General features: G+C 38.9%; 2 protein-coding genes across 2 annotated transcripts; both read right to left on the minus strand.

The window, feature by feature from the left end:
• Positions 1-13,835: 13,835 nt before the first annotated feature.
• LOC309808160 (matrix metalloproteinase-27) lies at positions 13,836-25,500 on the minus strand (the record flags this gene model as incomplete). Its single annotated transcript, XM_082628174.1, has 10 exons — positions 13,836-14,077; positions 15,022-15,125; positions 15,686-15,845; positions 16,892-17,022; positions 18,281-18,401; positions 18,577-18,738; positions 22,871-22,999; positions 23,092-23,240; positions 24,340-24,578; positions 25,402-25,500. The coding sequence occupies 10 exons, from the start codon at positions 25,498-25,500 to the stop codon at positions 13,836-13,838; spliced, it is 1,536 nt and encodes a 511-aa protein (XP_082484300.1).
• A 5,353-nt stretch (positions 25,501-30,853) lies between these two features.
• LOC309808940 (uncharacterized protein) lies at positions 30,854-118,185 on the minus strand (the record flags this gene model as incomplete). Its single annotated transcript, XM_082629502.1, has 23 exons — positions 118,028-118,185; positions 117,334-117,578; positions 117,092-117,240; positions 116,725-116,850; positions 115,846-116,001; positions 115,593-115,710; positions 113,364-113,497; positions 111,710-111,872; positions 111,077-111,180; positions 110,794-110,895; positions 105,655-105,811; positions 104,865-104,967; positions 97,326-97,463; positions 40,931-41,122; positions 39,033-39,277; positions 38,195-38,343; positions 37,982-38,107; positions 35,136-35,297; positions 33,526-33,643; positions 32,625-32,758; positions 31,911-32,064; positions 31,122-31,225; positions 30,854-30,957 (listed from the first exon to the last, which is right to left on the minus strand). Exons 1-23 carry the CDS (start codon positions 118,133-118,135, stop codon positions 30,854-30,856), a joined length of 3,291 nt encoding a protein of 1,096 aa, XP_082485628.1. The 5' UTR covers positions 118,136-118,185.
• Between the last annotated feature and the right edge of the window lie 25,994 nt (positions 118,186-144,179).

Below are 144,179 nucleotides of genomic sequence, written 5' to 3' on the forward strand. Positions count from 1 at the left end.
TCAATTAACAAGTTCTGTGATTCCCACCTTCAAAGTACATCCTCAGGTTTCTCACTGCTACCACCATCATCTGCTGTTGCAGATATACACCTCGTTTCTGCTCTTTTGCCCCTAAAGTTTATCGTCCTCAGAACAGCCAGTGATTCTTTTAAAATACAAATCGAATAATTATGTTGTTTCTCTTCTTAAATCTCTCTAGAATCTAAGGTCTTTATAAAGACCTGTATCGCCCTACACGATTTGTTTCCCTGCCATTTCTCCAATTTCATCTCCTCCCTCCAACCCTGCCTCAATTCTCCCTGGGTCACCGGTGCCTCTTCACAATTCTGCAGCTAAGCCTCAGGGCCTTTGCCTCGAACTGCTCCTCCTGGGGTGCTGTGTTCCCCAAGTTGGTTTGCTTGCTCACCTACTTCAGATATAGGTCTCAGGTCTTCACTAAGAGCTCTGTGTAATTCTCCAAACACCTCAAGTCTGCCACCCTCTCTATCCCCTTTCTCAAAGTATTAAGTCACGTGTCAACCGGAAAACAGAAATCACTCTGAGTGTTTAAAACAGGAGGAATTTAATGCAGGAAATTAGTTCTGTGAGTGATGGCTGAGAAGCCAGAGGAGTTAGAGGAACAATCCAGGAGTTAGAAACAGTAGGAAATCGCTAGTCCCCGTCCCCTCATGCAGGTGGGAGAAAGCCACCCATATCACCTGGTGGAGGCAGGCAACACAGTGGTTGTGGCAGAGCTGGAGCAATGGGAGACAGCCACCACTACCGATGCTGACTTCTCCCTTCTCCTGCCCTCTGGGCTCTCAGTACCTCTCATTGGATGAACTCACTGAGGCCTATGCTGAGCCTGCAGGGGACAGCACCCACCATCTTGTTCTGAGCAGAGGAACCAACTACAAGGCAAACAGGCCCAGCACTGGCACAATCTGCTCTCTGCTTTTCCTCAGAGCATTTATCATCCTTGAAATATGTACACCTTTTTTGTTTATTTGTAGTTTCTCTACTTTGACTGGAATATGGTGTCCATGAAGGCAGGGGCTTTGCTGTTTTGTTCACTGTTATACCCCCAGCTCCTAAAACAGTGCCTGGCACATAGTAGGCAGTCAATAAATATTTGATGAATGAGAGAATATGTCTCAACAGACAGTGCATCTGACTTATAGCAGGCATTAAACACATATTGAATAATTGAAACTGATGAACAATCATAATACCAAGGTAACTGTTATGTGAAAAATAACAATGTGCCAAGCTAGATGAAATCCATCTTAACAGATTTTATAATGCAAGACTCCTGAGAAGATCACATTCATATGAAGAAACTTATAATTTATGATGCATTTTCATTTGTGGTTCCTTCGAATCCCTAGTATCATATTTCCTGAAGCTTTTAGACTCATTTAGTTTCCATTTCATCTTCATGAATTTGTCATTTGAAATACTTCCCATTTGATTCTTTTTAATTCTAAGTTTTAAAAATAGTTCAGGAAACCTGAAATTCTAAATTCAGTGTATCAAAGCAATAAAACAAACTTTGGAAATAAATGCTTCTATTTGTTACTAGTAAAATTGAGCACTGTAATTTATTAAAAAATGGACAAAAATCATTAATTTGTCAAATCTCAGGACTAAAACCAAATTTGACCTTATTGTCAATTAAACAATAAATACTGCATGAATCTATAAATAGTAGTCAGACAGAAACACTTCTCTGTTCTGGAAACTTATCACTGTAAAGAGGTCTTAAATTCATTGTTGACTGTCTTGTTTGTATTTTTTTGTTGTTCCTAGAGATCAAATTCTAAATCTAAGTGATTCAAAGTGGATTTTTATTTTCATGTGGAAACTTCAGATAGATAGTGGTATTGGGTAGTAAGTGAATAAAGACCCCAAATTTATGATATTATGACCAATTTAAGTATGTTGAAGATATTTCTTAGGTGCTGATCTTCGTTTTGAAGATTCTCTATATGTGAAGACAAACAAGGGGCTGAATTTCAAGCCCAAAGATATGTCATGTGTTCACAGGACTTCCCTGGTGGTCCAGTGGCTAAGAGTCCGCCTTCCAATGCAGGGGACACGGGTTTGATCCCTGGTTGGGGAACTAAGATGCCACATGCTGTGGGGCAATTAAGCCTGCATGCCACACCTAGAGAGCCCGTGAGCTGCAACTACTGAGCTTGCACGCTCTGAAGCCCATGTGCCACAGTGAAGACCCAGCACAGCGAAAAAAAAAAAAAATATATATATATATATATATATATATACATGTCATGTGTTCAAAATAATTGCAAGACCAAAACCAAAAACAACAATAAATCATCCTGTTTTCCTCTGGGACAAATGGTTCATTCAGGTGAGAGTCTTAGAAGAGTCCAACCATGATAAATAATAGAAAGGTTATGATGAGTTTCTCTCTTTGTCCCAAGGCAAGAAGAATTCAATACATTCTCTGTGTGTGAATTTATTTGTTCCATCTCAGCTGCTCATATCTCCAAAATGAATAATATATCTTGACATAGTCTTGTTCATGCTTGTTTTTAAAGCTGTTTCTTTCTTTCAGGACCTGATCACAGGTCCTTGAGAAAACAAAGTTTGCTGTTCCAGTCAATTTGTTCCCAGTATGTGTATGGTACATCAGGCTTCTAGTTTTTCCAACTGTTTGTACTTTTGGATAAACTGTTTAACTTACCTAATTACAATAATGATGGCTCACACTTATCTGACACTGTGCATTAAGTGCTGATTCTACGAGCTGTATGTGACCAGTTGTTCAGAGTCTGGGTTTCTTACTCTCCTCCTTTCACAAATGGAGAACCCAAGGCACAGAGAGGTCAGTAATTTGCCCAAAGTCCCACAGCTGTTAAATGGAGGAAGTGGCTGCAAGCCTAAGCAGTCTGGATCCCGCGCCCATACTCTTCCCAGCCTCCAGGCTAGCAAAGGGAAAGTAAAACGTCTTCTTTATGAAGAAAGCCCAAAGTGTATTTTGGTACTCTTCTCTGGGAGAAAAAATAAGCTGCTTTTCCAAGAAAAGGGAGGCCCTGATGGCATGTTCAAGAGACAGTAAACAAAGTTACAACTTAACTGCTTTATGTTTAAAAAGAAAAATAATTAAATAAGGAGGAACTTGGGTTCCTCATAGAGGGCAAAGCAAGGAGGGGGTCAGACAGGGGGGACCGAGGGTGGAGTCCAGGGCAGAAGTGACTGGAGAGATGACTGAGGGTTGGGTTGGCTAAAGGACATTAAGAATAAGAAGGCTTTTCCCCAACCACTTGGAGGGCCTTAGAAAACTCCATAGGTTTTTTGAAGTCAAGTTCATTTAAATATCAAAGGATGAGTGATATCACCTGACCTCTGGGTTATACTTATAAATCTTTAACATTGCCCTAATAGTCAAAATAGGTTCCTTAGAAAACTGTTTTTAGATATTCCACTAGGTTGAAAATAGGATTATTCTTATAGTTGTATCAATTTTTTTCTTGAAAATCAGGGAGACAATAACTGCCCATAAGCAAATCTGAGTACAATTTCAGATGCTCTCCAAATATCACAGGTATTTATGCCACAGACTGAGAATAGATGTCAGGAAACAAAACAAGACTGATCAACATTTGAAAATCTACTTCATGTTATGTACTAACTTGCACTACTTTTTCTAATAAGCAATGTTGAAGTAGAATTAATGTACAATAAAATTCACTAATTTTAGGTGTACATTCTTAAAACATATATATTCAGTAGTCTCACCACCACCATAATCATGATATTGAACATTTCCATCACACGTGTTCCTTTGTAGTCGTCCCTTCCTCCACTTCAGGCCCCTGGCAACCAGCCATCTGTTTTCTATCATTATAGTTTTGCCTTTATAATTTTTCATATAAATGAAATCGTATGATACATGGTCTTTTGTGTCTGTCTTCTTTCATTTAACATAATGCTTTTGAGATGCATGCATATTGTTGCATGTATCATTCATTTATTACTTTTTATTGCTGAATAGTTGTCCACGGGATGTACCACAGTTTATCCATTCACTGATTCATAGACATTTGGGTTGTTTCCAGGTTTTAGATATCATAAATAAAGCTATCATGAACATTTATGTGCAACCAGTTATGTGAGCATGTTTTCATTTTTCTTGGATAAACGTTTAGGAGTGAGGTCATTGGGTCACATGACATGTATATGTTTAATTTTATAAGAAACAGCCAGACTATTTTCCAAAATGCCTGCATTATTTTTCCTTCTCACCAACGCTCTAAGAGAGTTCCAGTTACTCTACATCTTGTCAACATTTGGTATTTTCTGTCTTTTTAATTTTAAACATTCTGGTGGGTATGTAGTAGTATCCCATTGTGGTTTTAATTAGAATTTTCCTAATGGTTAAGATGTTGAATATCTTTTCATGCGTTTGTTAGCCACTCATATAGCAAATATTTTAGCCATTTAAAAAACTGAGCTGTTTGTCTTCTTATTTTCAAGTTAGAAGCATTCTTTATATATTCAGGATAGAAGTACTTTATCACATATGTATTTTTTGAAAATATTTTCCCCCAATGTGTGGCTTTTCCTTCCTTTTTGAAAAGCAACGTTTTTTGTTTGTTTGTTTGTTTTTGTGGTACACGGGCCTCTCACTCTTGTGGCCTCTCCCGTTGTGAAGTACAGGCCCTGGACGCGCAGGCTCAGCAGCCATGGCTCATGGGCCCAGCCGCTCTGTGGCATGTGGGATCTTCCCAGACCGGGGCATGAACCCGTGTCCCCTGCATCAGCAGGAAGATTCTCAACCACTGTGCCACCAGGGAAGCCCTGAAAAGCAAGGTTTTTAAATATTGATGAAGTTTAATTCATCAATTTTTTCTTTTATGGTTCACACTTTTTATGTCCTATCTAAAAATCTTTGCTTGATCCAAGATCACAACATTTTAAAAAATATTTTCTTCTAGAAGTTTTATATTTTTAATTCCTCTATTTAGAGGTCTATGACCCATTTTTAGTTAATTTTTGTGAATAAGAATTGAAGTATTTTTTTAAACATGTTTGTATATTTGATTATTCCAGCGATATTTTTTTGAAAGATGCACCTACTATTCCCTACATGCTATGTATTAAGCTGTACTTCTTAAAATTTACTTTCTGCTTCAAAGATGAAATCACTCTTTTCTATATCTCTTTCTTTTTCTGTTTTTCATGTGACTCACTTTATTGTGGTATTCACTTTTTTTTAACATCTTTATTAGAGTATAACTGCTTTACAATGGTGTGTCAGTTTCTGCTTTATAACAAAGTGAATCAGCTATACATATACATATATCCCCATATCTCTTCCCTCTTGTGTCTCCCTCCCTCCCACCCTCCCTATCCCATCCCTCTAGGTGGTCACAAAGCACCAAGTTGATCTCCCTGTGCTATGAGGCTGCTTCCCACTAGCTATCAGTTTTACATTTGGTAGTGTATATATGTCCATGCCACTCTTTCATGTCATCCCAGCTTATGCTTCCTCCTCCCTGCATCCTCAAGTCCATTCTCTAAGTCTGTGTCTTTATTGCTGTCTTGTGCCTAAGTTCTTCAGAACCTTTTTTTTTCTTTAGATTCCATATATATGTGTTAGCATATGGTATTTTTTTCTCTTTCTGACTTACTTCACTTTGTATGACAGACTCTAGGTCCATCCTTCTCACAACAACTAGTTCAATTTAATTTCTTTTTATGGCCAAGTAATATTCCATTGTATACATGTGCCACATCTTCTTTATCCATTCATCTGTTGAGGGACACTTAGGTTGCTTCCATATCCTGGCTATTGTAAATAGTGCTGCAATGAACATTGCGCTACATGTCTTTTTTGAATTATGGTCTTTTCAGGGTATATGCCCAGTAATGGGATTACTGGTTTGAATGGTAGTTCTATTTTTAGTTTTTTAAGGAACCTCCATACTGTTCTCCATAGTGGCTGTACCAATTCACATTCCTACCAGCAGTGCAAGAGTGTTCCCTTTTCTCCACACCCTCTCCAGCATTTATTGTTTGTAGATTTTTTGATGATGGACATTCTGACCGGTGTGAGGTGATATCACATTGTAGTTTTGATTTGCATTTCTCTAATGATTAATGATGTTAAGCATCCTTTCATGTGTTTGTTGGCAATCTGTATATCTTCTTTGGAGAAATGTCTATTTAGGTCTTCTGCCCATTTTTGGATTGGGTTTTGTTTTTTGATATTGAGCTGTATGAGCTGCTTGTATATTTTGGAGTTTAATCCTTTGTCAGCTGCTTCACTTGCAAATATTTTCTCCCATTCTGAGGGTTGTCTTTTCATCCTGTTTATAGTTTCCTTTGCTGTGCAAAACCTTTTCAGTTTCATTAGGTCCCATTTGTTTATTTTTGTTTTTATTTCCATTTCTCTAGGAGGTGGGTCAAAAAGGATCTTGCTGTGATTTATGTCATAGAGCGTTCTGCCTATGTTTTCCTCTAAGAATTTGATAGTGTCTGGCCTTACATTTAGGTCTTTAATCCATTTTGAGTTTATTTTTGTGTATGGTGTTAGGGAGTGTTCTAATTTCATTCTTTTACATGTAGCTGTCCAGGTTTCCCAACACCACTTATTGAAGAGGCTGTGTTTTCTCCGTTGTGTTTTCTTGCCTCCTTTATCAAAATAAGGTGACCATATGTACGTGGGTTTATCTCTGGGCTTTCTGTCCTGTTCCATTCATCTATATTTCTGTTTTTGTGCCAGTATCATACTGTCTTGATTACTGTAGCTTTGTAGTATAGTCTAAGGTCAGGGAGCCTGATTTCTCCAGCTCCGTTTATCTTTCTCAAGATTGCTTTGGCTATTCGGGGTCTTTTGTGTTTCCATACAAATTGTGAAGTTTTCTCTTATAGTTATGTGAAAAATGCCATTGGCATGGTAGTTTGATAAGGATTGCATTGAATCTGTAGATTGCTTTGGGTAGTATAATCATTTTCACAATGCTGAATCTTCCAATCCAAGAACATGGTATATCTCTCCATCTGTTTTCTTTCATCAGTGTCTTATAGTTTTCTGCATAGAGGTCTTTTGTCTCCTTAGGTAGGTTTAATCCTAGGTATTTTATTCTTTTTGTTGCAATGGTAAATGGGAGTGTTTGCTTCATTTCAGTTTCCGATTTTTCATCCTTAGTGTATAGGAATGCAAAGATTACTGTGCATTAATTTTGTATCCAGCTGTTTTACCAAATTCATTGATTAGCTCTAGTAGTTTACTGGTAGCATCTGTAGGATTCTCTATGTATAGTATCATGTCATCTGCAAAACAGTGACAATTTTACGTCTTCATTTCCAATTTGTGTTCCTTTTATTTCTTTTTGTTCTCTGATTGCTGTGGCTAAAACTTCCAAAACAATGTTGACTAACAGTGATGAGAGTGGGCAACCTTGTCTCGTTCCTGATCTTAGTGGAAATGGTTTCAGTTTTTCACCATTGAGAACGATGTTGGCTGTGGGTTTGTCATATGTAGCCTTTATTATGTTGAGGTAAGTTACCTCTATGCCTACTTACTGGAAGGTTTTATCATAATTGGGTGTTGAATTTTGTTAAAAAGTTTTTTCTATATCTATTGAGATGATCATATGGTTTTTATTCTTCAATTGTTAATATGGTGTATCACACTGATTGATTTGCATATATTGAAGAATCCTTGCATTCCTGCGATAAAATCCACTTGATCGTGGTGTATGATCCTTTTAATGTGCTCTTGGATTCTGTTTGCAAGTATTTTGTTGAGCATTTTTGCATCTATATTCATCAGTGATATTGGCCTATAGTTTTCTTTCCTTATGACATCTTTGTCTAATTTTGGTATCAGGGTGATGCTGGCCTCATAGAATGATCTTGGGAGTGCTGCTCCTCTGCTACATTTTAGAAGAGTTAGAGAAGGATAGGTGTTAGCTCTTCTCTAAATGTTTGATAGAATTCACCTGTGAAGCCATCTGGTCCTGGGCTTTTGTTTGTTGGAAGATTTTTAGTCACAGTCTCAATTTCAGTGCTTGTGATTGGTCTGTTCATATTTTCTATTTCTTCCTTGTTCAGTCTCAGAAGGTTGTGCTTTTGTAAGAATTTGTCCATTTCTTTCAGATTGTCCATTTTATTGACATAGAGTTTCTTGTAGTAATCTCTCATGATCCTTTGTATTTCTGCAGTGTCAGTTGTTACTTCTCCTTTATCATTTCTAATTCTATTGATCTGAGTGTTCTCCTTTTTTTTCTTGATGAGTCTGGTTTATCAATTTTGTTTATTCTCTCAAAGAACCAACTTTTAGTTTTATTGATCTTTGTTATTGTTTCCTTCATTTCTTTTTATTTATTTCTGACTCATCTTTATGATTTCTTTTCTTCTGCTAACTTTGGGGTATCTTTGTTCTTCTTTCTCTAATTGCTTTAGTTGTAAGTTTACGTTGTTTATTTGAGATATTTTTTGTATCTTAAGGTAGGATTGTATTGCTATAAACGTCCCTCTTAGAACTGCTTTTGCTGCATCCCATAGGTTTTTGGGTTGTCGTGTTTTCATTGTCCTTTTTTTCTAGGTATTTTTTGACTTTCTCTTTGATTTCTTCAGTATATCTTGGTTATTAAGTAGTGTATTGTTTAGCCGCCATGTGTTTGTATTTTTGACAGATTTTTTTCCTGTAATGGATATCTAGTCTCATAGCACTGTGGTTGGAAAAGATACTTGATATGATTTCAATTTTCTTAAATTTACCAAGGCTTGATTTGTGACCCAAGATATGATTTGTCCTGGAGAATGTTCCATGAGCACTTGAGAAGAAAGTGTATTCTTTTATTTTGGATGGAATGTCCTATAAATATCAATTAAGTCCATCATGTTTAATGTATCATTTAAAGCTTGTGTTCCCTTATTTATTTTCATTTTGGTTGATGTGTGCATTGGTGAAAGTTGAGTGTTGAAATCCCCTACTATGATTGTGTTACTGTCAATTTCCCCTTTGAAGGCTCTTAGCATGTACCTTATGTATTGAGTTGCTCCTATACTGGATGCCGAAATATTTACAATTGTTATATCTTCTTCTTGGATTGATTCCTTGATCATTATGTAGTGTCCTTCTTTTTCTCTTGTAATAGACTTTGTTTTAAACTCTATTTTGTCTGATATGGGAGTTGCTGTTCCAGCTTTATTTTGATTTCCATTTGCATGGAATATCTTTTTCCATCCCCTCACTTTCAGTCTGTATGTGTCCCTGGGTCTGAAGTGGGTCTTTTGTAGACAGCATATATACAGGTCTTGTTTTTGTATCCATTCAGCCAATCTCTGTCTTTTGGTTGGAGCATTTAATCCATTTACATTTAAGGTAATTTTCTATATGTAAGTTCCTATTACCATCTTTGTAATTGTTTTGGGTTTGTTATTATAGGTCTTTTCCTTCTCTGTGTTTCCTGCCTATATAAATTCCTTTAGCATTTGTTGTAAAGCTGGTTTGGTGGTGCTGAATTCTCTTAGCTTTTGCTTGTCTGTAAAGGTTTTAGTTTCTCCGTCAAATCTGAGTGAGATCCTTGCTGGGTAGCGTAATCTTGGTTGTAGGTTTTTCCCTTTCATCACTTTAAATATGTCCTGTCAGTCCCTTCTAGCTTGCAGAGTTTCTGCTGAAAAATCAGCTGTTAACCTTATGGGGATTCCCTTGTATGTTATTTTCTGTTTTTTCCCTTGATGCTTTTAATATTTTTTCTTTGTAATTTATTTTTGATTGTTTGATTAATATGTTTCCTGGTGTGTTTGTCCTTGGATTTATCCTGTATGGGACTCTCTGCATTTCTTGGGCTTGATTGATTATTTCCTTTCCCATATTAGGGAAGTTTTTAACTATAATCTCTTCTAATATTTTCTCAGTCCCTTCTTTCTCTCTTCTTCTTCTGGGACCCTTATAATTCGAATGTTGGTGCATTTAGTGTCGTCCCAGTGGTCTCTGAGACTGTCCTCAATTCTTTCCATTCTTTTTCTTTATTCTGCTCTGCAGTAGTGATTTCCACTATTTTATCTTCCAGGTCACTTATCCATTCTTCTATCTCAGTTATTCTGCTACTGATTTCTTCTAGAGAATTTTAAATTTCATTTATTGTGTTGTTCCTCATTTTCTTTTGCTCTTTAGTTCTTCTAGGTCCTTGTTAAACGTTTCTTGTATTTTCTCCATTGTATTTCCAATATTTTGTATAATCTGTACCATTATTGCTCTGAATTCTTTTTCAGGTAGACAGCCTATTTCCTCTTCATTTGTTTGGTTTTGTGGGTTTTTACCTTGCTCCTTCATTTGCTGTGTGTTTCTCTGTCTTCTCATTTTGCTTAAATTACTGTGTTTGGGGTATCATTTTTTCAGGCTGCAGGTTCTTAGTTCCCGTTGCTTTTGGTGTCTGCCCCCAGTGGGTGAAGTTGTTTCAGTGGGTTGTATAGGCTTCCTGGTTGAGGGGAATAGTGCCTGTGTTCTGCTGGATGAGGCTGGTTCTTGTCTTTCTGATGGGCAGGTCTGCATCTGATGGTGTGTTTTGGGGTGTCTGAGACCTTATTTTAGGCAGCGTCTCTGCTTGTGGGTGGGTTTGTGTTCCTGTCTTGCTCATTGTTTGGCATAGGGTGTCCGGCAATGTAGCTTGCTGATCTTTGAGTGGAGCTGGTTCTTAACGTTGAGATGGAGATCTCTGGGAGATTTTCGCCATTTGATATTACTTGGAGCTTGGAGGTCTCTGGTGGACCAATGTCCTGAACTCGGCCCTCTACCTCAGAGGCACAGGTCTGATGCCTGGCTGGAGCACCATGACCCTGTCATCCACATGGCTCAGAATGAAAGGGAGAAAGAAAGAAAGAAAGAGAGAAAAAATAAAATAAAGTTATTAAAATAAAAAATAAAATATAATTATTAAAAATAATTTTTTTTAAAAGTAATAAAAAAAGAAAGAAGAGAGCCACCAAACCAAAAAACAAATCCACCAATGATAACAAGCACTAAAAACTGTACTAAAACAAACAAACAAAAACAACAACAATAACAGAAATAAATACAAAACAAACAAACAAACAAAATGGACAGACAGAACCCTAGGACAGATAGTAAAAGCTAAGCTATACAGATAGAGCACACACAGAAGCATACAAATCCACACTCACTGATAGAAAAAATAGAAAACGTATATATATATATATCGTTGCTCCCAAAGTCCACTGCCTCATTTTGGGATTATTCATTGTCTATTCAGGTATTCCACAGATGCAGGGTACATCAAGTTGATTGTGGAGATTTAATCCACTGCTCCTGAGGCTGCTGGGAGAAATTTCCCTTTCTCTTCTTTGTTCACACAGCTCCCGGTGTTCAGCTTTGGATTTGGCCTTGCCTCTGCATGTAGGTCGCCTGAGGACATGTGTTCCCACTCAGAGAGGATTGGGTTATAGTAGCAGCTGATTAGGGGGCTCTGTCTCACTCAGGCTGGGGGGATGGAGGGGTACAGAATGTGGGGTGAGCTTGCGGTGGCAGAGGCTAGTGTGAAGTTGCAACAGCCTGAGGTGTGCTCTGTGTTCTCCTGGGGAAGTTGTACCTGGATTATGGGACCCTGGCCATGGCGGGCTGCCTAGGCTCCCAGGAGGTGATGTGTGGATAGTGACCTGTGCTTGCATACATGCTTCTTGTTGGTGCAGCAGCAGCCTGAGCGTCTCATGCCCGTCTCTGGTGTCTGCGCTGGTAGACATGGCTCACGCCCATCTCTGGAGCTCGTTTAGGCAGCACTTTTAATCCCCTCTCCTTGCACATCGTGAAACAAAGAGACAAGAAAAAGTCTCTTGCCTCTCAGGCAGTTCCAGACTTTTTCCCGGGCTCCCTCCCGGCTAGCTGTGGCGCAATAGCCCCTTTCAAGCTGTGTTCATGCAGCCAACCCCAGTCTTCTCCCTGGGATCTGATCTCCGATGCTGGAGCCTCAGCTCCCAGCCCCCACCTGCCCTGGTGCGTGAGCAGACAAGCCTCTCGGGCTGGTGAGTGCTGGTCAGCAGCAATCCTCTGTGCAGGAATCTCTCTGCTTTGCCCTCTGCACCCCTGTTGCTGAGTTTTCCTCTGTGGCTCTGAAGCTTCCCCACACCCCCACTCCATCACCAACTGTGAAGGGGCTTCCGAGTGTGTGGAAACCTTTCCTCCTTCACAGCTCCCTCCCACTGGTGCCGCTCCTATCCCTATTCTTTTGTCTCTATTTTTTTCTTTTTTCTTTTACCCTACCCGGGTACGTGGGGGAGTTTCTTGCCTTTTGGGAGGTCTGAGTTCTTCTGTCAGCATTCAGTAGGTGTTCTGTAGGAGTTGTTCCACATGTAGATGTATTTCTGATGTAGTTGTGGGGAGGAAGGTGATGTCCACTTCTTCTTTTTTTTTTTTTTTTGCGGTAAGTGGCCTCTCACTGTTGTGGCCTCTCCCATTGTGGGGCACAGGCTCCGGACACGCAGGCTCAGCAGCCATGGCTCACGGGCCCAGCCGCTCTGTGGCATGTGGCATCTTCCCAGACCGGGGCATGAACCCGTGTCCCCTGCATCGGCAGGTGGACTCTCAACCACTGCGCCACCAGGGAAGCCCCCACTTCTTACTCTTCCTCCATCTTAAAGCTCCTCCTATATCCCTTTATTTTAGGAATCTGGTAATACTTAACCCAAGGAAATAAATGTGTGATTTGGAGGACTAGCTGTAGGAATTCCTGAGATATTCTGTGCTTATTTTCTATCAGTTGACACCTACTGAATCCATCACCTAATCAGAATCAAGTTCAACTGACAACGTCCCATCTTTTGGGTCAGAAAATTAATGTAGAGCTTTGCTAAGCATTTAGCTTTGAGGGTGTAAAGGTAAAACTTAAAGAACAGATACATGGTTGGGTTTCTAAACATACAACAGATACATATAAAGAGGACAGGAAATTTCTACCAATAGGTTTAAGCCCAGGTGGCCAATATACACAGGAAACACAAGAAATCTCTACATTTCTTGTATATGAGATCAGTGTACACACAACTTGCTCTTAAACTTTCTAAGGAATGGTTCAGTGTATTGGTCTATGCTTGGGGTGGTGTTGGGAGGGTTGGAAGGAAAACTACTTTCCTACTCCTGCTGGTTTCTTAATTGTTGGGGGATCATCTTTAGTATAACACTTCCTGCATCTCTCTAGGCTCTCACTCCTCTCTTTGGTAGGTAGAATAACTTATTTGAATGGTGAATTTGGGAGCAGAAACTAGGCACATGTAGCTCCATCCTTGTTTCTTTCTCTTTGGGCTCCACATAGTCTGTAGGCAGCTCACTTTTTCTTGGGGAGGCATGGTGCTTTCCAGTTCTTCCCATGACTTGTAAGTATAGCTCACTCTAGAATTTGATATTAGGAAGCTTGCTTGTCCACAGATACATTCTCCAATATTAGCTTTTTGTAATAAAGGTGGTATTTTACTCTCCCAAATGTATGTTATTTCTCAGTGGGTTCAGAACATGGGTAGGGATGAGGGATGCAGTTTATCAAGCTTCTCCAACTCCGAAGGTCCAGACAAAATAGAATGCTAAAGATTAGTTTAATAAATGTCTTCAGTATTTTGTTATTATAACAAACGTCTTACTTCTTCAAGTCTACAAAGCATAAAATATGTTTAAAGTCCAGTGAGAGTTTTGTTTATACATAACTTCCTGTAAAAAGAATCAGGAAGCTCAAAAAGCTGTTTGACTCTTAACTAGATAGATATTTAGAAGTAGGACTGGCAACTTGATGTTAAAGAATAGTTCTATTCTCCTTTGAAGCAGAGTTCAGATTAAAAGACCCCTTGAGGTTTATTTTAAGTCTATGACTTTATTGATAACTGTAGTTTTTCAGCACATGAACAATACTGAAAATAAGCAAGTTTAAATTCTTATGATAAAACATCTCCACTCCCCCTGAATGTACATTTTCATTGCTGATAGTAAAATCAGATGATGAATTTAACGGTTCTCTGCATTGAAACCAAGTATTGGTTTTCATTATTCGGGTAACGTTCTTTGCCTTAGGGTCATATTCAAATTGCTTTGATCTACGGAAGAAGTAGAAGAATCCTAAAGAGAGAGAATCATGATTAGTTACCTTGCACCACTATACAATGAGTCCACACTTTTTAATTTTATGAATATAGAATAAAATAACTGAACATTATATGGAGAGAAAAGAAATGTGTAACAATATAGATACATTTTACTCTGCTCAGTCACATGAGAAATATTATTTTTATTTCCCTGACAAAATAGCCAAGGTATGAAACATGAGTTTCAAGGGCTTACTACCTTTCTAGTCAGACTGTGGTTTATGCCAGAGGTTCTCAAACTAGGTTTCAAAAAAGTGTCTCAGAGATGAGGAGAAAGAGGCACCTGTGAGTATGGCCTTGGTCCCTACATCCTCATTTTCCTAGTGTTGCTCTGGTTAATCTGTTTTAGTTTTTGAGGTTCCATGTTACATTTCACTAAAATAACAGATGATGTTACTCAAAAACATGTTTAGACCCCTGCTTACTTCATGGTCTGGTTTGTTGTCTTTGAAGATATAGTAGCTGAACTGATGCATTAAATTGCTTGAGGTTCTTTTAAAACTATAGATTCCTGGATCTTACCCACAATCCTACTGCCTCAGAAACTCTAAGGAACTTGTAGTTTCATAACCTCAAGCTGTGTATATTAAACTATGTACATTAAGATTGAGAATCACTGCTCACTTCACGTGCTTAGTCATTTTTCACACTTAAACCTCTTCGGGGGTATCTTTATAAGGTATCTTGGATCAGTGATAGTTAATTTTTTGCAGTTTTGAAATAGTATGACAGAGAATATAATTCAGAACTTACTATTCAGTTTTTGATAAGGCCCTCAGATTAAAGTTTATTATTATTTACATGTACTCTAGAGTAATAAAATGACGTTAAAATGGAAACATTTAAGATTTCTTGCTGTCTTATTTCACAGTCAGCAAAGTCTTCCAAGTATCCTTATAGTCAGGCACTGATGCTTACCTTTATGTTGGAAAGCAGCATCCACTTGGAGACCAATTCCTGGAAAGTATTTTACCACCCTGTGTGGATACCCTTTGTCCATGGTTTGGGTAACTTCGTCATACCTGGAGACATGGATTTGAAAGGTTTTCAGGGGATCTTAGTTTTGGAGGGGGAGGGCTTAATTTTTTACTACCTCCTTGGAGTCAAGCAAGGATGTAGAAAAAAAAGTAGTCCTACTGGAAGAAAACAAGTTGGATCAATAATAAAATAAAAATGGCAAAGATTATTTTTGGTTAAATCACTTATAATGTCTTGAAAGCAAGGAATTATGAGGGGGAAAAGCCACATAATTTGCCAGATTGATGCTATTCTGTGGAACTGTGAAATCAAAATAAGAGCTCATCCTGGAGTTTCAAAGATTTTGACTAGATATGTTTGTCATTGGCGGTTTGGTTGGCATCACCAGATTTATGATTTTATCTTTATTTTTTTAACTTGGAGAAAGATCTTTGAACTGATTGAAACATTCTTTTGTTTGGCGAATGCCATCCACCTAGGATTGCCTTCAAGATAACACTTTAGGAAGACTGTAGGTTAATTTTATTTTTGCCCATGTTAAAGTGAAGTTATCTGGATATTTTTCTCCAGAGTAAAACAAAGGGTCAATTGTCTGTAGACTTGCCTCCAGCACCAAATGCCCACAAAGAAGTAGGTTTTTCTTGTGTTTTGATCACAGACAGCTGCATCAATTTTCTTCACACGTCTTGGAAAACCAAGTATATGGATGGATTTGGGATAATCTGGCAAGACAGCATATCCTCTGATCATCCAGAAGTTTTCATCTAGGAAGAGAGAAAGTGATTATCTTCTGATTTATTTCCTAAAGGGAGAAATAGCTGTCTTAAGAAGTTTGAAAATAATTAGATGCTTAGTTCCTTTCAGGTTCAATGCTTAGAGATTTAGTAATCTTATGTCTCCATTTATTCTTACTGCTTTCTTTAGATGCTTATATCATTAACATTACACAAATAATATATACCTATAGTTAGTAGTGTGCATACCCATGTCAATTGAATTCATTGTATTAATTCTTTCCAACTCTGACAAAACAGTCAAGTATATTTGGACATGTTCTCCTAAATTTCAGCACCCAAGTGTTCTCAAAGGCAAGTAATCTGGTGAAACCCATATAAAAAGTAGGGTTGCTAATTTGAATATTAGATACCAATTGAATCTGAATTTCAAATAAACAATGACTAATTTTTGGTATAAGTATATCCAAAATATTGCAAAGGATATACTTATACTAAAAAATTATTTTGTTTTTTTGTCCGAAATTCAAAGCATCTTGTATTTTTATTTGCCACCTCTAGCAACTCTAGTAAAAGGGGAACATAGAAGAGAAATGGGTTACTTTTATTTTTCAGAAAAAAAGACTTTTTCATTTTTGTTATACAGTTTTCTTTTCTCCTGTGCTGTTGGGATGGTGTTTATCTTCACAACCACAGAGAATCCTTGGATAGTTATTTATTTATTTTTTTTGGCGTTATGTGGACCTCTTACTGTTGTGGCCTCTCCCATTGTGGAGCATAGGCTCTGGACGCACAGGCTCAGTGGCCATGGCTCACGGGCCCAGCTGCTCCGTGGCATGTGGGATCTTCCCGGACCGGGGCACGAACTCATGTCCCCAACTTCGGCAGGCAGACTCTCAACCACTGCTCCACCAGGGAAGCCCTGGTTAGTTATTCTTTATGATAGGAACCTAAGGTCAGGGAAGAAGCCCTGTCTATTTTGCTCATTCATGAAGATTATATTCCTTGCACTAAAATACCCACTGAACAGTTCAGGCATCCAGCGGGAGAAGAGGAATAATGATGGGTAAAGTTACCTTTAAAAACCAGAATCTTGTCTTTGGGGTTCTCATATGCAGCTTGAATATCAGCTGGCAGAGATGGCCAGAATGAAGAGATTAATTCAAATTCAACATCAGTGATATCATAGTAGATCCTCCATAGATGCCTGTGTTAGACAGAAAACCGTACTTTATACACAGTATATATATATCTATTTCAATGAAAATGTTGCAAACTGACACTTGTCCCTTATCTAACTGGTTGATATTTTCCTCAAACAATTTATAGCATTAATACAAATTTCCTCAGCAAATTTAGGTGGTTATGAGTTCAATTCTACCCTTTGGAATACCAAGGCCAGGACATGACTTTGTGCCCAATCTTTTGGGAACTTAGAATAGCAAAATACCCATGGAAATCTCATAAGTAGTTCTCAGTGTGCTCAATCATCTCATTTTTGCCAAAGCAACGATTCCCAACATTCTAAGCCAATACCAAGCAGTCTAAGAAGAATTTTTTGGTGCTGATGTTTGCTAGAATAAAGAAATGTTATTATTCTCATGGCTAAATATTTCCTCAGATTTTCCTTCTGGCTGTAAAGTTCTGAGCCTATGAGGAGGACTTGAAAAGTCCTTATAGTCCATTTTCCTTCCCATGCTGGCTACCCATCCCTGACAAGTGGTCTCTGAGCCTTGGCTATTAAGAGCATGGTAGTGACAGCATGTCATTACAGTGCTATATAGTTGTGGGTGGCAGGAGTCTGATTTCAGGTATTCTTTTCTTTTGCCCCTATATCCTTGTCAGATGGTGTATGTCTTGATACTTTGTTCTGAAAATATGGTCATAGTATACATAACTGACACACCATGTTGCAAGTTAAGTGCAGTAAATTATACATAGTGAGAGAAGAGATTTCCTACCACAACTAACACTGTTGATTCAGCTTCAAGAAAAGGTCTGTCGATGCGTATTTAACAATTGGCTCTCCAGGTAGGAAAAAAAACTAATTTTTATCATTTGATGATTTCCAGGGTGTAAATAATCCAACCATGGCCAGTTGCAAGCTACCAAAGTGATTTGAACTAGTTTACAAAATTCTTGAAAATTTAACAGTTGGATCCTGAAATGGTATAAGCCAGCTCCAACACACCACCAGGAGTGATGTGTTATTTTAGCTAAGAAGTCACTGAAAGTAGACTCTGTTTCAATGGCAATTTAAAAATTTGCTTTAAAACATTTAAAAGTTAATTTACCAAACAAGTAAGAGACATGTGCACAGAATAAAACATTCAAACAATATGGGCAGTTATAAAACGAAAAGTAAAGGCACATATTCTCATTACCCCCACAGCTCTCTTATCCCCAAATCTCTTGAAAAGAAAAGGCTTCATAGGAAGTTGAGGTGTTTAAGGGAATGGGTTTACCTGCCTTTAAAGAACATTACTTCTCTGCGGAAAGTGGTGATAGCATCAAAAGTCAAATCGGGGTCACAGGCATGGGGTACAGTGGGTCCCTTTGGCTTAGCAGGTGTCTTAGGTGGACTTCCTTTGATGAGAAAAGAAATACCTTAGTGAATTAAGAAGGCATGTAGAAATACCTACAGAAGGATCTTACCCAAGAGAATATTTTCTTCATGATAATATTTCAAGAAGTAATTTTCTCAACGTCCTTCCTGGAAGGCTTTCAATTCAGTTCACATATATTCAGATTTGTTGCTCACCATAGATGGATTGTATTCCATTGATATCGTCCTGAGAAAGTGGGTATTTGCTAGGATCCAGGGAGACATAATTTGGGAACATCAAAGCTGTTTGATCATTGGTGTGAGAGAGCCCCAGTGAATGACCAAATTCATGAGCAGCCACAAGAAACAAGCTGAATCCTTAACAAAAACAGAGGAAACATGAGTACATTAGTCATTCAGAAGGAGAATGATTGCATCTGAGATTAGGAGGTAACTGAGGGGGATGAAGAAAAGGCTTGCCAAACAGCAGATAATTCTTATAACATATTCACCATCATTTATCTGGGAAATATTTCAATATTGATTGGTATTAGTCACATCATGGAGAAATATAACCCAGAGTTAACAGATGGCAGGAAACAGGTGTCTCAGAAATGGATAGTAGTAAAAAAAAAAGAGAGAGAGAGAGAGAGAGAGGGAGAAGCTGCCAGTCTTTGGTTGTTTTTAGGCTGCTGAATGTGATCATGTTTCTCCTACCTATATTATTCAGAGGTTCTCCATTGGCTGTAGGATCAAGTCCAAACACCTAAACATGGCCTTCCATGAACTAGTCCCTGCTTTTTTTCCCAGCCTCATATTTTATTTTCACATTCCATGAGCTAGCCATATTGAATCATTTGCATTTCTCATCTATTCCATGTTCTTTCTAATCTCTGTGTCTCCATATCTCCATCCCTTCTGCCCAGCGTATTACTTTCTCACCCCCTTTCTCCCCGCTAGCCTATGTATTCCTCAGGAGTCCCCCTAGAGCCATCTCCCTCATGAGGCTTCTCTTATTCCCCAGCTCCTATCCAGGCTGACTTAATTGCATCTCTCTCGGTTTCTGTAGACTCAGTGCTTAATTCTGTCTTTGCAGATAAGTACTGCATTGTCTATTTCTTTCACCAAGCTGTGTACCCTTCAGGTACCTGGACCATGTCTTAATCATCTTTTATTCCTGGTGACTGAGAAACTGCTTAGTGATGGTTGCTGGATATCCAGGTTTTTATGTGGTTGATAGAATGGTTAGTTGTGCCTCCTATACAAGACCATAGTACTCTGTATTTTACTACACCAGAAGTCATACCATGCATGATTGGAGTTGCCTTTTTATTTCTCTGTCTCTCCCACAGTCTGTAAGTTTCTAAGTATATAAAAGACTGTCCTTGGACTTTCAACTAAGCCTATGGACACGAAGGAAAAGGCTGAGCCTCTTGTGATGGAGATTTGTCCAGTGATGTTTGCACAAAACAAACATGTAATGGCAAAAAATTATTTCATGGACTTTCATGCTTTTCTGCTCTGGCTTTTGCCTTTGTCTGGCTGGCAATATCACTGCATGTGCTTTTTGGACAGGGATGGGACAAGTGACTCTTTAAAAAAATAATTCAAACTCAGATCATCTGAATGAAGTCCAAACATTTATTGTGGCTTTCAAGACCTTCTATTTAGGACTCTAATCTGAATCTTATTCACCATTTTAGCCTTCTGTTCCACCACAATTCTAATACTTGGGTTCGTTGGGTTATTCTGTCTAGAACTGTTTACTCCATTTTGCCTTCAGAGTTCCTGCAGAGCCTTCAGGTCTCAGGCTTGGCATCACTTCCTCCCTGACCTCTGTATATGGATTGGAGTTTATCTTATGTGCTCCTATTACATTGCCATAGTTCCCTTTATCCCACTGTTGATCATAATAACTTTAACTGCCATTTGATAGAGTGTATCCTCTAGACTGTAAACCCCTGGAGGGCAGGGTCTGTGTCTTATACACTATTGTATATTCCATTTCTATCACAGAGCGTGGGTCAGAGTAGATGTTGAGTAAAGGATTGTTGCGTGATTTCATTTATCAAATATTTGTAGAGTATCTCTTATGTGCTGACAATATTATAGGCTGTATGATACTGTAGAAAAAAAAAGACAACATTGCTGCCTTCTTGGAGATGTGACTAAATAAATAAATTGGTACATAATACATCAGTACCTTTGTGAATAGTTTTTCCTTCTCCTAGAAATCACTCTATCTAATCATCATCATTATCATTTATACTAATAATCACCAACATCATCATCAGTGTCAAACACTTTCTGAATGTTTGCTAAAAGCAGGTGCTTTGCATGGTGTTTTCACCTTCATTACAGATAACGTGTGTCATCTTCCTGCAAGTAAGGTCTGCCAAGCCACAGACCACTGCTCTTCTCCATCCCAACACTGCATCTGTAGCGGTCTCTGAGGTCTGTTTCAGTTGTTTAGTGCACATGTGTGAGTAGAACATTTACATTCACATACAGGCTTGACACTGACCTCACTTTGGGAGATTCTCAGGAAAGCCTCTCTATGTGCTCAAATTCCTCCAACATCATCAAGCAGTGACTGTCCTCCCCTTAGGAAACAGTGGGATTAGCAGATGACAGTTGTCTATTGCTTTTAAGGAAGTTACACTAAGACTTTTGTGCCCTTTCCATAGAGAGAGCTTACATATACGTAAAGAAGGTAATCATATATTATACATTATTGCCAAATTTTCTATTTAAAAAATCTGATTGGAGGTCACATATGCTTGAGATTTTATTTTTTTATTAAAGAACAGGAAGGCATTTTCCCTTCTACATCAGTGAGGTAAGAGTTATATGATTGGGCATCCCCCAGGGACAAAAGTTTCAAAGCTGAGGGAATGTAGTAAAGTAGTTAGAAGATAACCCATTTTAGAATTGTTGCCTGGCAATCCGCCAGAACTTGGTGGAGGGCTATATTTATCCTCTGCTTTGCTCAAGCAAGTTTTGCCAACTTGGGGCCCAGATCACATTGGACTTTTTCATAATCGACCCCACACATCCCCTTTGGCAAGGGGCCTTTTGCAGTATGCGTAATAGTAATTTTACTACTAAATATTGGAATTAATAGGGATAAAATGACAGTGAAACTTTCATATCTACCTCTAGATATGAAAGTAAATACTGGCTGACAAAGTGGAGTCATTCTGACTTTGGTGAGCACTAAGATATTTCCTATAACTGCCTGATTGGACATATCCACACTGCCTTTAGGCCAAATCCAGAGAAATATTGGGACATGTTTCAGCAGGAGATACAGACATGGTCCATTCAACTACTCTGTTGTTTGGGTCATGGTATCACCCTACATCTTTCATTTTCTTGTCTTTAATGTAACTCACGTGGCAGTGGCAGCAACCAATCCCAGACTTCCCTGGTACCTGAAGTTCAGCCATCACTGAGTTCTTTACCCTCTTTGTTTCCTAGCTCTTGGAAGAACAATTACATCACATGATCAGACTTAGCAAGGAGTGGCCATGCATCATTTTGAGTCACTGGCTTTCAGTTTTGCAGAAACTGTAAAACTGACCCACAGACTGTCTGGAGTTACGTGGTCAGGACTGAATTGTGTCCTCGCATACCATCCACCAGAGAGACACAGCCTCCACTTTTCTGGGACCTGGGAAACCAGATGCCAGACCCAAGATGACTGTAGTCAATGATAGAAAAAAAGAGTGGGAGAACCCGAGAGTCTATTCCACCTGCTCCTTCATTTGAGGCACATATTTTTACTATAGTAAAGTTTTGTATTTTGTTTGAAAAGTAATAAAATATCTCTTATTTTAGTGCCAGGGAGGCCCATTAAGAGAAATAAAATCAACTCACTTAGTCTGAAGAAATAAGTCAAATATAAAGACAAGGGTCTAATACTTTGGCAGATAGGCAAGAGTTAGAAGAGGTTCATGCATATAAACAGACTTCCTATGGGCCATGAACCCACACAGCATTCTTCAATCACTAACTTAGAATCACCACCTCCCCAGAGTCTTCTTTCAATCCTCAAGCCAGAGATGACTTCTGCCATGGGTATAACAGACAGCACAGTCTGCCTTGTATGGTAGTGAGTGGGTCTAGGCCTTATACATCACACAAGATCATGAACCTCTGAAGAGCTGGAACTTTTCGAGTACAACTTTGTGGTCTGTACAACACCTTGCGCAGTTCCAGGCACATAGTGGCCCTTCAGGCATTGTGGGTATATGAATGAACATCTGAGTAAGGGAAGAATGTTCTGATCATAACAGGATTAGCAACTTTATGAAGATGTTGTGTGGATAAGGCTCTGAACTGGACAAGCACAATTGTTTGAATAGACATTGAACACTTTCATCAATGTCATCTGGAATATGAAAAATCGTAGGGAAATTGGGAAGTAAAAAGCAACTAGTTGCAAAACTATTCCTTTAGGAATTTGTATGAATAACAAAATTTTGTTCATAAAGAAAATCGGGCTCACCTGCTCCATCCTTGGTCCAGTTTTCATCCTCATCAAAGTGAGTGTCTCCACCCAGACCCAGACCAGGAGGAAAGGCATGGCCAAGGACTCCCAAGGGGCCATCAAAATAACGAGGACACGAACCATGGACTGAGATACAATTTATGGGGGGAAAAAAGATCAGCCTCTTCAAAGCTCCTGGGATGAAATAGCCATATTGTTTTACCTGTTGAAAACCTTACCTCGGGTCCTAAAGGCAATCATGATGTCTGCAATCCCTTTGGAAATCTTGGTGAATATTAGGGGAGTAACTTTGCTCCACACTTCTAAACCTTTTTGGATAGCCTCATCCACATCAGCTCGTGCCATATCTGGAGTGTAGTTTATGATTCTTAGAAATTAACAAAAATATATCAATTGGTGGTTATACATGCATGTAAACACATACTGTGGAAAGAAAATAATTTCTATGTCATCAATTATATGCGGCAGTAACTTTTGGTATGGTGCTATTGCTACATTTGTACACTACTTTACTATTTAAATAAGGTACTTTTACGTATGCTATATAATTCAATCTTTCATTTGCCCTACTCATCAGGTAGTATTATCACACTTTAACAAATGAGGCTCAAAGAGGTTAAATGACCTCCCTAAGATCACATCTTAAGTGGGAGATCATTAATCTCATGTATGTGTTTGCTGTGTATATGACTGTATTATAAATATCTTCTAAAAAGAATTGAGATTTATTTCCTCAAACGGCTTGTAGAAATCAGTCTTATGCATGTGTCATATATTAAGAGTCTCACTTGAGAGCCACAAAGAGTTTGTTACTCAGGAAAAGATCTTCCTTTAGTTTATATTCCCTATCTTGATAAACGTATTTTTATCTCAATCCCTAAGGCTCAGTAAGATGAAGGAAGAACTATCAGAAAGACTCTTTAGGGCCAGCCAGGAAGGCTCTAGAGCAGTGGTCAAAGTCACTGACTCTATCTCAGGTCACAGGTGCACTTCATCTTCTTTCTGCCAATAAGCCAGCTCCCTTTCCTTGAGATGTCTGTGGTCCACCTTAGATTTGACAATCTGACTCACACACATCTCTGACATGAACTGGTTGTGCTCCAGGGTCTTCCCATTTTCCCTTGAGCACACTTCATTTGTACCTTTAAGCATCTGCAATCAGAAGGCAGATCCTGGTCCTGAGCTTTGATAGAGGTGGCAGAGGCTAGAGATTAGAGCATATCTGCCAGAGCCAGTCTGCTGAGAAGAGCTGTGTAAAACGGCCTATGGCAAATAAGCTTTTGTTTCTCTGTGTTTAAGGTGGTAATAGCAGTGATGCCTATGTCACAAATTTCTTGGGAGGACGGAATAAATAAAACCTATCAAGTGCCGAACACACAGGAAGTGCTTGGTAAAAGAAACTATTATTATTTTTGTTCCTTGGAGATTATTTTCATGTTCCTTTGGATTAGGGGCAGAAGCATTACCTGTATGTGAGATTGTATTTCTTCCACCCAGGGAGAGTGTAGCCATACTGACCCACATCAGGCACCCCACACCTGGGTGTCTTCATGATCTCAAGAGTATTTGAGTCCAGTTTTCCAGTCACTGTCAATCCGAAAAATGCTTGCATTTCACGAATTTTGCTGTCTATGAGACCTCTGTTCTTGGTTTGAACAAGATGACTCCCTTCTATTTTGAGAGAGTAGAACTGGTTGAGATATGCCTGACCAAAAAGACAAAAAAAAAGGCACAGACTACAGGAGAGCAGATCTCCATCACAGGAGAAAACAAAATTTTCTGAAATCCTTTTTGGCAGTAGGAGGGAAAAAGGAAATAAGTAACAAGGGAAAGGAAGGAGTGAGAGAAGAAAGAAGAGAGGAAGAAAACAAAGAGGAAAGCAAAGAGTCACCCTGTGCTTTCAGTTTTCAAGAACTCATTGAGCTATGTGTGACCAGAACTGGCTAAACCCACACAGCCCATGAGACTCCAAACTTCCACAGAAGAGAAGCAAGCTTCTTCTGTGTGTTAAATTATCTTGTGTCTTACATATTGTTGCTGTTACTTTCATTATGGTGTTTCCTTGAAACAAATGCTAGAGGAGATGTGATTATCCACTTTGCAAATGTAAATAATTTCACCAAGTATGGCAAATTGGACTGATTTTTAGAGGGAATTTCCAAAACAATGTGTTTTTCATACATATAGGGATAAGTGGCTCCAAAATATAGTTGGATTCTCCTGGTTGGTCTTCAAATGCTTTTATGGAGACCTCCTTTCTTGCAGGGCTGACCCTTTCTATTCTCACTATCTCTTCACTTGTAACTATTGCTTAAAGTTGTAGCAAACCCTGCCTATCCTCCACCCCACCCCTACTCTCCATCCCTCAAATTTCCTTGATGTCCTTAGAGCCAAGGAAAGGAAAAGCAGCTCCTCACAAGAAAGTTCAGGACTCTTTGGTAGGAACTAGCTGTCTTTTTAAGTCCCAATACAATGAATAAAGTAAAAGTTTTATTGATAGTCATTAATAACATTTATTGAGACAGTACCTGAGCCAGCTGCATGTTTTCTTCATTTTCCATCGTTCGGTCTGTGGGAAACGCAGAAGAAAATGTTACAAAGACCAAAAATAGAAGAAGGCTCTTCATTCCTCTCTCTCTTCAGTTGAAGCCTTGTCCTGTTTGCATAGAATTTAGAAAATAATAGTGAGACGTGGCATGAGTTGGCTTGTATCATCCTTTAATTAAAAACAGCAAAGGACATTTGCCATGGGGTGTGTCATGATATGCTTTTTTTTTCTTAGGTTGACTTGATTTTGCAATCATGATCTACAATTGTTTGGTAAACACAGTCGTTGTTCATTATTGAATTCAAAATAATATAAAGTCAGCCTCCAAGTTACTTTGTCCTTGCAAAGTTGAAGGTTTTCCTCTTGAGAGTTTATGAAATAATTTTCCTTTGAATGAAAGCCCAAAATATTTATATAAAAAGATAATTTTCTTTGTAAAAAATTTTTATCTTTTTTAAAATCACCTGTTATGTTTGTAAAATTGTAATTTGTTGCTTCTTCTGAGGAATACAATTTCACCTGTTGTCTTGCTCTTGATACAGATACTTTCTGCATTCTAATAAACAAGCCATGTCTGTTTCTCAAAAAAAAAAAGTATGGTGTCATGAAAAGACAATTAATTCAGGAATCAGATTATCCTAATTAACTGGGTAAACATCAGATGTTTACCAAGCACTTTCTATTTTCCTGTCACACTAAGATACTGTTCCAATCTTGTTGGAAAATTCAGACATATACAGAGACTAATGCCAGATAAAATGAGAAAAGTAGCAAAATGCATGTGAAGATTCTAGAGACTGAGAAGGGTCAAAAGGTAGAGAGATCACTGCAGATGTGTGTGACCTAAAGGCTTCAAGCAAGTGGAGCCTGCACTGTCTCTTGAAGAACGTGTAGGAGATTTGGTTTTCACAGTGGAAAGGAGAAGGCATATGAGTGGAGGGAGGCCACAGGAAACAGGTACCATGGTGGAAATCAACTATAGGAAATCTGTCCTGACTGGAGCAAATATATGTGTAGATAGCCATGGGAGATAGGGATGGAGAGTCTAAGAAAGTGTGCAAGGAAAATGCATGTTTCTAATCTTTTCGTATCTAGAATGCCATTTATTTCATCCTCACACTTGACTGAGAGTGTTTCTTGTTATGGAATATCAGGCTGAAATAAATCTCCCTTAGAATTTTGAAGTTACGGTTCCATTGTTTTCTAGAATCTAGTATTGTTGAAAATACTTTTATTCTGATTCTTGATATTTTTCTTTTTTCTTCTGAAAAATTTTGAAAGTCTCTTTAACCAGATATTCTGAAGTTTTATAATGATGTCTCTTATGTGAGTCTTTTTGCATTAACATTGCTTGGCAGTAAGAGAGCTCTTTCATTATGAAAACTTCAATTCAAGGAAGCTTTCCTCTATTATTTCTTTGATAATTTCTTTCCACCCAGTTTCCTCTTTCTCTTTCTGGAATACATATCTACTGGAACTCTTGGATTAAATCTCTGTGTTTTCAATATATTCTTTACTATTTTCCATCAACTTTATTTCCAGCTCACCTACTGAGTTTCTTATTTCAGTTATATTTTTAATTTCCAAGAGCTCTTTCTAGTTCTCTGAGTATCCTTCTATTTTTTACTTTTTTGTATTTTGTTAATGTTTTTAGATGTAAAATATCTTATTTTTAAAGAATGTTAAGTATTTTTGTTTGCTTGTTTATTCTGACATTCTCTTTTGCTCCCAGGACTGTCTCTATTTCTTCAAAGTTTCTTTTTTGGTGTCTGTTTTTGACATTAGAAGCTTTTAAAAAAATGTTTGGATATGTTGTGCTCTGCAATCTGTTTAAGATTGAGAGAAAGGAAAGCTGACTAGAAACGATGTGTGCACTGGCAGGGCTTGCCAGTTAATGACCTTTACTGCAGGGAGGTGGGGCAGGTTCCAGACACTTCATGTGGTGTATTAGCTGGAATGAGATTTGGTCAAAATGTAAGAGAAAAAACCCCAAATAATAGATGATTAATAAACGTTGAGTTCTTCCTCATGTAAGAGAAAGCCAGATGTGGCAGTCCATGGCTTCTATGACAACACCACATCATCAGGGATGTAGGCAGCAGACACCTTGCTACACCACCCTCTCAGTGCCAGTGCCTTATGGTCCAGGAGACTTCTGCAATTGTATCTGCATTACAGGCAGCAGGAAGGAGGAACATAGAGAAAGTAAGTACCCAGTCTCTTTCCATAAGCCCATGGAGTATTCTGCTTACACTTTTTGGCAAGAAATTAAACACATGGCCAAATCTAGCTGTAAGCAAGGCTACAAAATGTAGTCTCTTAGCTGGATGCATTGCTACCTCAAATTAAATTGGGGTCTTACTGCAGCAAAGGAAGGGGGGAATCATGTTAACATAGGTAACTAGCAGTCTCTGTCCCATTGAGATTTCTATAGTGTTGGTATCTGTAAATCTTTTTTCTTGGGTGAGCAAGTTTCTCCAAAGATGTCACCTCCAATTTCCCATCATTTTAATCTCCCAACAACAAAGTTATAGGAGGTGCCTCTGGTGCCCCGTGTAACAATCCCCCAGTACACCTCTGAATTTAGTTGTATGGTGGTGGACAGGCTTGTGTAACTCACCTTACTCTGACAAAGTCCAACCTTAACCACAGACTGGGTGTCTTTCTGCTTTCCCAGGGCGTTGAGCTGCCATGAAGCTACAGGTCAATTCCTTAGAGCTACCCAGTGCGGGAGGGAATTGAAGGATTAATGTTGAAGGAGGGAATTGAAGGAGGGAATTGGAGGCCGGATCAGATCCAGCCTCTGATCCACTGGAGATTTGAACAATTGAAAGGTGTTCTGTAAGCTTCTCAGGAGGTCCTGATGGAATTGAGCCCCAGCTGCCCATAGTAGAAACCTCAATAACACATACTTGTATTGACTTTCCCTCTTTCTGCTTCACTCTGCTTGCTACCTCACCCTTACTTCCTGGGACCATGTCCTGAATAAAGTAACTGCACTGAAGTCTTGTCTTAGTCTTTGCTTTTTAGGAAACTCAACCTAAGATAAAAGTAATATCATTCTTAAAGTTTTAAGCTTATATTCTTAAATCTCTTGTCCTCACATAAAACTTCAATGTAACATCCAAAAAATACCACATGTTGTCAAGAAGAAAACCAAAAAAAAAAAGGCTAATTTAAAAAATTCTTTATTATACTTTGTATTGCTGTTCATTTCCTATGACTGTGAAATATGGTTAAAGAAATAACATGAACTCAGTTCTTATCTTGAAAATGTACAGATGAGGCTTGGGCCAAGAATCTATCATAGCTAACTGGTGCAACTAGCAGCTGTTCTGAGATGAATCTCCCATCTTCGTGCTTCTAAAAACTGATTTCATAAGAAGTTTTAGAAAATGCCATAGTCTGGAATTGACTCTTAAAGAAATATCGAGTTCTTACAGGTCATTTTGCCCTTTGACATTGATACAATGAATTGCTTATACACCTCTCTCACTTTCCCTAGCACAGCATCTGGAACAGGTAGGTGATTAATTGTTGAATAAATGAAATTATAGTATATACTAGTTTCTATTTTCTTATCTTGTAAAATAAGTTGAGAATAATGTATTGACATACTTGAGGGAATCTTTGAAGACATAGAATATTGATAAAATATTTCATAAACCTGTGAAGTAATATCTAAAAGTTTAATATCAATGTAATATTTCTGATAAAGGAAAATGGCTGCAAATATATTGAAATTTCCTTTTTATACTTTAGATGAACTATATGGTAGTATCTTAAGAAATTATAGTACATCACAAGTCAGTCATTTAAAATATTTATTTTGAAATCATTTAATAGATAAATTTTTAACCAGAAAAAAGTATCAAAGTATATTAAATCAATCATCTGTGGGGGTTAAAAACTTTACAGGAAAATAAAAAAGGATGTGCTAGTGATAAATATATTTTACAATTCACATATTTTATTGTGTAATAAGCTGCACTGCATTACATTCTAACAACTGCAGATATGACATTATAATGATTTTAATGTCTAGACTAGTCATTATGATACCACAAATCTTAAAGTTCTTAACGGAAAAGAGCCATTAGCAAATTTATGCATCTAAGCTCAGTTTAATTCAATTAAATGAGATTTATTGAATTTTGTGCCCAACACTATTCTGTTTGTGTGGCAAACCCTGGTTATCTGTAGAGGGTGTCCTCCTGAGGATCCCAGGGAAAAACAGAAATAAAGAACAACAGATTTAACTGGCCCATTTTCTTGAACTCTAGAAGCTAGGAGACAGGAGAGGAAGTGGTACCCCTCCTTTTTGCTTCTCCCCTGGGAAGATGCCAGTAATCTTTACTGGGGTTGCAAGTCTGTATTTCTGTACTGATTCATTTCCGTAAGTTCAGGTGTACTGTATCAGCTTCCTAGAGCTGCTCCCCTGGGAAGATGCCAGTAATCTTTACTGGGTTTGCAAGTCTGTATTTCTGTACTGATTCATTTCCATAAGTTCAGGTGTACTGTATCAGCTTCCTAGAGCTGCCTTAACAAAGTATCACAAACTTCGTAGCTTAAAACAACAGAAAATTTTTAAATCACAATTTGGAAGTTATAAGTTCAAAATCAAGGTGTCAGGAGGGCCATGCTCTTCTCTCTGAAGGCTCTAGGGAGGATCCTTCCTTGCCTCTTCCAGCTTCTGGTGGTTGCTGGCAATCCTTGGCATGTAGATGCATCATTCCAATCCTGTCTCTATCTTTACATGGACCTCTCCACTGTGTGTCTATGTCTCTCCTCTTATAAGAACATCAGTTTTTAGGCCTACTCTGATCCAGTATAACCTCATGTTAACTAATTACATCCTCAAAGATGCTAGTTCCAAATTAGGTACATCTGTAGGTACCTGGGGTGAGGGCTTCAACATACTTTTTGGAGGGGACACAATTCAATCCACAACAAGTCTCAACAACATTTCTTTCCAAGAGTGGAAAATAGCACCACATTTTTGGCAAAAGACAATGTGTACTATTTATGTTGTTCATAATCCTTACTTATAACCAAATCCAGTGCTAAATTACATGTAACAGTTACAGTTAAGACATATTTAAAAGACTTAAGAATAAATGGGCATTTTAGAAGTCAAATAAGCAAGTGAGGAAATAATGAATATTGAGGTGGCAAAGAAGGCTTAATTTCCTTCTCCTTGTGATGGATTCACTAACCTGAGATGGAATATAGGACAAAATTAGCCTCTGCAAACAGTGGAATACTCCAAACTTATTTTCAGTGAGGATCGGTCCAATGAATACAGTGAGAGCAAACAATATTACTTATTGTTGAAAAAAGTATAACTAGGACACAATGTAATAGATATGCAGATTAGATCTCCCTTCCATATTCAGAAAATGGACACAAACGCACTTGATTTTGCTTCGGCTTTATCTACAGTTAAGCCATCTATTGCTTCTTTCAACTCTAGTAATCCTACGAGCTCTAAGATCAAATGCATAATATCTTGGTCCACTGAAGAAAAGGAAGAAGGCTATAAGAAAAAAAAAAGTTATAATGTATTGAATTAGCTTGTAGCAGATCTTAGATGTTTTCAATTAAAAAGACTCCACTCCTGTCCTAATATAACGTTGCAATGCAAATGAGCTACTTAACATTTTTTAAAAATTTATTGTTTTATTTTTTTTTTCTACTTACAATTCTTCTGGAAAATTGCATCAACTCTACTTTCTATTCCTTGAAAGCTACTTGCTATGCTTTTGGGATAACCTGGTTCCATGGATTGACCTTGGTCATCATATCTGATTAGAAAAAAAAAATTGTTCCACATTTTAAGACCAATACAGTGTACAGTGATTAATAGTTTTCTTTAAATTGTATGTACTTTACATAATGCCTTCACACGTATTTTCTCATTTGTTCTTCACAATGTCCTATTTACTGGGAAACTAACAGTGGTTAACTTCTCTACCTAAGCATACATACATATTTATAAAATATATGGGTATCACTAATACGAAAACAGGCTTCTGATTGTTGGGGTAGTGTTATTTTCAGAAAGGAGAGCTTATATGTTCTAAGGCTTTTACTTAATTGGTTCATAGTCTCTATCTGAATAAATATAAATAATAATTTCAAGTTGGGAATCAAGTTCTGTATAATATTTGATTGAGTGTAGTAGAATTTAACTCTTAGAATTTAATGAATAAATGAGAATTAGCCTAACTCTTTCTTTGCATCACATTTTAGTGTTTTATTAAAGTTCGCTCTGTTTCAGGATATAGAATCCTCAATACCATTGTGCAGGCATCTTACCTTTGTAAAATTTTCAAAAGCCATAGCGACATCAATTATCTTGTGAAAAAGAATGCCTATCAGAGACCACCTAAATATTTTAAACCTTCAGATGCCTGATCATTGATGGTTTGTAAAGAGGGTAAAGAAACATAGATTTCAATCTCTAATGGAAAAAATAGTTTCTCTTACCTCCAGAATTGGTTGTTTACAAAGAAGTATGTCTTTCCCCTGTAGGAAACAGCTGCATCTATTTCTTGGACACTGCTTGGGAAGCCATAGTTTGCTATATTCTTGGGATAACCTTGCTGAATATCATAGCCACTTACAGCCCAGTACTGATTACCTGCCAATGATTCAGGTTATATGTTACATAAAGTTTTTCCATTCCTACAAAATGTATACCAATTCTTAATCTTTGCATAAATTCATCATAGAAATGAAAATGGAAAAATAGTCTTGAAAAGATAGAGGTGGTAAAGTGAAGACCATTGGGCTATGATAACTCTAGTGATTTCCTAGCACCTGTAAAACATTTCCAACTTTGTAGCCTGACACTCAAGGCTCCACACTTGAACGTCTTATCTCATGTTACTTCTATACAGAGATTAAACTAGAGCCTTGGGGAATCTTAGAAAATTATATCTGGGATGAGGGTGGAGGAAGGCTAAAGGGTCTAATAAAGTGTCCTCATTTTGTAGATGAAAAAACTGATGCCTGAAGAAGGTACAACATGCTCAAGTTCATACAGCATTTAGTGGTGGAGATGCGACCCAACCCAGGTCTTGTGACAAAAGCTAACACTCTCTTCTTGACTCACCTCTTTGAACCTGGAAGGGACCACAAAGAAGTCCTGCCCTTCCCTTCAGGAGGAACTAAAACAAGATGAAAACCTTAGGCAGTTACCTCTGAATATGAAAATTAAGTCCTTGTCAAAATCCTCATAAGCAGCCTGTATACCATTTACCAGGGATGGCCAGAAGAGAGAAATGAAATTGAGTTCGACTCTTCGTAGGTGAGGATGCTTTCTCCAGAAGTACCTAATGGAACATAAGGCAGAAAATCACACACAATAGTCTAAGCAGGCAGCTTCTATGAGTCTTGGGCTGGTATTGATCCTATAAGATTGCTGGGAGGTTATAACATACAGTGAAGACAATGCTTCCAGCACAGTGACCAGCATATGGCCAGCACTTTATGGTGATACTGTCCATCTGGTGAGTACTTTATAGTTTTCAGACGACCTGATAGAAGTGACCGTATTTGATTACATTTTACATTGCCCGCCTCCTCACACATTGACAAGTTTTATTTTGTTAGTCTCTTTCATTATTGTTGCTACAATATGTTAAGAATATTTAGAATATTCTAGCAAAAGCAATACAAGAACACTCCGCCTGTGAGTACACAATCACAGAATAGCCAATGGAAAATTGAAAAATTCAGTCAGATGATTTTCCCTGCAGCTATTAAGTGACAGTTTCCATTCACTTGAATGAATTTGGGTGGAATTGAATGCTATTTTGGTGTTGGGTAAACCCAGCTGTAGGGTTCCCAACAGTTAGAGTCCATGTCTGTTTACATCATCACAAACATCTAAATGCTTACAGATGTTTTAGCTTTTTTTTTTTTTTTCTTTTCCTGGACGTTTTGATTTACCCAGAAAACACTATCAATTCCAACGAGATTCATATGCATAGAATTCAAAGGAAAAGCTGGGTAATGTGTAATATGTGACTTAATTAGAATCCAGTTTTAAGTTATGCCAGTAAAAGAAGTCAAAGGAAGGAATAGTTCATTCTTATACTTGTCTTTAAAGAAAAGTATTTCTCCGCGGAGTGTAGTGATGGCATCAAATGTCAGTCTGGGGTCACAGGCTGTGGGTGTGGTTGGTCCAGTAGGTTGCACAGGGTTGCTCGAAGGTCCTGAAAGTAAAAAGGCTTTTCATAAGCATGAGTTCAGGGTGAATTTTGGTGTATTTCAGTTAATTCTCAGGTTGGTGAAGGGTCTTCATATGAAAAGAAATGCTAACTAACTATCCTATAAGGCATTAAAGTAATCACACATTAGGCTCTCTTAAAAACTTTATTTTTTTAAATTAAAAAATAAAAGAGTGGGGTAAGATGAATTGGGTGAATGGGATTGACATATATACACTAATATATATAAAATAGATAACTCATAAGAACCTGAGGTATAGCACAGGGAACTCCACTTCACTGTACAGTAGAAACTAACACAACATTGCAAAACAACTATTCCTCAATTAAAAAAAAATTAAAACAAAAATAAAAGAGTAATGGTAGCTTTAGGGACAGTTCCAAGCTAAGATGTGAAATAAAGAAATTTGAATTCTTCTCCCTCCCCTCTGCCAGTTTAAAATTAGAATCCCATGCTTCTTTCCCTTCTTGCCTTCTCTTTCTGAATTTTTAGTCACTCAGTATCTACTTTCTCCTTTCTCACTAAAATCCATCTTCTGGAAAGAGATCCCCACAGCATAAATCTAAATCAAAATGTAGCAATATTTTTTCTATAAGTATTTAAATTTTAATGTATTTTCCCATTGTAGAACGAAAGGCTGCTAACAGTTCAAATATAGGCGAGTGAGGAAGGGAGGTGTTTTCAGGGGAAAAGGGATTGGGGAGTAGAGGCAGTTAGACTAGGTCTCATCATTCCTGAAAATTCTACTGTCATGAATAAAATTCGTAGTTGTGGGACCCTGGCATGCTTGTTTTTGTACTGCTGTCCCACCAGAGAGGGAGAATGTTTTACACAATTCAACTCCACAACACTCCCTTTCAATCAACATTTAAAACATTTTTTTATTTTTATTTTTAGAGAGCTGCAAACCTCTTCTCTGGTTTCTTGTTCTTACAGCCACTAGGGGGCAGGAGGGCAAGAGGAAGGAGATATGCAATGGTCTTGTCAGACAATACTTAGACAGAGGCAAAGGCCTCTATATCCCTCCCTGAAAAGTATTAGTCCTGTCTTTAAAAAATGTGTCTTTCTCTCCATACTCCATCCCCACTCCCCTCTTTCCCTCATAGACAACAATCTTGATATGTTCAATATATATGTATTTATGTTTGTTAGCATGTTTCTTGAAAATGCCTTGCTTTGTCTATATACATATTTAATTTGTGTAGATTCATGTATTATGTAATTTATACACTGAGTAATGTGTATCATTCTCTTTCTTTTCCAGGAAGCACGATGTTTTAAAGACTCATCTATGTACATCTGATTCAGTGCTGTACATTACTCTATGGCAGGCATCCACCACATTTTACCCATATATTCTCCTCCCGATGGACTCCCAGGTGCCCTCTAACTTCGATCACCATAGCCAAGACTGCAATGAACATCCCTGACATGGCCAGGTCTCACCAGGTACTGCTGCTCTTCAGATGACCTTACCATAGATGGCCTGAATGCCACTGATGTCATCTTGAGGGAGCGAGTAGGTTCTGGGCTCACTGAAAGCATAGTTGGGATACATCAAAGCACCAGGGTCAGAGGAATGAGCCAGCCCCAAGGAATGGCCAAATTCATGGGCAGCAACAAGAAACAAGTTGTAATCTGAAATGCAAGCATGTGTGGTGAATGGCTCCAAGTAGATTGAAGGGTGGTAGAAATAGGATCTCAAGGAATGCAGCTTCTGAGCCAAAACTCCCTGGAGAAACAGCCTTTCCCATGCCTGCCTTTTTCCTTTTCTCTTCAGGTACCTGAAGAAATGGAGATTGGAAGGAATCAGGGTAGGGGCTATAGGTTAAGATTAGGTGAGTATGAGCTCCTCACCAAATCTTAGAACCAAGAAAGACTGCTGCCTTTATTCCAATTCCCATATTTCATGGGCCTGAGGCTCAGGGAAACGATGGCAGGACCATCACAGGTCTCATGACTCTCAAAAGCCCTCTCCTCCCATGCACCCATCCTTACCCCTCTCCAGTATCCCAGGCCCACTGCCCCATGAGGAGAGTCTCAGTCTGCCAGGCAGAAACAGTGGCCTCAGATGCAGAGCTGACTCACTTTGGCTCCCTGACCACTCAGCACCAGCTCTTCCTTGATTCTGAGCTCTCCAGGAAGCTTCAGGAATTTTCCACCAGAAAAAGACAAACGCTGCTTCTTATTGCTTCCTACCCTTATCTTTTAACTTCCATGAGCATAGTGCCTTTCATAACTAGGAGCTTAAAAACTTGCAAGGCTTGCACTTCCTGTCAAATAAAGCCCGAGCTCCTTTGCCAAGTCCAAGACTACTCCATTTGGCTCCAGCAGACATTTGAGGACTAGATTTCTGATGTGAATCCTTCACTCCAGCTAGTCTATGTGCCATTTCACAAACACACTGTGCATTTTCTTACATGTCTACTTAAAAAACAATCATAGTTGTACAGCACTTTCTTATATGCTAGGAATTGTAATAATATTTAATCTTAACAACATTTTTATGAAGAATTGTTAGATTACTTTTATGACAAAGGAACTGAAGCCCAGAGATTTTTGAATACCTTGTTATATTGGCCTTGCAACTAATAAGTGGTAGAGCTGGGGTTGAACCCAGGTATGATGTCAAGACCTGTGTTCTTACCACCATGTTCAACTTCCTGATGATAATTAGCCTTGTAATATTCTACCCATGCTCCAAGACTTTCTTTCTTGATCATCACATCCTTCCATTTTTCATTATAAATACTTTAAAAAACATCTTTGAGTGTCTGGAGTACTGGGCAAGGGGCTCTGGGAGATTTGTTATGATGCATAGACTGAAAGGGGATATGTGTGCAAACAAATAGAATGCACAGAATAATGAGCAGGGCAGTTAGAGAAGAAAAAATCAAGGCTGTTGTTATTCTGAGAGGAAAGCTTAATTTCTAGCTGAAAGACAGGATGGGGGTGGCATTTGACGTAGCATGGAAAAGAGGGATTTTGAAAGGTGGGGCTTAGGGTGTGGGGAAAGGCGTTTCAGGAAGAGGAAGCAATGTGAGCAAGTGTAGGGCAGTTGGAAAGCACATGGTGTGATCTAGAAACAGTGAATGTGCCATGTGGCTGCTGTGTGTGAAATATGAAGACAAGCCATGGAAGATGAGTTTGGAAGATCTCCAAGAGCTTTCAGTGTCAAGTGAAGGTATGTGGACATATTTGGCCTGGAAAATGTAAACACTGGGCTTTCCAAATGTAAAGATGGGCTTTCCAAAAACAAAACTTCTTACAGTGCTGGGGAAAATTAGAGGGAGCCAAGATTGGAGGTAAACAGTCCAGGTGGGAATCTGGACCAGTTAATTCAGGTAAGAGGTAATGACCATCTGAACTAGTCGGAAGGACAATGGGAATGCAAAGTCGTGGGGAGTGTTTATTGTCTTTGGGTACTCACAGCTCCTAGCACAAGGACTTAGGTAGAATCAACACTCAAAACATTTATGTTGAGAAAATGGTGGGAGGAAGAGGTCCCAAGCAATGGTAAAAGGCTTCTTTCCTATTATTTTCTAAAAAGTGTTCTTTGGCCTCTTGTTACCCTGTAGCCTTGTAAAGTACCATATGGTCTGAATATACCTCTCCTTATTCTCAGTTCTTCCCTTCAGGTGGTCTTCTTCTTACTCTGAGTCTTCTCCTGAAAGGGTAGTTTGCTATATGGAAACGTATCATTGAAAAAGAGCTCCACGAAGATGAAATCACCAGATGAATGAGAATAACTAGATGGTTGCTCTTTCCTAAATGGGTCAGTTTTCTAAATAAACCAATTATTTCTGAATTTCCAAAAATAGGAATCTTTTTCAAACATCATTAAATTTCACAATATTAAAATATATACCTTAAAGCAGTGGTAAGCAAACTTTTTCTATAAGAGTCCAGATAGTAAATATTTTAGATTTTTATGAGCCGTATGGTCTCTGTGTCAACCACTCAGCTTTGTTATTGTGGTATGAAAGCGGCCATAGGTGATACATAAACAAAAGAGTATGTGACCCAGTTCCAATAAAACTTTATTTATACAAATAGGACCAGGAAGGACTTAGCCATGATCTGTTGTTTTCTGATTCCTACCTTAGGAAACAAGGTCAGAATTTAGCTTCAGGATTTTTTCTAAACCTAAATTAACTTAGTATCTTGAGGTAGCAAGAATTCTAAATGATCAGTTTGTGTGAGTGTGAAATTTTACAATAACTTGGCTGTGTGTGTGTGTGTGTGTGTGTGTAGGAGGGCAAATTCTAATGTGGAAAAGTTCATTTAGAAGCTGCATGTGGACATAACCTTGGTGAACTTACTTCTGGAGGTTTTGGTCCATGTTTCTTCTGCATCAAAATGAACATCTCCTCCAATACCTGGGCCTGGCTGAAAGGCATGAGCAAGGATTCCATTGGGTCCATCAAATGGAGAATTGTCCCCATGATCTGAAATAAAATGATTTGTATTAGGTATTTTCCAAGTCTCAGTTTAGCCAGGGAAAGCAAAATCGAGCATGACTGCTTTGAGCCCACCTCCTTGGAGAAAGGCAATCTTGATATCTGCTTCTTCCTGTGAGGTCTTGGTGAAGTTCAGGGGTGATACGTGACTCCAGAGTTTAAAGGCTTTCTCAAGAGCTGTTTCCACTTCAGCCTCTGACAAATCTGGGGTATAGTTAATAATCCTTCAAAATGAGAAAGTGTGTGAAGGGTTCATTATTGTTTAGAACAGCAGTCCATCAGTAGATTGAATTGCTCTAGTTTGAAGTTTGTGCATATGTGATATGCTACCACTGAAGAAGGTGCAAGGAGGGGGTGCAGGACTTAGGGTTGAAGACAGATGTAGGTTCTGGACCAGTTACTACAAGTCTTTAAACTCAGTTTCCTTATTCATAAAATGAGGATAATAAAATAGTACCCCTCTCATAAGGTTGTTGTGGGATTAAATGTATGTAAAGCATTTAGTTCACTACTTGGCAAATAGTAGTATTCAACAAACATTGGGTATCATTATTATTGTTATTATCATCAAGATGCATGAATGGTGGGGCTAGATTCTCTCCAGCAATGATTAAGTCTTTTTTGGGTCCTAAAGTGAATTCTTAGAGAGACAGCCTAAATTTGCCATAGTCCTCTTTAGACTGATAGAGAAAGAAGACAAAAATGGCAGGCTTTGGATTGAAAAGAACCCATGGGACCTTTACCCTTCCATTCTCATACTCATTCACTAGAATCTAAACTCTATAAGAGCAGGGATATTTATTCATTTGTTTGTCTCTAATGTATTCCGAATCCTAGAACAGTGCCTGACACATCATAAGAGTTCAGTGAACATGGGCTGAATGAGTGAATTCTGAAACTCTAGAACTATTACCTGTAGGTCAGATTAGTTTGTTTCCACTTGGGGTTTCCTGGAGTTATCATAAAATCGCCAGTATCGGGCACTCCACAGCGAGGCTTTCCCATCATCTCCAAGGTTTCCTCATTTGGCTTCCCTGTTATGTTCAGCCCAAAGAAGCGCTGCATTTCTTTAAGTTTCTCAACAATCACACTAGTGCTGTTCTTCCTTTCAGACTGATATTTGTACCTTGGTAATTGGTAGAACTTTTCTAGGTAATTCTGGAAAAAGACAAACACATAAGGACTTTGCTGTGAAATTTCCTTCAGTTCTCTGTGCATTTTGCATTCATTTTCAAGTTATTGCAGAGGTCAAACCAAAACTAATAACCTGATAGTCACAAAGATAAAAGCACAAACTTTCTGGTCGACTTGGATGACCATTGCCTACTGGAAGGAACAGTCCATCCATTCAGTGATACAGTTAATATTTATGCATAAAAATAGGTATTTCATAAGGGGTGAGTTCACATCCTCAAGCAAAATGCTAGTACACAGTCAGGATACTGCCTTCTTATTTTTAATAAAAAAACAAAACAGCATCAGCGTTTATTGACTCCTTGAAGTATTAGTTGCAGCAATGCAGATTCTCTTTTTTAATCCTCTTTTCACTACTGTAGAAAAGGTTTAATCATACACATTAAGACATGAAGATGCAGAGAAATAAGGAACTTGCCAAGAAGATAATCAGGTCCCAATTCACCATGTTGCTTCTCAAATGAGAATTAATGGCTTCAAAAGAAGAATTCCAAACATGTTTTGGGGCAACAGCAGCATCACTGTCATTAGCATTTTATCCACCACAGTAACTCTTTGGGAGGGGCCAAAACTCATTAAGAAGGTTCTGAGGGGTGTTAACAAGCCAATCGTGAAACCTCTTTCTCTTACCTTAAGCACCCTTAAGTGGCACTTTGCAAGTGACACAGGACAGAGCAATTTTGTGCTCACACAGGCTTTGAGATCAGATAGATTTGGGTTCAAATCTTAGCTTTGCCACAGGTTAATTTTGTGTGCTTGGACACATCACTTAGATGACTTCAGATTCACATTTGTCTCTTAAGTGGAAATAATAATCCGCCGCCCTCATAGGATTGTTTTAGGATGAAATGAGACAATGTTTGTGAAATGCTGAGCAGGGCGCTTTGTACAGAGTCTTAATCACTTCTATTAACCCATGGGTTACTGTTATCAATGTAAGAAATCTATTTTTTTAAGTGAAAGAAAAATATCAACAAGAAGAAATGCTTTTCTAAAACTGTAATGCTAAGAAAATTGTGCATGACAAACTTCTGACAGCATTCCCTTGTGTTTTTTTTTTAAATTTGGCCTTTCATACTGTGAAACAATGGAGAAAAGCTATTGGTTTTGCTTTTACAGTGCTTCCAAGAGTTTATAAACAGTCCCATAACCTGGTTTTAGGAAATATGATTACACTGTGAACTGATTTCTAGTTCCTTAGAGTTTCCCATCCTCATGCTGTATGTACACCTGAGATTTTTGGCTGCAAAGACAAGTCCATATAGAAAGCACCAGTCATGTAGTAATTGTGTTGCAGATACATTCGAAGGGAAAATATTAGGTAAGTGAGAAAGAAAATCATTTTATAATTTAAACCATTCCTTCTAAAAGTTTTCCCCAGCTGCAGCAGCTCGGCAGCAGTATTTTCTGAGAGTGTGAAGAACCCAGCTTGTTTGCACGCCCGGCTTTCAGAGGGCCCTGCTTGGAACTCTCCAAATCACTGAAACCAGATGTTTAACCTCAAACAAATCATTCACATAATTCTTTCAGGCTGCTTTAAGGAAAAAGAGAAGAGAACCCAAACAATTTCCTCATCACCAGCAAATCAACCGCCCACCTAATTGATAGTTGAGTTACCTGAACAATTTTTGCAGTTTTCTCTTGTAGGAGTTCAGAATGTACTAGAAAGGCCTTGGAAAGCTGCACGTGGAGTAACAGCAGAAGTGGAAGCATCTTCAGACGGAACATGACCTCGTCTTCAAAAACTACCTCTCCTGGCCTTCCTTTGCTCCTTCTCCTGATGGGCACCCTGAAGTTCAGAGCATCCCATGTCATTCACTGCTTTCATCTGGTCCCTTATAAAGCCCTGTCTTAAACAATTGCCACATCAGGAATGTGAAGCAACGCGGGTTAATTGCACTCTGACAGTTTTGCAATGTTATAATGTGATCTAGTATCCCCAAATAGGGGAGTCTTTCAATGGAAAAAAAGTACAATTTGCTACTCTGTTTTAGGGCTTTTTAGATATTTACTTTTGCAAAATTGTCTGGTCAAGGAAAAGGAATAGGAGACTAATTCTGAAGTTAATGAACAGCAGTTACATTTTCTGGGCATGTCAGATGCTGAGGCTGTACTCATTCGTGCAGTAGAATATTGTTTGATTAGTGGTAGTTATCTTGGGGCTAAGGAGCCTAACTAGAGAATCTCTGCACTTACCCACCCTTGTTGTAGGTGAGGAACATGTGTGCTTGTGTGCGTTGTGACAAAGCTGGATATATATGGGGGTCCTAAAGCAGTTTCTGGAGGATGTGGTTTTAGCGTCAATGTGTTTTCTGCAAGCTGGATTTTGCATGAGAAAGACAAAGAAAGCAATACTGATGGTAATGATAATAATGATCATTTGCTAAATATTTATTATGTCCCAGACTTACATGCTGTATGTATATGACCTCAGTCCATCCTCACAAGACTTTGGGAGGCAGATGCTATTATTATCTGTATTTTGCAGATAAAAAGCAAATCCAGAGAAGTGAGATGGCTTATATAAATCACATGCTAACCTTGTGGAGGAGCCAGGATTCAATAGTAGGGGATATGTTTAGAGGCCGAGGTGGCAGCTACTATATCAGGCCCTGTTTTCTAGTCTTCCACTCCAGCACCCGGCTGGCCCACGGTGGAGCAGTAGCTCCAGGGCTGTAACAACTGGGAGGCCTTGGCTTGTGTTCATGGAGAAGACAGGGAGAGTGAGCATGAGATGCCTTGTACACTCCCAAGGGAAAATACCCTGAGAGGACTTTCAGGCAACATGGCTGCATAGCGGCTGTATTGATCAGAGGCCCTTGGGCCTGCTTTCAAATTGTGTCACCTGGTCTCACTTATTCTGACTCTATGTGCATTTAGATTGTTACCATACACAGTTTTTGTATACATTCATTTACATATATTTATATATACAGTTGACCCTTAACAAGGGGGAGGGTTAGGGGTGCTGATCCTCTGTGCAGCTGAAAATTTGCATATAGTTTATAGTCAGCCCTGTGTATACTCAGTTCCTCTGTATCCACGATTCCACATCGGCAGATTCAACAGTGCTGATCATGTAGTACTGTAGTATTTACTATTGAAAAAAATCCAGGTATAAGTAGACCCATGCAGTTTAAACCTATGTTGTTCAAGGGCCAACTGTATTCTGTAAGGGCAGGTATTCCTGTGCATAAATGTATATGTCAACATGTATGATGTATAACATGTGTTAATATATTATTTGAGATGCTATGGTACGTGGTTCAGTTCCCTCCTGAAGTCTTCTACGAGCTTTTTAGACAATCCAAAGAAATATGGCTTGAGTTAGAACCTATCTAGATAGCAGACGAATGTTTATGTTGTAGATTCTTACATTCACTCAGGAAACATTTCCTGACACCTATTGTATGCCAGGTGCTGTGATGGGTACCAGATTATTGGAGATAAGTTAATAGTGGTTCAGATGAAATACTGTGGGAGTCTGGAGGAAAGTGCAATGATCGGGTTAGGTAGAATCAGGGAAGGCTTCATGAGGGATGTAGCATGAGAACTTGTCCTCAAAGGAAAAGTAGAATGTGGATGTGCAGAGAGTTGGGGATCTATTCCTTGTCCTCATGTGCTAGTTTTTTTTCCAATTGGTTCAAGTAGCTCCAAGGTCATGATCATGTTAACTTTCCCTGGGTACACAACTTAGTCATGATGTGGCTTCCTCTGCGTTAGATCTTTAGTGAAAAAACCTTTTCTTCCTAAATGAGAATGCCTTAACATTGGTCTACGCTATGTTGAGTTATTTTGATTCACTGCCTTGTTTATAAGGTTTATAAATGTACTTTCTCCTGAACATAATGGGAAGCAATTTAGACAAGAATCCCAAACTTTGGTAAACTCAGTTTTCTAGTGTTTGTGTAAATGTTGTGTTAAAAACCAGAATTCCTGGATTTTGATCCCTGATGACAGGTCCAGCTCCATTAGAGTGGTGGAGAAAGCCACACCTGTTTTCAGGGCCTCCGCCTTCCGTTTTTTGAATTCTTTCTCTACACCTGACCTCCCCTCACCTCTACAGTGTCTGCACCTCCCTTCTTCTGGTGCCTGGAACCCAGAGTTCTCTCAGGCTCTCTCTCCTCTGAAAACCTTCTGGGAAAAGACCAGCTATCAGTCATTTCCACTTTAGTGTGCACTTAGGGGCCATTTAAGCCAATTTCTTACTAGAAAAAATAAAAAAAGACAAACAAGCTAACTTTTTTTTTTTTTAATGAATTTCAGAGCAAGTAAAAAAGACAGTGGAAATTTAGTTTTGGACAGACACAATGAATGACAATGGAGGACCATTCTGTCTCCATAATGCCACCCCCTGTAGATAGCAACCTTGTCTGATCACCCGATGTGCTGTTCCACAGCAGAGGTAGCAACTTGTAATTTTACAGCTTAGTTTTGCTTTTTCAGCCCAACAAGAAGGAACTGATTGCATTGGTATAGTTTGTTTTCTCTTTAGTTTAAAAAAAAGATAAAAGGAGAAGAATGTGTCTAGCTAGCTGGGATGGGCATAGGCAGCAGGGAAAGCTAACTGGAGGTGCTCCTAAGTTCTGATCTTGAAAGCTGAGTGGGAGTTTGCCAATGGGGAATGTGAGCGGTAGAGGAAACAGCACATGCTAAGTACAGAAGTTTACCCAGTGACGCAGGTGGACCTTTGATTCATTCACAGGCAAGATGTCTTCTGCATGAAGCAGTTTTGGACTGTGATGATCAGGATGGACGTCTCTACCCCCTGATCAAATGAACAGATAATTGTTGGGGTCAGTTGTGGTGAAGATAAAGAGCATCAGATGTGAAATTATACTAACTGGGTTCGAATTGTAGTTCTGCCACTTCCTACTTATGTAACTTTTAGCAAATCATCTAAGTTCTTCTAAGCCTCAACTTCCACATCTATAAAACTGGGACATTAACATCTCCCTCATATGGCCTCAGGAGGATGGGATGAGACAGTGTATGTGGGAGCTCCGTGTAAACCCTCCTGTGCCCTCTTCCCTGTATTGTGAGTGTGATGAAGTTATGGCCATGATCGTTCTTATGTCCGTTCTATAAGTGGAGTTAGCAATGTTGAAAAGCTCCTCTTTTCCAGAAAGAGAAGTTCTTCAAGGTTAAGCCACTGAGTGATGAAGTAACTTCCATACAGCTTCCTTCAACATCCAGAGCTCAGGGCAGCCAGGGAACATATGTGTGTAAGTTACACACCCTTCACACAGAGTATAAATGGTTAAGTTAAAAGTCACACAAGCCATCATGTACTAAACATTGCACTAAGCTGGCAGTCTTTACTGTCAAGTGAGGGAATGTGTGTAGTGTCTTCACTCTTAGGACTCAGCCTTAGATGTTGGCTATATATTATCTCCCTTTACGTTCATAATAATGCAAGGAAGAAGGGATTATTATCCCCATTTTAAAGATAAGGAAAGTGAGGTCCAGAGATCTGATTCCAACATACCTTTCCATTTATGTTTCCTGGTAATCTCCCCTTTGTTCTCTCAGTGAGGAAAAATTCAAAATATGGCAATGGTTCTCAGTCTTGGCTCTACATCAGAGTCTGTATTAAAAATACAGATAAGTGTGGGACTTCCCTGGTGGTCCAGTGGCTAAGACTCCGAGCTCCTAATGCAGAGGGCCTTGGTTCAATCCCTGGTTTGGGAACTTGATCCCACATGCATGCTTGCAACTAAATATCCTGCATGCGGCACGGAAGAACCTGTGTGCCGCAACTAAGACTGGGCTCAGCCAAAAAAATAAATAAATATTAAAAAAAATACAGATAAGTGGGCTCCACTCCAGCCCCTGAGTCCAAATCTCTGGGGTGGGGCACAAGCATACATAATTTTAGGGAGCATCCCAAGTAATTCTGAGAATGAGTTAAGAACCCCTTTGCAAGAGAGTATAGAGAACATACGCAAGAACGTGTACAGCCACACCTTAAGGGTTCAAGAGAAGGAACAATCACACTCATTGAAGAGATCAGCAGAGACTTCATGGAGAGAGTGGCCTTGAGATAAACTTCAAATGATGGACTGAATTTTGACATTGATATTCAGGTAATGAGGGTGGAATTAGAAGAAACAAAGAGCAAAGGCAGAGATATGAGAGACTTAGTATTCTGAGACACAATTTCTTTTTCTTTCTTTCTGTTTTTTGTGTGTGTGTCACTGTCTATTCCAAATATAGGCCGTTTCACCCTAAGACCTATAACCATGCCAAGTTCATCCTCTAAAACAGAGATCATGATGCTCTGTCTGGATGATCTGTCCATTGGTGTAATGGAGTATTAAAGTCTCCTACCATTATTGCACTGTTGTCAATTTCTTCCTCCATGTCTGCTAATAGTTGCTTTATAGATTTAGATTTGGCTAACAAATGTTATATGGTCTTTTTCTATTGATCCCCTTATATAATGTCCTTCTCTGCCTTTTGTCAGACCTTGTTTTAAAGTCTTCTTTGTCATATGAGTATTACCACCCCAGCTTTTTTGTCATTTCCATTTGCATGAAATATCATTTTTCATCCCCTCACTTTCAGTCTGTGTGTGTATTTAGGTCTGAAGTGAGTCTCTTGTAAGCAACATATAAATGGGTCTTGTTTTTTAATCTAATCAGCTACCCTATGTCTTTTTAAAAATTTTTTTAAATTTTTTGCTTTATAACAAATTTAATCAGTTATACATATACATATGTTCCCATATCCCCTCCCTTTTGCGTCTCCCTCCCACCCTCCCTATCCCACCCCTCCAGGCAGTCACAAAGCACCGAGCTGATCTCCCTGTGCTATGCGGCTGCTTCCCACTAGCTATCTACCTTACGTGTGGTAGTGTATATATGTCCATGCCGCTCTTTCACTTTGTCACAGCTTACCCTTCCCCCTCCCCATATCCTCAAGTCCATTCTCAAGTAGCTCTGTGTCTTTATTCCTGTCTTACCCCTATGTTCTTCATGACATTTTTTTTTCTTAAATTCCATATATATGTGTCAGCATACAGTATTTGGCTTTCTCTTTCTGACTTACTTCACTCTGTATGACAGACTCTAGGTCCATCCACCTCATTACAAATAGCTCAATTTCATTTCTTTTTATGGCTGAGTAATATTCCATTGTATATATGTGCCACATCTTCTTTACCCATTCATCCGATGATGGACACTTAGGTTGTTTCCATCTCCAGGCTATTGTAAATAGGGCTGCTATGAACATTTTGGTACATGTCTCTTTTTGAATTATGCTTATTTCAGGGTACATGACCAGTAGTGGGATTGCTGGGTCATATGGTAGTTCTATTTGTAGTTTTTTAAGGAACCTCCATACCGTTCTCCATAGTGGCTGTACCAATTCACATTCCCACCAGCAGTGCAAGAGTGTTCCCTTTTTTCCACACCCTCTCCAGCATTTATTGTTTCTAGATTTTTTGATGATGGCCATTCTGACTGGTGTGAGATGATATCTCATTGTAGTTTTGATTTGCATTTCTCTAATGAGTAAAGATGTTGAGCATCCTTTCATGTGTTTGTTGGCAGTCTGTATATCTTCTGTGGAGAAATGTCTATTTAGGTCTTCTGCCCATTTTTGGATTGGGTTGTTTGTTTTTTTCCTATTGAGCTGCATGAGCTGCTTATAAATTTTGGAGATTAATCCTTTGTCAGTTTCTTCATTTGCAAATATTTTCTCCCATTCTGAGGGTTGTCTTTTGGTCTTGTTTATGGTTTCCTTTGCTGTGCAAAAGCTTTTAAGTTTCATTAGGTCCCATGTGTTTATTTTTGTCTTTATTTCCATTTCTCTAGGAGGTGGGTCCAAAAGGATCTTGCTGTGATTTATGTCATAGAGTGTTCTGCCTATGTTTTCCTCTAAGAGTTTGATGGTGTCTGACCTTACATTTAGGTCTTTAATCCATTTTGAGCTTATTTTTGTGTATGGTGTTAGGGAGTGATCTAATCTCATACTTTTACATGTCTGTATCCAGTTTTCCCAGCACCACTTATTGAAGAGACTGTCCTTTCTCCACTGTACATTCCTGCCTCCTTTATCAAAGATAAGGTGACCATATGTCCGTGGGTTTAACTCTGGGCTTTCTATCCTGTTCCATTGATCTATCTTTCTGTTTTTGTGCCAGTACCATACTGTCTTGATTACTGTAGCTTTGTAGTATAGTCTGAAGTCAGGGAGCCTGATTCCTCCAGCTCCATTTTTCATTCTCAAGATTGCTTTGTTTATTCAGGGTCTTTTGTGTTTCCATACAAATTGTGAAATTTTTTGTTCTAGTTCTGTGAAAAATGCCAGTGGTAGTTTGATAGGGATTGCATTGAATCTGTAGATTGCTTTGGGTAGTAGAGTCATTTTCACAATGTTGATTCTTCCAATCCAAGAACATGGTATATCTCTCCATCTATTTGTATCATCTTTAATTTCTTTCATCAGTGTCTTATAATTTTCTGCATACAGGTCTTTTGTCTCCTTAGGTAGGTTTATTCCTAGATATATTATTCTTTTTGTTGCAATGGTAAATGGGAGTGTTTCCTTGATTTCACTTTCAGATTTTTCATCATTAGTATATAGGAATGCCAGAGATTTCTGTGCATTAATTTTGTATCCTGCAACTTTACCAAATTCATTGATTAGCTCTAGTAGTTTTCTGGTAGCATCTTTAGGATTCTCTATGTATAGTATCATGTCATCTGCAAACAGTGACAGCTTTACTTCTTCCTTTCCGATTTGGATTCCTTTTATTTCATTTTCTTCTCTGATTGCTGTGGCTAAAACTTCCAAAACTAGGTTGAATAAGAGTGGTGAGAGTGGGCAACCTTGTCGTGTTCCTGATCTTAGTGGAAACGGTTTCAGTTTTTCACCATTGAGGATGATGCTGGCTGTGGGTTTGTCATATATGGCCTTTATTATGTTGAGGAAAGTTCCCTCTATGCCTACTTTCTGCAGGGTTTTTATCATAAATGGGTGTTGAATTTTGTCGAAAGCTTTCTCTGCATCTATTGAGATGATCGTATGGTTTTTCTCCTTCAATTTGTTAATATGGTGTATCACGTTGATTGATTTGCGTATATTGAAGAATCCTTGCATTCCTGGAATAAACTCCACTTGATCATGGTGTATGATCCTTTTAATGTGCTGTTGGATTCTGTTTGCTAGTATTTTGTTGAGGATTTTTGCATCTATGTTCATCAGTGATATTGGCCTGTAGTTTTCTTTCTTTGTGACATCCTTGTCTGGTTTTGGTATCAAGGTGATGGTGGCCTCGTAGAATGAGTTTGGGAGTGTTCCTCCCTCTGCTATATTTTGGAAGAGTTTCAGAAGGATAGGTGTTAGCTCTTCTCTAAATGCTTGATAGAATTCGCCTGTGAAGCCATCTGGTCCTGGGCTTTTGTTTGTTGGAAGATTTTTTATCACAGTTTCAATTTCAGTGCTTGTGATTGGTCGATTCATATTTTCTATTTCCTCCTGATTCAGTCTAGGCAGGTTGTGCATTTCTAAGAATTTGTCCATTTCTTCCAGGTTGTCCATTTTATTGGCATAGAGTTGCTTATAGTAATCTCTCATGATCTTTTGTATTTCTGCAGTGTCAGTTGTTACTTCTCCTTTTTCATTTCTAATTCTATTGACTTGAGTCTTCTCCCTTTTTTTCTTGATGAGTCTGGCTAATGGTTTATCAATTTTGTTTATCTTTTCAAAGAACCAGCTTTTAGTTTTATTGATCTTTGCTATCGTTTCCTTCATTTCTTTTTCATTTATTTCTGATCTGATTTTTATGATTTCTTTCCTTCTGCTAACTTTGGGATGTTTTTGTTCTTCTTCCTCTAATTGCTTTAGGTGCAAGGTTAGGTTGTTTATTCGAGATGTTTCCTGTTTCTTAAGGTGGGATTGTATTGCTATAAACTTCCCTCTTAGAACTGCTTTTGCTGCGTCCCATAGGTTTTGGGTCGTCGTGTCTCCATTGTCATTTGTTTCTAGGTGTTTTTTAATTTCCTCTTTGATTTCTTCAGTGATCACTTCGTTATTAAGTAGTGTATTGTTTAGCCTCCATGTGTTTGTATTTTTTACAGCTCTTTTCCTGTAATTGATATCTAGTCTCATAGCATTGTGCTCGGAAAAGATACTTGATACAATTTCAATTTTCTTAAGTTTACCAAGGCTTGATTTGTGACCCAAGATATGATCTATCCTGGAGAATGTTCCATGAGCACTTGAGAAAAATGTGTATTCTGTTGTTTTTGGATGGAATGTCCTATAAATATCAATTAAGTCCATCTTGTTTAATGTATCATTTAAAGCTTATGTTTCCTTATTTATTTTCATTTTGGATGATCTGTCCATTGGTGAAAATGGGGTGTTAAAGTCCCCTAATATGATTGTGTTACTGTCGATTTCCCCTTTTATGGCTGTTAGTATTTGCCTTATGTATTGAGGTGCTCCTATGTTTGGTGCATAAATATTTACAATTGTTATATCTTCTTCTTGGATCGATCCCTTGATCATTATGTAGTGTCCTTCTTTGTCTCTTCTAGTAGTCTTTATTTTAAAGTCTATTTTGTCTGATATGAGAATTGCTACTCCAGCTTTCTTTTGGTTTCCATTTGCATGGAATGTCTTTTTCCATCCCCTTACTTTCAGTCTGTATGCATCTCTAGGTCTGAAGTGGGTCTGTTGTAGACAGCATATATATGGGTCTTGTTTTTATATCCATTCAGCCAATCGGTGTCTTTTGGTGGGAGCATTTAGTCCATTTACATTTAAGGTAATTATTGATATGTATGTTCCTATTCCCATTTTCTTAATTGTTTTGGGTTCGTTATTGTAGGTCTTTTACTTCTGTTGTGTTTCTTGCCTAGAGAAGTTCCTTTAGCATTTGTTGTAAAGCTGGTTTGGTGGTGCTGAACTCTCTCAGCTTTTGCTTGTCTGTAAACATTTTAATTTCTCCATCAAATCTGAATGAGATCCTTGCTGGGTAGAGTAATCTTGGCTGCAGGTTTTTCTCCTTCATCACTTTATTTATGTCCTGCCACTCCCTTCTGGCTTGTAGAGTTTCTGCTGAGAGATCAGCTGTTATCCTGATGGGGATTCCCTTGTGTGTTATTTGTTGTTTTTGCCTTGTTGCTTTTAATATGATTCCTTTGTGTTTATTTTTTGACAGTTTGATTAATATGTGTCTTGGCATATTTCTCCTTGGATTTATTCTGTATGGGACTCTCTGTGCCTCCTGGACTTGATGAACTATTTCCTTTCCCATGTTAGGGAAGTTTTCAACTATAATCTCTTCAAATATTTTCTCAGTTCCTTTCTTTTTCTCTTCTTCTTCTGGAACCCCTATAATTCGAATGTTGGTGCGTTTAATGTTGTCCCAGAGGTCTCTGAGACTGTCCTCTGTTCTTTTCATTCTTTTTTCTTTATTTTGCTCTGCAGCAGTTATTTCCACTATTTTATCTTCCACCTCACTTATCCGTTCTTCTGCCTCAGTTATTCTGCTATTGATCCCATCTAGAGTATTTTTTATTTCATTTATTGTGTTTTTAATCGATGCTTGATTCATCTTTAGTTCTTCTAGGTCCTTGTTAAATGTTTCTTGCATTTTGTCTATTCTATTTCCAAGATTTTGGATCTGGGAAATAGAATCTTGGATCATCTTTACCATCATTATTCTGAATTCTTTTTCAGGTAGACTGCCTATTACCTCTTCATTTGTTAGGTCTGGTGGGTTTTTATCTTGCTCCTTCTCATGCTGTGTGTTTTTCTGTCTTCTCATTTTGCTTATGTTACTGTGTTTGGGGTCTCCTTTTTGCAGGCTGCAGGTTCGTAGTTCCCGTTGTTTTTGGTGTCTGTCCCCAGTGGCTAAGGTTGGTTTAGTGGGTTGTGTAGGCTTCCTGGTGGAGGGGACTAGTGCCTGTGTTCTGGTGGATGAGGATGGATCTTGTCTTTCTGGTGGGCAGGTCCACGTCTGGTGGTGTGTTTCGGGGTGTCTGCGGACTTTTTATGATTTTAGGCAGCCTCTCTGCTAATGGGTGGCGTTGTGTTCCTGTCTTGCTAGTTGTTTGGCATAGGGTGTCCAGCACTGTAGCTTGCTGGTTGTTGAGTGAAGCTGGGTGCTGGTGTTGAGATGGAGATCTCTGGAAGATTTTCGCCATTTGATATTATGTGGAGCTGGGAGGTCTCTTGTGGACCAGTGTCCTGAAGTTGGCTCTCCCACCTCAGAGGCACAGCACTGACTCCTGGCTCCTCAATTTGGGATGATTTGTTGTCTATTCATGTATTCCACAGATGCAGGGTATATCAAATTGATTGTGGAGCTTTAATCCGCTGCTTCTGAGGCTGCTGGGAGAGGTTTCCCTTTCTCTTCTTTGTTCTCACAGCTCCTGGGTCTCAGCTTTGGATTTGGCCCCGCCTCTGCGTTTAGGTCGCCGAAGGGCGTCTGTTCTTCGCTCAGACAGGACAGGGTTAAAGGAGCAGCCGCTTCAGGGACTCTGGCTCACTCAGGCCGGGCGGGAGGGAGGGGCACGGAGTGCGGGGCGAGCCTGCAGCGGCAGAGGTTGGCGTGACGTTGCACAAGACCGAGGCGTGCCGTGCGTTCTCCCAGGGAAGCCGCCCCTGGATCCCGGGACCCCGGCAGTGGCGGGCTGCACAGGCTCCCGGAAGGGCGGTGTGGACAGTGACCTGCGCTCGCACACAGGCTTCTTGGCGGCGGCAGCAGCAGCCCCAGCATCCCACGTCCGTCACTGGGCTCCGCGCTTTCAGTCGCGACTCGCGCCCGTCTGTGGAGCCCCTTTAAGCAGCGCTCTTAATCCCCTCTCCTCGCGCACCAAGAAACCAAGAGGGAAGAAATAGTCCCTTGCCTCTTCGGCAGCTCCAGAGTTTTCCCGGACTCCCTGCCGGCTAGCTGTGGCACGTTAGCCCCCTTCAGGCTGAGTTTTCGCTGCCAGCCCCAGTCCTCTCCCTGCGCTCTGACGGAAGCCCGAGCCTCAGCTTCCAGCACCGCCCACCCCGGCGGGCGAGCAGACAAGCCTCTCGGGCTGGTGAGTGCCGCTCGGCACTGATCCTCTGTGCGGGAATCTCTCCGCTTTGCCCTACCCAGGTATGTGGGGAGTTTCTTGCCTTTTGGGAGGTCTGGGGTCTTCTGCCAGCGTTCAGTAGGTGTTCTGTAGGAGTTGTTCCACGTGTAGCTGTATTTCTGGTGTATCCGTGGGGAGGAAGGTGATCTCCGCGTCTTACTCTTCCGCCATCTTACCCGGAAGTCTTCTGCTGGCCTTTGTCATGTGTCCTAGGATCTCTCAGCTGCAGCAGTCTTGTGGTGGGAAGCAGGGTTTAGCCAGCCTCCTGGTTGTCTTGTCAGCTGTTGAGGAGGAAGTCCTATGTCTTTTAATTGGAACATTTAACCCATTGACATTTAAAGTGATTATTGATAGGTATGTACTTATTGCCACTTACGTTACTTATTTTGTGATTGTTTTTGTCGCTCTTCTCTGTTCTTCTCTTCTTCTTTAAGTTTATTGCCTTGTGGTTTAATGATTTTCTTTTTTTTTCTGCTTTATAACAAATTTAATCAATTATACATATACACATGTTCCCATATCCCCTTGAGACGCAATTTCAATGTGTGTGTATGTGTGTTCGGAGTGGGGGTGCGGTCACCACAAATCTGACCAGGTATTCTTGGACACCAGCAGGGTTTCTGAGAATTCAACTCAGTCCTGACACTACCAGGAGAGAATATCTGATTCCACAGGCTACGGCTTCAGTTCTACAAGACTCTCCCCGACCCCACCACTTCAGACACCAGTCAGAAGCCCAAGTTATCACCTGTACTTCTGACCAACTGGCGATAAATCAGGAGTTCCCACGGCCTTCTCCTTGGGTTTGATTAATTTTCTAGAACAGCTCACTGAACTCAGAAAAACATTTTATTTAGTAAACCACTTGTTTTTTATAAAAGGATATAACTCACAATTAGTCCAATGGAAGAGATGCATAGGGTAAGGTATGTGGGGAGGGGCACTCATTTCCGCATGGCCACCAACCTGGAAGCTCTCCAAACTCTGTTCTTTTGGGTTTTTACGGAGGCTTCATTGCATAGGCATGATTGATTAAATCATTGGCCATTGGCCGCTGACTCAACCTCCAACCCTCCTCCCCTGACCCTCTCCCCAGAGGTCAGGGGGTCGTGCTGAGAGTTCCAACATTTAATCACACATGGTTGTATCTTTTAGTGACCAGCCTCCATTCTTAGGTGTCACCTCATTAACAAAAGACACCTTTATCACTCTCAATACTTAGGAAATCCCGTGGGTTTTGTGAGCTGTGACTCAGAAACTGTGGCTCTGAATGACCAAATATATATTTCTTAGAAATCACAGAAACCTTGGTTTATATGTGGAGACTAACAAGGTACTGGGATTGTAAGGATAGAATTTATAAAGAGGAGCAAGTTGGAAAAGTAGCCTGGAACCAGATGGTGGAAGAGCAGGGACTGAACATTAAAAAGGTCAATAAAAAGCAGTCATAGTTGGTTTCTGGGCCTAGTGGTGATCGAACTGAGTTAATAAAGCTAACCTGGTCCCAGTGCCTAGGACAGACTAGGGTGGGGAGGAGAACAATTGAAGGGTGGGATAAAAGTTGTAGTGAAAGGACCTGGCCCTGGGGGGGGCCATGGTATCTTCCTACAAGAAGAGGAGAGATATCTCTCTTTGTTAAAGGATGGGTGGTGAAGAAATGAGGTTGAGGAAGACAGGCGGGAACATGGGTCACCACACCCCTCATCTCTGGGGCAACCATTCACATCACAGACATACACTGGGGAATCTGCGCTGCATAATATCTATTGTCTGGATAACATAAGAGCTGTTGTCTTGAGGATGGCAGGTAGGAGCCAGGTCAGGGCTTGAGCCTGAAGGAATTGGAGGTGACTTACAAAAGCTGTGCTAGTAAATTCAACTGGCAGGTGAGGAGGCCAGTAAAGCATGGCTGAGCAGCAGTGATGGCCCAGGCCTATGAGAGGGTGGCTACAGTTGGCAACAAGGATCCCATCCCTACCTTGTTTATTAGCTTCAAACATTTCCATTTACCACACCCCTGCTTTTCAACTCCCCTCCCAAATGGAGGGTGTTGAGGATAAGACAAAAAGGAGAAAAAAAAAATGACCCAGCGATAGTCAGTAACTGTACACATACACGTTTGACAGAGACCCATGAAATCTGACCACAACATGATAGGCATTTCCATTCCAAGCTGCTCTGTTTCTGGTGGGAGGAAACTGCTGACTGAATTTGCCCAAATTCTCCTCCCTCCTCAAGCAGTCCAGCTCTGTGGCTGGGATGTCTCGTTTTTCGTTTCTCCTGAGGTGTGTGTTTTCTGAATCTTCTCCACTCTCGGTTATTTAGCCTCATGCCCACCTTGCTATACCAAGAGATACTACCTCCTACCATAGGCAAATTACCTCAGTTTCTGTCACAGAAATCTGATTTCCCTCATCCCAGACTCCTGATAACTGCCCTTCCTTGTGTCCACGGATCTCTCTTTGTATTTCTACACCAGAGCCTGTTCTCTTTAAACCTTCTCCTCACTCTTTTTCTTTTCCCTCATTGACGCCTTCCCCTCTGTCTGCAAATGTGGTCAGAGCAAAACAAAACAAAACACATCAATGGCCTTCTCATCACCACCGTCCTTGCACTCTTCCCCTCACACTCAGATTCTTGGAGGCCTCGTCCAGTACCTCCTCACATTGCACCTCTGCTCCTTGTCCCCTCCTGGCCCAGCCTCCCCCTTGCCTGGCACCACTGGAGACGAGAACTCATCTGAATAAACTGTCTCACATCTTTAGGGACCCCACTTGATAATGTTCTCCCTCATCTCGATCAATGGTTCTCAACTTTTTAAACCTGGAATATCAGAAAGACACCACATAGGCCTTTTGGTGACTGGCTATCTACATACTGCTGTGTATTAGTTTCCTATGGGTGCTGTAACAAATTACCATAAGTTTAGTGGCTTAAAACAAGGCAGATGTATTCTCTTACAGTTGTATAGTCTGACATCTGATATGGGTCTCACTGGGCTAAAACCGAGGTGTCAGCATCTGGAGGCTCCAGGGGAGAACTGGATTCCTTGCTGCTTTCAGTCCCTAAAGGCTGCCTGGGTGCCTCAGCTGTGGCCTCCTTCCTCCGTCTTCAAAGCCAGAATGAGTGCTTCTCTTTAACACTTCTTCTGTCATCACATCTTTCCCTGACCACAGCTGGGAAAGGTTCTCTGGTAAATAGATTGGGCCCACATGGATACTCTCCCTGGTTCAAGGTCTTTAACCTTAGTCACACTTGTAAAGTCTCATTTGCCATGTAAATTAGCACATTCACAGATGTCCAGGGATTTGAGTGTGGACATCTTTGGGGTTGTCACTGTGCCTACCACAGGCAATAATTTTCAATGGGGAAGACATGGGGGTGGCCAGTAAATGTGTGGACTGTCTGCACAGAGAAGGGCGCCTGAGAATCTGTGGGTCTGCATGTGGTTCGAAAGTCCTTTAAGAGATCATGCCCTATAATCCCAGGACGACCTACACCCACACTGGTTCCCATTTGAGTACTTACTAAACACCCATTATAAATCAGGGTCTGTAGCAAGTGCCTTTGCAAGATCACTTTCATGTAAATCTCAAAAGTATGTTTTTTTTTAAAGCAATACAGAAATCGAGGATCAGAGAGGTTAAGTGAATTACCCAAGGTCACATGGCTAGCATGTGTGTAATGTAAGTGGATTTGGGAATTCAGTTTTTGTTTAATAACTTCGACTCCAAACTCTTTCCATTAAGGCTCAACAAAGTCATACCCTGGAGGTCAACTTTTACCTTAGTAGCTTCTTTAGTTCAAATGTTACACTAAGGTCCCCATAGGAATATTCCGACCCTACTTTCCTCCAAATTCTTCAAGTGTGGTTGCCTAACACATGAGGACAGAACTTCAGAGGAGCCGGAACCGAAGTCCCAGGGCCCTCACAGGCAGCTACTTTATCTTTTGTATGTGGAGTGGAAGTCTGGAGACCTGGGTTTGACCCCTTTCTACCATTTACTTGACCTTGGACAAGTTCCTTTATCTCTGTGACTCAATTTCACATCTCTGATTGGCCACTTACAGCTGTGGAACCTTGAACAACTCACTTCACATCCATAAGCCTCAGTTTCCTCCTGTAAAATTGTGGCAATAGCAGCTACACAGTATGAATGTCGTGACGATTAAATATAGATTTGCATGGAAAGTGCACATAGTGCAAAATAATAGATAAGAGTTCTCTGACAACTGAATAGGAAAGTATCTCACAGGATAGCCATGGGTTCTAAGGAGGTAATAGATGAAAAGCAGACTATAAACTACAAAGGGCTATTCAAAATATTTATTTTATTTTAAAAGTATTCTAGTAATACAGGAATATGCTGTTAAAAAAAGAAAACAATTTCAAACACGCAGAAGTATGAAAAGTAAATGTGAAGTTCCCCAACCCCCCCACCTCACTTCACTCCCGTCCTCTGGAGGTGACCACTGTTAGTGTTTGGATATGTCTCCATCCAGACATTTTTCTATGTCTTAATGCTAAAGATTAAAGATTGTTATTGGATATAGAAGAAGTTTCCAGGACTACAATGTGTCCCGAGTGTAAAATGTCAGATTCTCCAAGGCTAGGCTGGTGTAGAGTAGTAAACAAGGCCTAAATCAAGTCATGGAAAAGACCTGTCATCCCTAGCCAAGCTAGTGGTGATCATGCCCATGTAGAACCACTAGAGGGCGCTCGGAGTCCATCTGGGCAGTGAGCTGTTTGGTCAGGTCAGTAGTCTGAAACAGAAACGTTATCTCATTTAGCGAGGGTTTGAACGAGGCAGGTCAGTTGGAGAACTGAGCATTGGACACTCAGCCAAGGCTCATTAAAATGCATAGTTGGCTGTAGGTGAGAATACAGAATGAGAAACTCCACAGAGTGGCCACACACTCCCTAAGCACACAATTTTGTACTCCATTAACAGAAGAACATCTTAATGTCATGTTGTGTGTAGCAGTTTTAGGAGGCCACTGATAGGGCCATCTATGGTCACACAGTGGCTGTCATACATGTCACAATTTGCTTTGGATAATTTCCTGGTAGAAGAAAATATTTTAAGTCTGCCAAATAACGGTTGAAGACTTGATGACTACCTACCATCAACAGAAATGAGGTACAGAAGAACCTGCAAGAAAATTGATAGCTGTGCAGAGAAGAGAAGGAAGCATGGAAATGATTTCTTTCATGTTTCTGCTCCACTGCTACTTTGGTCTGAACCACCATCATTTCTTGCCAGGACAATAGGCCTTCTTGTTTCTATTTTGGCTACTCTACAATGTATGCTCAACACAGCAGTCAGCATACATTGCTTTGCTCAAAATGTTGCAAGAGGTCCCAATTCTGATTTTACCCAGAGTGAAAATGAAAGTCTTTCAATGGATTACAAGGATCTTTCTGATCTGGCCCATCTCTTACCTCAATTCCTATTCTTGGCTTCCCTTGCTCTGCCGGAGCCTCATCAGCTACTTGCTTTTCCTTGACTCCATCATGCATGTTCTATCTTAGGGTCCTTGCCTTGACTGTTCCCTCCACTTGAACACTCTTCCTCGGGTTTTCACATGCCTAGGTCCTGCTCTTCTTTAAGTCTGCTCTTAAAGGACAACTTGCCAATAAATCCTAACCTGACTACTCTAATTAATCAGTGACTCAGTTGACTCCCCCTCCCTAGCACTCTTCATTCTCCTCTTCCTGTGAACTTTTTCTTATTCCCCCATGACATGTGTCATCTTCCTATATACTTAAAAAAATTATATTGACTACTTAGTATCTGTTTTCCTTGAACCCCACGAAAACAGCTCTCATTGTTTTGTTTACTGAGGTATCCAAAATGCCTAAAATAGAGCATCCACATAGTTGGTGATCAGTAAGAACTTTTTCAGTTAATACATACATAGGGACTACTTAATATCATGATATTTACTATGTGAAGAATTCAGGCTATAAAAAAGTAGGCACAATATATTTTCATATTTATAAAGAAAAACATAAGCATTAAAAATACCAGAAGTTAATAGCCCAAAATATTAACAGTGCTTATCATTGGGTGGTAAGATTACAGGTGATTTGTGTTCTATTTTTGGAATATTTAGTATTTTTCAAGTTTTCTTTACTTTTCCTTTCTCCCATTTCCTTTCCTTCCCTTTCTTTCTCTTCCCTTCTCCTCCCTTTTCCATTTCCCTTTTTTTCTTTCTTTTTTTTTAACTCAAATTTTGTTACACATAGCCCTCAGTTCATGACACATTATCCTCATTAGTCTATACAGACTCCTTTTATTATTTTTCTCAACGTTCTTCTCTTTACCATCCACAGCTCAAATACCCTCTGCTGCCTCAAAGTATTTAATATATTTCCTTCTAGTTTTCCTTCCAAATGTTCACTTAACTCTGCATATACTGTTGAAAAATATATAGTGTTGTTTTGTATCTGGATCTTATTATTATTTTAAATGGCACTGTTCTTTATATTTCATTCCGTTTCTTACATTTTCAATAAACATTTCATCTTTGAGGTCAGTCCTTGCTGCTCTAAAGTTACTTTAGTGTACTGCTTCTCACTGCTGCATAGTATTCCGATAATACAGATAAACAGATAGATAGGTAGTTAGATATAGATAGCTCACATCCTATTTGTCAGTCGCTAAACAAAGGCCACCCAGGCTGCTACTACCTCCTTGCTGTCAAATAGTTCTTTAATAGTCATCCATTTATAAGTCTCCTATGGAATTTATACCCAGGAGTGGAATTGCTGGGGTTAGAGCTTAGGCATTCTTACAATACTAGCAGATATTGCTTCACAATGGTTGTACAAATGAACACTCATACCAGCTGTAAATGAATGTTTATTTTCTCCATCTTTTTCCCAGCAGTTAATATTATCAGAATTTCTAATTTCTGCCATTTTAATGGATATAAATTTGTATCTTGATTACATCCATATTTCCCTGACTGAAAAGTAGGACTGAGAGATATCTTGAGTCACAAATCAAACCTTAGTAAATTTAAGAAAATTGAAATTGTATCAAGTATCTTTTCTGACCACAATGCTATGAGACTAGATATCAATTACAGGAAAAAATCTATAAAAGATACAAACACATGGAGGTTAATCAATACACTACTTAATAACCAAGAGTTCACTGAAGAAATCAAAGAGGAAGTCAAAAAATACCTAGACACAAATGACAATGAAAACACAAATGACACAAAACCTATGGGATGCAGCAAAAGCAGTTCTAAGAGGGAAGGCTATAGCAGTACAATCCTCCCTCAAGAAACAGGAAACATCTCAAATAAACAACCTAATCTTACACCTAAAGCAATTAGAGAAAAAAGAACAAAAATACCAGAAAGTTAGCAGAAAGAAAACAAGAAATCATAAAGATCAGATCAGAAAAAAATGAAAAAGAAGTGAAAGAAACAATATCAAAGACCAATAAAATTAAAAGCTGGTTCTTTGAAAGATAAACAAAATTGATAAACCGTTAGCCAGACTCATCAAGAAAAAAAGGGAGAAGACTCAAATCAATAGAATTAGAAATGAAAACAGAGAAGTAACAACTGACACTGCAGAAATACAAAGGGTCATGAGAGATTACTACAAGCAACTATATGCCAATAAAATGGACAACCTGGAAGAAATGGGCAAATTCTTAGAAGAGCACAACCTTCTGAGACTGAACCAGGAAGAAATAGAAAATATAAACAGACCAATCACAAGCACTTAAATTGAGACAGTGATTAAAAATCTGCCAACAAACAAAAGCCCAGGACCAGATGGCTTCATAGGTGAATCCTATCAAATATTTAGAGAAGAGCTAACACCTATCCTTCTCAAACTCTTCCAAAATATAGCAGAGGGAGGAACACTACCAAACTCATTCACAAGATGACATTCACAAGAATGTCACAAAGAAAGACCAATAACACTGATGAACATAGAAGCAAAAATCGCCAGCAAAATATTAGCAAACAGAATCCAGCAGCACATTAAAAGGATCATACAGCATGATCAAGTGGAGTTTATCCCAGGAATGCAAGGATTCTTCAATACACACAAATCAATTACTGTGATACACCATATTAACAAACTGAATAATAAAATCCATATGATCATCTCAATAGATGCAAAAAAGCTTTCAACAAAATTCAACACCTATTTATGATAAAAAAAACCCTCCAGAAAGTAGGCATAGAGGGAACTTAACCTCAACATAATACAGGCCATATATGACAAGCCCACAGCTAACATTATTCTCAATGCTGAAAAACTGAAGCTATTTCCACTAAGATCAGGAACAAGAGAAGGTTGTCCACTCTCACCACTATTATTCAGCATAGTTTTGGAAGTTTTAGCCACAGCAATCAGAGAAGAAAAAGAAAGAAAAGGAATCCATATCAGAAAAAAAGAAGTAAAATTGTCACTGTTTGCAGATGACATGATACTATACTTGGAGAATCCTAAAGATGCTACCAGAAAACTACTAGAGCTAATCAATGAATCTGGTAAAGTAGCAGGATACAAAATCAATGCACATAAATCTCTTGCATCCCTATACACTAAGGAAGAAAAATCTGAAAGAGAAATTAAGGAAACACTCCCATTTACCATTGCAACAAAAACAAGCAAATACCTAGGAATAAACCTACCTAAGGAGACAAAAGAACTGTATGCAGAAAACTATAAGAAACTGATGAAAGAAATTAAAGATGATACAAACAGATGGAGAGATATACCATGTTCACGGATTGGAAGAATCAACATTGTGAAAATGACTCTACTACCCAAAGCAATCTACAGATTCAATGCAATCCCTATCAAACTACCAATGGCATTTTTCACAGAACAAGAACAAAAAATTTCACAATTTGTATGGAAACACAAAAGACCCCGAATAGCCAAAGTTATCTTGAGAAAGAAAAACGGAGCTAGAGGAATCAGGCTCCCTAATTTCAGACTACACTACAAAGCTACAGTAATCAAGACAGTATGGTACTGGAACAAAAACAGATATATAGATCAATGGAGCAGGATAGAAAGCCCAGAGATAAACCCACGCACGTATGGTCAACTTATCTTTGATATAGAAGGCAAGAATATACAATGGAGAAAAGACAGCCTCTTCAATAAGTGGTGCTGGGAAAACTGGACAGCTACGTGTAAAAGAATGAAATTAGAACACTCCTTAACACCATACACAAAAATAAACTCAAAATGGATTAAAGACCTAAATGTAAGGCCAGATACTATAAAACTCTTAGAGGAAAAGATAGGCAGAACACTCTGTGACATACATCACAGCAAGCTCCTTTTTGACCCACCTCCTAGAGAAATGGAAATAAAAACAAAAATAAACAAATGGGACCTAATGAAACTTAAATGCTTTTACACAGCAAAGGAAACCATAAACAAGATGAAAAGACCAACCTCAGAATGGGAGAAAATATTTGCAAATGAAGCAACTGACAATGGATTAATCTCCAAAATTTATAAGCAGCTCGTGCAGCTCAAAATCAAAAAACAACTAACCCAGTCCAGAAATGGGCAGAAGACATAATCAGACATTTCTCCAAAGAAGATATACAGATTGCCAACAAACACAGGAAAGGATGCTCAACATCGTTAATCATTAGAGAAATGAAAATCAAAACTACAATGATGTATCTCTTCACACCAGTCAGAATGTCCATCATCAAAAAATCTACAAACAATAAATGCTGGAGAGGGTGTGGAGAAAAGGGAACCCTCGTGCACTGTTGATGGGAATGTATAGAGGTTCCTTAAAAAACTAAAAATAGAACTACCATATGACCCAGCAATCCCACTACTGGACATATACCCTGGGAAAACCATAATTCAAAAAGAGTCATGTAGCACAGTTTTCATTGCAGCTCTATTTAGAAGATCCAGGACATGGAAGCAACCTAAGTGTCCATCAACAGATGAATGGATAAAGAAGATGTGGCACATATATGCAATGGAATATTACTCAGCCATAAAAAGAAATGAAATTGAGTTATTTATAGTGAGGTGTATGCACCTAGAGTCTATCATACAGAGCGAAGTAAGTCAGAAAGAGTAAAATAAATACCATGTGCTACCACATATATATGGAATCCAAAAAAAAAAAAAAAAGTTCTGAAAAACCTAGTGCCTGGACAGGAATAAAGATGCAGATGTAGAGAATGGACTTGAGGACACAGGGAGGGGGAAGAGTAAGCTGGAATGAAGTGAGAGAGTGGCATGGACTTATATACACTACCAAATGTAAAACTGATAGCTAGTGGGAAGCAGCCACATAGCACAGGGTGATCAGATTGGTGTTTAGTGGCCTCCTAGAGGGGTGGGATAGGGAGGGTGGGAAGGAGATGCAAGAGGGAGAGGATATGAGGATATATGTATATGTATAGCTGATTCACTTTGTTATAAAGCAGAAACGAACACACAAATGTAAAACAATTATACTCCAATAAAAATGTTAATATAAAAGAGAAAGAAAAGTTGGATTGAATATCTCTTCAGATGCTCTTGGTTCCCTAAGTTTCTCCTCCTGTTAGTTGCTAGCTTATTTCCTTCACTTGTATTTCTATTGAATTACTTATCTTTTTCACGTTGAATTGGAGGAATTTCCTGTATGGACCACATATTAATCCTTCTTTAGTTTCATATGTTGCAAATATCTTCTCTATCTTTCAAATTTGCCTTGCCTTTGTTTTTGATGTCCCTCATTTAATATAATTTTTGAATTTTGATGTAGTCAAACATCAATTTACCTCTTATAGTTGATGCTTTTTTTGGTGTTGTTTGAGATGTTCTCCATCTTAAGGTAACAAAAGTATTCTATTGCTTTTTTCACTTATTATTTATAGTTTTTAACTTTGAGATCTTAAATCCATTCAAAGTTTAATTTTGTATGTGGTTTATACCAAAGAGGATAGGGTAAATTATTCTGTGATTATAAGCTCTGAATTCTTTAATGTTTCTTATAGCAACAAAAGTTTACTTCTTGCTCGTGCTATGCATCCATCCTGGTTGGACAGAGGGGCTTTTCTCATGGTAGTAAACTGGTTTCCCGGATTTCCGGAGGAGCCATCGTTTTGAATTCTATCACTTGTTATGTTGGATGGAAAAAGACGTCTGAAGGGTTCTGTGCAGGCAATTAAATATTCCAGCCCAGAGGAGCCGCATGTCACCACCACTCACAATTAACTGTCTGGAACTAGTCATGTGGCTCCACCCACTGCCAGTAGGCCAGGATGTGTAATACTTCCATGTGTCCAGTAGGTGGAGAGCTGGAAATATTGGGTTGGCCAAAACGTTTGGGAAACCTGAATGAACATTTTGGTCAACCCAATACATGGTGAAGAGTATTAACCATGAACAGGAGAAAGAATCCACGTTTATTTTTTCCATTTTTTTCCTTTTTTCCTCTTATGGAACTTCCATTATAGCAGGAAAAACAGGGATTAAACAGGAGATATAATAAGTGATTAAGTTATATAGTATGCTAGAAGGTGATAAGAGATATGGAAAATAAAAGTGTAGAGCTGCATAGGACAATTGGGAATATGTGTATGTTTGTGTGGAGGGGAGGTGTGAGTTGTAATATTAAAAAGAGTAAACCAGCAAAGGCCTCACTGAGAAGGTTACATTTCAACAGAGTTGGGAAATAAGTGAGGGAGTCATCCATGAAGATACCTGAGGGAAGAGAATTCCAGTGAAAAGGCACCGAGGTATGGATATACCTCACATGTTAAAAAATAGCAAGGAAGTCCATGCAGCTGGAATGGAGTAAATAAGGGGGAGAATATTAGAGAATGAGGTGAAGGTGTGCATGTAATGGGGGAAGGGCACGTAGGACCTTGTAGATCATAGTGGGGACTTGAGCTTTGTCTGTGAATGAAATTGGGTCACTGCCCTGACGTTATCCCCTTGTCACTTGCTTGCCCTGCTGTCTTCCAGGCCTGCCATACAGACACGGGACCTATAGCAACATGTGAGAAGAAAGGACACGAGTAGAGTGTGCTTCCCAAAGACTGTCCCCAGTTGGAGGCATCTGGGCCTCTCCCCTGTAGGATATTTCCTCCCCCATGCTGGTTGGGTCTATCTGCTCACTCACAGTTTTCTCACTGTTTGTGTCTGGTTCTAGTATTTCCTGTACTAGAAGTCCTTGGCATTGGTTCAGAGGAAGGAGCCACAGTGGTATTGGCGACTTGCTCAAAATTTCTGAGCATGTATTTATTATGTTGGTAAACAGAAAAAATTATTTGAAAATAAACATTATACAAATAATTTGCTATAAAATTGAGGCACTGTTAATCACAGAGCACCACAGGAAACCTACGGTAAATAATCTGACTGGATGAGCAAAAAAGACAATCTGTGTAGTGCTGATATTTTTTCAGCAGCAGTAGTTAACTTCTGCAAATTTACACCTGCAAAATGTAACGTGAAGTGCACTCAGAGTGTCCTGTAAGGAAAGCTACCAGGGGGACAAGACCCAACAATAATATTCAGGGATAAGAGCTAACTTTATGAAGATAGCTAGGAGAATAACTGAGAAATCTAAGCAGTTTACTCATAGTTATGCAGTAAAAGTGAGGGTGCAGAATTGTGCTTGCATCAATCTCTGACTTTTCTCACTAAGAAATTGGAGATAACTCCCCAAAATGGAGCTGAGGGAACACATAAAACTACCTAATCCAGGGCTCCCTCCAGAACCCCTAACCAAAGCTCAATAAATTCCTTCCTTTATTTGACTTAAGGCTTAATTTGAAGTTAAAATAAGTGAGGAGTATCCATAACTAGTCTTCCTTTCCTTATGTTCTGCATATTGCATGAGAAGGGTGAGTACTTGAAATTCTATGCATCCTAAATATTTCCCCACACACATGCATTGTGAATATGCCTAACCTAGAGACAAAATATTTGAGAATGTGGTTCCTATGAGAAATGTAATTGCTGAAAATACCATAGAATATTGGTAAAAAGCTTTTCTCTATGAAAACCTAAAGATGAACTATGACCTTGACATCCTCAGCACTCACTTAAAGCTAAATTGTGTAAGTTCATGAAGCACTATGACATAGTTAACATACAATATGTCCAGACTGAGGTTAAATAAGGCTGCACTTATATGTCTGTGCCTTGTTATTACCTAGAGATTCAAATAAAATACTGAAATATCTGGTTTCTCAGAAAAACATTTTCTTTGGGCTGAGTAGAAATATTTTTTCCAACTCCTTTGTGAGAGTCAACCATCAGTTATTTCTGCACTTGAACCTGCTGTTAGTATTCAGGAGGCCAAAATTTGCTTAGTTTTAGGATCAGATTTGTACTGCCCTTTTCCATGAAAGAAATAGAAAAATCCTGGAAATAAAATGAAAGATAATGATCATGTTAGACAAATAGTGATTTTTCCACATGAACACTTGAAAAATAATACGTTTCCATTAGTGCAATTTACTTTCATATCTAAGTAACAGCACATATGCTATGTCAATGGTAACAAAATGGAGAAACTGGATAATCTTTACCTCTATCTTGGAAAACAGCATCAACTTTTTTTTTTTTTTTTTTTTTTTTTTGCGGTATGCGGGCCTCTCACTGTTGTGGCCTCTCCCGTTGCGGAGCACAGGCTCCGGACGCGCAGGCTCAGCGGCCATGGCTCACAGGCCCAGCCGCTCCGCGGCACGTGGGATCTTCCCGGACCGGGGCATGAACCCGTGTCCCCTGCATTGGCAGGCGGAGTCTCAACCACTGCGCCACTCGGGAAGCCCCAGCATCAACTTTTTTGCCAATTCCAGGGAAGTCATGAATTATCTCTTTGGGATAACCTGCATCCGTGGACTGCGTGTTTTCATCACACCTGGTTAAAATATATATATATATATATATATATATATATATATATATATATATAGGAATGTGTGATAAATACAATAACAAAAAATAACACTTAGCATTCACAAAGAACTTTTCATGTGCCAGTCACTGTTCTAAGTGCTTTGAGTGTACTGATTTATTTAATCTTCACAACAAATCTGGGATGTAGATGCTATCTTTATCTCCACTTTGCTGAAATCCAAAGGCTGCTTAAAACAAGTGTAGGTGGATGCATCATTGGTATAAATTAATAGGAACTTTAACTGCAAAGGGTTCTGTTTCAATAGGGTTATGGGAGACTCAGACAGACTAGATCAGCCCTAAAGAGGCATCAGCTCTAAAAATCTGATTCAAATTTTATCTCAGCCTCCATCCTTTTAAAAAAATCTCCTTTTTGAACTCAATCCTACAAGTCCCTTGCCTTCCAAGGACAGGCGTGGTGTGATGATAACAGGCAGGGGACTAAATGACACTCGGCCTGGCTTCATCCATTCACAGAAGGAGGATGGAGTTTCAGCACAATTTGAGAATAATTTTAAAAGGCAACTCTCCTACCACTAAGGAGGGAACTGATGCCCTCAGAGCTCCAAGTGTCTGTCTTTACCTCCAATACTCACTGGGGACAAAGAAATACGTCTTTGCAGTTTCCTCCACATGAATGGCAGCGTCGATGTTCTTTACCCTTCCAGGGACGCCAAAGGAGCTGTAGATGTCCCTGGGATATCTGGACAGTATCTCACCCACCTCAGCAACCCAGTATTTATTGCCTGTCAAACAAAAAAATGGCTATGAAGCGATTTGCCTGGGACTCTAGAAGACACCAGGCAGGGTTTTCTCCAGATGTTCACTTCATGAGAAGTGGATGGGGGCACTTCTCTGGCAAAGACTGATGCATGGAAAGAAGCATCCTTGTCAGTCTCTGTAACAGACACCATTGATGTCCAAATCTCTGGACCCACCACCAAAGTTACAAGCAGCTTCAGCAGATGGTCCCCATAAATCCCTCTCAGGCTTGAGCTTTCCCCAGCCCCAGGAGCAGGCTGGGCCAGTGCAGCACCAGCCAAGGTGCTGACTAGTTGACACTTTCAAGAACATTCTCAAACAGAGAGGGAAAATGTTGGTGAAAACACCTCAGGTCCCTTGCCCTTTGGTGGGACAGTTCTGAAGTATGTCCTGTGAGGACTTTGAAGGGTCTGAAGTGGGACTGGGCCCCTGCTGGCCACAGTGGTAACCCACTCATGGGCACACCCCTGTTGTCTCTGCTCCCTTATCTGTCTCAATTCCTTACTCTTTGACTATGCCTCAGGGATCACCTCCAGACCAACTATGTGCTCCCAAATCCTTGTGTCAGTACCTGCTTCAATCTTCCCCCAAGTGGCTAAGGACCTTGTTCAAACCTGTGACCATGTCCAGGTTTCACTTTCCTCAAGGGTAAATGTCAAGGTCACAGGGAATGTTCTGAGGGGTCCCTTTCATTGTCGTTATCCAACTGTACCTGAACTCTTCCTGCCAGATGGAACTCTTCCTTCGCACAATTTTTTAGAGGATTTTCATGACAAACTAAGAGCTTGCTATTAAAACAGAAGATGAAGGAAGAAAGGAAAGAAGAAAGGAAGGGAGATAGGGAGGAAGGGTGAAAAAAAGGAAGGAGGGAAGAAAAATTTAACATCTTCCAGTATTGATCCATGCATATCTATATTGACCAATACAAATGAAAATGTATTATAGCAATATCTGTCATTATCTTGGATTTCTTTCTTGTGTAGGCACTGACACACAGTAGTAAAAATCATCAAACATTTTACAGGATCAGGGAGACTTGCTGACTCCCCTCAAATTCCTAGTAATTTTCATCTTTTGGAGGACCAAAACTATGAGAAAGCATAATTTGCTTCTCAATCCTTCAAGGTATCAGTTTGGTGGGAAGAGGAGGCCAGATCCACAGGTGTGAGGGGGCACCTCAGCCTTTTTGAGTCCACACACTTCAGAAGGAGTTCCAGGATTTCTTTTCCTCTCTGGAGGAAAGCATGATATGTGACTGCCCATATCTGCCTGAGGGGGTGTCCTCATGAACTCAGGGGGATTCTCCTTGCAATGGCTTCTTCGCTTCTCTGGAGACAGAGGTCTGTCAGGATCACAGCCTTTGGGATAGTCATCTTTTCCAGGTTGGAAGGGGAGATACATAAATTGTGTCTTCCCTGTCTGGGCTCCAGGCTACATTGCCCTCAGCACATTGTAGAGATCTGATTTAAGTAGTGTTATTCAGAACAACCTGTTTTCTCTAACTCACTAACATGTTTATCATCCTAGAGAGGGAAGTAGTGAAAGGAATTGTGAAATCATTTCTCACTCCATTACTAATAAGCCTGTGGACTTTAACAAGGCAAATCCTGTCTGCCTAACTACATATTCGTATGTGTGGTAGTAGTTGAGTGAAGTCCTTATAATATCTTTTACTTCAATAATTTTTTGAAGATTGAATACCTTACCTGTGATAAAAATGTTTTGAAGAATAAATCATTTAATGCAAATGCACTATTATGAAAATTAAAAATCAAAAATATATTACTAGAGTGACATATAAAACATTTAATGAAATGTCAGAACAACCTAAAAATATGTCCGTGTTAATGGTGATTTTTTTAATATCTGTTTTTATTTTTTAAATTTATTTATTTAATTTATTTATTTTTGACTGTGTTGGGTCTTCATTGCTGTGCTTGGGCTTTCTCTAGCTGTGGCGAGCACGGGCTTCTCTTGTTGCGGAGCACAGGCTCTAGGCACGCAGGCTTCAGTAGTTGTGGTGCACAGGCTTAGTTGCTCCGCAGCATGTGGGATCTTCCCGGACCATGGCTCGAACCCGTGTCCCCTGGATTGGCAGGCAGATTCTTAATCACTGTGCCACCAGGGAAGTCCCTTAATACCTGTCTGTAAAAAAGGAAAATTCCCCACGGATTTTGGTTACAGCATCAAATGTTAACTTGCTATCACAGGTTTGTGGTACTAGTAGTTCTTGCGGCTGGATGGGATTTTTGGAAGGTCCTCAAAAAACAAATAAAGGTTAAGCTGGCATATTATGTTAACACAAAAACACTTTGAATGAAGGCTCTGTCTTAGAAAACACAGCTAATAGCTGTTTATTTGGAACATATATATAAACCAATAATCGTTTGTGCAAGGTGCTTTTCTTTGTGCTTACCATAGATGGCCTGCATGGCATTGAATTGATGTCCTCCTGAGATAGCCGAACATCATCAGGTTAGATGTATCTGGGGGTATCAAAGAACGAAGATCATCAGTGTGAAGGAATACAAGGGAATGGCCCAGTTCATGTGCGGCAGGGTTGTCAGATTTTCTACTGTTACTACTGTTTTTTTTTTTTTTGTTTTTGTTTTTGTTTTTTTTTTTTGCGGTACGCGGGTCTCTCACTGTTGTGGTCTCTCCCGTTGCGGAGCACAGGCTCCGGACGCGCAAGCTCAGCAGCCATGGCTCAAGGGCCCAGCCACTCCGCGGCATGTGGGATCCTCCCGGACCGGGGCACGAACCCGTGTCCCCTGCATCGGCAGGCGGACTCTCAACCACTGAGCCACCAGGGAAGCCTTGTTACTACTTTTAACAACATTTTCCCCATAGATGCTTGAACATATTTGATCCACAGAGATAGATTGCATTTAATTATCCATTCACATATGCATTCACAATTATCCACAGAGATAGATTGCATTTAATTATCCATTCACATATGCATTCATCGATTCAACAGATATTTACTTAATATCTTCAGTATTCCAGTCACTTAAGGTGGATTTAATTATCCATTCACATATGCATTCATCTATTCACATATGCATTCATCTAAGGTGCATTTAATTATCCATTCACATATGCATTCATCTATTCAACAGATATTTACTTAATATCTTCAGTATTCCAGTCACTTAAGGTGGATTTAATTATCCATTCACATATGCATTCATCTATTCACATATGCATTCATCTAAGGTGCATTTAATTATCCATTCACATATGCATTCATTTATTCAACAGATATTTACTTAATATCTTCAGTATTCCAGTCACTTAAGGTGGAGAGAGGAGAAATGGGTCAGTACATTTTCCACGGTACCTTGAATTTGTGCTATAAGAGATTTGTACAAAGTGCTACAGTTGCACAGAAGACAGACATTAGTTCCCCTGGAAGACTCGGGCAAGGGGAGACAGTAGAGTTAGCCTGGCTCTGTGGTTCCTGACCTGCATTAACCTTCATTCCTCCTCTTGGAGGTTTGTCAGATCTACATATCCATACCTTTTTTTAATCTTTTTTTTTTTAATTCAATCGCTTCAAAAATAACCTCATTCTAAGCAATGATATCCATGGAAACATGATTAGTATTTTGATTTCACATTCAATATTATCCCTGTACTACATACAATCATCTGTGCCTACAGTGGTTTGTTTTCCACCCTTTGGGAAAAACCTGAGGGTTTCTCCTCCCTTCTCAGCAATCCAACCTCCTTTTCTGAGAGCATGAACTCGACAGGTAAAGTAGAGGGAGCGTTCATGCTGTATTCTTGCTCTTCCTCCTCTTTCCTTCTGAGCCCATTTGATTTCACAGAATTCCATGGGCTTTACAAATCTCTGCCCTCAAACTGGTGACCCCAACATTACCTTGTACACAGTAAGTACAAGGTAATGGACTCGTGTGGACTTCCAATGCATGATGGGTAAGAATTTATTTTGCTCCCTGTCAATTTAGTGTTTAACCACAACTTCCTCATCTCAATGGAGTATTACATGAGTGCAAGCAGAAAACGGGAAGTGAATGAATTTCTCAGGAGAAATCAAATCTTTTTTTTTTACAGAGTACTGATGCCTGCAAAGGCAAGGGACATCAGGAAAGGAGGTATTTTCTAGGACAGGTGGCACACAAGCCATTTTTCCCAGCCAAGGTGAGGGAGTGTGTGCACTGAGTGGAGGGCCAGTCACCTCAGTTCTTCTGGTGCTTCCAGCCAGGGATTTCCAGTCTCACTCAGTAGCCACAGTGATAGGAAAGGGGACCCCTGGTGAACTCAGGAAACCATAATTGTGGTTTAATAAAGACTCAGACAACAACAAGTCTAGGGGTTATTCAATATAGTGCTTGGCAACTAATTTATTTATTTATTTATTTTTTGCGGTACGCGGGCCTCTCACTGTTGTGCCCCCCTCCGTTGCGGAGCACAGGCTCCGGACGCGCAGGCTCAGCGGCCATGGCTCACGGGCCTAGCCGCTCCGCAGCACGTGGGATCCTCCCGGACCGGGGCACGAACCCGCGTCCCCTGCATCGGCAGGTGGACCCCCAACCACTGCGCCACCAGAGAAGCCCCACTAATTTTTTTAATTGCTATACACTTTGCCCAAGGAAAATCCTTTGTATGTATCCTCCACATAGATGAAATTAAAGCAGTTTTGCTCTGATTGAGGTGGAGTGGAGGTTGGTGTACTTAGTCCTCCACTTCTAACCTCTGGTCCTTCACTCCCCCGCTGCCACAGTCTTTGGGATAATTGCTCATGCTAGAGAGCTTTAATGTTTAAGGGCATGTGCTGACTGTTGACTTTTCCCTTGAATAGTTAAATAATCTCCAGTCCATTCTTATTCTTGGTGTTCTTCACTGCTGACAGTGTGGAAGCCCTCATGCTACATTCCTTTCTATACCATATGTTCCATCTTAATATCGACTATAGAATGTTCTTTAATGCTCAGAAGTCCAACTTAATTTGGTTCTGTTTCAAATTTTCAACTCATTTTGAGGTTGAGTTTCTTTTCTGTTTTGAGCAAATCTTGCCAATGGTCTTTGATCAGAAGCATTCATCATTTGATGTGTCATGTTGAGGAAGCTCCACCCCATACCATCTCATCATATTTTATTTACTCCTTAGTCAATCATTTTCACATGATAATTGACAGTTAGTGGATACCTACTGTGTGCTGGGTGCACTCTCTGAGACTTTGTATACTTTGTGCATTTAATCCTTACAAGACTCAGCTGGTAGAAAATGGGATTTGATCCCATTTAAAAAATAGTAGGAAGTTGATGCTCAAAAAGGTTAAGTAAGTAGCCAAGATCACAACACAGGTGAGATGTGGAAAAGGCTGCTGAACCCTCATCAGTCTGACCCTAGAGTTCTGGTAGTCTTCATTCATTATGCTCCAGTGTCCGCAGGCCTGAACACATTCACACATTCTAGAAGTTCTCACTCCTAAGTGACAGCAAATATCACAATGAATAAGAATTGGCCCAATTATCTCCCACATTCCCATGAGACTAGGGAAGAAGACTTCCCATGGCACCAAAGGTCTGATGCCACATGTTCTTACCCTACAGTCCTCACCAGGTCTTTACTTCACATGGTATCCTTTTAGATTTTACCATGGAAATCTCCAGCTGGAAGGAGATTAATTAAGAAATGAAAGCACACTTGATACGTGATGACATGGTCCAGTGGAGGCAGGAGGGAAAAATGAAACTACTACATGGAATTTGTAACCAGATTGACTTTCGTTCAAATTTTGTTTCCACAGCTCACCAGCTCTGTGACCTTGGGGAATTTACTTACTGGTACAGTACAGATCATAAAGGTTAGAATGTGGAAGGTGTGCTGTAAGTGGTAGACCCTTTCTCCTTGCCTTTGCTTGTGTAATGTGTGGCATTACCGGCTTCCTAAGACTGTAAAAACACATGGGCACAGTTTAGACTTATTCTCCTAGTCTCAGTGTTCTTATCATCCTTCTGCTTGCCTGGGAAATTCACTCCTCACCTTAATACTAGATGCAGTATCGTTTGGGTATCCCATGGGTACAATATTTGCTCTACCTTGCTTTTTCTGCCTGAATTCAAAGGCCCAAATGTTGTTATATAGCTTTCATTAGTGGAGCACTTTGCAAACATTTCATTTAATTATCTAAGATTCCTCTTCACTTTTTTTCTTAAAGGACAGAATTATTATTTCCATTTTATGTTTTTCCCCTAAAGGAACTCATCTGCAGTGGTCATTAAGACATTCACAGATATTACTATCTCACTGGGAGGGGTTTCATGAAGATGAAGGAGCTGAGAGAACCATCTCCCTCCTCACCCAGCTGCTCCAACAAGATGCTGTCTGAGGTCAGAATTTGTCTCTCACTGCTAGTCTGCTGCCACCACCACCATTGCTGGTAAAATTGATTGTCACTGTTGGCTAAAATTGGGCAGACTGGAACAATGCTGTTGCAGCCTGGTGCAAGGGAGCCATATTGCAATTCTTGAGAATCAAGGCAAATGTTCTGTCTACTGGCCGTGAAAGATGATAAAGGGCCCTCTTTGAGCAACTCTAGTCAGACACCACTAAGCCCTCTAGGTCTCAACCTTGGCGTCCATTCTTTTTGGGCCTGCATTGTCCAGTTGTAGCAAGAATCTTCTAAAAGTCAGGTTAGCAGAACAACCTACCCTCGATATCTCTAGGTATTTGATTGCCTTGGTCCGCCTTCAGCAAGAATCCCGTCAAGTCAATTTAACCAGAATCACCCTCAACCTTAATGCTTCCTTTTAATAATTTTCTATCCACTGACGTCCACACTGCTCTTTGGCTATCAATCCCCCCTTGTCCATGCTGTATTCAGAATCAAGCCTAGTTTTATACCAAGTCTCTCTCCCCCTATTGCAATAGCTCTTGAGCAAAATCTGATTTTACCATGTTGACTGCTGTCCAGATCTGTTTTTTTTTTTTTTTTTTTTTTAAGGAAGGAGAGGTGCCATAAAATCACCCTTGGGCCCTCAAAGTGGGCTCTCACTCAAGCCTCACAGTCCCACAGGGAAGTGCGATGATTGAGCTACTTGCATCTAGGATCCTGTAATGCCCAAGGGTTGCTGTGGAAATGTCCCTGCTGGTTTAAAGTGTGTCACAGCCAAACTAGAGAGACCCAAAAGACTGCAACTCCTGTTGAGTCACTCTCACTTTCCCACCTTAAAGTGGATCCTCTGGACCTCCCTCCTCCCTCTATTGTCTCCCACTGTCCATGATTTCTCATTCAAATTCACCTGACATCAGAAATGTTTGTGCTCCTCAGATTCACATTTGCTCCTCAGGGTGGTCACGTTTAGATAAGAAGCAAGTTGCTTGTCTGTACCTGGAGTCAGAAGTCTTTTAGAAGATCTTATTATTGCTATTTCATTTTCTCTGGTACTTTACTCCATCTATTAGTAATTTTCTATTTTTGCTACATTAATCAATATCTTTTAAATGAAAAAATTTTCTCTTTCTTCCCCTTTTTATCCTTGTCCTCTTTAATCCTAAAAGAAACTTTCTAGGATCATACTTCCCCTTCAAGCTACTTCTCTGTCTCTCTTTTTTCCTTGATAACAACTTTTTTTTTTTTCAAGGAGAGTTTATACTCCCTCCCTCCATTTCTCCATCTGGTACTTAGGAGATGATCCATAACTATTGACTGAGTGAAGGAACAGATGAAGGGATGGAGTTTTCAGGTTCAATTACTTGCAAAAATATCTTACTCTATGGTTAGATTAGTTTATTTTGTCTTCTTTAGGATGAATAATTGCTTAAAATATCGTAGAGAGAATGAGTGTATGTTGAGTGAATGGTCTGAGTGAGACATTGTACATAAGGATTGATATCCTTTCCCAAGGTCATTTCATGTCAGCTTGGACTGCACACTTTGTTCATTTTCATGCCAACAATATTTCCTCTTTTGTGTAATTTATCAAACAATCAGTAAGATATGCAGATTTATGGCATATCAGTACAGACAGAAACCACAGTCCTTGTACAAGCCAAAATATCTCTTAAGTGTAGCTCCTCCTAAGAAGTTCAAACCAAAATGGCTTGTAGTATGGCTCAGCTGAGATTAGTCAGAACCAGACTCTCCCAGTCCCTAACCCTGTGCACAAGGGTTTGAGATATGTGAGGATGCTCAGGACACCTCTGAGATCTTTGTCATGCTGCAATGACCAGACTATGACTTGCTGTTTGTGTGTCTTTGGTTGTATGTTTATCTCTTACCTTCAGATCTGTTTTCTGTGGATCATGTTTAGAGGACGAATCAGATTATGTTCTGTTTTGCTAAATTTGCTTCTGTTTTTTGACAAAGAGGAATATTACACACTACAAAAAACTACAAGATTTGTATGCATTCTATTTTTACTTTTTTAGGCTATTCATTTCTCAGTTCTAATTTATTATGATGCCAACTGGTTTGAGCTATTGTTTTTCTTCAATTACTCAACACTTGATCAAATATGCACTAGATGAAAGCAAAAATATTTAACATCTGTAGGGCTTTACACCTTTTACAAACATGATCTTAAATCTGTCTTTGCAACAATCCTATACAGCAATTAGGACAGATACTATTAGTCACATTTGATAGATAAAGAACCCCTCACAGAAATTAAGGTACTTGCCTGAGATTGCACAGCCAGCAAGTAGTGGAGGAAGGAATGAAACTCGGATCTTTGGAGCACAAAACAAGAAACCAAGCTCTGAGTGCATATCAGGAAACAATGCAGACATCTTGGCTTTTGAATGAATTGTTAAGGGAAGATAGATGATTATAGTAGCTTCACCTGTTTTCTCTTTGCTTATTGTCTGTATGTGTTTATTTGTATATGCTAACCATTTTTTCTTATCTCTCCTTTCCATTTTTATTTCAAATACAAGTTGTCGAAAGTCAACTTTACCATTTAGTCTTTAGGTAAGAGATATTCTGTGACAGGAATAATACATACAGACAGCAATGGATACAATTACTGTTGGGACTGTGTAGTTCCTCATTTTGGGGAAGAGGTTACATACTTCTTCGTTTGCAAGAAAGATAACTTCATCTTATTAGGTGGAAATAAAAATGTTGCTTCATTGTCGTATGAAAGTTCAACTATGTGTAGAAGAGTACATATGGAACCTGAGTAGCCAATGAAACAGACTGAGCCATTTATCAATTCTTTGCTTGTTACATACATATTTACCCATCAGTGCTTGTTATACAATAATGGAGATGATCCCAGTAGATAGTTCTCTTTTGTTGGCTAGCATCATATTCAGTTGTGCCAGTAGTGAGCTCATCAGGGACATTGGAAGAGACCTCTTCAGTCTCTTTTCTTGTTTCTGGTGTGCTTCTCTCTCCAGGTTCTGCAGTGTGTGTGTCCTCTCCAGTGCCCAGCTCCTGCGGTGTGTGCATTCTCCAAGTCTGACTCCTGCTGGTATGACCCAGTGGTCAGTAGTTTTCCATGACATTCCTTCAGTTAGGTTTGTGGTAGAATGCCTCCCAAGGCTCCTCCTTGTAAACAGTATCCCATGGCACCCCCTTGGGCAGCTTTCTAGAAAGTCCCTGGAAAGTTCCAGAAAGTTACTGGTGCACCACCTCAGCAACTTCTCTACCATCCAGTAAGCTGCAGCCACGTCCTCTACAGTGAGATTTGGATTGAAGTCTTCAAGTGAAAGAAATCATTTGGAGCTCTATCTCAGCTGTTGACATAGATTGTATCTGTTATTCATGTATTCTTTAGAGTTCTCCTTACTTCTCACTGGCCAGTCTTTCATGACTCAGCCTTCTTTTATAGTTAATAATTCTTTATATTAAACTTTCCCTGCTCAAATTACTATACAGTTTCTGTCTCCTTTTTGGACCCTGACTGATAAAACAAGTGTATGTTTTCCAGGAAATTTTCTCAAGAGTACAATAATGGTAATGCCATGTTCAGCCTTTACAGTACTAATTTCCATAAATCCATTATCTCTATTCTCCTGAGCATGCCACATTCTGGGGGACTTTATCTTGGCTAGCTAACTTCTTATTAACAGTAACAGATCTTGGCAAAATGGACATGAGTTTTCCACTGGGCATTCTTTGGAGATTTAACTAAAGAAAACTTAAAGGAGTTGCATGTTTATATAGTTTGTTAAATTTTGGAAAATACCACTTGCTGTCTAATAGTTCCTGTGATCTGTCTGGCATTCTTCTGTGGGATCCAGGAGAGATGATAAAATTGAATAATCTCCAAACTTTTTCAAACACCAAAACTTGACTAAATATAAATATGGTTTGGGGTTAGAGATAGAAGGTAAGGGACATGGGGAGGAAATTCTAGTTCTACAACCCACATTGAGTAAATTTTTAGAGATTCATGCAATCTCAGGAAGTGGGTTAAATATGGTCTTTGTGCTTACCATGGAGTGATTTTTATCTCCAAGTTCAACTGAAAAGGGAACTAACTTCTAATGTTTACCAATTTCTCATTACTATTTTTATGATATTATCATTATTTTCTATAGGTATTGTTTATATGCAAGGAATTCAAGATGGTGCTGTCACAAATACATGCTAATATTTTAAAATAATTTTTTATTTATCTGCATCTATTTTTATTTAATTTGTAATTATTATGATTTTTAATTTACCAATTAATCACATTGTAAGTTAAAGGACAGAGAATTCCCATAGTCCTAAAACCCACAATTATATCTTAAAATACCAGGTGTTAACGGTGGGTAAAATTGGACCTCTAGAAAGGTCAGTGCCCTCCACCTCAGGAAAAGCATGGTACCTGAGGAAGAAAAGATCCCAGACTATGCTCTCCTCACAGGGAGAGCAGTCTGTTCTGGAGCTGAAGATGTATAGAAAGAGTGAATAGGGCACAATCATTTTCAGAGGAAACCCCTCCCAGGCCATGGCTAAGATCCCACAAGTAGCTCTCTCCATGAAGCTGCACAAGCAGATTAGTGGCTTATTATTCTCCCTGGCTTTGTAAGCCCCATCTGAGATCATAGTTACTTTCAGCTTCTGCATATATGTATATTAATGGCTACTTATTTGTGTATCTGCATATCTATTTCTATATTTCCACACACACATATATGAATATATAGGTTGACACTCTGTGTGTGTGCATGTGTGTATGTATACATATATACAGACATATATTTATGCATATATATTTTTGTTTTCTGGGGATATATGAATTTAAAAGCATAATAACAGGATAATTTATTGAGATACTAGCTTGTATTACTTTGCCTTCTAATTTTTCTGAAATTTGTCAAGAAGGAAGCTAGATGCTTTCATCATCTCTAGACTTAGATTGGTTTCCAGGATGGAAAGTAAAACTCCTTCAAGGCAACATGTCTCTGCCCTTTGGAAATCTCAAGACCACCTGAATATCTAATCCTCCATGTCCTGCAGTGGGAGGGTTGAGGTAAAGTTTTGGAAAAGCATCAGAGGAGGAGGAACAGCCCTTCAGTCTGGAGAATCCTGCTCCACTTTCCTGCTCAGTGACAACTATATATGGGAAGCCAAGATCCAGAGGACATCTGTGGCATGATGAGAGAAATCTGTTTCTCACTAGGCACCTAGAGGAAAGGTACCAGTTGATCTTTTTGGCAGGTGAGGAAAAATCAAGACTTAGATTATCCTCCCCAGTTGGGATGGGAGCAACACAGCTGAATGAACTTCAAAGTAAATGTTCTTTCTGGTTTTTGTGCTTTTGTTCCATCAAGTAATGACTTTGGGTCTGAGGAGAGCTGTGCATGTGTGAGGATGGAGGTGGTTCCTTTACACCTTCCAAGCAGCAACCTTGAAAAAGCACAGGATTAGAGTCAAAGGGTCTAGGTTTGAGTTCCAGTTCCTCCATTTATAAACTTCGCAAATGTGGAGAAGTTCCTTAACCTATCTGATGCTCAATTGTAAAAAGGAAATTATAATGCTTCACCCACCAGATATTTTAAAGCGTAATTGTACTGATGAATCCTTTGCAAGTTGTGCTAATAAAAACTATAATTACTATCATTTCCCTAATAGATTTTCTCTGTGATCAGGTATATAAGGGGGAAATGTTGTACATAAGGTGTCTTTCTCGCATAAAAAACTAAACTAAAGTACTGAAAACATAGAACACGTATCATAGAACCCCTGAGTGATTGACACTGTAAGTAGCTTCATTGAAAATACTGAATAATTTCATAATCATAGGCTCATAATTTGTTGGATTGAAGGCAACATTTTGAAGTAAGAGGATTAAGATTTTGGGGAGAGGAAGATAAAATTTTGAATCCTAAATCTCTTCTCAACTAGGTATGGAGAACTTGGTCGGTTAATCTCTCTATGGAGATTGGTCTCCTTGACTGGAGAATAGGAAGAATGATAAAAATATCTTCTAAAAAAAGGTTTTTGGGAAAGTTAAATGGAATAATGTGTGTGATGTATCTGTAGTTCATGGTTTGTCACACTGAAGCACATTTCTCAATGAGTGCTCATTCTTCTTAGAGTTTCAAGAGATCTTTTAAAAAATGATCTAATTAAACCCCACGTGAAAGACGGGAAAGTTGAGAAATCCTAGGTTGTTTTATTTCTTAGAAACAAAACAACTGGAAAATGATTCAAGGAATAGAGTGAGAGCATTCAAAGTGGATTTCAACTTCCTAAAGGAATGTAACTCTTGAGGAAACTGCAATGAGAGAAAAAGAGAAAAAATATTTTCAGCTGAATTCACATTATAAACTACACATTGAATCATGTCCTTTATCAATTTAGGAGCCTTGCCCAGGAGACAGCAATGTGGTCAGGTGTTCCTGCACAATCATCATCACCACAAGTTAAATATGATTCTAAGAATAATTGCTAAAATGGCATGTCTCTAAGAGAGATAAACTGTGCCCTAAAGTCAAGTATCTTGCATAACCAAATTTTGGTTTAGCTAATGACAATGTAATACCATCCCATTAATCTTGTTGTGAAAGCTTTACTGATATAATCACTTAGAATTCAAATTCTGGATATCAACAGATCTATCACTGCCATGTTCATGCTCCAGGGAAGACTCTTCCCAAAGAGCTGTGTTTACAACTGAACTTGCGGGGATCAAGTTTATACAAATATTTAAATATCTCTGTGACAGATAAAAAAAATATGGCCTCAGATTTTTGGCATTCTGTTCCCCCCAGCTTTTGAAAGGTCTATGTCCTTTCCTCTTGAATCTGGATGAATTCTATGACTGCTTTGATCATTAGAAAAAAGCAAAAATGACATAGTACCTTAGGAGATTGGCAGCCTTCACTTTCTGTCTCAAAAATCTACCTTTGCTGAGGCTACATGCTATTAGGAAGACCATGCAGCCTTGGAGAGGCTGCATGGTAGGGGGTCAGGCTGTTTCCGCCCTTCCAGCCAGGAGCCAGACATATGAGTGAAGAAGCCTGCAATGACCAGCCCCAGTAACCATCTGACTACAATCACATAAGAGCGTGAGTGAGAACTGCACAGCTGTAAACAGTTAACCCACAGAATCATGAGGGATTGTCAGTTTAAGCCATTAAGTTTGGGATATTTTTTTTGTTATGAAGCAATAAACAACCAGAAAATCTCCCTTGATTAAATCTTTGGGAAGCCAGGTCATTCCTTCCCCTGCTCACTTACTGAAATAATGTTTGTCTACTGAGTTGCTGAAGAAATGTATCATGTAGTAGAGGGTAGTTTGGTGTGCTTCTTAGCTGACTGAGTACATTATTTCAAAATTTATATCCTGCTTGCTTCAAAAATAGATTTGATGCCATGCTTTAATTATTATTGAATTAATAAGTTGTAAATGAATCATGAAATAAATAAGGTAAGGTTAGTCATGAACTTTGTGGAGGCATTTAACTCAACTGTCATATATATTAAATAAAATTCCATGGTCTTAATTATAAGTTGAATGCTTCGTAATCTTCTCTCCAAAATATACATCAAAAGTGCTTACTCTTTTTTTAATTTTTTAAAAAATTAATTAATTAATTAATTAATTAATTAATTATATTTTTGGTTGCGTTGTCTTCATTGCTGTGCATGGGCTTCTCATTGCTGTGGCTTCTCTTGTTGCAGAGCATGGACTCTAGGTGTGTGGGCTTTAGTAGTTGTGGCTCATGGGCTCTAGAGCACAGGCTCAGTAGTTGTCATGCATGGGCTTAGTTGCTCCACAGCATGTGGGATCTTCCCGGACCATGGCTTGAACCTGTGTCCCCTGCATTGGCATGCAGATTCTTTTTTGTTTTTTTGTTTTTTTAAATGCTGAGCCTTCTTTTAATTTATTAATTTTTATTCTTGGCTGTGTTGGGTCTTCGTTTCTGTGAGAGGGCTTTCTCTAGTTGTGGCAAGCGGGGGCCACTCTTCATCATGGTGTGCGGGCCCCTCACTGTCGTGGCCTCTCCCGTTGCAGAGCACAGGTTCCAGACACGCAGGCTCAGTAGCTGTGGCTCACGGGCCCAGTCGCTCCGTGGCATGTGGGATCCTCCCAGACCAGGGCTTGAACCCGTGTCCCCTGCATTAGCAGGCAGACCCCCAACCACTGCACCACCAGGGAAGCCCAGCATGCAGATTCTTAACCACTGCACCACCAGGGAAGTCCCACCTACTCTTTTCTTGACTCTAACCAAACATCTTGGGAGTCCCCAAACATGACACGTCATCTAATATCTCCATGCCATTGCTCATGTGGTTCCCTGCACTTAGAACACCCTTCCTCTCCAAACTGGTGGCTTGACAGCTCCCACTCATTCTTTACTCTAAGATCAAACACTACTTCCTGCTTAGACTTAGAGACCCATCTATTCATTCATTCAACAATCATTTATTGAGCACCTACTTCATGCTATCTATTATGCTCTTGAGCAATTTAGAGTGGTAAATACTTCAAGGAAGTTGCATCCTGATATGAGACAAACTTGAGGCTAGTTATAATAGAGAGTGAAAGTATTTTGTGAGCACTTGGACATGATGTAACACATCTGGGAGAACAAAGGGAGCATCTCAGAGAGGTAGCTCCTGAGTTGAGTCCCAAGCTGAAGGAGGTAGCTGGAAAGCAAGGGAGAAAATGTGTGGGGGAGAGCTTTTGTGGTTTGTTTGATTTTCTGTTTAACCAAGTCAGTCAAATTGAACTACAGAAGGTTTATTGTAAGAAGTTTTCATGGCAACAAATAATAAAAGTACTTTGAAGAACAGGTAGAAAGGGAAAATTTCCCCATCTCCTCTCCCAACTTTTCCCAATTCTCTCTGTTCCAGTTGCTGGGATCTCAATGTCTCTATCAGAATATTAGCCTTGGTGTTAACAGTTAGGAGTGTTGAGGATTCATCTGTTACAATACAGTTAGGTGCATAATTAATTTTTAGACTTGACTTTCAGTAGTCTGAATGCCAACTACACCCAGAAAATGCTTCAGTCAGTAGAGTTCCCTGATGTTTTTCCTCTCTGTGTAATGCATATCTTTACTTGTATATTATAGGCTAGTGCTATTCAAAGTGTCCTCTTTGCTGGTCCAGGAATGGCTTGTTATTATTCTATAATGAGATAAGTACTAAAATGGGGAGTAAATGCTTCGAGGCTCTTCTAGAAGTTTGACAGAGATTTCTGTCTATTGAATCTAAGAATTGGGCACTGAAAATGTTGTTATTTTATTTTCTTAGTAATTACTTTTTATTGTATTGCACAAAAGTATTGGTCGATAATTTATTGGGAATTTAAGAAACTGGTCGTTCACAGCCAGTGGTTTGAGAAGCACTGCTTTAGATCACAAGATCTAAAAACCTTCTAATACTCTAATTTCTCTCTACCTTGACAACCTCAGTCCCCCTTACTCTCTAAATTCTTGCTCTTCGATTTTCCACTTAAGTGTTTTTTTCCTCTTGATGGCCTCCCATGACTCATCAGTATTGGCTATTAGGATGGAACTTATTCTAGGTGATCCCACAGCTCTGTGTGTTTCCACCATATGGCCAAAGCACTTGTGATTGTATCACATAGACTGTTCACTTCTCCATCTCCCTCTAGAGAATATAAGCTCTGGAAGAGCAGAGACATGTCTGTAAAGCTGTATGTCCATGTCTCTAATATAATGCCCACTGTACAGTAGACTTCACTGAATATCTGAGTGGCTTAGTCAATGAATGAAGGAGTGGAGGAGGAACAACTGCCATCCAACCTCGAGGAACCTGTTTCATGCAAGCACCTCTTTCTCCACTTAGAGAGCAGTCAGGGCTTGCTTCTTAGGTAGACTGGCTTGAAGTCTCTCTGCTTGTGGTCTTTGAGGCATACAGGCCCTTCCACTAGGTTTTCAGTCTCACTCTGGGGCTTAGGATAAAACTGATTTCCAGGCTGCTCTCCCCTCCCTCATCTCCAGGTTGCTTCCTAGGTGGCCTGGCCCAGTGTAACTTCCTAATGTAGTCCTGATTATGTCATCTTAGTCTTTTCCTTCTTCACTTTGCCCCTTCACCAATTCACAGACTTCTCCTCCTTAGGTTTGTTCATACCTGGATCATCTTCGGGCATTTCAAATGTGGTTCACACTTTCTTGCCTAAACCTGTACTTATTGCCACCAGGTCACCTTTTACCTTCTCTATGTCTCTCCTTCTGCCTCTGTCCATCTGTCTCTCTGTCTCTGTTTTCTCTATCTGTGTGTGTTTTGTTCTGACTCTACTATTTCTCTGTCTCTTACAAGTGTATTTAACATCTGAACCCTAATACTTGTCAATTACAAGAAAATATTTTTATAACTCAAACACATCAGACTTTTTATCATTCATAATTTCATTAATGGCTACAAAAACTGTGTATTACTTGGTGCCTGGATAAGAAGGTAAAATAGAGAAAGAAAAAGAAAAATACCCCAAATCAAGCAAGAGCATCAATGGCCAATTTTCGCTACCATAGAATTTTGCCTTTGAGCTCACCCTTGATGCAGTCGTACATCTTTCTATGTCACAGGTATCACTGCCAGATTTGGAACTCCAAAAAGTGGTGAGGAATTTCCACCTTCACACCTTCTTGAACAGGATTTTTTTACCTGAATTAGCAGATAATTTTGTATGTGTGACTCCAAATAAGATCACTCACTGTATTAGATATGTATTACTGGTTTAAAAATTACTTCAAACTTAGTGGATTAAAACAACACACACTATTTCTGTTTCTGTGGGATAAAGTCGAACCATGGGTTTTCTGGGATTTCTGTATAGATCTCAAGGACTCACCTGGAGACTTGACTGGGGAAAACCCACTTCTGAGCTCACTCAGGTTGTATTTACTTACTTTCTTTTGTGCCTCATCACCACCATCCTATGGCTATTTATTGACAAGTCCCTGCCTATTCACAACCACAACACCTTTCCATCTCTCCAAAGCTAAAACCACTTGATCCCTTCCTGAAGTTGCACTCATATATTTTCCAATTTCTGGAACCAAAATTGACCAGAGGTAGGGATCACTAAAATATCCACTGCACATCTTTTTGAGAATTCTTTTCAGTTCACCATTAGTGCTGGTCTTGTCATAATGTGGGAGTTCAAGTCTGTTTAATAGCCTTTGACTTTAGTTCGGGTAACTTATAGTCTGTCTTGTATTTCTTCTAAGAAATTCTTGTTCTAAGACTAGGTTGTCTATGGCTGGTCTCCTCATATTTATGCTATACCACCCACCCCCTTTCCTCATAATTTGGGGCTTTATTCTTGAAATAGAGGTTGGGACGCAGGTACCTAGTCGTATCCAAACTTCCAAGTGCCTGTGGCATGCCTCTCTGTCTGAATTTCCCAGTATTTATTAGCTCAGAGTGTTCTCCAATGACTAACCTTTAGTTAATTAATTAATTAATTAATCAATCAAAACATCTTTATTGGAGTATAGTTGCTTTACAACGGTGTGTTACTTTCTGCTGTATAACAAAGTGAATCAGCTATACATATACATATATCCCCATATTTCCTCCCTCTTGTGTCTCCCTCCCACACTCCCTATCCCACTCCACTAAGTGGTCACAAAGCACCGAGCTGAGCTCCCTGTGCTATGCAGCTGCTTCCTATTAGCTATCTATTTTACATTTGGTAGTATATATTAGTCCATGTCAGTCTCTCATTTTGTCCCAGCTTACCCTTCACACTCCTCGTGTTGTCAAGTCCATTCTTTACATCTGCATATTTATTCCTGTCCTGCCCCTAGGTTCTTCATAACCTTTTTTTTTTTTAGATTCCATATATATGTGTTAGCATGTGGTATTTGTTTTTCTCTTCTGACTTACTTCAATCTGTATGACAGACTCTAGATCAATCCACCTCACTAGAAAAAACTCAATTTCGTTTCTTTTTATGGCTGAGTAATATTCCGTTGTATATATGTGCCATGTCTTCTTTATCCATTCAACTGTTGATGGACACTTAGGTAGCTTCCATGTCCTGGCTATTGTAAATGGTGCTGCAATGAACATTGTGGTACATGACTCTTTTGAATTATGGTTTTCTCAAGGTATATGCCCAACAGTGGGATTGCTGGGTCATATGGTAGTTATATTTTTAGTTTTTTAAGGAACCTCCATACTGTTCTCCCATAGTGGCTGTATCAATTTACATTCCCACCAACAGTGCAAGAGAGTTCCCTTTTCTCCACACCCTCTCCACCATTTATTGTTTGTAGATTTTTTGATGATGGCCATTCTGACCAGTGTGAGGTGATACCTCATTGTAGTTTTGCTTTGCATTTCTCTAATGATTAGTGATGTTGAGCATTCTTTCATGTGTTTCTCACCTATCTGTAAATCTTTGGAGAAATGTCTGTTTAGGTCTTCTGCCCATTTTTGGATTAGGTTGTCTGTTTTTTTTATATTGAGCTGTTTGTAAAATTTGGAGATTAATGCTTTGTCAGCTGCTTCATTTGCAAATATATTCTCCCATTCCGAGGGTTGTATTTTCGTCTTATTTATGGTTTCCTTTGTTGTGCAAAAGCTTTTGAGTTTCATTAGGTCCCATTTGTTTATTTTTGTTTTTATTTCCATTTCTCTAGGAGGTGGGTCAAAAAGGATCTTGCTGTGATTTATGTCATAGAGTGTTCTGCCTATGTTTTCCTCTAAGAGTTTTACAGTGTCAGCCTTATATTTAGGTCTTTAATCCATTTTGAGTTTATTTTTGAGTATGGTGTTAGGGAGTGTTCTAATTTAATTTTTTTACATGTGGCTATCCAGTTTTCCCAACACCACTTATTGAAGAGGCTGTCTTTTCTCCATTGCACATTCTTGCCTCCTTTATCAAAAATAAAGTGACCATATGTGTATGGGTTTATCTCTGGACTTTCTATCCTGCTCCATTTATCTATATATCTGTTTTTGTGCCAATACCATACTATCTTGATTACTGTAGCTTTGTAGTATAGCCTGAAGTCAGGGAGACTGATTCCTCCAGCTCTGTTTTTCTTTCTCAAGATTGCTTTGGCTCTTCAGAGTCTTTTGTGTTTCCATACAAATTATGAAATTTTTTGTTCTAGTTCTGTGAAAAATGCCAGTGGTAGTTTGATAGGGAATGCATTGAGTATGTAGATTGCTTTGGGTAGTATAGTCATTTTCACAATGTTGACTCTTCCAATCCATGAACATGGTATATCTCTCCATCTTTTTGTATCATCTTTAATTTCTTTCATCAGTGTCTTATAGTTTTCTGCATACACGTGTTTTTTCTCCTTAGTTAGGTTTATTCCTAGGTATTTTATTCCTTTTGTTGAAATGGTAAATGGGAGTGTTTCCTTAATTTCTCTTTCAGATTTTTCTTCCTTAGTGTATAAGAATGCAAGATATTCCTGTGCATTAATTTTGTATCCTGCTAGTTTACCACATTCATTGATTAGTTCTAGTAGTTTTCTTGTAGCAGCTTTAGGATTCTCTATGTGTAGTATCATGTCATCTGCAAACAGTGACAATTTTACTTCTTTTCTGATTTGGATTATTTTATTTCTTTTTCTTCTCTGATTGTTGTGCTAAAACTTCCAAAAGTATGTTGAATTATAGTGGTGAGAGTGGGTAACCTTGTGTTTTTCCTGATCTTAGTGAAAATGCTTTCAGTTTTTCACCATTAAGAACTATGTTGGCTCTGGGTTTGTCATATATGGCCTTTATTATGTTGAGGTAAATTCCCTCTATGCCTACTTTCTGGAGGATTTTTAACATATATGGGTGTTGAATTTTGTTGTAAGCTTTTTCTGAATCTATTGAGATGATCATATGGTTTTTGTCCTTCAATTTTTTAATATGGTGTATCACAGTGATTGATTTGCATATATTGAAGAATCCTTGCATTCCTGGGATAAACCTCACTTGATCATGGTGTATGTTCCTTTTAATGTGCTTCTGGATCCTGTTTGCTACTATTTGGTTGAGGATTTTTGCATCTATGTTCATCAGTGATATTGGCCTGTAGTTTTCTTTTTTTGTGATATCTCTGTCTGGTTTTGGTATCAGGGTGATTGTGGTCTCATAGAATGAATTTGGGAGTGTTCCTACCTCTGCCATATTTTGGAAGTTTGAGAAGGATAGGTGTTAGCTCGTCTCTAAATGTTTGATGGAATTCACCTGTGAAGCCATCTGGTCCAGGGCTTTTTATTTTTTTTGGAAGATTTTTAATCACAGTCCCAATTTCAGTGCTTCTGATTGGTCTGTTTATATTTTCTATTTCTTCCTGGTTCAGTCTGGGAAGGTTGCGCTTTTTTAAAAATTTTCCTGTTTCTTCCAGGTTGTCCATTTTTTTCGCATATAGTTGCTTGCCGTAATCTGTCACGATCCTTTGTATTTCTGCAGTGTCAGTTGTTACTTCTCCTTTTTCACTTATAATTCTATTGATTGGAGTATTCTTCCTTTTTTTTTTCTAGATGAATCTGGCTAATGGTTTATCAATATTGTTTATCTTCTAAAAGAATCAGCTTTTAATTTTGTTGATCTTTGCTATCATTTTCTTCATTTCTCTTTTATTTATTTCTGATGTGATCTTTATGATTTATTTCCTTCTGCTAACTTTGGGTTTCTTTGTTCTTCTTTTTCTAATTGCTTTAAGTGTAAGTTTAGGTTGTTTATTTGAGATGTTTCTTGTTTCTTGAGGTAGAATTGTATTGCTATAAACTTCCTTCTTTAAACTATTTTTGCTTCATGCCATAGGTTTTTGGTGGTTGTGTGTTCATTGTCATTTGTTTCTAGGTATTTTTTGATTTCCTCTTTGATTTCTTCAGTGATCTCTTGGTTATTAAGGAGTGTATTGTTTACCCTCCATGTGTTTGTATTTTTTACAGATTTTTTTCCTCTTATTGATATTTAGTCTCAAAGCATTGTGGTCAAAAAGATACTTGATGTGATTTGTATAATCTTAAATTTACAAAGGCTTGATTTGTGACCCAAGATATGATCTATGTTAGAGAATGTTCCATGAGCACTGAGAAGAAAGTGTATTCTGTTGTTTTTGGATGGAATATCCTATAAATAACAATTAAGTCCATCTTGCTTAATGTATCATTTAAAGCTTGTGTTTCTTTTATATATTCATTTTGGATAATCTGTCCATTGTTCATAGTGGGGGGTTAAGGTCCCCTACTATGGTCGTGTTACTGTCAATTTCCCCTTTTTGGGCTGTTAGCATTTGCCTTATGTATTGAGGTGCTCCTATTTTGGGTACATAAATATTACAAATGTTATATCTTCTTTTTGGATTGGTCTCTTGATCATTATGTAGTGTTCTTCTTTGTCTCTGGTAATAGTCTTTATTTTAAAATCAATTTTGTCTGATATGAGAATTGGTTCTCCAGCTTTCTTGTGATTTCTGTTTGCATGGAATATCTTTTTCCATCCCCTCACTTTCAGTCTGTATGTGTCCGTAGGTCTGAAGTGGGATTCTTGTGGACAGCATATACACTGGTGTTGGTTTTGTGTCCATTCAGCCAATCTCTGTCTTTTGTTTGGAGGATTTAATCCATTTACATTAACATAATCATCGCTATGTTTGTTCCTATTACCATTTTCTTAAATGTTTTGGGTTTGTTATTGTAGTTCTTTTCCTTCTCTTGTGTTTCTTGCCTAGAGAAGTTTCTTTAGCATTTGTTGTAAAGTTGGTTTGGTGGTGCTGAATTCTCTTAGCTTTTGCTTGTCTGTAAAGGTTTGAATTTCTCCATCAAATCTGAATGAGATCCTTGCTGCGTAGAGTAATTTTTGTTGTGGTTTTTTCCCTTTTATCACTTTAAATACATCCTGCCACTCCCTTCAGGCTTGTAGAGTTTCTGCTGAAAGATCTGCTGTTAACCTTATGGGGATTCCCTTGTATGTTATTTGTTGTTTTTCCCTTGCTCCTTTTAATATACATATTTTTGTATTTAATTTTTCATAGTTTGAGTAATATATGTCTTTTCATGTTTCTCTTTGGACTTATCCTGTATGGGACTCTCTGTACTTCCTGGATTTGATTAACTCTTTGCTTTCCCATATTGGGGAAGTTTTCAACTATAATCTCTTCAAATAATTTCTCAATCCCTTTTTTTTCCTCTCTTCTTCTTCTTCTGGGATTTTTATAATTCGAATGCTGTTGCTTTTAATGTTGTCCCAGAAGTCTCTGAAATTGTCCTCAATTCTTTTCATTCTTTTTTCTTTCTTTTGCTCTGCAATAGTTATTTCCACTCTTTTATCTTCCAGGTCACTTATCCATCTTCTGCTTCAGTTATTCTTCTATTGATTCTTTCTAGAGGATTTTTAATTTCATTTATTGTGTTGTTCATCATTGTTTGTTTGCTCTTTAGTTCTTTTAGGTCCTTGTTAAACGTTTCTTGTATTTCCTCCATTCTATTTCCAAGATTTTGGATCATCTTTACTATAATTACTCTAATTTCTTTTTCAGGTAGATTGCCTATTTCTTCTTCCTCTCTTTGGTCTGGTGGGTTTTTGCCTTGCTCCTTCATCTGCTGTGTGTTTTGCTGTCTTCTCATTTTGCTTAACTTACTGTGTTTGGGGTCTCCTTTTCACAGACTGCACGTTCGTAGTTCCTGTTGTTTTTGGTGTCTGTCCCCAGTGGGTAAGGTTGGTTCAGTGGGTTGTGTAGGCTTCCTGGTGGAGGGGACTGGTGCCTGTGTTCTAGAAGATGAGGCTGGATTTTGTCTTTCTGATGGGCAGGACTGTATCTGGTGGTATTTTTTGTGGTATCTGTGACCTTATTATGATTTTAGGCAGCCTCTCTGCTAATGGGCACCACTGTGTTCCTGTCTTGCTAATTGTTTGGCATTGCACTGTAACTTGCTAGCTGTTGAGTGGAGCTGGGTCTTAGCGTTGAGATGGAGATCTCTGGGAGAGTTTTCACCATTTAATATTACATGGAGCTGGGAGGTTTCTGGTGGACCAATGTCTTGAACTCAGCTCTGCCACCTCAGAAACACAGGCCTGACACCTGGCTGGAGCACCAAGACCCTGTAACCCAGACAGCTGAGAAGAAAGGTGAGAAAAAAGGAAAGAAAGAAAGAAAAAATAAAATAAAGTTATTAAAATAAAAAACAATTATTAAAAATAAAAAATTTAAAAGTAATTATAAAAAAAGAAAGAAGAAAGCAACAAAACCACAAAACAAGTCCACTAATGATAACAAGCTCTAAAAATTATACTACAAAACGTAAACAAAGAGGACAGACAGAACCCTAGGACAAATGGTAAAATCAAAGCTATACAGACAAAACCACACAAAGAAGCATACACATACACACTCACAAAAAGAGAAAAAGGAATAAAAAAATATATATATATATATATATATCATTGCTCCCAATGTCCACCACCTCAGTTTTGTGTTGATTCTTTGTCTATTCAGGCATTCCACAGATGCAGGGTACATCTAGTTGATTTTGGAGATTTAATCCGCTGCTCCTGAGGCTGCTGGGAGGGATTTCCCTTTCTCTTCTTTGTTCGCACAGCTCCTGGAGTTCAGCTTTCGATTTCGCCCGGCTTCTGCGTGTAGGTCGCCTAAGGGCACTTGTTCTTTGCTCAGAGAGGATGGGGTTAAAATATAATCTCATTAGGGGGCTCTGGCTCACTCAGACTGGGGGAAGGGAGGGGTATGGAATGCTGGGCGAGCCTGCGGTGGCAGAGGCCAGCGTGACGTTGCAACAGCCTAAGGTGCGCCGTGTGTTCTCCCAAGGAAGTTGTCCCTGGATCACGGGACCTTGGCAGTGGAGGCTGCACAGGCTCCCGGGAGGGGAGTTGTGGATAGTGACCTGTGGTTGCACACAGAATTATTGGTGACTGCAGCAGCAGCCTTAGCGTTTCGTGCCCGTCTCTGGTGTCCTTGCTGATAGCCATGGTTCACGTCCATCTCTGGAGCTCATTTAGGCAGTGCTCTGAATCCCCTCTCCTTGCGCACCCCACTACAATTGTCTCTTGACTCTTAGGCAGATCCAGAGTTTTTCCTGGACTCCCTCCCGGCTAGCTGTGGTGCACTAGCCCCCTTCAGGCTATGTTCACACAGCCATCCCCAGTGCTCTCCCTGGGATCTGACCTCTGAGGCTGGAGCCTCAGCTCCCAGCCCCCACCGGCACTGGTGGGTGAGCAGACAAGCCTCTCAGGCTGGTGAGTGCTGGTCGGCAGCAATCCTCTGTATGGGAATCTCTCCGCTTTGCCCTCTGCACCCCTGTTGCTGTGCTCTCCTCTGTGGCTCTGAAGCTTCCCCACTGCCACTCCCCTTCTCCGCCAGTAAAGGGGCTTCCTAGTGTGTGGAAACTTTTCCTCCTTCACAGCTCTCTCCGATTGGTGCAGGTCCAGTTCATATTCTTTTGTCTGTGTTTTTTCTTTTTTCTTTTGCCCTGCCCAGGTACGTGGGGGAGTTTCTTGCCTTTTAGGAAATCTGAGGTCTTCTGCCAGCGTTCAGTAGATGTTCTGTAGGAGTTGTTCTACATGTACATGTATTTCTGATGTATTTGTGGGGAGGAAGGCAATCTCCATGTCTCACTCCTCTGCCATCTTGATTCTCTCTTCTATTTTATTTTTTTAATTTTAATTTTATTTGGAGTATAGTTGATTTATAATGTTGTGTTAGTTTCAGGTGTACAGCAAAGTGATTCAGTTATACATAGACATATATCCATTCTTTTTCCGATTCTCTTCCCATTTAGGTTATTACAGAATATTGACTACAGTTGCCTGTGCTATACAGTAGGTCCTTGTTGATTATCTATTTTATATATGGTAGTGTGTATCTGTTAATCCCAAACTCCAAATTTATCTCTTCTCCCCCCACCTTTGGTAACCATAAGTTTGTTTTGAAAGTCTGTGAGTCTGTTTCTGTTTTGTAAATAAGTTCATTTGTATCATTGTTTTAGATTCACATATAAGTGATATCATACCCTATTTGTGTTTCTCTGTCTTCAGTCACACTTCTGAGTGTCATCTGTTCTGTGACACCACCAAAATCAATCCACCTTTATATCTTTAGATATCCTTAAATTAAATTATTACATTATGACTGTAGTCTTGACTTTATACCCCTTTTGGAGCTGTATTTTGTCCACTGGACGTAATCTAATCAGCACCCGCATCTGAAATGGTTTCTTGCTCTAAGAAATTGGTCATGTCATAACTGATTCCAAGACTTACCAAATTTGTGCCAGAAGTTCATTTTATGAGAGAAGGTATCATGGACACGGTGGAAAATGTCCAGGTGAAGATTGGTGAGAGTAGGGGTAACACAAGCACAGACATGTAGTTGGAAATTTACAAAGATTGAGTAACATCTGTCTTGTGTACCTCCTCCTGTCCACTCTGCCCATCTCCTGCTGAAGCCCTTTATTGTGTCTCTCCAGACGTGGCTCAGGCAGAATTCACAGGGTATGGCAACTGAGGGAATGTGGACTGTGAGCAAAATAAGAAATCAAAGTAGACTGAGCCTTCAAGATGAATATATAAGGTTAGTACTGTCTCTAAACCAGGGAACACTGATGAAGAAACAAGTCTGAAAAGGACACATAGTGTTGAGGGAATAGAATTGTAAGAGTCAGAGTTCCCTTGTCTTTAGGAATCCAAAAGACTTCTCTTGATATTGCCGAGTCTAACATCTCTTAACCTGTCAAAAAAAAAAAAAAAAAAAAAAAAGGCCATGAAGCCAATACTTCTCCATCAGTTCTGAGGGAAAATCCTGAATCAGTGTCAAGATTCTGAGTCAGAATCTTACTTTGTTTTAGTGCTTACTCTTCTCAGTTATTTTAATATGTATTTTGTAGAATCAGAAACATGTTGGTGGAGATGATGTAGCAATATCAAAGAACTATAATCTCAGAGGACAACAATCTCAACAAATTTTTATGCCCTTAAAAGCAAAGACATTAACTAGAGTATAATGATTTATAATCTGTTAATCTAACCTCAAGAAGAAATAGATCTTTGAAGCCAGATAGCTCTGAAGTAGAATCTTGGTGTGACTGTTCACCAGTTCCTGATCAAAGAAAGTTTATCCTTCTAAGTTCTGAAATTGAGAGACATTAAAATTTACTATATTATTATGAAGACTAAATGAATTGCACACATAAAGCACCTTGTACAGTGTCTATAAATTGAAGTTCCTTTTCTCCTTTATCTCCCTACCCAACTGAATAAATGAATTCATTAGAACCATTAATCTAGCCTGGAAACATAACAGAAAACATTTTCATTAGTGCTTTCTTTCCCAAGATTGACAGTGCGCACTTTCCACCTTCTTATCTCACAATCATTCTTAGTGGAAAATGTTGATGTTGCTACCTCTCTGTTAATTCTCTCCTTACCCACTGAATAGCAGCAGCGTGATTAAGGTGGGATTAAGCACACCTCCACCCTCTGGGGGTCTAAGTCAGTCGTGGTAGTCCTGCTCTCTCTTCCTCCTTGTGGAAGATTGATGCCATGTGGTCCATAAACAAAGATAGCTCAATCAGAGGAGAGCAGATAAATCTTATTTGGTGGATAGAGATAACATATCGAAGAAATGTAATGCCTGAAGTCATCAGGCCACCACAGGGAAATTCAACCTAAAAGATAAAGCTGCCATTCAGAGTGCAGAGCCAAAAGAACAGCAGAAGAACCTGTGTAAACTGCAACTGAAAACTGCCCAAAGACTTTTCTTTTAGTTGGTGAGCCAATGAAATCTCTTTATTAAGGCAGTCTTTACGAAAATCATCCTAAGGGATACTTTGGTCATATATCTGCCACAATCTCCCCATCTATGCTGCCATTTTGGGGATCATCCATGGCCTTCATATTACCGAATCAATGAGTTGCTTCTCCAGCTCTTTCTGCTCTGCCTAGACCTTAAGTATTAGAGTTTTTCAACAGACATACACCTATAAAATCACATATGTAAAAGGCTATTAATTACATTATTGCTTTTAAAAGTAAAATATTGAAAACAAACCCAAATGTGCACTAACAAGTGTTAGTTAAATAAATGATGGATTCATACACTGGATTACTATATCTCTATTTAATAGAACGAGGCAGCTTCTGTTACTGGTGTAGAACAGTCTCCAAGATATATTAAGTGAGAAAAAGTGAAGTTTAGAATAGGATATAAAGTATGTTACATTTTGGGGGGAAAAGACTTCATAGACACGCTTATAAGTGCATAGAAGAGATGGAAAGATTCACACAAAATTAGCAGAAATTAGTAGCATTGTTTTCCTCTGGAAAAGAGAATTGGGAGGCTGAGATGAAATAGGAAGGAGAACTTTTCACTAAATAAATAATATTTCCTCCCTTTTAGACCTTAGGTCATTTCCATGTATTTCCATTGCAAGAAATCTAGTATAAAATATGTAAAATAAAGAAATGTTACTTTTTTTTTTTTTTCTGTACGCGGGCCTCTCACTATTGTGGCTTCTTCCGTTGTGGAGCACAGGCTCCAGACACGCAGGCTCAGCAGCCATGGTTCACGGGCCTAGCCGCTCTGAGGCATGTGGGATCTTCCCGGACTGGGGCACGAACCCGTGTCCCCTGCATTGGCAGGCGGACTCTCAACCACTGCGCCACCAGGAAAGCCTGAAATGTTACTTTTTTTTTGTGAGAAAAATGCCTTTGTGGTTATGATTAGTGCTATCCACTAAATATTTCTGATTCTCCTCCCAGACATATGACAGGATATCATTTGTTGGTCTTTGACATTAGAGGAGACAATATAAATTCCCTTTGATCAATGAAACGTAGACAGAATGATGTTTGTTATACCTTCACACAGCTTTAGGAGTCAGTGTGAAATTTACCAATTCCTCTTTCCCTCTGCCACAGTTAAGGACAGAGCTCAAAGTGGTAGCTATTTCATGAGTCTGGGTCTTGAAGTGAGGACACTTTGGAGTAGAAATCCCAATAGAATATAATGATGGACTTTTAGTTTTGATCCACTGAAATGTGGGAGTTGTTCTTGATCACAGCATAACTTGGCCTAACCTGAGGGACACATCATTTTACAGGGTTCAGTCCTGAACCATCTTCTTTTATATCTTCAGTCTCTCCATATAGCCTCATCAATTCCCATGACTTCACTAATTCGCCCAACCACCCACAGTTTTATTTACTCTGTTTTGGACTCCAGACTCCTTTCTCTAATGGCCCATTGAAGCCTTTACTTGGTTATCTCACAGGAGTTTTTAAATTTAAACAATGAGAAGATTCCTCCTCACTCTTAACCATCTCCCACATAAGTGCTTCTCTTCCAGTCTTCCCCCAACTGTGGTCAAGCAAAGAAGCTGCTGATGTTAGAAATCCAGGAGTTATTCTTAACACTTTCTTTTCCCTTAGAACTCTTTATTTTTCACTTAAATATAATTTTTATTTATTTGAATATTCTTTCTTGCCCCCTCAGAACTCTTTATCTTGTTCATTGTTAAATCTGAATGATTTTAAAATGTCTCAAATTCCGTCATATCTCTCAATCTCCTGTGAGACACCCTAAGCTTGCCACTTCCCTTCTCATCTGTAATAGTCCTTTAACTTGTCTTCCGTCTTTCAACATCACTTTCTTCCAATTCTCTCCAGCTAGAGTAGTCATTCAAAATATGTAGTGGCTTGTGCAGCTTCTTTGTTTAAAAACTCCTTCAACCAATCCATAATGCACTTAAAATAAAATACAACTATTTAATACAGCTGAAATACCCTGAAAAAATAGATTTGTCCTACCTATTTAATATCATCTTATTCTACATTCACCCTCCAGCACCCTAATCAGGAACCCATCTTTTTCTCTTCCTTGAATATGTCAAGATTTTTCCACCTATGAACCTCAAAATTATTTTTCATTTTCTCTTCCTAGAATGATGTATATCCTCCTATCCATCCACCTGGCTAATTGAATTTAGATGTTTTTTTCGTTATTGTCCCAGAGAGAATTATTCTAACAACCAAAATTTACCAGGTAGCTCCCTCCTCACAAACATTATTCTCCCTTACCACTCCATTATTTCTTTAATAACATTCTTATAATTTATATTTATATATTAATTTGTGTAATTTTGTTTGATTTCTTAATCCCACAAGACAAAACTGAAGGAAGTTGGGTTAAATGTGTTTTCCTCAATATCCTATACCTTGTACCCAAGTCAGTGTCTTTCATTTAAGTGAATCAATAAAAGAATGAACAAGATTTTTAGTGTACCTGGTATGACATAATGCATAAAATTGGTGTCGATAAGCCTGTCATACCATTGGCATGTCCAGACAAACTCTTATCTCTCAGGAACTACCAGGTACAAAATGATAACAAGAGAATATTTTAATGAGACAATGAGAAGAATATAAGAAATCTGGTCTCTAGGGCTGTCAGGGAGCACCACTGAAGAAACATTTGGCTTAAAAAAGAGGGGTCTGGGATTTCAAGATGGTGGAGGAGTAGGAGGATGAGAAGTTTATCTCTTTTAAAAATGCATCAAGAATACATCTACAGATGGAACAATTCTCAAAGAGCACAAGCTGAACACTAGCAGAAGACCTTGGATGCTAGAAAGGACAGGAAAAGTCCTCACATAACTGGGTAGGACAAAAGAAAGAAGAAAGGAAAAAGAAGAGGAGAGGAAGTGGGATGGGACCTGCACCCCTGGAGGGGAGCTGAGGAAGAGGAGAGGCTCTTGCATCCAGAGAAGCTGCCTCACCAATGGGGAAATCAGCTGGGACACAAGGGGAACATCAGAGGCTGCTGGAGGAGGGAGAAATGGCTGCTGTGGCAGACAGGACAGAGTGAGACTTACACAGACGGTAGGTGCCACAGCCCTGCATGTCCAGACTGAGACATCTGTCTGCCGGTGCACATGAGGGCTGGGAGCTGGAACATGGGGATTGGAGAGCAAAACCACGGAGATGACTGCTATTGGTTGTGAGGAGACAGCCTGAGGGGACAGGAGAAAGGAAATCCACAATCAGGAATGCTTATGGAGGAAACCCCTTGCCATAGAAGCAAACGTCTCTGTTGAGTGATGCACAAGGGGTAGAGCTGCCATTGCAGCCTCTCCCCACATGCCGGCCCCTGCCTCCCCAAGCACTAGGAAAGGTCCCCGCCAAGGCTGGAACACACGTTCCTGCTGCCAGGTGCTAGGAAAAGCCCCTACCGAGGCTGGCCTTCTTGCACCTGCTGCCGGGCACTAGGAAAGTACCCCACCAGGGCTGGCCTTTGCATGCCTGCCACCTGGTACTAAGAAAGGCCACCGCCAGGGCTGATCCTCTCATGATAGCTGGAAGGCACTAGGAAAATCTCCCTCTAAGGCCAGATCTCTCATGCCTGTGACCACTGACACCCCCTTCACACCTGTTGCCCATGGGGCTCCCACAACCCCAGCATCTCTGCCACCTCTGTGCCCTGTCCTCACTGAGGCAGATCTGAGTGCTGCAGGGCAGCCTTGGGAGCAGACCACTGTGGGTGGCCCACATGCAGAGGTAGGGCTTAAACCATAGCTGAGTCCCAGGGGAAGGGTGACTAAGGAAGAGGAATGAACATCTATCTGTGCAGCTGCAAAAGCCACAGATTAAATCACCCAATTGACTTGGAAAACCCTGTGTCTATGGAATATCTGAATGGACAATGAGTGTTCCCACAACTAAGACTGGTCTAGCTTTAGCAGCCTTGGCCTTTGAAGACAAGTACACATGGGAGTTGGGCCAGGTCAGAGTCTGAGCTGCCCCACAGTGCCCACAGTGGGTCCAGAGACTTACCTAGAGGTATTGAAGGGCCTCTGGGGAGGCAGAGGTTGACTGTGGCTCACAGTGAGGGCAAAGATACTGACAACTGAGACCCCAGGCAAATATTATTACTATTATTTTTTTGTTTTGTTTTCTTCCTTTTTTTAAAATTAATATTATTAAAAATTTTTATTAATTAAAAATTTTTATATTTAAAATTTTTACTTACTCTTTCATTTTTTCATATTTTTCCTTGTTTTTGTTTTTTTCCCTTTGTTTTGTTTTAAATCTTTTTAAAAATCATTTTTGTGTGTTTGTTTTATGTTCTCTTTTTTTTTAGTTTGCATTATACTTCTGTTTTGTGTTTTGTTTTTTGTTTCTGTTAGTTTGTTTTTAATTGTTTGATTATGTTTTGGGTTTTTTTTTCTGATTTTCCTTTTTTTTGTTTTCTTTGTTTTTGTTTTGTTTTTTGTATGTGTGCTTCTTTGTTACTTTTAGTTTTTGTTTCTTTGGTTTTGTTTTTACTATTTGTCTTGGGTTTTATCTGTCTGTTCATTTGTTTTCTTTTTTCTTTTTTTAAAATTGTTGTTGCTGTTTGTTTCTTTTTGTCTTTGCTATCTGCCTTGGGTTTTGTTTGTCTGTTCTCTCTCCCCCCTTTTTTTTCTGCACGATGTGGCTTGCAGGGTCTTGGTTCACCAGCTGGGGTCAGTCCTGAACCTCTAGGGTGGGAGTGCTGAGTCCAGGATGCTGGACTGCCAGAAAATCCCTGACCCCAGGGAATATTAATTGGTGAGAGCTCTCCTGGAAGTCTCCATCTCATCTCTAAGACCTAGGCCCGCTCAACTGCCTGCAGGCTCCAGTGCTGAACGCCCCATGCCAAACAACAAGCAAAACAGGAACACAAACCCACCCACTAGTAAAGAGGCTGCCTAAAGTCATACTAAGCTCACAGACACCCCAAAACACACCATCTGATGCAGCCCTGCCCATCAGAGGGACAAGATACAGCTCCACCCACCAGAGTGCAGGTACCAGTCCCTCCCATCAGAAAACCTTCCCAAGCCACTGGACTAACCTCACCCACTGGGGGCAGACAGCAGAATCAAGAAGGAAAACAACCCCAAAGCCTGCAGAAAGGAGACCACAAACATAGTAAGTTAGACAAAATAAAAAGACAGAAAAATAGGTTACAGACAAACAAGCAAGGTAAAAACCCACAAGACCAAATAAATGAAGAGGAAATAGGCAATCTACCTGAAAAATAATTCAATGTAATGACAGTAAAGATGATCCTAAATCTTGCAAATAGAATGGAAGCACAGATTGAGAAAATACAAGAAATTTTAAAGTACCTAGAAGAACTAAAGAACAAATAAACAGAGATAAACAACACAATAACTGAAATAAAAAATGCACTATAACGAAAAAATAGCAGAATAACCAAAGCAGAAGAACAGAAAAGTGAGCTGGAAAATAGAATGCTGGAAATAACTGCCAAGGAGCAGAATAAAGAAAGAAGAATGGAAAGAAATGAGAACCATTTCAAAGACCTCTGTGACAACATTAAATGCACCAACATTTGAATTGTAAGGGTCCCAGAAGAAGAAGAGAAAGAGAAAAGGTCTGAGAAAATATTTGAAGAGATTATAGTTGAAAATTTCCCTAACGTGGAAAAGGAAACAGGAAGTGCAGAGAGTCCCATACAGGATAAACTCAAGGAGAAACATGCCAAGACACATATTAATCAAACTAACAAAAACTAAATACAAAAATAAATATTAAAAGCAGCATAGGAAAAGCAACAAATAACACAAGGGAATCCCCATAAAGTTATCAGCTGATTTTTCAGCAGAAACTCTGCAAGCCAGAAGGGAGTGGCAAGATATATTTAAAGTGATGAAAGGGAAAAACCTACAACAAATATTACTCTACTCAGCAAGGATCTCATTCAGATTCAACAGAAAAATCAAAGGCTTTACAGACAAGCAAAAGCTAGCACCAAGCCAGCTTTACAACAAATGCTAAAGGAACTTCACTAGGCGGGAAACACAGGAGAAGAAAAAGACCTACAAAAACAAACCCAAAACAATTAAGAAAATGGTAATAGAAACATACATATTGATATTTACCTTAAATGTAAACATTAAATGCTCCAACCAAAAGACACAGACTGGTTGAATGGATACAAAAGCAAGACCTGTATGTAAGCTGTCTAAAGGAGACCCACTTCAGACTTAGGGACACATACAGATTGAAAGTCAGGGGATGGAAAAAGATATTCCATGCAAATAGAAATCAAAAGAAATCTGGAGTAGCAATACTCATATTAGACAAGGTAGATTTTAAAATAAAGGCTGTTAAAAGAGACAAGGAAGGACATTAGATAATGATCAAGGGGTCAATCCAAGAAGAAGTTATAAGAACTATAAATATTTATACACCCAATAAGGGAACACATCAATACATAAGACAAATGCTAAGAACCATAAAATGGGAAATCAACAGTAACACAATAATAGTGGGGGACTTTAACTCTCCACTTATACCAATGGACAGATCATCCAGACAGAAAATAAATAAGGAAACACAAGCCTTAATGACACATTAGACCAGATAGACTTAACTGATATCTATAGAACATTCCATCCAAACACCGCAGAATACACTTTCTTCTCAAGTGCACATTGAACATTCTCCAGGATAGATCACATCTTGGGTCACAAATCAAGCCTTGGTAAATTTAAGAAAATTGAAATCATAACAAGCATCTTTTCTGAACACAATGCTATGAGATTAGAAAGATCAGAAACAGAAATGAAGGAAACACTCCCATTTACCATTGTTAAAGAGAATAAAATACCTAGGAATAAACCTACCTAAGGAGACAAAAGACGTGTACAGAGAAATATAAGACACCGATGAAAGAAATCAAAGATGACCCAAAGAGATGGATATATCATGTTCTTGGATTGGAAGAATCAATATTGTGAAAATGACTATACTACCCAAAACAATCTACAGATTCAGTGCAATCCCCAACAAATTACCAATGGCATTTTTCACAGAACTAGAGCAGAAAATTTTACAATGTGTATGGAAACACAAAAGTTCCCAAATAGCCAAAGCAATCTTTGAGAAAGAAAAACAGAGCTGGATGAATCAAGCTCTCTGACTTCAGACTATACTATAAAGCTACAGTAATCGAGACAATATAGTGCTGACACAAAAACAGAAATATAGACCAATGGAACAGGATAGAAAACCCAGACATAAACCTACGCACCTATGGTCACCTATCTATGACATAGTAGGAAAGAATATACAATGGAGTAAAGACTCTTCAATAAGTGGTGCTGGGAAAACTGGACAGCTACATGTAAAGGAATGAAATTAAAACACTCCCTAACAGCATACACAATAATAAACTCAAAATAGATGAAAGACCTTAATGTAAGGCTGGACACTATAAAACCCTTAGATGAAAACATAGGCAGAACACTCTTTGACATAAATCACTGCAAGATCTTTTTTGACCCACTTCCTAGAGTAATGAAAATAAAAACAAAAATAAACAAAAGGGACCTAATAAAACTAAAAACTTTGCACAGCAAAGAAAACCATAAACAAGACGAAAAGACAACCCTCAGAATGGGAGAAAATATTTGCAAAAGAAGCAATTGACAAAGGATTAATCTCCAAAATATACAAACTGCTCATGCAGTTCAATATCAAAAAACCAGCAACCCAATTAAAAAATGGACAGAAAACCTAAATAGACATTTCTGCAAAGAAGACATACAGATGGCCAGAAAACACATGAAAAGATGCTTAACTTTACTAATTATTAGAGAAATGCAAATCAAAACTACAATGAGGTATCACCTCACACTACTCAGAATGGCCATCATCAAAAAATCTACAAACAATAAATGCTGGAGAGTGTGTGGAGAAAAGGGAACCCTCTTGCACTGTTGGTGGGAATGTAAACTGGTACAGCCACTATGGAGAACAGTATGGACTTTCCTTAAAAAAGCAAAAATAGAAATTATCATATGACCCATCAATCCCACTACTGGGCACATACCCTGAGAAAACCATAATTCAAAAAGACACATGCACCCCAGTGCTCATTGCAACACTATTTACAATAGACAAGACATGGAAGCAACCTTAATGTCCATCAACAGAGGAATAGATAAACAAGATGTGGTACATATATACAATGGAATATTAGTCACCCATAAAAAGGAAAGAAATTGGGTCATTTGTAGAGACGTGGATGGACCTAGAGAGTGTCATACAGAGTGAAATAAGTCAGAAAGAGAAAAACAAATATCGTATCTTAACACATATATGTGGAATCTAGAAAAATGGTGTAGATGATCTTATTTGCAAAGAAGAAATAGAAACATAGAGATAGAGAATAAATGTGTGGACACAAAAGGGGGGTTGGCATGAATTGGGAGATTGAGTTTGACATATACTATTGATACTTTGTATAAAATAGATAACTAATGAGAACTTATTGTATAGCTCAGGGAACTCAACTCAATGCTCTGTGGTAACCTAAATGGGAAAGAAATCCAAAAAGAGAGGGGCTATATGTATACGTATAGCTGATTCACTTTGCTGTACAGTAGAAACTAACACAACATTGTAAAGCAACTATACTCTAATAAAAATTAATTAAAAAAATAAAGTACTAGAAGACTATGAAGACTCTCCATCTGGGAATAAAACTGCAAATAGTAATAAATATGAAAAAAAAGAGGGGGCTGGATTCCAAACAAGTTTTTTTTTCTCCACCTGTAAATGATGACACAGACTAGATGATTTTCACGGTTCCTAAGCGCCAACATTCTAGAATTCTATTTCCCAATTTTGTCCAGAACCAGTCCTACAGGACAACTACTGATTAAGGTCTTTCTTCTTTAGGTGTGTAAGGAACACTTACACTATCTGGGAGGTGAAAATAAAGGTCATCTTGGAGGAGAGGATGGGAGAAACTGCATGACAACATATGCTTCATCCAGGGAATATGTGTTCCTACTACACTTACCAGAAGAATATCTGTTAAATGCTCAGTCCACAGTGTGGTCGTTGTATTGAATATAAGTTATTCTAGAAAGTAAGGAATAGGTCCAAAATCAAAATTTTTATTAAACAGTAAATAAAGCACCCATGGATGTAGATTCTCTTGCTTATTGTACATGAGTATTTTTCACTTCTATTAAATGTAATCTGACAGCAAGTGGGGAAGTCCAGATAAGTGCTGTATGACCGTGAAGATATCTGCAAGGCTCATCTTCTTTGGCAATGGCACATGCAGGAAGAATTAAACATTTTGAGTCTTAATAAGTTATGTGTATAATTATTAGATTCACTTAAAATGAATCTGTCTTTCTCATATCTCACCTAACAATATAACCAGCTGTTACTCTCCAATACACGTGTCACCATCCTGACATTAGTGTCAAACTCAAACTGTGATGACCCACTGAACAAATAGAAACGTCCTATGAATTTAAAAGAGGAAATTAGTGGAGCATTGTTCAAATAAATTAATTTCCAACATGCGTAACTCAGAATAAGAGTGAGCTAATAATGAGTGATATTTATTAAGTGGTACTGTGCCAGGCACTGTGCTAAGTGCTTTACATGTTTTTTTCATCTATCCATACAAAAAATGTATGAAGTATTATGAACGAAGACAAAACTAAAAATAAAAAATATTTTGCAATTTTCCAAAAGTAACATCTCTAATAAAAGATGGAGGGAGAACTCCAACTCTTTTGACTCTAAAGCCAGTGATCTAAAAACATTAGATTATACTACCTTCAAATAGATAAAATTCCAGGATTATTTTAAAACCTTCATTTATTCCCCTCTTTCTTCCCAATCCCCTTTCCCCCCACGAGGTACTTAATCACAGCTTGAGATGCAATTAGATCCAAGAGAATCAGGCCAACAATAAAATGCACTGGAGGTCCATTTCCTGCTTTGCATACTTTAAGGCCAATTTATCTTAGAAATAAGATCAGCAATCTTATGAACATTATGATGTCAAGCCCTGGCAGCTCCCTCCAGAATTCCTTAAAAGCAGGTACAGGTTTTGCTTTCTCATCTGCTCATTACCAGAAATCAAATTGTGTCTCTTTTGAGCATATAACAGGACTACCAGTTATTTACAAATGAATTATTTAATGTAGACAATTGCAGCTTGCAACAGAAAGCCAGACAAGGCTCTTTTAATTTCTCCTTGGGATAGGAGAGAATGGACAACAAGGAGGGGACAAAAGAGAAAGACAACCAGCCATTAGTAAACCTGGCTCTCACTCAGTTGTATTTTTATACCAAAATAGTGACCTGAAATGGCTATGATCTGAAGAAGCATCTTTTGATTTTATGTGTAAGTATGAAACAGACTTGGAAATTATTCAAGAAAAAAATGTAAGCCAATTAGCATAAATTGGAAAATGAAAATTTTCTAGAGTTTAGAGTAAAAAGGTTATATGCTTGAACTATTTAAAAATTGGTTTGTGTCTCCTCTTCATTTTGATACCATAAAATGCCCCAAAGTGTCCCCACTGGCAATGCAATGAGTGTCCTCTTACCAAATGCCTGTACACAGCGTCAATCTTCAGCTCAACTCCTGAAAAGTCATAAACTATTATTCTGGGGAAACCTTGCTCCATGGACTGGCTATTTTCATCAAATCTGTACCAAGTGAAAAAAATACAATTCAGCATTATGTAGAGCCGCCATTACATGCAACAGTATGATATCATGTTAATGTTCCAGTGTGAGATCCTGGATAAAATTCTCAAGTGGTATAAGGAAGTGTTAAACATTTTTATAACTATAAAAATATGTGACTTTCTTAGACTTAAAAACTTAGCACATAAATCAATATTTTCTCCAGATACAAGGACATCATGCTCTTCTACAGAGGTTCCATACATATGTCTGAGGTCAATCTTCTAAGCCTAGACACACAGAGCCCGAGTGCCTTTCTGCCTTGAATGCATGAGAACTATATACAAATAAGATGCAAAGTGAATTAAATCATTTGGCTAAAATAAACTTTTGGTTCTTTATCACACTTGCCCTGTAGACCTTGTCTCTATAGCCTGATACACATGGGTTTCCTATGGTGGCTCATTGTCTGGACCTCAGTTGGTCTCTCCTGATGTCTTTTGGTGTCTGGATATATGACCCAGGTATCAGCCGTTCTGAGAGTCCTTTGTTATATCTGGGAAGTTGAATAATTACAAGTTGTTTTCCTCACAATCAGAAAGTTTGAAGTTAGAGGAAGTTTGATTGTGGGAGTGGGGGATATCCTTAAAGAAAGAAAATAATTTTCCTAATTAGGCTCCATACAAAGTCATTCCTATTGTTTCTTACCTCCAGTATTTGTCCTCTACAAAGAAGTATGTTTTCTTCTTTTCTTTAACAGAAACAGCTTCAATTTTCCTTATGGTTGGAGGAAAACCCAAGGTGTGGATGCTTCTTAGATAACCTGCTTGCCCCTCAATTCCTCTGACAGTCCAGAACTTATTGCCTATCAAAAAAAGAAGCCCAAGAAAAATTCAGTGAAGGCTTTTAGTTTTAGAAATGCATTTAGGACACTATTGTGGAAAACAGGAAGTCTTGGTTTTAATTTCAATCAATTAATCTACAACAAAGGAGGCAAGAATATACAATTAAGAAAACAGAGTCTTTTCAAAAAATGGTATTGGGAAAACTGGACAGCTAAATGCAAAAGAATCAAATTAGACTACTTTCTCACACCATATACAAAAATAAACACAAAATGGATTAAACTCTTTAATGTAAAACCTGAAACCATAAAACTTATAGAAGAAAACATAGTATGCTCTTTGACAGTGATCTTAGCAATACTCTTTTGACTCTGTCTTCTCAGCAAGGAAAATAATAACAAAAATAAACAAATGGGACTACAACAAAATAAAAAGCTTTTGCACAGGGAAGAAACTATTAACAAAATGAAAAGACAGCATACTGAATGGGAGAATATATTTGCAAATGATATATCCAATAAAGAATTAATATCCAAAAACTAAAAAAAAGTCATACAACTCAACATAAACAAACAAACAAGCAACCTGATTTAAAAATTGTCAGAGGACCTGAATAGACATTTTTCCAGAGAAGACATGCATATGGCCCACAGACACATGAAAATATATTCAATATCACTAATCATTAGGGTCAAGTAAATCAAAGCCTCATGTAGATACTACTCACACCTGTCAGAATGGCTGTCATCCAGGAGACAATAAATAACAAGGATATGGAGAAAAGACAACCCTTGTGCCCTGTTGGTAGGAGTGTAAATTGGTGTAGCCACTATGGAAAACATCATGGAGGTTCCTCAAAAATTAAAAATTGAACTGTCATATGTGGTAGTGAAGTAGAACAGCAATTTCACTTGTAGGCATTTGCCTGAAGAAAGAAAAAACACAAATTCAAAAAGGTATATGCACACCAATGTTTATTGTATCATTATGTACAATAGGCAAGTAATGGATGCAACTTAAGTGTCCATTAATAGATGTCTTTATAAAGAAGATCTGGTATATAAATGTAATGAAATATTACTCAGTCATATAAAAGGGAAATATTACCATTTGAAACAACATTGATGCATCTAAAGGGTATTATGGCTAAGTGAAATAAATCAAACAGAGAATGATAAATATCATTTGATCTCACTATATGTGGAATCTAAAAAAAATGAAATAAACAAGCATAACAAAATGAAAACAGACTCATAGATACAGAGTACAAACAGGTGGTTGTCAGAGGGGAGAGGGGTGGGAAGGGATGAAATAGGTGAAGAAGATTAAGAGGTACAAATTTACAGATATAAAATACATAAGCTACAGGGATGTATTATACAGCATAAGAAATAAGGTCAATAGTACTGTAATAACTTTACATGGGGACAGCTGGCTAGACTTATTATGGTGATCACTTCATAATGTATGCAAATGTCAAAGTACTATATAGTACATTTAAAATTAATATAATATTGTACATCAACTATATTTAATAAAAATACTTTTCAGCATATATGGGCTTATAGAAAATAAGGGAAATCTCCAAACTCTCCTCTCAAATCAGTCCACAACAAGTTTGGTGTGTTAGTAATTTCCTGTTATAGCTAGGATTTGAGCTAAACTGAGACCTGACTTTAGTCATTTGCCTGAAAACGGTTAAGGGTGAGGGAGACAATTTGGGAGGAGGACAAGCATTATCTTGTGAGATGCTGAGTCACATATGGTCTTTGTTGATTCTCTACACAAGAGTAAGTTGTCCTCCTCTGTCAAGGAGATATTATTGATACTTCTACCCATGTGGAGCTTTCAGAGAAATTTAGGTGTTCAAGATTTTCAGGTTTGTTTACCCATTATTCCAGCTAGAAATTGTCCAATTTTGCAGTTAGATTTGGGATTGATTTTTAGGATAGTCTACAATAGATGAGGATTTTCTTAAATGTTGCCATTAAAGTCTGTTAGCTTTCACAATATGTCTTGAGTTAGTATTTGGCTTCTCTGAGCCTATTACTTTCTTTATCAAATTCCCGGGGCAGTTAACTAGCTCACTCCACATTTCTTAAAACTACCCTCCCTCTCATACTGTTGAAGTGTCCCAGACACCTGATAACCCAACACCTCACCATTCATCATCTTTTCACAATCAACCACAGATGAAAGTCTAAGTAATTGTGATGCCACTACATACCAAGGGTTATCACCACCACATTTCAGCACAAGTTATCTTAATCTAGCATTCCTAGAAAGCAGAGCCTGAGACAAAATTTAAGTGTAATCCAGGGAGCTGGATTGTGAGACATGGAGAGCAAAGCAGGGAAAGCAGGAGAGACAATACACAGATGAATTGTCAACTGGATACAGATATGAGAAATGTGTTGTACGATATGGAACTGTCTGAGGACTACTGGAAATGTGTCTTAGAAGCACCTTCTGAAGAAAGAAAGGGAAATGCATTTATTCATCCATTACTTTCACATTGGTAAAATATTTGTCCCACAAACTATTACTCTTCTCATATCTAAGTTGTATGTGCATGAGCTCTGAATGAGTTCCATAACAGAGCTGGATGGAACATCAACAGAAAAGATGGAAAATTCTAGAGAAGGAAGCAAGAAACACATTGCACAGACCCAACGAGAACAGCTACTAGTTTAGGAGCTGGTTTAGAACCTGTACAAAGCAAGTCATCACTGCTGTGGCAGGGATAAAAGAAAGATGAGGGCAAGGAAGAATCTGAAGAGTGTCTGATAATCTCTATGACTCAGCAATTGCACTCTTAGGTATATAATCAACAGAAATGCCTACATATGTGCAATATTATTTATAAAAGCCCCCAAATGGTAACAACCCAAAGCCCATTACCAGTGGATAAATAATGTTCAACACAATAAGGTAGATACAAAATAATACACAGTTGTTTTAATTTAGTTAAAAAACAGGTGAACTTAATCTAAGGTATTAGCGGTCAGCATAGTGGTTACTCTGGGAGATAGAGAATGTATAGAGAATGCTGTTGGTACTGTCCCCAGATCCTCCTCGGCATCCTCATGGATACTGCAAGTGTTGACTTCTACAACTTCCAGTTGTCCTCTGTTACTTTGCCAAGTGGGATCATCTTGCCTGGGAGCAATGCCCCTCTCCCCAAAACAGACCTCAACTGATAACTGATTGACACAGGGGTGCAAAAGTCTAGTTCCTTTGCCTCAAGGTGGGACTAACTGTAATTCAGTTTTTGCTCCAGAGCTCTTTGTTCATAAGATCAAAGCAAGCTCTGTCTGAGACCACATTCTTTAGCTTTTTCCCTGTTCTAAACTATGTCCCCCACTCCTCTTCTCCTGAGAGCCCTCCTCCCCCAATGACAACACCAAAGAATTCCTGTTTCAGGCTCTTATTCTGGAGAACTAAGCTAAGAAAAAGTTTAGCAGTGATGGGATCATGTGAAGGATACATACTCTCTTGTGAGATGTCTCTTGCATCTTTGGTTAAGCCACAAAAAAGGCTTATTGGTTTGACTCACTATTTGAAATGAATATAAGATCCTACACATCAATGGCCAGATAATGGATCCTATAAATTGGTAATTTGAAAGGAAGACTTTTTTGAGAATCCTCATCATAAACAGCTGTCATATCAGTACTTATGGGGGGATCAGATTGACAGCAGTGGCATCCCTGCATCTGGAGGTAGTAGGACATCCTTATCTCCAGAGATAGGGATGCAGGACTGAATATACAAACCTTGTTACTGTTTTAATTTACTACCCCAAGCCCAAACTCTCTTTAGATTCTTCACCAGTTAAATTTCTTCATCTTCTTAATTCCTCACAAATTTATTGTTTCTTTATCTAAAAAGTATTAAAGCTGCCTGCTTTAGCCAATCCTTAGGTCTCATTTCTATGACACCTCTGTGTGCATGAATTAAATTAACTTTCTTTTTCTTCTGTTAATCTGTCTTGTGTCAACTTTATTATTAGTTCAGCCACAAGCGCTCAAGAGGGGTAAGGGAGATATTTCCCCCTCCCTGACACTGGTAATGTTTTGTTTACTGAGCTGGGTGAGAATTACATGGGGTTGTTAACTTTGTGATAACTCATTGACATGAATATTTATGATATGTGCACTTTTCTGCATTTATGTTATACTTTAATATAAAAATGTTTAATGGAGAGAGAGATTTGTCCAAAGGGAAGGTTACACTGCTGTCCAAATTCTTGAGTTGAGAACTGCCTGCCTCAGAATCATGAATACCTCAAAATATTCCCAAGACTCTCTGTGTATTTGGAAAGTCTGCAAACACTCTGAGCACTCTCTGAGCTACTCATAAAACTCATAGGTCTTGGAAGCTACCTACAGGACTCCTACCTCCATTAACATCCTCCCAAATTAGGCATGATAAAATAGATAATATTTGTCTGGAAAAACTGGGTTATGCAGCTTTAACAAAATCTAAAATCTTAGTGGCTTAACACAATGAAAGTTTATTTATTAAGCAAAATCTACTGAGGTTTGGGGTAACTGTTCAGAGTGTTGGCCCAGGAATTCAGGCTTCTTCAACCTTCTGGAAATTCTCTCAAGATGTGCTTTTACAATCATCATTGCGCTGGAGAAGTTTGCACCAGCAATCCAGTGATTCCATCTGGAAGTGATATTGGTCACTTCTGGGCACAATCCACTGGCCAGCACTATCCAAATGTGACTGCCTACCCCTTCCTTCCACATCTGCAGAGAACTGAACTGTGGAGTCAGGAATTTGACCTTACTTTGCCCTCATTTGTGGAACTAAATTATAGCAGTACACAAAACATTACATTCTAAGTTATAAAAATTATGCAGAATGAGGTATAAATAAGATTATACTTCACAACTCTGTATTTTATTTAAATATATGTCTCTTCAGGAAAACAGCTTCTTTGGACTCATGAAATATATTTTTCTGTTTAACCTTTTAACAGCTGGTCAATTTTTTCTGCAGTTGAACCAGCTATTAGCTTTTTGGAGAGTCAAAATTCTCTTAGTTTTGGTATCAAATTTGTATTGCCTTTTTCCATGGAAGAAATAGAAAAATCCTAGAAATAAAACAAAAGAGACTTATTATCTTATACAAATGATTTCTAGGTTTAACTTTAATTCTTCAAAAATCCAAGTCATTTGTGAGAATAAATATTTTTGGTATTTTCTATTCCAAATAACAATACTGATGCTATTCTGTGGCAACAAAATAGAGGAAATATGTATATATTCACTTACCATCTTTCTGGAAAACAGCATCAACTTTGTTGCCAATTCCAGGAAAATCTTCTTCTATCATTTTGGGATAACCTGCATCCATGGATTGTTTATATTCATCATACCTGGTCAAAAAATAATTAGAAGTGTCAGAACTATTTGTTAAATGTGTAGCCTTCACAAAACCATTACAGGGAATTCACCAGCAAGAATGTAATAAGACCTTTTAATTCCATAGGTCATGTGTAAAAATAGGAGGTGGGACAAAGTGAGGCAGGATGTTGGGTGGACTAGAAGATTTATAAGTTCCCTCTGTACTCCAACATCTAATTCTACTTCTCCAGTAGGTGCTATTAATGTCAAATGCAGTGAAAGATAAGTTCCTGTTGGCTACAGCAGCTCTATGTAGATGAATGCCCTCCTTTTCACATCTTCTTTTTCAAATTCAGATCCATGTTCTCCCTGGATCTCTGGGACAGGAATTGAATAATGATTATTGGTCAACCAACTTGGAAGCTGGACAAGCTACAGCCATTCCCAGAAAAGGCAGCTAGCCAAGGCACTATGAGACTCATTTTTATATGATTCAATTTAGTAACTTCTCTCTATGTAGAAAGAATATATACCCTACCATTTTCTGTACCCAGTCTTTACCTCCAGCACTTGTTAGCAACAAAGAAGTATGTTTTCCCAGTATCTTCATCAGAAACAGCAGCGTCGATGTTCTTCACAGTCCTAGGGAAACCAAATGATCTGTAGATGTACTTGGGGTATCCGTATAACATATCTTGCCCCTTGACAGCCCAGTACTTATCACCTGCCAATCAAGAAACAGGGATGAAAACACTTGCCCAGGGCACCAGTAGACAGTAAGTGGATTTCCAGCTAAATGCTTAGTTTCATGTGCTAGAGGAGTATCCTGACTGCACATTAGAATCATCTAGGGAGATTTTTTTTTTTTTTAAAATACCGATGCTGGTATCCTACCCCAGACCAATTAAATCAGTATTTTTTTAAAATTTCCTAGATGATTTTAACCAGTAACAAGCTTTGAGAATGACTAGTTTGTGGAGTTAGGGGCTTCCTTCCAAAGCCAGATGTTCAGATGACTACAGAGTTCATCGTGCTACCTCAGTGATAGAAACCTTACTTCTCCAGGTTGCCCATGGCTTGTGGAAGTTCACACCAAGGGTATCTTAAAGGCCAGAGTGTTGTAATGATTCACAATCTGTAATGACTTGCAACCCAGGGTAGAAATCATTGCACCTGACTACAGTTCCAAATACTTGAATTTAGGCTGTGTCCAGATTCTGCATATTTAGACTTAGTAAACTCCATGTCATATAAAACTGGTCTTACGTCTTGTAGCCAGGCTTGTACTTTTTACTCAAGTATCCTTATTTATCCCTCAGGAAAAACCAGTTTGAAACTTTGTGTATCTAAAATCCCATTTAATTTCATTATATAAGGGCTAGAAAGCCCATTTCAAAGTTTTTTGCCCATCTGAACTGTATTGAGTTCTTTGCCTTGAGTGTGTGACTGGGTCAGGTGTCTTAACGTTTGTCTGCACTATGCCAAACATACATTTGGAGAAATACTGGTGTTTGGCATAGTGTCTTCAAAGTCAGGAGCTGATCACTGGAGCATGTTTCATTCTGATAGAATCGAAGAAGTTTACCCCATTCTATTCATGGTAGTTCAGGACTTCTCACACTTTAATGTACATACGAATTCCTGGCAATCTTGTTAAAATTTGAGAAGGTCTGGAATAGGATCTGACAATATGGATGAACTTTGTCAGTATTATGGTAAGTGAGATTCTGAATTTCTAACAGTCCCCAGGACAGTGTCAGTGCTGCTGGTCTGAAGACCATACTCTGACATCAAGGATGCAGCACCTCCATCTGGCTGCCCTTTGGAGCCTCCTCTCTCAGGAGAGTTATTAGTATAAAATAGGCTCTAGGAAACCACTCAACTCAAATGTTTCTGTTCCATCTTCTCAGTTTTACTCCTGAGCACCCCAAGAATGTGGAGAGGGTTTAAAATACATAAACAGTTTGCACAGAAAACACCTCCATAAGTCCACATTCACAAACAGGCCATAAAATATGTATCTCCAGTCATATGCTATTCACTTAAATTTATTCAGACATGCACCATGCAATTCTTAACTAAAGTGATAGACTCCCATTGATTTGCTAGATTTTCCAAAGTCTATGGAAATAAAGTAGCTAGTAGTCTCATATATCAGGCCAAAAGCAGAAGAAACTTTAATGCATAAAAACTGAAAGATAACTAGAAACATTACCTTTGAAAAACCGAACTTCATCTCTATCGGCAACCTCATAAGCAGCCTGAAGTCCATTTGGCAGATGGGGCCAGAAAACAGAAATGAAATTGAGCTCAGCTTCCGGGTAGAAGGGATTTGTGCGCATGTAAAACCTGATTTGAAAGAAGGAAAAACGTTTTTATCTAATCCCTAGCAAGCTCTGGCTGTCGTTCAGGTCCTTCTATTGCTGGTACTAGTAGTGTGTTCATAAATGTTTAACATCTGGCTCTCCACGATGGGGCTGGGGAGGAGTCCTGGTTAGTAGCACTTGCTTATTTTCATGGTGGAAATATTACAACCACTGCAAATCAAGAGATTTGCAGTGGTGCACCACTGTATAGTGTTTTCACTGTACAGATACACTAGGCATGAACTGCCTCAGGAACATAAATAAATAGTAAAATGCAGCAAAATAATTACAAAGGGATGAATTCTGATTACTTTTACTACCTTTGGTTTAAATACAATTGTAAGTTGTATAATTTAACTTTAAAGTTAATAATTTAACTTTTAACAATGCTGTTTAACAACCAGCTTGCAAAATTCTCAAAATGTAACAATCATCTTTGGCAAGCACACCAGGGCCTAGAACACAGCACTAACATCCTACATTTAGTGCACACTTTACCTACATCATGCCCTACCTCACAAATACCCTACAAGAGAACATTGCTTTCATCTCACAGATTAGCAATTGAGGTCAGGGAGGCGAAGGGAGGTGTCCAAGGCCATGCAACTGTTAAGAGGTAAAGGTTAACTTTAAACTCAGATCTAGCAGCACTCCCTTTGTCTTCTTTTGGTTGGTGGTTTACAAAGTTGACTGGGGTAAAGACAAAGCATAGACTGTCACATGGGCCGGCAGAAGAGTTTTCCCAATTCCAGGCCACAGGGAAGACTCTACCCTTGGCAGTCAAATCTGACTTCTCGATCCAGTCCTGCCTCTGCCTGGCTGTGAGACCCTGGGCAAGTCAATTACTATTACTGTTTCTAGACTTAACCTTCTGTGGCTTCATGACCTGGTGACATTTAAATGATCTCAGTGTCCTTTTAGTTTTTGCAAATCCTAGACTTTGTCCTGTTCTTTGGAGTCATCGTTCAAATACTTGCTTTGATAAGAACATCCTGCTATATTGAGAGCTTTCCTTTAAAACCAAGTCTTTCCTAGCACTCCCCAGCATTGAGTCACACCCTGTATGGTTTATATCCATCCTTATCTTTTATACTCAGAAATAGTAAAGCACAGTATGGGAAGCAGTAGGAGCCAATACACTGCCTTCTGGGGTAGCTATGATCACAAAGTGGTAAAACAGTTCCAGTGACACTCCAAGAAGAGAGGTGAGGAGAAGCGAGTCTTTTAGAGCATCCCTACTTCCTATGTGTGGCAGACTGTATTATTCAGAAAATGACTGTATTATTATTTTGCCTTGTCCTTTAGGAATCAGAACTGTATACAGAGCAGGCCTATTCCTTGTGTGTGAGGGGACCTTAGCCTTCCTGAGGCCACATGCTGCTAAGGGAGTTTTAGGACCCTCCTCTGAGGAGGGAAGCACATTGTGACTGCCCATATCCCCTGACCCCCAACAGTCAGGGTCCTCATGAATTCTTGGTGATTCTCCCTGCAATGGCTCCTATCTTTCTTTGCCCCCTCCCAGGGAAAGGGGTGGGGAGAGAGTCCTATTATGACCACAGGCTTTGGAAGGGCCGTCTTTTCCAGGATGATACTTAAAAGGGGTCTACACAATCCTTCTCAGCATGATGGTGCTATGAAAAGGACTGATTTCTCCTAATAAAATACTGAAATACTCATCATCCTAAAGAGTGACAAAAAATGAGAAGAGGCCTGGAGTAGAGGTCAGAAGACCAATTACCACTTTGTTGCCAAAGAACTCTGTGCCCCGAAGGATCTCTTTCCTTCTCTCTGCTTTACTTTACTGATCTGTAAAATGGAATTATATTTACTGATTTTCTACTTCAATGGTAATTTTTGTGAGAATCAAATGACAGAATACATGCTGGGGAAAAGGTTGTTATAAGTTCATTATGTTGTGCAAGAGCAAGCAATTGTTTACACTCAACTATAATTATAATAATATATGTAAACAAATGTAAGATAAACAATGTGTGAAGCACAGTAGTGGCCCATATGTACCCATAGCAGTGAGTCCTGTTATTACACATACATAACACAAAGAAGAACTGATGTCTTACCTGTCTTTCAAGAATATCACTTCTCCCCGCATTGTAGTTATAGCATCAAAAGTTAGCTTACTATCACACACTTGTGGGGTTTGCGGGCCAATTGGCTGAGTGGGATTTTGGGAAGGTCCTAAAGGAACAAGAGATCTGGAGTTAGTTCCACCTGGCTTTGGAAAACTACATAACCAATGAAAGCTTCTTAAAGGATAAAGCCAATGGCTATTCTAATAGACCCCTTGTCTATAATGTTTTTCTTTATACTCACCATAGATGGCCTGGATCCCACTGATGTCATCCTGAGATAGCTGAACATCACCACTGAAGATGTAGTTGGGGTACATCAAAGCCCCAATGTCAGTAGAATGAGAAAGTCCAAGGGAATGACCCAATTCATGAGCTGCCACACGATACAAATTATAATCTAAAATGGATAATAAACCCATTTGCAATTATTTGAAATGTTTTCAGTTTTGAGACATTTAATTAAGAAGTAATCTATAACTCTAAAGGATTAATGTTCTTATTTTCTCAATAGCTTTTTGAAATGTATAAAAAATTTTCTGAAGGTAAGAAGAATGCATTTATTAATAGTGAAGAGACCAGTTAAAGCCTAAACTCTATGATTACAATTAAAAAGCAAATTCAGCCAACCAAGAGTCTAGCACAGATTAGTCAGTCTTGTCAGTGGTTAGATGGCACATATTATTTCATAGGGAAAAATAGTCTTAACACAATTTTTTTTCCTATTTACAGATTGATACATGCTTAATGCTGGAAATTTTGGAAAATATATATAGCCTCTCTTCCCTTGATTTCCACATATCTTACTAACATTATTACACTTTAGTGTGTTCTTCCAATAAAAAAGATTCTATGTAGATGCCCACAAAGAAAACATTAAGATTTTCAACATTTACTTACTAGAAATTTCAGAGTAGCCTATTTGTAGCCAATAAGATGTTCTTACTAACAGAAATAATTCTTCTCTTACATTTTCTAAATGCACCATTAATTTTCTAAGTGGTAGCAGAAAACTTCATACTTCTATTAATACATTCTTTCGGTTAAGTCAACCAATATTACAATGAACCAAGAAGGTGGGTGGGGGGAGAAGGGTTGAGAGAGGCAAGATGAGCTGACTTACCTCTGAAATTGTTGGTCCAACTTTCATCATCATCAAAATGGACATCCCCTCCGACATGTGGGCCTGGTTGAAAAGCATGAGCAAGGTTTCCACCTGGTCCATCAAAGGGAGAATTATCACGATGATCTGCAAGAAACAAAATTCAAAGAAAGTTCCTCTTGGTTCTTATTTAGGCTAACCCAGGAGAGTAAGCACTAGCTTTGCTAAGAGGCCAACAGATTTTCAGCAAATGCAATATAGTTTTCATTCTTAAGTCCATAAAATCAACACTCTTCTCAAACAAGGAGATCTAGTTGCAAAGCTGAAGAGATTCAAAGGCAGGGGGAAGTTAAGGTGAGAATACTTTCATGCTACAAGAAGAGCTTACCTCCCCTGACAAAGGATATCATTATGTCTGCTTGACCCTCAGAGACCTTGGTGAAGGTCAAGGGTGAGACACTGCTCCAGAGTTGAAAGGCTTTCTCAATGGCATGGTCCACATCTGCTCTTGACAGATCTGGTGTGTAGTTTTCAATCCTTCAAATGAAATAAAATACAGACACATCAGATTTCATTTCTGATGGCTCTGATGGGAAATAGCATTCCCACTCTGGTGCTCAGTCTAATTACCTGTAGGTCAGGTGTGTGTCCTCCCACTGCGGGTTCCCCTGAGTGAGAACAAACTGAACACTGTCAGGCACCCCACATCTAGGCTGCTTCATCACATTCAGGGTTTCAGCATCTGGTTTCCCCGTCACCTTCAGCCCAAAGAATTTTTGCATTTGCTTTAGTTTTTCAACTACTGGGTCACTGTTTCTCTGTCTTTCAACTTGCTTCCCATCACTCTTCAGGTTGTAGTAGTTTTCCAGGTATTTCTGATGAAAGATAAAATTATTGAAACACTGGATAGGAAATCTTTCTAATTTTTCTAAATATTGACAGTATAAAGTTATAGCTGAAACACAGAACTACTTTTAAAGATTGTGTCTAGATTGCATGGTCCTTATTATCCTTATTATTGGTGGAAACTGTAATTTTGGAGTAGAAATTTCCCTACCATTAGTTATTATGAAGTCAGAATTATAATTTGTTGAGACAAATTTGCATATTGTTCTTTTAGTTCCCTATCACTTCTAACTGGAAAAGGAGAGTCTATGCATGGATAGATACATTTTTGGGGATAGTGCCCTTTCTGACAAAAATTTCTGTTTGTAGGTAATCCATCCTTAAATAAACTCTATTATACTGCTGTTACTCTGTTATACTGTGGAAAAAATGTAAATAAAGGCTTTTGCATCTTGGGCATGTGAAATTCAGCATTTACCTGCACTGTCTCCACATCTTGCTCTTGTGTTTCTGAAGTCTTTGCTGGGAAGCTGTGAGACCCCACGCCCCAAAGAAGCAGGAGCAGCAGCAGAGGCAGTCTGGGCATGCTGGCCTCTGTCTTCCTTCTCAGCTTAAGGAAACTGATGGCTTCCACCCCTCTGCTGCTCCAATGTCTCAACTAGGAAGCTCCCTCTCTATATATAGGGTTCTGGCACTTCCAGAAAGCCAGAGGCTGTCTGACTCACATTTCATAACATCTTCTTGATTAGCAGTGAATAAACTGAACAATCATCACAAATGGTGACTCCAAGCAGATTATTTGAGATTGTTTGGTGTTGCAAGCTTATGATTAACATTAAATGGAACATGGACAAAGGAGACACATCCAACATGTAAACAGCTGTTTTCTTCAACTCATTTCTATCCTGTTTGAGAAAGACCTCATTATATCTGGAGATCACAGAGTACTCCACAGACTTTTTAAAAAAATAGACTTTGGTACTTGATCCTGCTGGTCATAAAGTGCTCTCGGTTATATACACACCTTTCTCCCCAAGCAGAGGACAGAATTGCTGACATGTATGCCCTATGGCTGTTCAGCACCTGTACTGACAGGCATTCATTTGGGGGTGGCTCTCCTAGGTTCAGTGGTGTTCCCTTATACCTTTGCTAAGCTGCCTTGTACACTATTTTCTTAGCACCATAGTTTCCCTTAATTTTCATTCAGGCCCAAGATTTGAAAACCTTGGCCTAGAAGGTCCCCATCCACAGGTGTGGTATGAGGTAACTCCCCACCCTGTGTAGACACTGCCCAGTGGCATCATGGGACAAATAGGATCCTTCTCTGAAACCTGTCAGAATGTAGCAGGTGAGCCAGGGGCTAGCAAAAGATCAGGTATGAGTCTGAGGTCTTATTTTTAATCATCCTCCTTCTCCTCAATGTGAGCACATCTCTGCTCTCTGGGGCTAGGCAGCAATTATTTATTCTTTCATGTATGCATTCATTCATGTATTTATGCATTCATCTATTTCAAAGATCTTATTTAGCATCTTCTGTGCACCAATTATGATGGAATGGGGTTAATTAATAAAGAAACATCTTATGGGACACCTTAAGATGGCATTAACAGAAGTCTGTATGAAGTTGCACAGCTCAGTTTTACCAGAAAGTACTGGGATAGGAGAGACTCTGGACCTGGTCTAGCCCTAGTTTTCTGACCTTCATTAATCCCTCTACCTCTGTCATGATTTTTGCCAAATCTTAGTGCCATCTCTAATATCATTTTTGTATTTTTCTTTAAATTTACTCTAAAAGTTTTGCCTCATTATAGGTTACCATATCCATAAAATAATAGCTTAGTGGGTCATTATTTTTGTCTGCATATTAAAATAAATACATGGTTATGTAATGAAAAATGTATATTCATTCTTCAGGATCCACATTAAAGTGTCTTAGGGTCATCAGTGGTATCTGTTCCACTCTTGGTAGAGCAAGCTGGTTTAAATCTGTAGCTTCTTTTACCCCCACCCCACCCTCCTTCAATGAAAGTTTAAGTGCGACATAAAGTTGAGAAACACTTGCCTGTGTTCTTCCACATTAGCACCTGATGGTGTCGCCCACCTTGCCCATAATGTCAGGTTTGATTTCTCAGGACTTTTCTCACATTACCAATTTCTGTTTTCCTCACCACACTAGGAAATACATCTTATGCATAAATCTTGCTTCAGTAGTTGTTGAATTTATGTGAAAGAGCTTATTTCCTCCTTAATCATTTAACCACAATTTCCTCATCTGAGTTGAGTAACATGTGAGTTCATTGTGGTGAGAGGAATTGGAAGAAGCTCTCATGAAGGTGAAACCTTCTCCTTCTCACAGGCATTAGATGGAAGGTGGGGACCAAAGAACACTGGCAATTAAAGACACTCCAGCACAGGCAAGGAATATACTGAAAGGAGCTCTTTACATTAGAGGTTGAACACAGATTGTGTATTCAAAGTCAAAGGGTGGTTGACGCACCTTGACTGTTAGGGAATCTGGCCAATGTGAAGTTGCCCTCAACTCCATTGGGGTCTGGGAAACAAGGGTCACTAGGTTAACGAAAGAGAATAACATTGTGACCATCTGGGATGGGGTCAGGAATTACATAAGCATCACCCTGGAAGAGTCTCATACACTGTTCATTCTGACAAGAGTCTATATATTATGGTCTAGAAGTTTTCAAACCTTATAAACTACTGTATCCTTTAAACAAAATCTCTTTTGGAAAACCAAGTTGTAAACCAGATGACAGGAGAAGTGCTCTAATGAAAGGGGAAATGGGCTGTGAGACCCATCTACATCACTCCCAGTTTGCCCCATCCCCCTTTCTTTAGCAAAGTCCCCAATTTCTAGGGAACAATGAGGGTTCAGTGCAGTGAATCTCTAAAACCATGGATCTAGTCCAAGACCCTGATTTTCCAGTTGAAACTAAAGGACAGAGTAGTTGCCTACAGATCTGGTGTCACACCTCTGCAGGGATGGGAGGATAAGGGTGGGGGAAAAGAGAAGACAGAGCCTGGACTAACACCTTTTTCTCCTGGTCTGAGTCCAGAGCTCTCGACTTAAATGCTCTAAGTCTTTTGTTACAGCTTCATATATGCTGACATGGATTGGAAACTGGATACTTAAATAGCTTTTTGTTAAATTTCTTCCTAAAATAACAAAGAAATTTAAGTTTTGTTTAAAGCCTCAAAGATTCACATGGTCCTAAATCTTGAAATTTCCAGTTAGGTATTTTTTAATTAATTAATTAATTAATTAATTAATTAATTTTTACATCTTTATTGGAGTACAATTGCTTTAAAATGGTGTGTTACTTTCTGCTTTATAACAAAGTGAATCAGCTATACATATACATATGTTCCCATATCTCTTCCCTCTTGCGTCTCCCTCCCTCCCACCCTCCCTGTCCCACCCCTCTAGGTGGTCACAAAACACTGAGCTGATCTCCCTGGGCTATGTGGCTGCTTCCCACGAGCTAGCTATTTTACGTTTGGTAGTGTATATATGTCCATGCCACTCTCTCGCTTTGTCTCAGCTTACCCTTCCTCCTCCCCATATCCTCAAGTCCATTCTCTAGTAGGTCTGTGTCTTTATTCATGTCTTACCCCTAGGTTCTTCATGACATTTTTTTTTCTTAAATTCCATATATATGTGTTAGCATACGGTATTTGTCTTTCTCTTTCTGACTTACTTCACTCTGTATGACAGACTCTAGGTCCATCCATCTCATTACAAATAGCTCAATTTCGTTTCTTTTTATGGCTGAGTAATATTCCATTGTATATATGTTAACTCCCAGGCTCGTGCTTGTGAGTGATCTATTTGAGAGTGAAAAAGAAAACACAAAAATCTAGAACAAAAAGCTGGAGATTCAATCCTACCAAAATCCTAGCAATGCTTGCACTGAGCATTGTTTCCAATAAACCCAAAACACGTTAAAATTGTATTGCTCTTCACATCTGAATGTTTTTTTCTCTGGGATCTTCTTCTTTCCCCATAATCCCCTTTTGGATGTACTTTTGTGGAAATTATCCTGCTACCCTTTTTCCTCTGGGAGAATGACAGGCTTAAGAGGGCTCTTTGAAGTATGTCTGTGTCAGCTGATTCCTATTTCCAAACAGGCAAATTATTTCCATGCTGGCTGCTCTGTGGAAAGACTCAAACGTGTTTGTATTTTTCCATATTAAATCCAATCATGGAATTTCAATTTTGCTTCATATTTTTTATGCTTGGAAATTCAGCCCTTTTTTAACTTTTTATTTTATGTTGGAATATAGTTGATTAACAGTGTTGTGTTAGTTTCAGGTGTACAGAAAAGTGATCCAGTTTTTAATTTTATAGTTCAATTTGAGTGTCAGATATTTTTTCTTTTTTCTTTCTTTTCTTTTTACTTTTTTTTTTTTTTGGTCTTACAAGTCTTGAAATAGCCTTTAGCCAGAAACTTTAAATATTTAATGCTGTTTTGTTTTGAGAGTAACATGAGGGAAAGATTTATCCAACCCAATATATTTTCTCTACATATGGCCACATGGTGGCTTTTTGGATAACCACTGTGTGCCAGATGCTTAACAGACACTTTGCACCTTTGGTTACTTCAGTCCTCGTGGTTACCCTCCAGGTAAAAATGATGGACACATCAGCCCTAAGTCATTTACTGACATGTGTCTGTGGAACTCCAGTCCACCTCCTAGCAGTATTCATGGTGCTCTTGTCAGGAGACATAACACACACACTCTGGATATAGAAACTTTGCCTCCCTAACAGAGAGATAATGTTGTGGGATGCTAGGCTGTCTAATGTCATGTCATGTCTACAATAATGTCTCTATGCCACCACCCTGTCCCTCAGAGCTGAAAGAATCTTCCTCTTAAAGCTACCACTCAATAACCTTTCCTTCTTTACCAAAATTAATAAAATTGTAGCTTATAGTTACTACCTCAGCATAGTAGGTATTTACAAATGATTGTTGAATGACTAATAAATAAATAAATGAATGAATAAATAGATACTAATGACACAAATAAAAGGGCATTTCTTGGAAGTCTCAACTGTCTGCAAAAAGTCTCATACCCATGGTTAGATTTTTATTTATTTCATTCTCCTAAGATTAAAATTATTTAAAATATCATAGGCAAAATCTGGACATATCCATTGAGTGGAGATTTTGAATGAAACGCTGCACATTTAGTTTTGGCTATTTGCATGTCATTCTATAGCCATTTATTCACCGATTATTTTGAGCATTTTAATTTGTTTGCCAATAATACTTCCTTCTCCATCTAAATATTTTATTAAACAGTCTGGAAAATGCTCATCAGGAACACATACTTGAGAGTAGCCTACAGACTTTTGCAGCTGTAGCACTCCTCTAAGGATGTTCAAACCAAGTGTCCTGCAGGGGATAAGTGCTGCTTGTACCATGGCTCAGCCCAGACACGTTGGAACCATTCTCTCCCAGCACTCAAGTCTGTGATATGGATTTGGGATGTGTGAGGAAGCTTAGGACACCTCTATGAGATTTTGATGATGAGACAATGCACAGACCATGACTTGCTTGCTTGTTTGGGAGTCTCTGATGTATACACCTTTGCTGCCTTCAGAACTTTTTTCTATTATTATTTTTCTTTTGAAAAAGTAAAATGTTCACTAAGCTCACTAGCTTTTTATCCATTTCTTTTTAATTCTCAACTACTCATGCCCCAATTATAATTTATTGTGATGACAGCTGGTTTTCTGAGTCAGTCAACACTTGTAAGTGCTGAGCAAAAGAAATAGCATTTAACATTTAGTGAGCCCTCAATGACTTTAACATACATGACTATTTTATCTTCACAATAATCCTGTGTAATAGTTAGGGCAGATACTATTATTTCTACTTCATAGATTAAGAAACTGTATACAAACTGCAACTTTCCAAGATTAAGTCTCTAATTCAGGGTGTCTCACTAGAAAGTGGAAGAGATAGAATCTTTGTGGGGTTTTTTTTTGTTGTTATTGACGTATACTTGATTTGCCATTTTGTGTTAGTTTCTGGTGTACAGCAAAGTGATTCAGTTATACACATATATGTGTATATTCTTTTTCATATACTTTTCCATTATAGGTTATTATAAAATATTGAATATAGTTCCCTGTGCTATACAATAGGTTTGTATATAATGTGAAGGAGTGTCCTAACTTCATTTATTTACATGTGGCTGTCCAGTTTTCCCAGCACCACTTACTGAAGAGACTGTCTTTTCTGCATTGTATATTCTTGCCTCCTTTGTTGAAGATTAATTGACCATAGGTGTGGGGGGTTATTTCTGGGCTCTCTATTCTTTTCCATTGATCAATATGTTTGTTTTTGTGCCAATACCAAGCTGTTTTAATTACTGTAGCTTTGTAGTATTGTCTGAAATCTGGGAAGCTTATGCCTCCAGTTTTGTTCTTTTTCCTCAGGATTGCTTTGGTAATTCTGGAAGTAGAATCTTGAAATTAGATCTTTGGTTACAAAATCAGGTGATTCAGCTCTTAATACAAAACTTTATACCATGTAGACACCTTTATATACTTGACTTTGGGATGCATTTTTTAGTTCTAGTAGAAAATTTTTGTTGAAACAGCCAATAAGACACCACAGTCCATTTTTCCTTAAGCTGACATCTCCCCTTTGTGAGTTCAGTCCTTCTCTCTTCCACAAGCATGTTTCCTTTGGTACAGATCTTTTTCCTCATCCTGTGAACAAGTCTGTGCTGAAGTAGATTGATGACCCCAGTGATAACTATTATTTCAAGCTGTTACTCTTCTCTTTACCATCAATCTTATGACTAAGTTTAACCTTGACTTTCACCCCTCCCACTGCACTCTCAATGGTTACTACTAACTCCCACCACCAAGTCAAATCGCTTTTTCTCAGTTTACATTCTCATTGATCCTTTCTGGTATTTGATGCTCAGTCTTGGAAATTCTTCTTTTCCTGTCTTGGAAGTTTCCGCACTTTTCTTTTTCTCCTTATACCTTTCTGATTATTTTTTCTCCTTTGCTGGCATCTCTTCCTTTTCCCTCCTCCTGAATCAAGCCATTCACTAAGGTCCCACTCTGAGTCCTCATCTTTAATCTTTGGCCACTTTTTTTTTGCCAGGACAGTTTCATCTACTTCTATGACTTCAGCCAACATCCGCATCCACCCTAAATTCTGGCCCTAATTTTTTCTTGAACTCCTACCTCAGTTTCAACTGCCACCAGGGCATCTACATTTGGACCTATCTGGTATCATTTTCTTTTAACCAGTACTCCTATTCCTCACTTTCCTACTTCTTATCTAGTGCAGAGCTTCCTAAACCACAAACTCAGGTTCAAATGCCTGCTCTGCCAACTAATAGCTAAATGACCTGTTAATTTTTTGTATCTTGATTTTCTCATCTGAAAAGTAGAAATAATAACAGCATGTCCTCAGATGGTTTTTCTGAGATTGAAATAAGATAATCCATGTACAGTATATTAATACAATGACTGAAACACAGTAAGTACAAAAAAGTCATATAATTAATTTTATGAAAAAAATCCTTCAGTGGTTTACATTACCTACCAAAGCAAATACTTACCAATTGTAACACTCAGAACCTGCCATGTTTAAAAATGACTAAAAATGACTTTTGAGCTTCACTTCCCACTCTTCCAAACAAACTGAATTACATTATTTCCTGAATGTGCCTTGAAACTTGTTCCCCTACCTTGTCATACATTTTATTCCCCTCTATTTCTACTTAATACAATTCTACCTATTCTTCAAAGTCCAGTTTAAATGTTACTTCATTCACAAGGTTTTCTCTTTCCTTACTTTTTGAGGTAGTTCTACTATTAATTTTCATAGAACATTATACTTCCTTAAAGCACTTTTCATATTTTCCTCACCTTGACTTCACTCTCTTAAAGGAAGGTAATTTGTTGAAAGGAGGGCCGGTGTTTTACCTGTGTTTATGTCCTTGACCTTTTTTCAGGTCTTACTGGATTTACATAAATTTGCTTGATATGAAAAATTGTAGGTTAAGTTCAATAAAATAGAAAAAGTGGCACATTAACACTTTTTGAGAGTGTTTCTTCTTTCAGAAAGAGTTATTTTAATTGGCAAGCCTAAAAGGAATCAGAGTCACTAAGAGGGCTGAAATGGTTAAACCCAAGGAATCATAATGAACTCTGCAAAATTATAATTATCGGGTTGCTATCATATATGTGGACAAGAACAAGTTAGTTAACCATTTCCCTGACTTTTGTATAAAACATTGAATGCATATAGACTTAATTTACTCCCATTTACTTAACACGTATGGTATAGAAAGCATCAGGCTACTTGCTAGGAATTGCAAAAACAATCAGACACCAATTTTGCTCTAGGCAGTTAATTCTCTCATGACATAGATACAGCCTGATTTTTTATAAATGATCATTTCTTCAAGTATCTGCTAAAATCTTAGGTGTAATTTATATTATACCAAGGAACATTTATGTAGGCACATACCTCCACTATTAGTATAGAAGACAACAGGAAAAATAAGATTAAAATACAAGTATATACTTTCCAGTCAATTTATCCAGAAATTTATTAATGGCTAAAACAAATTAAATCAAAGTCTCCTTTTGCTACTCATATAAGCATGCCTCTTTTATTTCTGATACCTTTTAGCACTGGCAAGAAATCTTGTTGGCATAAGGAACATCCATTGGCATAAGGAACATCCACTGGCCTTGTTGAAAAGGTGAGTGGAGAGGCACTTAAGGGACCTGTGGTTGACAGTTGGCTGGAGTATCTTTTAATAAGCTCTCTTGGAGGGTCTTCTGCTAAGCCCTGGGAGCTGATGAAAGTGAAAGGGTCTCAAGACATCCATACACCAAAACATAAGTATGTATTAGTTAGGTTTCATTCATTCATTTATTTACTCATTCATTCTATATTTATTTATTTACCAAATAAATCACATATAACTAGAATATTTTCTGCCACAGAAATTGCTAAGGAAGAGTTAGTTTTATTGTTTTTATTATTATCTCTCCTTCACCAATTAAATTTAATGTAATGTAAAGTACAGAGATAGCCATAGCCATAACCTGTCACTTCCAACGAGATTCTGTGGGGGTCTGGGTATGGCATGGATTCTATACAGAAGCTCACAAAAGACAGTGCCCTCCCCTTAGGCACAAGCTGGTTTCCCTCCATGGTATAGGAAAAAGAAACTAGGTTCCCAGGTCACACAGATTTCAAAAGGAGCAGGAGAATGTGTACAGATAGAACGAATGGGGCATGAGGGATTTTAGAGAAATATTCTTCAAGGATAGGAACCAGAACCCTTTAGAGGGATCTACCCTAAAATCTATACTATGAGGGCATAGGGCTATTTTCTTCCTTGGCCTTGGAGCTCAGCCTGAGGTCATAGAAGCCCCTAAAGTCCCCTAGAGTCCTCTGTTTTTTATCTCTCCCAGGGCCTGCTGTTGAGGTTGTAAGGACAAATGTATATACATACTACACTGTTTTATTTAAGGGACTTGAGCATCCACGGATTTTAGCATCTGTAGGGAGTCCTGGAACCAATCACTTACAGATACTGAGGGACAACTGTACTCACTTATACTGAGGGATTAGCACAGTCTCTGTATAAAAAAGAACAAGTGTGTACGGCATATTTTACATAAATATCCATAAATCTTCATGATTCAATATATGTAAATATATGTATCTATAGAACATTACATATGTAAATATACTTAACACAGTGCCTGCAAAAGAATATGTATATATAGTTCTATAGAGAGTATATAGCACAAGATAGTATATTGAGATGTAAAATTGTGGTTTCCGTTTTATAATTTCCTCTGACCTTGCCAAGAACTGTGTTCCCTAGTCTCAGATGTGCCTTCAGGACTACAATCAAAAGCTACTTGCTTGAAGGCATAGATTTCCAACCATGAGAAAACCTAAGATCATTTGAGAAGGTTATACCAGGTATCTTCAACTAAGAGGAGAAAGGAAAAAGATTTGAGGTAAGCATGAGAGAGAGGAGCAATTTCTTTAAACTGGAAAGTGGAACATTTGGGCAGTTCCCACCAAGCATAAAAACCCCTGCTTCATTTCCAGCTCCTTGGAAGATGCTGGCGTGGTGGTGATGTGGGCCTAGGGAGTCTGGATCCCTTAGAACTGTATCCTTACACAGTGTAGATGAGGAAAAATTGAAACTCAGACATTATTTTCTCCAAGGCACCAAGAGGTGGCAGAGTGGAGATTTAAGCTCAGAGCTGTCTGTTAGAAAGTCAGTGCATGGGGAGACCTTCAATATGGTGGAGGAGTAAGACGTGGAGATCACCTTCCTCCCCACAAATATATCAAAAATACATCTACATGTGGAACAACTCCTACAGAACACCTATTGAAAGCCAGCAGAAGTCCTCAGACTTCCCAAAAGGCAAGAAACTCCCCATGTACCTAGGTAGGGCAAAAGAAAAAAGAAAAAATACACACAAAAGAATAGTGACAGGACTTGTACCTCTGAGAGGGAGCTGTGAAGGAGGAAAAGTTTCCACATACTAGGAAGCCCCTTCACTGGTGGAGATGGGAGGTGGGTGGGGGCGAAGCTTCAGAGCCATGGAGAAGAGTGCAGCAACAGGGGTGCAGAGGGCAAAGTGGAGAGATTCCCGCACAGAGGATCAGTGATGACCAGCACTTGCCAGCCTGAGAGGCTTGTCTGCTCACCCCCTGGGGTGGATGGGGCCTGGGAGCTGAGGGTCGGGCTTGGGAGTTCAGATCCCAAGGAGAGGACTGGGGTTGGCTGCATGAAGACAGCCTGAGGGGGCTAGTGAGCCACAGCTAGTGGGGAGGGAGTCTGGGAAAAAGTCTGGACTGGCCTAAGAGTCAAGAGACCATTGTTTCAGGGTGCATGAGAAGAGGGGATTCAGAGCACCACCTAAACGAGCTACAGAGATGGGCACAAGACACGGCTATCAGCTTGGACTCCAGAGATGGGCATGAGATGCTAAGGCTGCTGCTGCAGCCACCAAGAAGCCTGTGTACAAGCACAGGTCACTATCCACACCCCTCCCCAGGAGACTGTGCAGCCCGCCACTGCCAGGGTCCCATGATCCAGGCACAAGTTCCCCAGGAGAACATGCAGTGCGTTCAAGCTGTTGCAACCTCACACCAGCCTCTGCCGCTGCAGGCTCACCCTGCATTCCAATTATAACTACCGTACCCCTCCCTCCCCCCCACAGCACGAGTGAGCAAGACCCCCTAATCAGCTGCTGCTTTAACGCCATCCTCTTTTGGTGGGAACAGATGTCTGAGGGAGACCTACAGGCAGAGGTGGGGCCAAAACAAAGCTAAACCCCAGGAGCTGTGCGAACAAAGAAGGGAAAGGGAAATTTCTCTGTGCAGCCTCAGGAGCAGCAGATTAAATCCCCACAATCAACTTGATTAACCCTGCATTTAAAGAATACCCTGAATAGACAATGAATCACCCCAAAATGGAGGCAGTGGACTTTGGGAGCAACTGAAGACTTGGGGTTTGCTGTCTGAAACTGATTTGTTTCTGATTTTTATGTTTATCTTAGTTTAGTGTTTAGCACTTGTTATCACTGGAGGATTTGTTTATTGGTTTGGTTGCTCTCTTCTTTTTATTATTATTAGTATTTTAAAAATAATTTATTTTTTAATTTATTATTATTTCTTTCTTTCTTTTTTTCTCCCTTTTCTTCTGAGCCATGTGCTGACAGGGCCTTAGTGCTCCAGCTGGGTGTCAGGCCTGAGCCTCTGAGGTGAGAGAGCCTAGTTCAGGACATTGGACAACCAGAGAACTCCCAGCGCCTTGTAATATCAATTGGTGAGAGCTCTCCAAGAGATCTCTGTTCCAATGCTAAGACGCAGCTCCACCCAATGGCCAGTAAGTTCCAGTGCTGGTTGCCCCATGCCAAACAACTAGCAACATAGGAACACAACCTCACCCATTAGCAGAGAGGCTGTCTAAAATCATACTAAGTTCACAGACACCCGAAAACACACCATCAGAAAAGGCCCTGCCCACCAGAAAGACAAGACCAGCCCCACCCACCAGAAAAAAGGCACCAGTCCCCTTCACCAGGAAGTCTACACAAGTCACTGAACCAACCTCACCCACTGGGGGTAGATACTAAAAAGAGCGTGGGCTACAAACCTGCAGTCTGGGTAAAGGAGACCACAAACACAGTAAGCTAAACAAAATGAGAAGACAGAGAAATATGCAGCAGATGAAGGAGCAAGGTAAAAACTAACCAGAACAAACAAATGAAGAGGAAATAGGAAGTCTACCTGAAAAAGAATTCAGAGCAATGATAGTAAAGATGATCCAAAATCTTGGATATAGAATGCAGAAAATACAAGAAATGTTAACAAGGACCTACAAGAACTAAAGAGCAAACAAACAATGATAAACAACATAATAAATGAAATTAAAAATTCTCTAGAAGGAATCAATAGCAGAATAACTGAGGCAGAAGACCGGATAAGTGACCTGGAAGATAAAATACTGGAAATAACTACCACAGAGCAGAATAAATAAAAAAGAATGAAAAGAATTGAGTACAGTCTCAGAGACTCTGGGACAACATTAAACAGAGCAACATTCGAATTATAGGGGTCCCAGAAGAAGAAGAGAAAAAAGAAAGGGACAGAAAATATTTGAAGAGATTATACTTGAAAACTTCCCTAATATGGGAAATGAAATAGTCAATCAAGTCCAGGAAGATGAGAGAGTCCCATATAGGAAAAATCCAAGGAGTAACATGTCAAGACACATATTAATCAAACTATCAAAGAATAAATACACGGATACACCAGAAATACAACTACACGTGGAACAACTCCTACAGAACACCTACTGAACGCTGGCAGAAGACCCCAGACCTCCCAAAAGGCAAGAAACCCCCCACATACCTGGGTAGGGCAAAGCGGAGAGATCCCCACACAGAGGATCAGTGCCGAGCGGCACTCACCAGCCCGAGAGGCTTGTCTGCTCTCCCGCCGGGGCACGCAGCGCTGGAAGCTGAGGCTCGGGCTTCGGTCACAGCGCAGGGAGAGGACTGGGGCTGGCGGCGACAACTCAGCCTGAAGGGGGCTAATGTGCCACAGCTAGCCGGGAGGGAGTCCGGGAAAACTCTGGAGCTGCCGAAGAGGCAAGAGATTTTTTCTTCCCTCTTGGTTTCCTGGTGCGCGAGGAGAGGGGATTAAGAGTGCTGCTTAAAGGGGCTCCACAGACGGGCGCGAGTCGCTACTGAAAGCGCGGAGCCCAGAGACGGGCGTGGGACGCTGGGGCTGCTGCTGCCGCCGCCAAGAAGCCTGTGTGCGAGCGCAGGTCACTGCCCACACCGCCCTTCCGGGAGCCTGTGCAGCCCGCCACTGCCGGGGTCCCGGGATCCAGGGGCGGCTTCCCTGGGAGAACGCACGGCGTGCCTCGGGCTGGTGCAACGTCACGCCGACTTTTGCCGCTGCAGGCTCGCCCCGCACTCCGTGCCCCTCCCTCCCGCCCGGCCTGAGTGAGCCAGAGTCCCCGAAGAGGCTGCTCCTTTAACCCTGTCCTGTCTGAGCGAAGAACAGACGCCCTTCGGCGACCTAAACGCAGAGGCGGGGCCAAATCCAAAGCTGAGACCCAGGAGCTGTGAGAACAAAGAAGAGAAAGGGAAACCTCTCCCAGCAGCCTCACAAGCAGCGGATTAAAGCTCCACAATCAACTTGATGTACCCTGCATCTGTGGAATACATGAATAGACAACAAATCATCCCAAATTGAGGAGCCCGGAGTCAGTGCTGTGCCTCTGAGGTGGGAGAGCCAACTTCAGGACACTGGTCCACAAGAGACCTCCCAGCTCCACATAATATCAAACGGCAAAAATCTTCCAGAGATCTCCATCTCAACACCAGCACCCAGCTTCACTCAACGACCAGCAAGCTACAGTGCTGGACACCCTAAGCCAAACAACTAGCAAGACAGGAACACAACGCCACCCATTAGCAGAGAGGTGGCCTAAACTCATAAAGTCTGCAGACACCCCAAAACACACCACCAGACGTGGACCTGCCCACCAGAAAGACAAGATCCAGCCTCATCCACCAGAACACAGGCACTAGTCCCCTCCACCAGGAAGCCTACACAACCCACTAAACCAACCTTAGCCACTGGGGACAGACACCAAAAACAACGGGAACTACGAACCTGCAGCCTTCAAAAAGGAGACCCCAAACACAGTAACATAAGCAAAATGAGAAGACAGAAAAACACACAGCAGGAGAAGGAGCAAGATAAAAACCCACCAGATCTAACAAATGAAGAGGTAATAGGCAGTCTACCTGAAAAAGAATTCAGAATAATGATGGTAAAGATGATCCAAGATTCTATTTCCCAGATCCAAAATCTTGGAAATAGAATAGACAAAATGCAAGAAACATTTAACAAGGACCTAGAAGAACTAAAGATGAATCAAGCATCGATTAAAAACACAATAAGTGAAATAAAAAATACTCTAGATGGGATCAATAGCAGAATAACTGAGGCAGAAGAACGGATAAGTGAGGTGGAAGATAAAATAGTGGAAATAACTGCTGCAGAGCAAAATAAAGAAAAAAGAATGAAAAGAACAGAGGACAGTCTCAGAGACCTCTGGGACAACATTAAACGCACCAACATTCGAATTATAGGGGTTCCAGAAGAAGAAGAGAAAAAGAAAGGGACTGAGAAAATATTTGAAGAGATTATAGTTGAAAACTTCCCTAATATGGGAAAGGAAATAGTTAATCAAGTCCAGGAGGCACAGAGAGTCCCATACAGAATAAATCCAAGGAGAAATACGCCAAGACACATATTAATCAAACTGTCAAAAATTAAACACAAAGAAATCATATTAAAAGCAGCAAGGCAAAAACAACAAATAACACACAAGGGAATCCCCATCAGGATAACAGCTGATCTCTCAGCAGAAACTCTACAAGCCAGAAGGGAGTGGCAGGACATAATTAAAGTGATGAAGGAGAAAAACCTGCAACCAAGATTACTCTACCCAGCAAGGATCTCATTCAGATTTGATGGAGAAATTAAAACGTTTACAGACAAGCAAAAGCTGAGAGAGTTCAGCAGCACCAAACCAGCTTTACAACAAATGCTAAAGGAACTTCTCTAGGCAAGAAACACAACAGAAGGAAAAGACCTACAATAACGAACCCAAAACAATTAAGAAAATGGGAACAGGAACATACATATCAATAATTACCTTAAATGTAAATGGACTAAATGCTCCCACCAAAAGACACAGATTGGCTGAATGGATACAAAAATAAGACCCATATATGTGCTGTCTACAAGAGACCCACTTCAGACCTAGAGACACATACAGACTGAAAGTAAGGGGATGGAAAAAGATATTCCATGCAAATGGAAACCAAAAGAAAGCTGGAGTAGCAATTCTCATATCAGACAAAATAGACTTTAAAATAAAGACTACTAGAAGAGACAAAGAAGGACACTACATAATGATCAAGGGATCGATCCAAGAAGATATAACAATTGTAAATATTTATGCACCCAACATAGGAGCACCTCAATACATAAGGCAAATACTAACAGCCATAAAAGGAGAAATTGACAGTAACACACTCATAGTAGGGGACTTTAACACCCCACTTTCACCAATGGACAGATCATCCAAAATGAAAATAAATAAGGAAACACAAGCTTTAAATGATACATTAAACAAGATGGACTTAATTGATATTTATAGGACATTCCATCTAAAAACAACAGAACACACATTTTTCTCAAGTGCTCATGGAACATTCTCCAGGATAGATCATATCTTGGGTCACAAATCAAGCCTTGGTAAATTTAAGAAAATTGAAATTGTATCAAGTATCTTTTCCGAGCACAATGCTATGAGACTAGATATCAATTACAGGAAAAGAGCTGTAAAAAATACAAACACATGGAGGCTAAACAATACACTACTTAATAACGAAGTGATCACTGAAGAAATCAAAGAGGAAATTAAAAAATACCTAGAAACAAATGACAATGGAGACACGACGACCCAAAACCTATGGGACGCAGCAAAAGCAGTTCTAAGAGGGAAGTTTATAGCAATACAATCCCACCTTAAGAAACAGGAAACATCTCGAATAAACAACCTAACCTTGCACCTAAAGCAATTAGAGGAAGAAGAACAAAAACATCCCAAAGTTAGCAGAGGAAAGAAATCATAAAAATCAGATCAGAAATAAATGAAAAAGAAATGAAGGAAACGATAGCAAAGATCAATAAAACTAAAAGCTGGTTCTTTGAGAAGATAAACAAAATTGATAAACCATTAGCCAGACACATCAAGAAAAAAAGGGAGAAGACTCAAATCAATAGAATTAGAAATGAAAAAGGAGAAGTAACAACTGACACTGCAGAAATACAAAAGATCATGAGAGATTACTATAAGCAACTCTATGCCAATAAAATGGACAACCTGGAAGAAATGGACAAATTCTTAGAAATGCACAACCTGCCAAGACGGAATCAGGAAGAAATAGAAAATATGAACAGACCAATCACAAGCACTGAAATTGAAACTGTGATAAAAAATCTTCCAACAAACAAAAGCCCAGGACCAGGTGGCTTCACAGGCGAATTCTATCAAGCATTTAGAGAAGAGCTAACACCTATCCTTCTCAAACTCTTCCAAAATATAGCAGAGGGAGGAACACTCCCAAACTCATTCTACGAGGCCACCATCACCTTGATACCAAAACCAGACAAGGATGTCACAAAGAAAGAAAACTACAGGCCAATATCACTGATGAACATAGATGCAAAAATCCTCAACAAAATACTAGCAAACAGAATCCATAAGCACATTAAAAGGATCATACACCATGATCAAGTGGGGTTTATTCCAGGAATGCAAGGATTCTTCAATATACACAAATCAATCAATGTGATACACCATATTAACAAATTGAAGGAGAAAAACCATATGATCATCTCAATAGATGCAGAGAAAGCTTTCGACAAAATTCAACACCCATTTATGATAAAAACCCTGCAGAAAGTAGGCATAGAGGGAACTTTCCTCAACATAATAAAGGCCATATATGACAAACCCACAGCCAACATCGTCCTCAATGGTGAAAAACTGAAACCATTTCCACTAAGATCAGGAACAAGACAAGGTTGCCCACTCTCACCACTCTTATTCAACCTAGTTTTGGAAGTTTTAGCCACAGCAATCAGAGAAGAAAAAGAAATAAAAGGAATCCAAATCGGAAAAGAAGAAGTAAAGCTGTCACTGTTTGCAGATGACATGATACTATACATAGAGAATCCTAAAGATGCTACCAGAAAACTACTAGAGTTAATCAATGAATTTGGTCAAGTTGCAGGATACAAAATTAATGCACAGAAATCTCTGGCATTCCTATATACTAATGATGAAAAATCTGAAAGTGAAATCAAGGAAACACTCTCATTTACCATTGCAACAAAAAGAATAAAATATCTAGGAATAAACCTACCTAAGGAGACAAAAGACCTGTATGCAGAAAATTATAAGACACTGATGAAAGAAATTAAAGATGATACAAATAGATGGAGAGATGTACCATGTTCTTGGATTGGAAGAATCAACATTGTGAAAATGACTCTACTACCCAAAGCAATCTACAGATTCAATGCAATCCCTATCAAACTACCACTGGCATTTTTCACAGAACTAGAACAAAAAATTTCACAATTTGTATGGAAACACAAAAGACCCCGAATAGCCAAAGCAATCTTGAGAACGAAAATGGAGCTGGAGGAATCAGGCTCCCTGACTTCAGATTATACTACAAAGCTACAGTAATCAAGACAGTACGGTACTGGCACAAAAACAGAAAGATAGATCAATGGAACAGGATAGAAAGCCCAGAGTTAAACCCACGGACATATGGTCACCTTATCTTTGATAAAGGAGGCAGGAATGTACAGTGGAGAAAGGACAGTCTCTTCAATAAGTGGTGCTGGGAAAACTGGACAGGGACATGTAAAAGTATGAGATTAGATCACTCCCTAACACCATACACAAAAATAAGCCCAAAATGGATTAAAGACCTAAATGTAAGGCCAGACACTATCAAACTCTTAGAGGAAAACATAGGCAGAACACTCTATGACATAAATCACAGCAAGATCCTTTTGGACCCACCTCCTAGAGAAATGGAAATAAAGACAAAAATAAACACATGGGACCTAATGAAACTTAAAAGCTTTTGCACAGCAAAGGAAACCATAAACAAGACCAAAAGACAACCCTCAGAATGGGAGAAACTATTTGCAAATGAAGCAACTGACAAAGGATTAATCTCCAAAATTTATAAGCAGCTCATGCAGCTCAATAACAAAAAGCAAACAACCCAATCCAAAAATGGGCAGAAGACCTAAACAGACATTTCTCCACAGAAGATATACAGACTGCCAACAAACACATGAAAGGATGCTCAACATCTTTACTCATTAGAGAAATGCAAATCAAAACTACAATGAGATATCATCTCACACCAGTCAGAATGGCCAACATCAAAAAATCTAGAAACAATAAATGCTGGAGAGGGTGTGGAAAAAATGGAACACTCTTGCACTGCTGGTGGGAATGTGAATTGGTACAGCCGCTATGGAGAACGGTATGGAGGTTCCTTAAAAATCTACAAATAGAACTACCATATGACCCAGCAATCCCACTACTGGGCATATACCCTGAGATAACCATAATTCAAAAAGAGACATGTACCAAAATGTTCATAGCAGCCCTATTTACAATAGCCCGGAGATGGAAACAACCTAAGTGTCCATCATCGGATGAATGGATAAAGAAGATGTGGCACATATATACAATGGAATATTACTCAGCCATAAAAAGAAATGAAATTGAGCTATTTGTAATGAGGTGGATAGACCTAGAGTCTGTCATACAGAGTGAAGTAAGTCAGAAAGAGAAAGACAAATACTGTAGGCTAACACATATATATGGAATTTAAGAAAAAAAAATGTCATGAAGAACATAGGGGTAAGACAGGAATAAAGACACAGACCTACTAGAGAATGGACTTGAGGATATGGGGAGGGGGAAGGGTAAGCTGTGACAAAGTGAAAGAGCGGCATGGACATATATACACTACCAAACGTAAGGTAGATAGCTAGTGGGAAGCAGCCGCATAGCACAGGGAGATCAGCTCGGTGCTTTGTGACCGCCTGGAGGGGTGGGATAGGGAGGGTGGGAGGGAGACGCAAAAGGGAGGGGATATGGAAACATATGTATATGTATAACTGATTAAATTTGTTATAAGGCAAAAAATTAAAAAAAAAAGAATAAATACAAAGAAAAACATTAAAAGCAACAAGGGAAAATCAACAAATAACATACAAGGGAATCCCCGTAAGGTTAACAGCTGATCTTTCAGCAGAATCTCTGCAAACCAGAAGGGAATAGCAGGACACATTTAAAGTGATGAAAGGGAAAAAGCTACAATCAAGATTACTCTACCTGGCAAGGATCTCATTCAGATTAGATGGAGAAATGAAAACCTTTACAGACAAGCAAAAGCTAAGAGAATTCACCATCACTTAACCAGCTTTACAACAAATGTTAAAGGAACTTCTCTAGGCAGGAAACACAAGAGAAGGAAAAGACCTACAAAAAACAAACCCAAAACAATTAAGAAAATGGTAATAGGAACATAAATATCAATAATTACCTTAAACGTAAATGGATTAAATGCCCCAACCAAAAGACATAGACTGGCTGAATGGACACAAAAACAAGACCTGAATATATGCTGGCTACACAAGACGCACTTAAGACCTAGGGACACATACTGGCTGAAAGTGAGGTGATGAAAAAGCTATTCCATGCAAGTGGAAATCAAAAGAAACCTGGAGTAGCATTACTCATATCAGACAATATTGACTTTAAAATAAAGAATATTATAAGAGAAGAAGAAGGACACTACAGAATGATCAAGGAATCAATCCAAAAAGATGATATAACAATTGTAAATATTTATGCACCCAACATAGGAGCATCTCAATACATAAGACAAATGCTAACAGTCATAAAAGGGGAAATCAACATTAACAAAATCATTGTAGGGAAATTTAACACCCCGCTTTCACCAATGGACAGCTCATCCAAAATGAAAATAAATAAGGAAATAAAAGCTTTAAATGATACATTAAACATGATGGACTTAATTGATACTTAGAGGACATTCCATCCAAAAACAACAGAATAAACTTTCTTCTCAAGTGTTCATGAAACATTCTCCAGGATAGATCATATCTTGGGTCAGAAATCAAGCCTTGGTAAGTTTAAGAAAATTGAAATTGCATAAAGTACCTTTTCCAGCCACAACACTATAAGACTCGATATCAATTACAGGAAAAAAACTGTAAAATATACAAACACATGAAAGTTAAACAATACACTACTAAATAATGAAGAGATCACTAAAGAAATCAAAGAGGTAATCAAAAATTACCTGGAAAAAAAAAAGACATGGAATACTCGAGGACCCAAAACCTATAGTATGCAGCAAAAGCAGTTCTAAGAGGGAAGTTAATAGTAATAAAATCTTACCTCGAGGGCTTCCCTGGTGGTGCAGTGGTTGAGAGTCCGCCTGCCGATGCAGGGGACGTGGGTTCGTGCCCCAGTCCGGGGGGATCCCACATGCCACAGAGCGGCTGGGCCCATGAGCCATGGCCACTGGGCCTGTGCGTCTGGAGCCTGTGCTCCGCAACGGGAGAGGCCACAGCGGTGAGGGGCCCGCGTACCACAAAAAAAAAAAAAAAAAAAATCTTACCTCAAGAAACAAGAAATATCTCAAATAAACAACTTAACATAACAACTAATGCAATTAGAGAAAGAAGAGCAAAAAAAAAAAAAAATACAAAGTTACCAGAGGGAAAGAAGTCATAAAAATCAAATCAGACAAAAATGAAAAAGAAATGAAGGAAACAATAGCAAAGATCAATAAAACTAAATGCTGGTTCTTTGAGAAGATAAACAATATTGATAAAGTATTAGCCAGACTCATCAAGAAAAAAAGGGAGAAGACTCAAATCAACAGAATTAGAAATGGAAAAAGATAAGTAACAACTGACACTGCAGAAATACAAAGGTTCATAAGGGATTACTACAAGCAACTCTATGCCAATAAAATGGACAACCTGGAAGAAATGGACAAATACTTAGAAATGCACAACCTTCGGAGACTGAACGAGGAAGAAATAGAAAATATAAACAGACCAATCACAAGCACAGAAACTGAGACTGTGATTGAAAATCTTCCAACAAACAAAAGTCCAGGACCAGGTGGCTTCACAGGTGAATTCTATCAAACATTTAGAGAAGAGCTAACACCTAAACTTCTCACACTCTTCCAAAATATAGCAGAGGGAGGAACACTCCCAAACTCATTCCATGAGGCCATCATCACCCTGATACTGAAACCAGACAAAGATGTCACAAAAAAAGAAAACTGTAGGCCAATATCACTGATGAACATAGATGCAAAAATCCCCAACAAAATGCTAGCTAACAGAATCCAGCAGCACATTAAAAGGATGATACACCATGATCAAGTGAGGTTTATCCCAGGAATACAAGGATTCTTCAATATTTGCAAATCGATCAATGTGATACATCATGATAACAAAGTGAAGGATAAAAACAACATGATCATCTCAATAGATGCAGAAAAAGCTTTGAACAAAATTCAACACCAATTTATGATAAAAGCTCTCCAGAAAGTAGGCATAGAGGGAACTTACCTCAACATAATAAAGGCCATATATAACAAATCACAGCCAACATAATTTTCAATGGTGAAAAACTTAAACCATTGCCTCTAAGATCAGGAACAAGACAAGGTTGTCCACTCTCACCACAATTATTCAACATAGTTTTGGAAGTTTTAGCCAGCAATCAGAGAAGGAAAAGAAATAAGAGCAATCTAAATCAGAAAAGAAGAATTAAAACTGGCACTTTGCAGATGACATCACACTATACATATAGAATCCTAAAGATACTACCAGAAAAATATGACAGCTAATCAGTGAATTTGGTAAAGTAGCAGGATACAAAATTAACACACAGAAATCTGTGGCATTCCTATACACTAATGATGAAAAATCTGAAAGAGAAATTAAGGAAACACTCCCATTTACCACTGCAACAAAAAGAATAAAATACATAGGAATAAACCTACCTAAGGAGGCAAATAACCTGTATGCAGAAAACTATAAGAAACTGATGAAAGAAATTAAAGATGATACAAACAGATGGAGAGATATACCATGTTTGCAGATTGGAAGAATCAACATTGTGAAAATGACTATACTACCCAAAGCAATCTACAGATTCAATGAAATCTCTATCAAACTACCAGTGGCATTTTTCACAGAACTAGAACAAAACATTTCACAGTTTGTATGGAAACACAAAAGACTCCAAATAGCTGAAGCAATCTTGAGAAGGAAAAACGGAGCTAGAAGAATCAAGCTCCTGGACTTCAGACTATACTACAATGCTACAGTAATCAAGAGAGTATGGTACTGGCATAGAAATAGAAATATAGATCAATGGAACAGGATAGAAAGCCCAGAGATAAACCCATACACATATGGTCACCTTATCTTTGATAAAGGAGGCAAGAATCTACAACGGAGAAAAGATAGCCTCTTCAATTAGTGCTGCTGGGAAAACTGGACGGCCACATATAAAAGAATTAAATTAGAACACTCCCTAATACCATACACAAAAATAAACTCAAAATGGATTAAACATCTAAATGTATGGCCAGAGAGTATAAACTCTTAGAGGAAAACATAGGCAGCACACTCTATGACATAAATCACAGCAAGATCCTTTTTGACCCAACTCCTAGATAATTGGAAATAAAAACAAAAGCAAACAATGAGATCTAATGAAACTAAAAAGCTTTTGCATAGCAAAGGAAACCATAAACAAGATGAAAAGACAACCCTCAGAATGCAGAAGATATTTACAAATGAAGCAACTGACAAAGGATTAATCTCCAAAATATACAAGCAGCTCATGCAGATCAATATCAAAAAAAACAAAGAACCCAATCCAAAAATGGGCAGAATACCTAAACAGACATTTCTCAAAGAAGACATACAGATTGCCAACACACACATGAAAGGATGCTCAACATCACTAGTCATTAGAGAAATGCAAATCAAAACTACAATGAGGTATCACCTCACACCGGTCAGAATGGCCATCATCAAAAATTCTACAAACAATAAATGCTGGTGAGGGTGTGGAGAAAAGAGAACCCTCTTGCACTTTTGTTGGGAACATAAATTGATACAGCCGCTGCAGAGAACAGTATGGAAATTCCTTAAAACACTAAAAGTAGAACTACCATACAACCCAGTAATGTCACTACTGGGCACATACCCTGAGAAAACCATAATTCAAAAAGAGTCATGTACCTCAATGTTTACTGCAGCACTATTTAGAAGATCCAGGACATGGAAACAACCTAAGTGTCCATTGACAGATGAATGGATAAAGAAGATGTGGCACATATATACAATGGAATATTACTCAGCCACAAAAAGAATCAAAATTGAGTTATTTGTAGTGAGGTGGATGGACCTATAGTCTGTCATGCAGAGTGAAGTAAGTCATAAAGGGAAAAACAAATACCATATGCTAACACATATATATGGAATCTAAAAAAAAAATGGTTCTGATGAACCTAGGGTCAGGACAGGAATAAAGAAGCAGAAGTAGAGAATGGACTTGAGGACTCGGGGAGGGGGAAGTGTAAGCTAGGACGAAGTGAGAGAGTGGCATGGACATATATACACTACCAAATGTAAAATAGATAGTTAGTGGGAAGCAGCCGCATAGCACAGGGAGATCAGCTTGGTGCTTTGTGACCACCTAGTGGGGTGGGATAGGGAGGGTTGGAGGGAGATGCAAGTGGGATGGGATATAGGGATATATATATACATACAGCTGATTCACTTTGTTTTACAGCAGAAACTAACACAACATTGTAAAGCAATTGTACTCCAATAAAGATGTTAAAATATTTTTTTAAAAAGTATATGTACTTTCTGTTAGAAATATCATATCTTTGTGCACAAAACAGTGGTTTTCTAATTGTAGTGAGTGAGGATAGTTACCTTGTACATGGGGAGGGGATGTGTAAGAGAATTTTCTTTCAGTTACCTTCCAAAGGGTATGGTAGGAAAAAGCACAGAACTTTGAATCAAATGACGTAGGTTTGAATCACAGCTCAGCAATCCTGGATGTTATCAACTGTAAAAAGAAAATAATAATGCTTGCCCATTTGTTTATGATACAATTGAACTGACAGGTACTTTATAAATTGAATGATTACATACTATAATTATTACTTCCTGACCTTTACGACTGTCTCTGTGACTAGGTACTATGTAACAATACAAGATAAGGAGTTCACAGACATGAAGCCCATTTTCTGGATTCATAGGTAGTATTTTCTTGAAATAAAAAGTTAAACTTGTTGTTAGAATATTAACCAAAATTCTGTACATGCATAAATATTTGAGGTACTTTCATTGATTGATACTCTAGGCAGCTTGATTGAAAATGTAGAATCATTAGATGTATATAGAAACAATATAGAACCAAAACAGCATTCTGATTTTTGTATAAGGCAGATTTGGATTCAAAACTCGATTTTGCAGCATTTTAGACCTATAACCTTAAGCATGTTAACCTCTCTGATATTTCATTTTCTCACATACAAAGTGAAAATAATAATATTAAGAAAGGCCATGGCTTTTTTGGGGATGGTTAATTCCTCAAATGCAATATGCATCATGCCATCACATAATAGCTGCTCAATGAGTATTAATTCCTCTAGAGTGAATAGACACCCCAAATCGTTTACCTTAACCCCCTTACATTGGAGATGAGGAAATAGCACCCCTAAATTTTCATTTGTTTTATTTCATTGGAAGCAAAACTATCAGAGCTATTGGAATTATGAGTCCTGACAAGAATGTATCAATATGCTAAATATTGATAGTAAATAATTATCTATAATGTAAATTAAATACAATTCTTGAGGAAATTCTTAGTGTGCCATGAGGTAAAAGAAGTCAATGGGAATTTAATTTTCAGTTAAATGCACAACATTAACCAACACAGTGAGTTGCCTCCTTTATTAATTTTGGAACCTTGCCCAAGAAGCAGCCATGTTATAAGGTGCTGTATCATCATCATCACCTTCATTGTCACAAGCTAAACTTTACTGTCAAGGTGGAAAATTTCTTAGTTGCATAAACCATGGCCAGGAAGTCAGGTATCATATATACTCACATTTAGTTTTATGTTAGGAATGTGAAACACATTTCCTCTTAATCATGCTGAGGAGCTTTTATTGATAAAGATGCTTATATTAAGAATCAGCTGTTATTCTGTGGTCTGACACTTACCAGGACCATACCCCAGGGTGGAATTTTCCCCCAAAGCAGCTTATTTTTTACTGACCAACAAGGATTGAATGGCTTAAATAGATCTTCAAGTACCTCTCTTTTGGTAAATCCTTGAAAGGCCAGGGTTTTTATCCCCCTATATTATTTGCCTCTCTCTAAAGCACTTTTAATCTACTTCAAATCTGCTTACAAAATGTCCTTTGTGTGTAGGATGCAATGCTTGTTAGCTGAGTAAAGTTGTTTAATTTATTGTTTATAGCCTGACTACTTCCAAAATAGATTTATTGCTGAATTATTCACTGACTGAATTAAGTAATATGCTTTGGGGAGCATTTTCTCAGTTGTTACACTTACTAAATAACATTTAATAATTTTTTTGAAATTTAATGTTCTTCATTATATAATTAGCAAGTTGAATACTTAATATTCTTCTCTTTACAACTTAACTCATAAAAAATATTTTCTTCTCTTTAACCCCCAAATATGGTGTGTTCTCTCATATCGTCATCCTTTCACATGATGTTCCCTTCCTCTCCACACTTGGCCTGATAGACTCCTGCTGGCTCTTCACATCCAGAAGGAAGCACTGCTTTTCAAGAGCAAGTCTGCTGGGAGAACGGAATGTTTGCTTTCATCAGGAACCATCTGATTGAAGAGATTGATAACCTGAATTAAAAGGAAGTTTATTTTAAGGACTCAGAGGGATCACATAGACTCTGATAATGAGAAGTGGTTTGAAGGGATGGGTTGGGCAGGTAGTTACACCCCTCCAACCCCTCCACCAGCTTTTCTCAACAGTCTCCATTCCCATTTCTCACCACTCAACCATACCATTCCTGTTAACGCTCGGTAGGGCAGAGCATGGAAAGGGTGCGGTTCAGCCAGATGCGTGATTAATTTCCGGACACATTTTCATAATCTGAATCTGAATACAGACTGTAAGGGCTTCTGCCAACAGTTATTTAGTTTTTTTCTTATTTTAAGGAAGGAAACCTGGACTGTAATATATCCCTTTCCTTGTAGACTTTAGATGACAAGAAGTAACCAACAACTTCAGACAACTTAACTTTTCATCCTAAAAAACCC

Source organism: Mesoplodon mirus (genome assembly GCF_964341445.2).
Source record: "Mesoplodon mirus genome assembly, chromosome: 7".
NCBI lineage: Eukaryota > Metazoa > Chordata > Mammalia > Artiodactyla > Ziphiidae > Mesoplodon > Mesoplodon mirus.